Genomic DNA, 121896 nt, shown 5'->3' with positions numbered 1-121896 from the left:
CTTTAAAACCACAAAAAATGATATGTATTAGTATAAGATATGTAAGAAAAATAAAACTATTTTTTCAAATGTCAGAACTTGGCTTGCCCCCCCTTGTTATGATCCTGGGTATGCCCTTGTTTATGAGGAGAAATAGTTATTCAATTTTTCAAGCAGCTAGACATTCAGTGAATAAATTCCAAACATGCAGTCCCAAAACCACCTAAAATATGAACAGATGAGAAATAAAAAAATTTCTCATAGTGTTCTTTATATCTCTAATTTTTACATTGGTCGAAAGAATACATTTCAACTTTTCAAGCACCCAGTGATTGCAGAGTAAATGAAAATTTATCCCAAAACAATCTAAAATAATTGACACGAACAGCAAAATTTTTTCCACTCAATTTTTGTATCTTTGTTTTAAGCAGCATCAGGGGTAGAAATTTCAACAATTAAAGCAGCCAATCAATCAGTGAAAAAAATTCCTAACTCTCCTCAAACAATCTTAAATAGGTACATTAAATACTTGGTAAGGTAAGGACACAGGAGGGAGAGGGCTGAATTATGTACGTAATGTGTAACTTTCACGAAGATTTTCAATGAAACCAAATGGATACTTTTCAGATAAGTTCTATTCATCTCAATAAATACAGGCATAGGCAGAATCATTATGAAGAGTTTGATCCAGCTCAGCATAAACCATAGTGAAAAAATCCTATTTTTCATCTTCTATGGCACTGTGCAGTGAACATTTTTCAAGACTCGTCCAAAGATGATCCCACCCATGAAACATTACCATAAAAAATGTATAGAAATACACATTTTCAGTCTCAATTACGCACATTATCCTTCCTAGAAAAAAGGAATAACAGTATTGAGTGCATTATTTCTCATGAAGTTGTAAGATAATTGGCTACAGCCAAGTTCATAGGCACATCAGAGACAATCTTCTTCAGGATTTCAGCAGATCACGATAACCTTCCACTTCTCTCATCAACAGCTGCCCTTAACATATCATCTTCATCTACAAAATCTTCACCTTTCTTCCCACGACCCTTTCTGGAAAAAAGAAAGTCCCATGGATTGACTTTAATACATGCTCACTTATTTAAAATGAGGCCTTTACTTTTCAATCTGTAGGACAAGGAATAAGGAGATATTAAGCAAAAATACTTTGAATGCATTAAAATTTTGAAACATCCTACTTGCGTTCAAATACATACTGTGCTAAGTAGAAGAATCCGCTACAGTGTTTTTCCCTCTAGACTCCATGATACAAATGGGTATGTTTTACAATCATAAAAAAAAATTTCTGACTCCTACTAATGATCAAAAGCATTTCCAAAGTTGAAGTTCTGGCATACTTCAAAAAGGATGACTTTCACATTAATGATGTGCTAACAAATTAATAAGTCTAGAACCCTACAAAACATGTAACATACACAGCTACTACTAGGCTAGGATGCAATTATGACTTGTTTAACATACTACCATTCCACATTCAAATATGTAAGACCACTTGAATGGTTTGCGGCGTAACTTCGTTTAATTGCCTCATAAGATGTAAGACCACATTTTGGAAATACATGTCAAAAGTCCACATTTTGGAAGAGCAATAAAAATCCAAGTCTGAATAAGGCTATGCTCAGCATATCACCAGGAGCATTAATAATCTACCATGCATAAAATAAATCACACCTCACTTTAACAACTGTGAGGGCAAGAGCCTGATGTGCTTTGAAAATTGTACTCAAAGACATTTCAGAATTGGCAGGCATAAGCATTACAGCACGTTTATAAGATAGCTTTAAATACACTGGAACTTGGTTAGTATGTTCCTCCCCAGAAAAACAATTTCTCTCAGTCCCAGTACCATCAGGGCAAAATACAGGTAAAATTATTTGGTTCACACATATTAACTGGTGATGATTTCCTAGGTATATATTATGTTCAATTACTAGCCATAAAGCTAAATAATAATAGATAATAAATGTCATATTCCCTACTTTCCCTGAAGCATAAAATAGGTACATACGTAAAGTGGAACTTGGTTATAACGTCATCAAAGGGACCAGAAGATTTTTAACGTTATATCCGAGTGACGTTATAAAAAAAGCAGCGTTAAATCGGAGTGAAAGGACAAAGTAAAAACGCAAATGTTCTGCTATACACAACACTGTTTATTGAAATATACTCGTACACTGGAATATGTCCAGACACCAATTAAACAAAAGAGTTGCATCCCGTCACCAGCTCAACTTCCAGCTTGTGACCTGTTTTTGCTTTTGATGTTTCTACACATGGTTTCTATGAACTTTGGGAAATAATACAATCACACTACCACTTTTGCAACCTAAGAATCGCACAATTTTTGACGCTATACCCGAGCGTCGCAATATTTGTTGATGACATAAATGGGTTTTCGTACAACATTAAATGTTCAATTTTGGCTGGTCTGTATAAAATGTGACGTTAGACTCGAGTTGACATTACAGCCGATGCCGTTATAACCAAGTTCCACTGTTTATGATTAATGTTACGGCTATGAAATGGTTGGTCTTTGGGGCGAAAGATGGCGCACAGATGCCTGGAGAGACATGAGTGACTGAGTGGTACCCCAGAAGGGGATGGACCGCATTTAAGGTGCCCGGGCAGGGGGTTGTATTGTTATGGGTGCCTCAGAAGGGGAAGGGAGAAGAGACAATAGTGTGTGAAGGGACTGGAAGGGACGATGGGACAAGCAAACGTCACAACAGGGCGACGGTCGGAGTACGGTGCCTACTCCATGAATGTACGAACGATTCCAAAAGAGCTGTAACAACGATATGAAAAACTAAAATACAATCCATTTTAAATCTACGACGTTTTATTTATGTTGGCAAGCCGAAGGTGCAACAATTAAGCTGATAAACAAGCAACATGATTTTCTGTAACCATTTATTCAGTATCCTTAGAGCTCCCAGAGTTTTTTCATCTTTGAAAAAGTCCATGATAAACTTCCGGGAGGAGGTTCCTGAAATCATTCTTATTTGCCAATCATAAAAACAAATACAAGGCTCCAACTAAATTATGAAATTCATGTTTTTTTCAGGTCTTCATAATCTAAATGTCGCCAAAGTCATGGCCTGTTGATTCGTCATTTTAGGCAAAAATATTGACCATGCCACAATCACCAGCCGCACATTAGCGAAAAATTAACATACGTGAAAGATGTCGTGAATGAAAATGCAGCAATGTAAGTCCTATCTGTTATGACGTCACCTATTGTTAACAAAATTCTGGGCCAGCTAACAGTAGTGAATGGATAAATAGAGGGAGCAAGGTGGCAGGGAAGTGAAGAAGTGTCTGATTTTTTGCCAGGGTACATATTTGAAAACTTCAGTTACCGGTCTTCCATTCACAGCCTTAACCTTTTCCCTACGAAGGCCGTGTTTCCACGGCTTGAATTTTCTGACGCTAAAGGCCGAAAGCCATGTTTTCATGGCTTGAATTTTTCGATGCTAAAGGATGAAGGCTGTGTTTTCACAGCTTTGCGGTCAAGCATGCCAAGTGGGTCCCAAGCACCATTAGGGTCCCTAGGCACGAGAGGTCCGACCCTTTCTTATCGTCCGTGTGGGGATTATCTCGGCCCATTCCGCAACTTGATGTCTCACTCAAGGAAGGTGCTCATGGTCACCTATTTGTTTATTCGTTAGAAGAGCTAAAAACGTACATGTTGCATTTATTGAAAATCAATGCCAAGAATTACATTCTGGATGTTCTGCTGATCGGTTCCAAATTTTAAACGGAACTCTAACGTTCATATTAACGGAGTTCATCATCATCTAGAACAAATTTTGGAGACGCTAAGGTTAGATGTTAGAGGAGCGATATTGTTATGATTTACAGCTAAAGATATACGTTACTCTGTTAGCCACATTCTATGTGTACATTTGCGGTGAAATTTGGTGAAATATCCGATTGAACTCCTATGAATAAAAGCCCTCGTAATGTAATAAAATATGATTCTCTTCTCTTTCTTATTTCGTGCGTAATATGAATTTATATTTATCTAAGTGAAATTGCTTTATAAATATAATTTAGCCGTTTCAAACTACAAATTCGTAAGATTCAAGTAGTTTTATATGAATTTTTCAGGAAAAATTCGAAATGTTTCCTTCTCGTGTTTTCAGAATGCTCGTGGAAAGCAGACGTGAATGAGGAGAGTGTGGATTTGGGCATCATGGATAGAAAATATGCTAATATCATAAATCGTAAATACCTAAAAGTATGCTAGGTACATTTAAAGATTTCATTCCCTTTAAAGTATTTGTTGGTCTATAATATCTACATCTACATAATACCCCGCAAGCCACCTAAAAGGCGTGTGGCAGGGGGTGTTAGGACACCAGCCGTTTACAACTAAAAAGAAAATGAAGTGCTCTAATAAGGTTGGGACTAGCGTTTATTAAAGTCCTTTATGGTTCGGCGGAAAAACGAATTCCCATATCTATCCGTTCGGCAAAACATCTCTCTTAATTTATCGCTTCTATCGGACCTGGAAATATAGTGTGGCTCCAATATTATGTTCACTGTGTCGCTCTTAAAGATATCCATTATCAATTGTTCGGGCAATCTAAGCCTAGCGCGCAGCCTCCGAGTAGCCAACGGCTTCCAGCCTAATTCGCTTAACATCTGGGTAACACTGTCTGTATGCCCGTGGCAGTTTTTGACGAAACGCGCAGCCTTCCTTTGTATTTTATTCAGTTCGCAGATTAAGTCTTTCTGCACCGGATCCCATACGCTCGCTGCATATTCAAGGTACGGTCGGACGAGAGCAAAATAGCACCTTTCTTTAACTTTCTCATCCGAAAATCTTCCCACAATATGCTTAACAAATCCTAATTTCTTCAGGGCTATGCCGCAAATATTCTTTATATGTGTTCCCCACGTGAGATTCGAGGTTATCGTAACTCCCAGGTACTTCACTTCGTCCGTTGCCTTTATGTTAATCCCATCCACTGCATAAACATGGTTAGAGTTGGACAAATTCCGCAAGAAATGTACCGCCATGCATTTGCTCAGATTAAGTTCGAGTCCCCACTCTTGGCTCCACAAATGAACGTTGTTTAAGTCAGATGATAGAATTTCATAGTCAGAGTGATCACTAATTTTGCGATAGATGACAGCATCATCAGCAAATATGTGAATGTATTTTACTACTAATGCGGGAGTAAAGATCATTAATGTATATAATGAACAACAGGGGGCCGATTATGCTTTCTTGTGGAACACCTGATGTAACTGTAACAACATCAGAGATAATTCCGTCAAGAACTACTTTTTGTTTACGATCACTGAGAAAGTCGCGTATCCAGTTTACAACTGTTTCGTTTAATCCACATGACTGTAATTTGTATAAAAGTATGCTGTGAGGTACAGTGTCGAAAGCTTTCTTAAAATCTAGAAATAGTGCGTTAACTTGTCGTTTCGATTCACCAGATTTTATAACGTCGTGAAGAAAGAGCATGAGCTGTGTTTTGCATGATCTACCTTTTAGAAATCCGTGCTGACAGTCATGGAGGAAGTTACGTCTGTCCAAGAAAGTCAAAGTCCTATAAAGATATAATGCCCTTTTGCTGAAAATCATAAAAATAACCGTAGAACTTCGTTTAAAAGTTCTAGAGGCATTGCAAAATGAAAGGTATACATAGATGAACTGACACTTGCTGCAATAGTAACAATAAAAAAAATTAAAATCGCACTAGTAACAATAAGCTGACCACAAAAGTACGCTGTGATGGGCTGCCTTCGGGAAAAGGGTCGAGGATTATATTTGCCCAGTTGCTGAGGAAAGTGTCCGGCACCTCGCTAGGCAAGGTCATTAAGTGGACGAAGCGACTACCTGGACAATTCCTTGCCGAGAAACAACTCCGTACAGGGCGAAAAAGAAATGCTCAAAGCCTTCGTACAGGCAAAACCAACTTTCCGTGAAGGAGCCCGGCGCGAAAGGTCAACGAGTCGTCATGGTGCACCGACCAATTACTGAGCTTCAAATATAAATGTGGAGATAAATATGTAGACTAAGTCTGCGAGGGCCTTACCTTGAAACATAGTCAACATTATGATTTTTTTTTAATCTGTCAATCATAGATTTACAATCAAGTTTGAGAGATTTTTAAGATTTTATGACAAAATTCACTGCTTTTTCATGGTTTTACGGTATTCACAGCTAAGAGGTAACTCTGTAATCCTGAAAAGGGCCGTTTACCTTGCTTCTTCCTCCCTGATTGCAGTACGGCACCTTTCCAACTTCTTTTCCAGGGGTCTGATGCGGTCACGAGGTGGTGGCTCAACTGCCTTGGCCATGGAACGTATCTCTGAAAATACCAATTTTTTGGCTAATTTACTTTCCACAGAAAAATATTATGGCAGGTTGAAAAATTGAGGGAGGTTCAGCATCAACTGGCGTTTAAAGAGGCTGTAGAAAATAAAATAGGGGAGGATCCGACCAACAAACCAATGGAAGAGAGTTGGAAAACCATTAGAAGTGGTCTGCAGGCGGCAGCTGAGGAAGTTCTTGGTAAAAGAAGAGTCGTTATGAAAAAACCATGGATCACGCAGGAAGTATTAGATCTCATTGAAGCAAGAAGAAAATACAAGGCTGCAAAAACAGAGGAAGGACAGAATCGTTACAAGAGGATAAGGAACGAAATATGTCGTAAAGCGCGGAAGGCTAGAGAAACGTGGATGAAAAGCATTTGCGAAGACGTGCAAAACAATCTTAAACATGGAAAAGTAGAGGCCGCTTATAGGATAGTGAGGAACCACTTTAAGGAAAGGGGCGTAAGATGTAATACCCTTAGGGACAAAAACGGAGAACTATTGATTGAAAACGAAGAAAAAGGGAAGAGATGGAAGGAATATCTGGAAGATTTGTACAAAGGAAGTCGCCTCAGAACGAATGCTATCGAAAACGAGAGGGAAGTGGATGCCGATGACATGGGAGCCCCAATTTTAAGATCGGAATTTGATGCGGCTGTAAGAGACCTCAGGATAAATAAAGCGTCTGGCATTGATGACATTCCTGCAGAACTAATCAAAAATTCAGGAGAGAAGACGTTGAACCAGCTATACAAAATCATTAGTGAAATGTATACGACAGGTGAGATACCAAAGGATTTCGAGAGGAACATTATAATCCCTATTCCTAAGAAGAAACGAGCGGAGAAGTGCGAAGATTTTAGGACCATAAGCCTTACTACACATGCATCAAAGATACTGACGAGGATCATCTATAGAAGAATAGAACGAAAAGCAGAAGAGTACTTGGATGAGGACCAATTTGGATTCAGAAAAAACAAAGGCACAAGGGAAGCAATATTGGCCCTAAGACTGCTCATAGAAAAGAGAATGGAAAAGAACAAGCCAACATTCGTTGCGTCTGTGGACTTAGAGAAAGCATTTGATAACGTGGATTGGAGCACAATGCTTGGAATCCTAAAGGAAATTGGGGTTCTTTATAATGACAGAAGAATCATCCACAGTTTATACAAAAACCAAGTAGCCGTGATAAAATCAGGGCCCAGCTGTGAAGAAGCAAGAATTAAGAAAGGAGTGCGACAAGGCTGTACATTGTCACCCGTAATTTTCAACGTTTACATTGAAAAAGCCATTAACCCTAGAACGACGGACTGGGTCCAATGGACCCAGTTGGTAGTTTTGAAAGTTTATAATTATGTCAAAAATGCACGAAACAGATTTTGACGCCGTGAGTTTTCCTAAATGTATGTCCTCTAAAACATAGCAAGAAATAACGAAAATGGGCTCATTACATTTTATAGTATACTACAAAGTTACATAGTGGACGGACTGGGTCCATTGGACCCAGTCGACTATTTTCAATGCTATGGGTAATTCATTTCAACTTGTCAGCAATTTTCTTATTTACTTTGTAGTTTTGGGAGATTCAATGTTTATGTAGTTATAAACAAAGTCGTAGGCGATACTTATAACCAATTAGTGGGCAATTTTTATGGATTTGCTTGAAGCCTTTCATATGCTCTTACAATGTCACATTTAGAGTGATACGGTCACAAACATGTATCCACATCGTTTCGTAATGGGTAGTTTTTGCAACTTACTCTGGTTTGACGCATAGACAGTGTAAATTATCTACATTCAGTCCCATAATCTGTCAGCTTTATATGTGAGACTGCTCTAGCATCTAGCATCTGAGGTGCTTTCATGGTGGTCAGTCAGAAGTTACGCTCGCAAGCTGGAGTGGTCTTGCTGCCTGCCGACATTTGCTTTTATTCCAACTATCTAACTGAAGACATTGAAGAATTTTAACTCCATAATTACATTTTGATACCGTACATGGTAAGTAAAAACCTCTACGGATTATATAAAAGATGATAATCTTTCATTCTAATGTACTATTTCAGTATCTACCACATTTACGAAATCGTTTACTCTTCAGATGGATTAGTTAGATGAAGAATGATTTTCATCTACTATGATATACAGCAATTTCATTATTCCTATCTTTACAGGATGTTTAGTGGTACCAAATTTTGTGTTATGTGGTATTGATGTGACTGAATTCATAGAGTGACAATTGATACACTGTGTAGTTGAGGAACTAAGAAATCGGCATCGCCCTTTGGATATTACAGTCAAAATAACTATCAAGATATTTTTGAGGTAATAATAAAAAGCATTGTTTATAATTATTGTAAAAATTAGCTATTCTAGTAAAATGATTGAGCTCTTAGAATTGCTTGATGATATCAGAAACATAATATGAGACAGTGCTTCGCTAATTTTTTCCTCAATTCACAACAAAGGAGTAGCACAAACAATGTTATATTCCATTCATATCTAAGTAAAGTGTGGAAGAAAAAATTGATAAATTTCATTGTCACTTTATTCACAGGCTTGCTTATAGTGACACACATTTAGATTGCATTCATCTAAAGATTGTAGAAGGACATGTTAGGCATCTAATCATACAGCGCTGACAGGAAGAGGGTAGTGGTGACTCCGGTGGAGGTGAAGCCTAAAATGTTGAAAAAGAATGGAGAGGAACTGAACCTTGGGCGATTTTTTCTTCATCTTGCTGAGAAGATGATAAAAATACGAAAATGGGGAATTCCTATCGGGATAAATTTTTTATTTCATGCAATCTGAAATAGGTGTGATAAACAAAACCTCATTGCACTAAAAAGGGTAGAATGCGAAGGCATAATATTTTGCGTCATATCCTGTGTGCCGTGCGGAATTTTTATTCAGTCTTCTGCTCTTTTGCTAATTTTGCGTCCAAAAATCTTTGATGTTGTTAGAAAATAGACCACCAAAGACGCACAGTTTTTCAAGCTTTGCAGAATGAAGAAAATGACTCTGAAATAAATAAGACTCTGGGACTGCTAGTATTATCATTTTTACAAGTCAAAAATGAAAATGTTTCACAACTTTGGAGTAAACTAAACGGGTGACCAATATTCAACAGTATTATAGAGTCAAAATAATACTGCAGGTTATTCGATTTGATAATGCGACAGGAATGAGGAAAAGCAGAGGCGAAGATAAGTTGCAGACTATTAGAGAGATATTTGATGGGCGAAATGAATATTTGAAATATGCATCCGTGCCAAGGTTCTGCATGACAATTGACGAACAGTTATTGATGTTCCCTGGGCGCTGTACCTTTAGAGAGTTTGTTTCATCAAAACCAGGAAAGTATGGAATTAAAATTTTGAATTAAATTCAAATTTTGGCTGCAAGTGGTAGTAGTGATTCATACAAGTGGAATATCCAAGTATACACAGGCAGAGACTCTAATAAAAGTCAAGAGGTCAATGAAGGGAAAATATTAGTTACAGGCATGGTTGTGGGACTAATCAGCCAGAAACATTATATGTGAAAGTAGACCGCCTACTATTCAAAGGTTTAGCGATTGTAGAGATCATGAGGTAAAATAAACGAGGGATTCCACCCGAGCTCACGTCTGTAAATGCCATACAGCCTACAGGGTTTCCTAACAAAGTAGTATCTCATGAATCTCATGGAATCCAAAATAAAACCAAACATAGGAAGAATTTACATCGTGAAAAAGAAAATGTGACACAGTCCTTGACAACCTTAGCAACCAAGGAAAATAAGTGTCGTAAGTGAAACTACAATAAAGATAGAAATACATGAGCATCCCCATCACGATGTGCACAAAAAATATGCCAAGAGCATTCAGAAATTCTATGCAATCAGTGCTTGTAGTAGCATAACACTTTTTAATAACATTTGTAAATGCATCATACATTTGTTTCATTTAATTTGTTCCATGACTTATTTATCATTGACAAATAATCCATGTTGTAATTTGTGTAAATGTAATTGTGCTAATGAACTTACATGAAAATGGTAAAAGTGGAGTGATATTTCTGGTAGAAGGAATAATATTATGCTTCGCTGCAGTAATGTCTTCCAACAAAATAACTAAATAATAATAAAGAGGTGAAGAAATATGTTGGGGAAGTAAATAAGATGGAAACCATCACCAAACTTAGCCTAAATTCATCATAAACTAGTAATATTGTGGAAAAAATGTTTGAGGGTCCATTGGACCCAGTCAGGCCACTACGCGATAATTTTTTTTCAGTCTTCCTAGGGTTAAGGAAATCAAAGAAAAGGCATTGGGAGTGAATATCCATGGAGAAAAAATAAGCATGCTAAGAATTGCCGATGACATAGCCGTTATAGCAGAAACAGAGAAGGATTTGAAAAATATTCTGGTTAATATGGGTAGGGTAAGGAGTAGGTATCAACTGAAAATAAGCACGAAGAAAACCAAGATCTTAGTATGCAGCAGAAGAGAAGAAGTCAAGACCAACATTAAAATAGGGAGGCAAAAACTGACAGAAGTGGATGAATTCTGTTATTTGGGAAGCAAGATAACTAGTGACGGGAGAAGCAAGAAAGAAATTATCAGCAGAATAGCCCAGGCGAAGAGAGCATTCCACCAAAAGAGAGACCTGCTTACAGCGGGAAACTTAAATATGGATGTAAAGAAACAATTTATAAGAACCTACATCTGGAGTATGCTCCTATACGGAAGTGAGGCATGGACAATGACCACAGCGGAGAAAGCAAGGATAGAGGCCTTTGAAATGTGGTGCTACAGAAGAATGATGAAAATCAAATGGATCGACCGAGTTAGTAACGAGGAAGTCCTAAGAAGGGTAGGAGAGAAGAGAAGCCTCATGAAAACCTTAACAAGAAGACGGAACAACCTTATAGGCCACATCTTGAGACATGATGGCCTGATGAAGACAATCGTCGAAGGACAGGTGGAAGGCAAGAATGGAAAAGGAAGACCTCGAACAAAATATATGGAACAAGTAAAGAGAGATGTGAAAGAGAAGAAATACGTAGGAGTGAAAAGATTAGCTGATAGGAGAACTGAGTGGAGAGCTGCGTCAAACCAATCCTAGGATTGTTGACCAGTGATGATGATGAGAAAAATATAGGGCTTAAGACAACAGCCACAAAAATAAAGCATGATAATGGCATTCAATACCGTATATATGTATCTGATTATAGTCCCCCCCTTTTTTTTTCAAAAATGCCTGTGGTCAAAGTAAAGGGGGGGACTGTATTCCTATGCCTTTTTTCTTATTTTTTCCCAAAACTGAAGCCTCAAAATTCGGGGGGGGACTATATTTGGAAAAATACAGTAATTAAAATTTATGGATAATGATAAGAGGCTGATGGAAAGCTTTATGGGAACTGAATAGGCATTAGACACAGTTGAAAATATTGTGCTGTCAATATTTCTGCTACACATTACATACATATATTACAGCCCACTGGCTGAATACACACATTTTGCAAATTCAACATAAATAAATTCAAAGTTTCAATGTATAAATAACCTCATGAAAAATTGATTTTCTCTCAATCATATAAAAAATGGGTATCATAACATACACTCAACTACAGTTAAACATTTATCGGAGCCGTAAATCATATTTTTTTAAATAATGCATCTATCATTGCTATGTATCTAAGAAGCATGAATTTTCAACTTATACATATACTCTACAACTGATTTTTGAAACAAATTTTAAGCCAAACAATAATTTTCAACCTCTGTAAAATAAAGTTGTGTCCCATTGCCATGTTATGTTCAATGATTGCATTTATAAAATACTTTGCATCAATTTAAGTCTTTTTTGTCAAAGAGCATTTCCCGTATTACATTTAAGAGAGAATCTATGAAGATTTCATATCCTTTAAAAAGTGGCAAAGCCTTGGATTATACATACTTCTAACAGCTTCCACAAGGCCAGGCAGTCGACTAGCTCCTTTGTCACCACCAAACAAAGTGTCAGTCACATACGAATCCAAGTTTTCTTGTACCTACATATAAAACATTAAAACAAAATAATAAAACATTTATGATAAAACCAGAACTTCAAAGCTAAAATTTTTCAAGCCACAAATGTATATCGATGGTTAAGTTTTAACAACACCTATCTCAAATGCGGCCGGTTTGAAACACAGGTATCTTAACCCTTAGGTGCACGCGCCTGCAAGTATAGCGCCAGTGCACGCTAGCGGGGTTTTTGCCGCACTTTTACATTTTTGATTTTCCCAAGTATAAATTCAAATTTGAGGGTATTTTAACGTATTTGGGTAACTTCTAATAAATAAAAGCACTTTTTTAGCAAAAATTTTTCAAAATATTTTTCCCATTCATTTATAAACTAAAATATCACATAATTATATGCAAATTTCTTGAAAAATACTTCGACTAATTTTTCTAAAGGAATTGCAGACGGCAATCTAGACAAAAGGAAATCTGGAATAAAGTCAAAAAAACACACAAAAAAGGAAACGTACTCTCCGCCCGGCGGTGACTTGCCGACTGTCCCATTCGTAATCGCAAGGGATGGTATGATACCGTATACCGAACGAAAACTCCGCCCGGCGGTAGCGTACCGCCCGCTCGTTCGTAATAGGCCCCTAAACCACCTCTTTCATACTAAGTGAATTCATATTTAAATTTTTGGCACCCATTGTATTTAAATGGGTACCACTTGAAGTTTAGTCAGTACACGCGAATGATTAGCCCATGCATAAAAAGAAAATGACTTCATACACCAACAATACAAATAAGTTTGCCCAGAAGAAGACTGGAACCCCTAAAAGCACATGGAAGCGCAGTAATCTATCAAAGATGTCAGTGTAAGAGGAAAATATTTGCCATTAAGGCTGTGGTATTTATCACATTGTTGTATGACTTTCAAAACTGATCTTTTTAGTGGTTTGATTTATTATTTCAGTTATATTAACTGGTATGAGATTTTATGGAACCAAAATCGCTATGATGCTGCAAATAGTTTTTATGCAGTACTTAAGGTGCTGTTTGCATTTTGTCTCCTGTACATTTCTTTAGTAAGATTAATTTTCCTAAATGTTTCTTCCCTGCTCTCAAAATTTGGATCACTCAAAATAAAATTTACCGTTAAACCTTTAATAAATGGTGATCGGACTGAGTACATAAAATTCAATCACCTCCGCAAGAGATACGTGATTATTAGACCGTTTGGTAATTCTTTTGGCCTCATGTTACCAGGGGTGTAACTAGGATTGGTGCAGCGATAACCCCCCCAGATTTTTGGGGATAACCCCCCCAGATTTCAGAGAAATTTTTTAATTTAAACCATTTTACTTAATTGCATTAATATTACTAACAGAAGAGTGTAAGGATTAATAAAATATCCCTCTGAAAGCCAACAAACTCGCCATTTATCTGAAAAACTTTCTCAGGGAGGGCACCCTCACCTGCCACTTACCCTGGCGGGTATGCCATACCCTCAGATCCCCCAGTGTTAGTTGCACCTAAAACCTCCCCTTGCTTAATTCCTAGCTGCACACCTGAGCTAGGATGGTGTTGGGGTTATAGTGGTGGAATCCTCTGGGGAAAATGTGAACATTTTTATCTGTAAAATTGACATTGTATGCTATTTTGCTTCACAAAAATAATAGTCAATATTAGTTTTGCTTCTGGTATTGGTGGAATAGAATAGAATGCATCTGTTTTATAGGTTAATATTTTCTGCTAAAACTAATGCGTTTTGGGGGGGAGCACGAGCCTCTTCCTGGCTATGCCATTGCATTTAACTCATTAGAAAAGTATAATTATTCCTTCAAGAATGCAGTTGAATGGTGTGTCCCTACTTGTTAACAAAAAAATTTAAAATAGCTCTTCATATTATCTTTAACAAGTCTCTAGATACTGGTATAATTCCTATCTCCTCCAAAAAAGCGATTATGATACCTGTGTGTAAAAAGGTTAACACTATTAAAAAAATGAAAAAGGGGCTCGTCACTGCACAATCATGCACAAAGGTACAGTCAAAATTGTGTTTGTAAAGCAGAGAATTGCTAGGACGCAGGATGGCAAAATAGCCCCTGTTCTAATCCCAAGCTTACGTTCTCACAATTTTACGCCATATCTTAAATTAATGCAGTTCTAACCTGAGCAATTATGTGCCCCATGTAAAGCAGACTTTAGTGATTATAGACCACCATCATTCAGTCAGTATTTGAAAACCTAGTTACTGATTTAAAGCAAGGATTTAAGTGTGGTATTTCAATTACTACAAACCTTTTTGCTTTTTCAGCACTTTGTAGCTACAGCTCTGCCTGATCATTTTCAGGTAGATAGAGTGTATTGTGATTTTTCCAAATACATTTAAAAAAGTATATCATTTTCTATCAGCAGCAAAACTGAAAGCCAATGGAATATTCCGTCCCATGCTATACGTCAAAGAGAGAACTATCAAATAAAATCCAGAATGCAGTACTATCACCATCACATGCAATACCAGCTTTTCCACAGGGTTCCCCCCTTGGAACGCTTCCTTCACTACTGTTTGTGAATGATAATTACCATGGATTTTCCATGGAGTCCATTAATGGCGAATGGTCTTTAAATCTGATAAAGCACTCCATCTCAACTGTTGACTTTAAAATTATCCATTCCATTGATTAACATACTGCAGTGTCAGTAGTAGTGCTACATGTCATTGACCTTCAGCAATTTTTGCTTCGTAGTACAGGAATAATTTATTGCAGCAAAACATCATTAAATGTAGGGTACTTGCCCTTTGTAAATGGAAACTCATTTTTTAAAATATGTATACTAATTACCTGAAAACATAACATAAGTTCCACTAAAATAGGGCAGGTGTACTGTTGGACTACAAATTAACATTAGATATGGATATTGATTCAATGGTAAGGAAATAAATATTCGAGCCCCTTTGTTTCATATGAAAGCATTGTGAAGATTACAACAAAATTCACAGTTACCTTTTCCTAAATGTCCCCATAGACAGATATGCAATTGAGTACTTTACATTGGTATGGAGTCCTTGCTATCACAAAAGTTCAGCCAATACTGAAAAGGTAGTGAAAATTAAAAAAAAAAAAACATTTGTATTGACAAAAGTTAGAAAGAATGATTTATTGGTTCAGATATATTATCATAAATATAGTTGTAAACAATTTTCATTCAAGATGTAAAAGTTTATTATTTTACATACACCAGTTTTATCTATGGTTATTTTTTGCCTAAGTTTTGGAGAGCAAGATATTAAAATATTAATTTTGGTTCAAATATGCATTCCACCGATAATATAACAAGAAATGCTACCTATTTTGAGACATATTCTAGTCATTAAATGATGTAAAATACCAAAATATAGCGACATAAAGACGTACACCAAAAATGTTAACCCAAACTTTCTGAAACCAAAATAACTCCCATTCCTTTAATTCACATCAAATCAGCATTGAAATTGTAATATGCAAAGATATTTTCACCTATTTATTATTCACTTTTGAATGTTTACCCCACAATGATGAAAATAGAGATAAATGCCACGTAAGCAAATGATCATCAGAAATGCTACCACAAGTTCACATCAAATATATACATTGATATATTCCTCAAACATGTTTGGCCATAGTTATATGACATCAAAACCAAACCCCTTTAACATTTTTAAACATATTCTAGTCATTAAATGATGTAAAATGCCAATAAATACAGACATAAGGATGTACTACACCGAAAAAGTTAACCCAAACTTTCCGAGACCAAAATAACTCCCATTGCTTTAATTTGCTTCAAATAAGCATCCTAGTTGTATAATAACACGATATTTTAACCTATTTATTATTCACTATTAATTTTTTTACCCCACAATGACGAAAATGAACATAAATGCCTCGTAAGCAAAATGTACATCAGAAATGGTACCCCAAGTTCTCATCAAATATTTACACTGATATATTCCTCAATCATTTTCACATATACTTAGCTAACATCAAAAAACAAACTACTGTATGATTCTGAGAAAGATTCTAGTCACACTTTAATGTAAAAGGCCAATTAATACCAACATGAAGATGTACACCGAAAATGTTAACCCAAACTTTCTGAAACCAAAATAACTCCCATTCCTTTAATTTGCTTCAAATAAGCATCCTAGTTGTATAATAACACGATATGTTAACCCTTTTTATTATTCACTATTAATTTTTTACCCCACAATGATGAAAATACATATAAATGCCTCATAAGCAAAATGTACATCAGAAATGTTACCCCAAGTTCTCATCAAATATTTACACTGATATATTCCTCAATCATGTTTACACATAGTTAGCTAACATAAAAAACAAACCACTGTATGATTCTGAGACAGATTCTAGTCACAATTTAATGCAAAAGGCCAATAAATACCAACATGAAGATGTACACCGAAAATGTTAACCCAAACTTTCTGAAACCAAAATAACTCCCATTGCCTTTATTTGCTTCAAATAAGCATCCTAGTTGTATAATAACACGATATGTTAACCCTTTTTATTATTCACTATTAATTTTTTTACCCCACAATGACGAAAATGAACATAAATGCCTCGTAAGCAAAATGTACATCAGAAATGGTACCCCAAGTTCTCATCAAATATTTACACTGATATATTCCTCAATCATTTTCACACATAGTTAGCTAACATCAAAAAACAAACCACTGCATGATTCAGAGACAGATTCTAGTCACACTTGTAGTAAAATATCAGTTTCAGTAAAAACCTAATCAAGGTTTTATTCAGCAAGAATAACACAGTTTAAGTAAACAACTTAAGTGTTGCCACGACAAATACAATTATTAAAATTAAGATCAACAACATAGTATGTTTATACCACATTCACCCCCACTAAAAATCGATTAGTATCTGATGTAGTCATTTAGATAGGCTGGTAGCCTTCGCTGCCGTCCACGTGGAGAACCTTTCTGTGGAGATGGACTCTTGGGTTGTTCAGAGACACTCTTACTCGAATTAGGTATGCCCTTATCTTGCCCTGTCTCTTCATCGCATGAGGAGTTTTGTGATGTCAGTTCTCCGGAGTCAATAGATGGGCTCAAGGGAGGTCCGTCAAGCTTGACTGGGAAGTCCCCTCTTGGAGCCAAATGTCTAATGGAAACACTTGATTCTTGCCCATTGGGAAGCTTTACATATGCATAGTCTGGATTTGCCTCTATTAATTCGACTTCCTGAACAATCGGGTCATACTTGCTGTGCCGCAAATGGTTTTTCATTAAAACTTGACCTGGTTTAGTTAACCATGTAGGCAAGGAGCGACCATTGAAAGATCTTCTGGGATGAGTGAACATACGTTCATGTGGGGTAGCATTTGTTGAGGTGCACAACAGTGATCTAATAGAGTGAAGTGCTGACTGAAGCACTTCTTCCCATTGTTCTGTCTTTAACCCTTTTGACTTTAAGGTCAAAAGTACAGTCTTCCATATTATTCCATTGTATCTTTCGACCTGACCATTTCCTTGGGGGCTGTAGGCAGTAGTTCTACTTGTAGCAACGCCTAAGGAGGTGAGAAATGATTTCAGTTCATGTGACATGAACGAAGCTCCTCTGTCGGAATGTATATAAGCTGGTGTACCAAAGAGCGAAAACACCATAGTCAATACTCTCACAACAGTAGATGCCGAAATATCTGTACAAGGAAATGCAAAAGGGAACCTTGAATATTCATCAACAATAGTCAGTAGAAAACGGTTCTTGGATGAGCTAGGTAAGGGTCCTTTGAAGTCTAAGCTTAATCTCTCAAATGGAGAAGTTGCCTTTATAAGCTGCCCTTCATTTCTACAGAATCGAGGTTTTAATTCATTGCAGCAGGTGCAAGAATTAATCACTCCTTTAATTTCTTCTAGTGTGTAGGGCAGGTTTTTAGCTCTAACCCAGTGGTGCATTCTTGTTACACCCGGATGACATAAAGCATCATGTAGTTCTTTGAGGTTCATTCTTCCCTCTAAGTAGGTACTTGCTGTAATCCTCGACATTGTGTCTGCAGTTGTGTTTTGGTTGCCTGGTCGGTAAATGATATCGAATTTGTAATTAGCTAATTCAAGTCGCCATCTCATAATTTTCTCATTCTTTATTTTACTTGAGTGATACTGATCAAACATGAAGGCAACAGACCTCTGGTCAGTGATGACCTCAAAATGTCTTCCGATAAGGTAGTGTCTCCAGTTCCTCAGTGATTCCACAATAGCATAAGCTTCCTTCTCAACAGAGGAATGTCTTTGCTCAGCTGCATTAAGTGTCCTAGAGAAAAAGGCAATGGGACGTTCGGCTTGACTCAGGGTGGCCCCAATGGCAAACTCTGAAGCGTCAGTTTCTACTCGAAAAGGTGTATTTTCTTCTATTGCAGAGAGTGATGCCTCTGCTACATCTTTCTTGAGTGAATTGAATGTTGTCACAGCTTCTTCAGACAGCGGGAATGGTCCTTTTACCAGAAAAGGGCGAATCTTCTCTGAAAATTTGGGAATCCATCGGCAATAGTGAGCAAACATACCTAAGGTTCTCTGAAGGGCTGGCATGTCATTTGGGACAGGTAGGTTCATCAAAGGTGCAAGCCTATCCGGATCAGGCTTTATAACTCTATCTTCGATCAGATATCCTAATATTTTCACAGATTTAGTTGAATATTTACATTTATCTTGGTTTAATGTCAGATTATACTTTTCTACTGCACCTAAAAATCTTTCCAAATTTTGGTCATGTTCCTGTTGGTCATGGCCGCAAACTGTTACATCATCTAGATAAGGAAAAGTACCTTTGAGCTTTTCTTCCTTGATAATTCTGTCAATGTTTCTCTGGAAAGCTGGGACACCGTTAGTTACCCCGAAAGGAATTCTGCGGAACTGGTAAAGTTTTCCAGCAGCTTCAAAAGCAGTATATGGCTTATCTGATTCTAGAATAGGTACTTGGTGATAGGCACTCTTGAGGTCAATGGTGCTGAATATCTTGTATTGTGATACATTCCGTACCAACTCCTCTATTCTTGGGAGAGGGTAGGCATCAAGCATTGTAAATTTATTAATAGTTTGTGAGTAGTCAACTACCATCCTAGGTTTATGATTTTCTCCCTTAACTACAAAAACTTGAGCACGCCATGGTGAGTTACTAGGTTCTATTACACCTTCTTTGAGCAATTTTTCCACTTCAGCAGCGATGAATATTTTGTCGGATTCTGTGTGACGTCTTGACTTAGTTATGACGGGTTTGCAGTCTGGTGTGAGATTGGCAAATAGCGATGCTGCTGGAACTCGAGCAGTAGCTAGTGAGCAGATTTTAAGAGGTGTTTGTTCTCCATGGAATTCTATTTCTACAGATGAGTGACTCTTCAGAAGATCGTGCCCAATCAGGAAGTCAGCACACAGATTTTTCATGATTAACACCTTAATATTTGCATATGTATAGGTCTGAATCTTCAAGGTCAGCGTACCACATCCAGTAACATCAGAACTCAAAGAAGAATTAGCCATGGTTATCTTACCGGAGTAAGGCTTAACGACTATTCCGCATCTCTCCACAAAACGTTCATTCAAGAAACTAAGAGAACTTCCAGTATCGATAAGTGCATTTAGTTCCACTCCATTGATCAATACCTTAGTCATGGATTTTTGAAGGCATAGAGGTGCTGTTACTGCAGAAGCCAAAAACGACGTAGAAGCTGTTGAATTTGTAGATGAATGTTTAAATCTTGATTTACATACTTTTTGGTAATGTCCTTTTTTTCCGCAACCTCTACAGATAATATCCTTTGCTGGGCAAGAGTCCCTTGGGTGCCGTTTGTTACCACAAAAGAAACATTTTTCAGATCGTACCAAAGCAGCTGATGTTGTTGTAGTATCTTCAGGGCTATCTTCTCTATGGTCAGCAGCAGCAACAGGAGTTGAATCTGCTGTATTCAGATAAGACGCTGAATGTAGCTCAGCCAGCTCAAGTGACCTAGCCTGGTCATGGGCCTTCTCTAATGTGACGTTGGTGTTTTCCAGTAATCTTTCTCGAATACGAGAGCTCTTGAGGCCTCGTATGAAAGAATCCCTTATGTACTCATCTTTATATTTATCAGCTGTTACTGCTTGAAATTCACAATCTTTGCTCATTTGTTTTAATACCTGGAGATATTCATCGACTGATTCACCCGTCTGCTGAGTTCTAGATGCTAGGCAGTGTCTTGCAAATATTTCATTTCGTTTTGTGATATATAATGAATCTAGTATTTTGATGGCATCTGAGTAGTTTTCTGAGTCACTAATATACCGAAAGACGTTAGCAGATACATAATTGCAGAGTAATTGCAGTTTACCATCTTCTGAAACCTTGTTCACTTGGCCCAGGAAATTAGCAAATGTTCTTTTCCAGTGTTTCCACTTCGATTCAGCACCCACATGTGAAGGGTCAGTATCAAATCTTTCTGGCTTTAAAAGCTGTTCCATCTTACTAAAGAATTCTTGCTGAATAAATTGTAGTAAAATATCAGTTTCAGTAAAAACCTAATCAAGGTTTTATTCAGCAAGAATAACACAGTTTAAGTAAACAACTTAAGTGTTGCCACGACAAATACAATTATTAAAATTAAGATCAACAACATAGTATGTTTATACCACAACACTTTAATGTAAAAGGCCAATAAATACCGACATGAAGATGTACACCGAAAATGTTAACCCAAACTTTCTGAAACCAAAATAAGGTATTTATGCATTTTCCGGGCTCCCGACTTTTTGCAATTTTTTTTCGTCCAATACATTCATAACAGTGTCCTGATTACGAAAATGATAATTTTTTGTGGCGGAAAAGCCGGGAAATTACCTAAAAAGCGAAAAAATCGGAGAGAAAAAATTCCAAATAAAGTGGTCATTTGAGTACTCAAAATGTTTGTAATATTATAGCAAACACATTCGTGCAAATTTTTTTTAAATCGAATGTAAAATAAGCTCATTACCACGTTTTACAAGCCGGAACTATTTTTTGGTAACGTACCGCGCGCAGCGATTCCTCTATTACACCGCGAAATACGATACCCACTTCTACCTCCCACTTCGTTATGTATTGGACCAGCTCGAGGGATATTTTTTTCTAGTTGACCAGCCCGTACATGTGCCCGGAAAGTGATTTACCCACTTCTACCTCCCACTTTGTTATGTATTGGACCAGCTCGAGGGATATTTTTTTCTAGTTGACCAGCCCGTAAATGTGCCCGGAAAGTGATTTACCCACTTCTACCTCCCACTTTGTTATGTATTGGACCAGCTCGAGGGATATTTTTTTCTAGTTGACCAGCCCGTAAATGTGCCCGGAAAGTGATTTACCCACTTCTACCTCCCACTTTGTTATGTATTGGACCAGCTCGAGGGATATTTTTTTCTAGTTGACCAGCCCGTAAATGTGCCCGGAAAGTGATACAAGTCCGAAATACGGTGATTTCTACGTGAAAACCTTGCCCTGATCCAACCCAAACCCACCTCGGCTTATTCGCATTTCGCGGTGTACGCGAGGAATCGCTGCGCGCGGTGCAGTACCAGAAAGTAGTTCCAGCTTGTAAAACGTGGTAATGAGCTTATTTTACATTCGATTTAAAAAATATTTGAACGAATGTGTTTGCTATAATATTACAAACATTTTGAGTACTCAAATGACCACTTTATTTGGAATTTTTTCTCTCCGATTTTTTCGCTTTTTAGGTGATTTCCCGGCTTTTCCGCCACAAAAAATTATCATTTTCGTAATCAGGACACTGTTATGAATGTATTGGACGAAAAAAAATCGCAAAAAGTCGGGAGCCCGGAAAATGCATAATTACCCAAAATAACTCCCATTGCCTTAATTTGCTTCAAATAAGCATCCTAGTTGTATAATAACACGATATGTTAACCCTTTTTATTATTCACTATTAATTTTTTTACCCCACAATGACGAAAATGAACATAAATGCCTCGTAAGCAAAATGTACATCAGAAATGGTACCCCAAGTTCTCATCAAATATTTACACTGATATATTCCTCAATCATTTTCACACATACTTAGCTAACATCAAAAAACAAACTACTGTATGATTCTGAGAAAGATTCTAGTCACAATTTAATGTAAAAGGCCAATAAATACCGACATGAAGATGTACACCGAAAATGTTAACCAAAACTTTCTGAAACCAAAATGACTCCCATTGCCTTAATTTGCTTCAAATAAGCATCCTAGTTGTATAATAACACGATATGTTAACCCTTTTTATTATTCACTATTAATTTTTTACCCCACAATGATGAAAATACATATAAATGCCTCATAAGCAAAATGTACATCAGAAATGTTACCCCAAGTTCTCATCAAATATTTACACTGATATATTCCTCAATCATGTTTACACATAGTTAGCTAACATCAAAAACAAACCACTGTATGAGTCTGAGACAGATTCTAGTCACAATTTAATGTAAAAGGCCAATAAATACCGACATGAAGACGTACACCGAAAATGTTAACCCAAACTTTCTGAAAACCAAAATAACTCCCATTGCCTTTATTTGCTTCAAATAAGCATCCTAGTTGTATAATAACACGATATGTTAACCTATTTATTATTCACAATTAATTTTTTACCCTACAATGATAAAAATACGTAAAAATGCTTCATAAGCAAAATGTACATCAGAAATGTTACCCCAAGTTCTCATCAAATATTTACACTGATATATTCCTCAATCATTTTCACACATACTTAGCTAACATAAAAAACAAACTACTGTATGATTCTGAGAAAGATTCTAGTCACACTTTAATGTAAAAGGCCAATAAATACCGACATGAAGATGTACACCGAAAATGTTAACCCAAACTTTCTGAAACCAAAATAACTCCCATTCCTTTAATTTGCTTCAAATAAGCATCCTAGTTGTATAATAACACGATATGTTAACCTATTTATTAATCAATATTCATTTTTTACCCCACAATGATGAAAATACATATAAATGCCTCATAAGCAAAATGTACATCAGAAATGTTACCCCAAGTTCTCATGAAATATTTATACTGATATATTCCTCAATCATGTTTACACATAGTTAGCTAACATCAAAAACAAACCAATGTATGATTCTGAGACAGATTCTAGTCACATTTTAATGTAAAAGGCCAATAAATACCGACATGAAGATGTACTCCGAAAATGTTAACCCAAACGATCTGAAACCAAAATCACTCCCGGGGCCTAATTGTACATCAAATATTAGTATAATAACGGTTTCCAATTGATTTCTACTTTTCTCTGGGCCTCTAGCCTTAGAACTCGCCTTTGTTTACATTTTTTAATAATATTTCGCTTTCGGCCATCTTGAATTTGGATGTACATCCACATGTATACCATGGAGAATACATTATATGTAATACATTATGTGTAATGTATTAATCATGATGTATACCAAGCCTCCATTCGGAACGATTCCTCTTGCAGCCTCTTGTCTGGATCAGTGTGCACCGGTGTGCACGGAGGTGGCGCGGGTGGCGCTGCCAAGGGGGCGACATACCCATAAGGATAATGCGTATAGGTTTTGATACATCAGTGCCATCTATGCCAGTGGTCCAATGCTGCCGCGAAGTTTGAATGCACATCTCGGCGCGTGTTTCAATTTTTTTTACGCGTCACGATAGAGCGTGCTATTCAGGCCTAATAATGATACTGCAATTGCGAGAAACTTAAAAGCAGTGAATGTAGGAAAATCTTCCTGAAGAACTTCCCCAGGTTACTTAAGCAGTAACCATAATACAAGATTAATGTACAAAGTCAACTGGCGATCTGGTGGTTGGTAAGAATAATGATCTCGGAAACTTACTTCAGTGGACATTAGTATTTATTGATACAATAACTGGCAAAAGAAATACAACAATAACAATTTCAATATGACATACTAGAGATGAAATCTGAGGAAGTTAACCATTCTACAAGCACATGAGATGCACAAGCAACAAATATCAATGACAACATGAGATGAGCAGCCTTTGCGTAATAGGAGAAAGATTCCATTACTTAAGTAAACACTCCACAGACAAAGAGGGTGACCCAATTTTCCTTGAGGTAGATGTATCTTGCAATAGCTCTGGTACAGGGAAAATAATGCTAATCCTGAAACCATAGACCATAACAATACTTCACTAGAAATAAGCATGCAAGTTTGGATATAATTTTATGGAAGATAATTATTTAAATATGAAATGAGGACATTATTTCGTAGGAAGTTGTTCATGATGAGTACCCATTAAGATATACAACATATCTTGGCAGAGGAGTCTTAAAATGAAAGGTTCTTATAAGTTGATATCCATCACTTATACGAAAGAAAGTATTCCAAAAGTAGAAAACGAGAAAAGTGAAGAATATTTTATACCAATGTAGTAGAAATTAAGTTCTTACTTCAAAATGAAAGAGATTAAAGTTTTAAGAAATGTAAACATCGTAGAACACTTAATGAATAATGCTCAATTAATGACAATTAAACAGTTGAAAGGACAGAGTTGAAATAGCAAATTACATACATAACCAACAAAATGATTAGCATTAAACAAACGAAAGCATAGCACTAGCGATAAATGAGTAGTTTGAACACTAGAAAAACTGCAAGTACAATGAAAAACATATTGAAATATAAGGAATACAAGACACCATAAAATTTTGAAAACATGAGAAAAGGTTAGCTAATCACAGGTTGAAATCAAAATGGAATAATGAAGGAAACAGAATTACTCACATTTTCATCACCAAATACATTTCATACCCACGCAATTTAGCAATAACCAAGATCATTGAGACTCGTATCCTTCATCGAGCACATTCCAAAATCGTAAGGGACACTGTAAGCAATAAAATAAAGTCTGCAGTTAACACTAATGACTATCAATAAGCCTCAATATCACGTTTGTTTACATCGAGATTCAATATGGCAGCCCCCAGTTCAATACTGCTCAGAAAAACAGGCTACACCAGCGCCTCTATGTTGGGTAGGCCGTTGGACCACTGGGGCTCCGGAAAAATCGAATCGAAAGAGGTTTTCTATACGATATATCGCAGTTCTGTCGCCCCCTTGGCGCTGCTCTGTGAATTTCTTGCGCTTGCTCCTCTTCGGCTTTTCCGTCTAATAAATAATACTTGAAATAATACTTCCTCCAATACTTTGCAATACTTCCTACCCGTCCCCTGTGGACTAACGCGGGTGTTCCTCTTACTTCTGGTACTGCAATTACGGGTACACATCCACGGTTATTAGAATTATATTAGTACACATATTTGCCTCTTTCCATTCACTTCGTTCGGAACGATTCGTTAAGTCTTTGTTGCTGTAGACTGCTGGATTTTGATCTTTTATCATGAGTGGATTGTTGAACTTTAGCGTCTTTACCAGCTTATCCCGCCCAGCCCTACTCTATGCGAGTAGTTCTATCAGTGAGTGTTAATCAAGTTTTTTTTTCTTTGTCGTAATTCTTGCATATTCTTTAATAATTATTCCTGATATAATTTTATTTTGTTTGTATCTGCACATTTTTATTGCACGCAGTTCAGTTCAATGTTTGTGTTTAAGAATGTGGAGTGTGTCCTTGGTTCATTTTAAAGGTATATTTATTGATATTACACCAAATTACCGTATGCGTTGTTCCTCAATTTGGTCGTAAATTTTCGAAGGACTTCAGTAACATATCCTAGTTGAGAATGTACATTAAGTGCATCTTTATTCGCAGTTGGCGTGAGGTTTGCGTCGAAGAAGACCAGTGGAAGCACTCGTTATCAGAAAACTAAAGGAAAACCAAAGCATCGTGGTTGGAGAGTTCAGGATGGTGCAACTGTGACAGCGGGTACAATTCTGGCTACCCAAAATCGCCTCAGATTCCATCCTGGTTTGAATGTAAGCATGAATTACTTCAATGCTCGTTGATATACATAGTTTGTTTTTCGTCTAAAATCCCTATTGTCTTGCAGGTTGGCTTGGGGAGAAATGGAACCTTGTTTGCAATGGAACCTGGAGAAGTTTTAATTACTTGTGAGAAATTTGATCCTAAATGGGACCATACTTGGGTGCAGAGATTATACGCCGGAAGAGAACATGAAACTATCTATAAGAAGTACTTTAATGTTGTTCCAGAAAAACAACATAATAGGTTCAAATTGGTCGACAGGATATGATAGTTGATGCCTAGTACGACATGAGAGGTACTAAATGGACTTTTGATACCCTTAGCAATGTGATTTGATGGTTGGCGATGATTATTTTTGTGTATGTACATCTGTTGATAGATAAATTATTTTAAGTTCACTTTTGAAGCATTTTATATAGCAGGAAGGCTTTTACAATTAAATACCTGTTTTATCATATTATATCTTTTGATAATTTGATGTGCGTGTGGCGATGTAATGAAGCATTCAAAATTCTAAATGGAAGATTTGGGAGGTTGTGCATCGGATGCATAAAAAGAGTCAGCCTTAATATTTGAAAGATTACATGTTCTTCTTGTGGCTAAGTTTGAAGTCTCCAAGTGCATCCACTGGGTGTTGGATGGTGGGTCGACCTCTGGATATAATGGTAAGCATTATGATATATGAGTTTACTCGTTGAATGAGCTGTTGTGGACAAAAAGTGATAGTATTCCAAGATAGTATAGATCTATCCTAGGTTAAGATAAACAACTAAACGATATTCAAAGCCTGTGAAGATGCCTTGATTTGGTGACAGGGACTACCATAATGCTTCTCATCACCTGATGCATTGGGCAGCAGCTCTTCTTCATATGAGTGAAGGTTGCGACCACAGTGGACAGCACAGCATCTCTCATTTCACTGCAGGCTAGGTGACTTTTACTTAAATGGCTGTTGTTGTATGATTGGGAAGGCAAGGGGAACCACATTATTATCCTTAGGAGTCGCAGCTACTCCACCTTTACATATAGGACATGATGGAATTCTCGGGTGATATGTGTTGCAGTAGCATAGGCCTGGGGGAGATGGCTGTTTCACATTATTGACAAATATGGCCATGCTGCAGCCATAAGTAGCTAAGATGGTACATGGATACATTGTAAGTTAGTGTGACAAGCTTTCATGCATAGAGTCATACTGTTTCTTGGATACAAAAATTCTCTTGGTTATTGAGAAGAAGAGAATAAATTATTGTGTACAACCAAAATTTAGGCATTAATTTCTATCAATTTAAAGGTACAGTAAATTTTACTCACCAAGAGAACCCACACTCATATTACATCCAGTATTTCCTCATAGTGCATCAGCTGGTATACACCCTTATTCAGGGATGCCGATTTACAAAAAATATTGTGGGGGCCCAAACCAGGATCTTGCCCCAGGAAATTTAGAACCCTGATATAGAGTCTCGATATCTGGACATTCCGCAAAAAATTGATCAGCCTTTATTTCCCCACACCCATAAGGAATTTTTGAGGGGGCTCAGGCCCCATGGAGTCAGCGCCACTACCCTTATTGCGAATGAGCTTCTCTTCGGTTTACTAACCTCCCATGCCTTAAAATCAAGTGGATCACTGTCTTGCAGTACATATTTCTCGTCACGTATCGCATATGATTCATTGAACAGGCAATCATTTTTACAAATTAGCAAATCTGATGATGCCTGAGTTTATGGACCTATAAATGAAAGAATGCCACAGGTAGTCACAAACATTCACTTTAATTGATCACGTGCAGCAATAAACAGCTGAAAAACCCCTTCCATGAATGATAGTGACTGACACTGTCACCCTTTGTGGATTATTCTGTAGAATCTTATAGAATCTCTAGGAGAATGTATACCCTGGTCCAGAAGGTCTTTGGCTCTCCTTAATTTCCTGGTTCTCACTTACTGCACTGGCCCCTGCCTATGTAACTCTTCGTTATCATCAATAACGATTAGACCCTTTAAGACAGTCTGATTGTGAATCCATTTTTAATCATGAACAACTGCTGCCAGAACTGTCTTCGTCATGTCCACATCTTCTACCACACGGCCAGTCGACACTGCCCCTGTCCGAGTAGTCATGATATAAGCTAATTCCAAATGACTCTTCTTTTAAGTAATTTACAAATTAAATGAATTCAAGTCTTCCTTCTTGTTTTGGATTGCCCTGAATTTATGGGCAGGGATAGCAATTGAAACTAAATGAAATTCAAAACCAGTAAAATTTCATGAAACTAGTTTAAAGTATACCAGGATACGGTGATAACTTATATGGGAGTTACTCGCAATGCACAATTGTGCAAAAGATCCACAGAGAAATAAATCATCCGCCTTGACCGGGATTTGAACCCAGATCCCCTGATTTCCGGTCGAGTGCTTTAGCCAATTAAGCTACCGAGGCATCATTCTTTCCTGTGGATATTTTTAGACACTTCCGGACAAGGTGTGGTTTTCTCTGTGGATCTTTCGCACGATTGGGCATTGCAGGTGACTCCCGTATAAGTTATACCTAACGTGGCTAGTCCCGGTATACTTTTAAACTAGTCAAGAGCGAACACCTTTATGTGTTCTATGTCCGGGCCTGCTCTCCGGCTGTGGCGCTGTGTGCACGATTTGGACTGCTTGTGGCATCATATGCTCAGCAGTCCAGCATTACCTTGTTTGGTAATGTTCAAAAATATCCTCAGGGAAGAATGATGCCTCGGTAGCTTAACTGGCTAAAGCACTCGACCAGAAATTGGGGGATCTGGGTTCGAATCCCGGTCAAGTGGGATGATTTTTTTCTCTGTGGATCTTTTACACGTTCATTAAACTAAACCTAGGCCTATTATTTTCGTTTCCCGCTAGGTCGGAATGAAACTCTTTCGTTTCATTTCTCTTGCCATCCCTGGTTTTGGGATCACTTGATGAAATATGACCCCCTATGAGCAAAGTAATTTAAACATTGTAATATCGAAATAGCATTCACAAGGAAAAGCAGCACAGCAAAACAGTCTTATAAAAACTGATCATTGCAAAGTCAATTTTCAAAATAAAATTAATATTATTGTTTTAAGAATAAATAAATTGTTATGTAGATGCCTAATCAAATTAGAAATCTTAGTGCCCTATTGATCAAATCAAATACAAAAATTAGAGGATTAAATGGTTTTGTCGAGTTAGTAATGAGGAAGTCCTTATAAAAGTAGGAGAGATGAGAAGCCTCATGAAAACCTTAATAAGAAGACAGAACAATCTTAAAAGCCTCATCTTGAGATATGATGGAAGACAATTGTGGAGGGACAAGAAGATAGTAACAATGGAAAAGGAAAACCTCGAACAAAATATATGGAACAAGTAAAGGAGGATGTGAAAGAAGAAATATTTAGATGTGAAGAGATTAGCTGATTTAGTGGAAATATGCAACAAACCAATCTTAGGAATGTTGACCAGTGGTGGTGATGAATCTTATTGCTGAAAATGAAGAGTTCTTTTTATGTTAATCATGACTTTATGTGTAGAGTAGCCTGACTCAATGATTGGGATGTTAGAACTTGCAGGACAATATTATTTTCCACCGTAGAGTCAATGTTATAGTTTTCCCCCAATACCATCACCACCTCCATAGCCATTACATTATAGAGCCCTGAGTTCTGGCTTTTGAGAGATCTATGAGGAGATTATAGTTATGTTTGGATTGTCAAATAGTCATTGCATAAGATTGCATTCTATGGGAGCTTTATTTCTGAGCCAAGGTAGGTGTACTGATTTTGTTGTGTCATTAAAATCTGATGCTTCTCTCTGTACATTAATCTCATAATTTCTTAAAATGTTACAAATCTGGTGAATTATTGGGAACCTACAAGGAATCAGGATAGTGTGGAGGTCAATGTTTTATCCATCCCTCCTTTTCGCTGGGGTTTTAGTCCTGGTCATGGAAAAGATTATTTTAAGTATGCCCAATTTTGGGTGGTGTGTGAAGGGCAATTCATATTTAACACTCCACTATTGCAAATTAATGTCCTCATCCCTTTTTTGTGGCTTTTATTGATAGAAGGCTAATGACAATTCTACTAGGCTTCCATCTACCTTTCCCTGGGGGAATCTACCCTAGCCATGGAAGGGGGTGGGGGTCAGGTCAGGCACAACCTGACCTGAACATCTCGACCAGCCTGGGAAAATACCCTCCTCCCCAGCAGACATGCAGCTAAAAATTTAGGCTAGGGGGATTTTAGGAGCAACTAATACTGGGGGATATGGAATATGGGAGGTGCAGGTACCCTCCCATAAAACTTGATAGATAAATGGTTCAAAATGGTGAGATTTGCGACTTTCTGAGTGGTATTTTATTAATCCTTACACAATTCTATAAGTAATATTAATACAATTAAGGAAAATGGATTAAATTTTAAAATTTCTCTTGAGTTCTGCTGGGGGGTTTATCCCCCTGGGGGTTGCTGCACCACTGCTCCCCAGTGACATTTACCTGAAAACCTGCCTGACCCCTCTGACCAATAATCCTGGCTATAGTCCATACCCAATAGGTATACTTCACAAAGGGGAGTTCTTCCAATGATATTCTTCTTTATTCATGAAATCTAGCTACTTATATATCTTCATTACACTCTGAATTTAATTTCTTGGAAAATCTGTAATTGTAGCTGGCTAATGGAAGGGGAGATAGTTGTTTAGCCATTGAAGGCTTTCCTATGAAAATCACTTGTCTTTTCTGCATAAATTTACTGAGAAAATTTTTACAAAGGCTATTAACATATTTTACATTAGATCCAGATATTATATATATATATTATATAACATGTAGCCTTGTGAAAAGTTGTAATTTAAATTTTGAAAAAAACGGCCCTGCAAGACACCATGAAACCCCTTTGTACAGGCTGTAAACCCTGACACCAACTTTGGACATACTCGGGTCTTGAGAAGCTCCATGGGAGGTCTTGAGGACTATACATGTGCATTGGTCTGTCAGAAGTTTTTATCTCTGGATATCCTCAAAGTGAAAGTTGGAAGAGATTCAATCTTGTTCAGGCAAAGTATGGTTTTTGATCTATCTGTGCTCATAAGCCATGCGATACTTAGAAGAGTTGCGGTATTTAATATAAATACTTGTATATATATACATACTGTTTAGCTTTTGGGTAGTCATCTTGATAAATGAGGAGTATTAATTAGTTCAAAGTTGCCTATAATTATGGTATTTAACGTTTTATCCATTAAAATTGCATTTAAATCTTGTCGAGATTCATCATACGAGAGACTAATATGCTTTCGTTAGTGTTTTAAGCCGATTACAATGATTTCCACTGAAAAGGTGATAAAAAAATTTCAACTCAAGAAGTTGAAATTTGTGTTTGAAACATTTATCAAAACAAACCACAATTGAACATTATAATTTTGAAAATTTGAATTTCTTATTATAAATTATGCGTTTGTCATTTTTTACGTTTAATGGTGACTGATGAAGGTAATTTTATGACAGTTAGTTGAATACGTTGAATATGAAGCTACTTGAAAGCAGCGGGTTATGATTTCGTTTGTTTCACATTCGTAGCTTCGTAGTTCGAGCAACCCACGCTAGGGAATTCAGCATTGGAATTTGGTCGCGTTTACTTATGTGTGCGTGTTGACTCTGGGGACTCTGGGGCTATCGAAGGAGACGGCATTTTCATCCTAAATAAGTTAGATAGAAAGCCAAAAATCATATTTTATTTTCTATTCATTGATTTTGAATATTATTTTCGAATTTGTCATTATTTTTGATGATAAAAATGTAGAAAAAAATCGGCGATTAGTTTTTGTATCTAACGCTCCTTGAACATCAAGTCGCGGCTGAAATTGTTTTCTTTTTAGTGTCATGAGTAAGTTTTATTTTCAAAGTATTGCTGGTGTGAAAAGAAGGGAAATTACATTATTATGAGTTGACATCAAATTACGATATCTGAAACATAGTTTCAAATTAAATTTCTGTTAGGTGATTATCGAAAGCGTTAGTGGGCAAGATCGTGGAAGTGTGAATGAAATTTTCTTTCTCTACTTCTCCATTATGTTTGTGTAGTGAAACATTTTTCATTAGGTAACTAATTGGATTTAACTCGAATATAACCATGTCTCAGCAAATTAACGGTGTGGTTGGTGGTGATGCCCACACACATATTAAAGGAGAAAATACGTCATTTGAGGTGGATATTAACGAAATTCCTCTTCATGCTACCGTAAGTATTGCTGATACTGTTATAAAATGGTGTAGAATTGTAATCTTTGAGGCGATTGAATCCGCAGCACTATTGTTGACGGCATGTAATTGCCATTTCTTAAGATATCAGTTGTCCTCTAGTTGGTGGCATGAGTTCGTGCCACACATTTTTTCTATTAATTAAGTATTAATTCTATAAATCTCTTTACTGAACGTCTTAGTTATTCGTTATAGCGCTATCATAAATATTTTCGGCCTATTGGATCTTTGGTAAGATTTTGTATTCCTCAGCGGGTTAGCTCTTGAGGTTGAGAAGTAAATTATATTTGTTTTGTGGTTTGGTTTTCTTTTTGGCTGTGGCCTGCCATTTGAAAATACAGTCAAACCTTTAGTAGCTCATGAGTGAGTGCTTATGTTACTAAATTATTTCATTTGTATTTTTATTTTTCTCGAGTATACTTCTGTTAATGGTCCATTTTTTCCAACAGGGTAGCATGCATTCCACACCTGCTATGGAATCTTTTGGGAATCCGGGTTCTCGAAAACAAGACTGCCAGGCGGAAGTTAAAGGAGGGGTGTGTGATTTCGGCAAAAGTGATATCTCTGGAGTTGATAATGAAGTTGGGGCAACTATTAAGAAAGAGAGTGAAACTTCATTAAAAGGTGTGCATGATGTTTACCGTGGACTGGCGGGTGGAGGAGATCCTGGGAACGACGGCTGTGGAAATATTGTGACGAATCAATTCACGGAGGGAAGTTTAGGTCGTGATTGCAGTGGTGATTTGGAGCGTGCCGCTTTATTCGACTCGCCGTTTTCTGGCTCGACTCGAGCTGGACGGAAGAAGCGAGTGGGAAGACCAAGGAGTAAAAGAGGTGCTGGAAGAGGCAACATTTCGTTCGATCATTATCAGAGCGAGGATGCAAATTCTCCGGTCGGGGGCGTTTACCTGTCCACCAGTGTCGGGACACCAACATTTACAGATTCTGGACGAGGTGATAAGAGGAGAAGGGGTCGCCCCAGAGGCAGCAGAGGTAGTGGCCGCGGAGCTATCTCTTTCGAGAGTAAGGCACTGGACGACGTCTACAGTGGTGCCTCCGATTCGGGGGACACAGAAGCTACCGGATCGAACTTTAGTGACTCCGGACTTGGGGGAGGTGTCACCAGTCCCCATACTGTTCCAATTACCAGGGCGGGCCGTGGGGCTTTGCGACCGGGATGCAAAAGCTACCGTGGGCGAGCAGCAGCCATGGGTAGGGGCTTCAGAGTTAACTACGCTGAGGATTCTCCATCCTCATGGAATGTCAGTGCGGATACGATTCCATTAGAATACGAAAGTGCCTTAAGCCCATCTCCAGAGACTGTGAGCTTGGGCAAGAGACGACTAAGCCTTCCTGATCGTTTGCCTCCTTCCATTAGAGCCAAAAGGGGTTCAGGAAGTAGGGGCCGGTCTAGGGGGCGTCCCAGAGGTCGGCGACCCCGGTCTTCATTTGATCATGATTCTGCCATGGATAATGACTCGTCTGACATTGGAACCCCTGGATTTGATACCCCTGTTTTTAATGCCACCGATTTAGATTCCCCAGACCCTAGAGCGAGTACAAGGAGTGATGAGGGGACTCCTGTTGTTACCTCCAAGAGCCGTCGTAGTAGAGGAAGAGGTTCCCGTGGTGGTCGCGGCTCCGAACCGAAGGTTGTGGAGGCAAGTGGCTATAATAGTTTATATATTTTTCTGGCTGTACTACCTTGGGGTTGGCAGATGATTTCGGTTTATTTTATGATAGTCATCATATGGACTGAAGCTTTGATTAAGTACACATTTGTGTACATGTTATGTTGCAGGGTACACAGGCTGTTCAATATTTAATCCACATTTTGAACATTATCTAGCAATCTAATGTAGTACTATTACATTTATTAACATTCTAACCTATATATGAGATTGCAACATTTCTTTGATCCAGTAAATTCTGATTTCTGTTACGTTTTGGTTACTTTCAGTTTTCAAGTTATGTAGCTATAAAACATGAGGGAGAAATGCCCAGGAGAATGTGACTATTTCATTAGAAGGGAAAAAATTATTTCTTCTTGAGTAATTGATTTTTCCATTGTCATGTTAAAAAAAATAATTAGTGGATGAATTTGAATATCTTGAAATGTGGAATGAGTGATAATGGGTCCAAATATTTTCATCTAATGCATTAAGTAATTTTTGCTATTGTTATTACACATTCAAAAATTTAATGATAACTTTTTCATAACATGCCATTTAACTTTGGATTTAACCGACATTTATTTCAATTCTTGACTTTACGGCATTTTTCCACCATGCATATTTCTACTTATGGTGGTATGTTTTTGATATTTTTAAAGTTAGGTATGCTTGGGTTCATAGGTTAATTTAAATGATTATTTTGTATTTTTATTGTCTTCAGGATAAATTAGTCATCTGCTTTGCTTGCAAGGAGTCCATGAACAATAATACATACGTTTATCACAAGCTCAAAGCACACAATGGATTAACTTGGCGAGACGGATTGGATGAACCAATAGTAAGTATCGTGTTCTGTATTCATCCAATTAATTAATATGGAGGTTTTTTTTTAAGATTTCTTGGTGATAATAAAAGAATTCAGGGGTTCTGAGTAAGGCAGTTGGTGGAAGGCTTGCAAGGAAGTGCATGTTTCTGAATTCATGCTATTTTTTAATATTTGTCAGTTAGACCAAAGGTACCTCCAGGTCTAGAAGTATACAGTGGTGTATCTAATGGGGAAAAGGTGATGAGAAATTGATACTTTTTTTTTAAGTCCTACATGGGGCAGGGCAGAGGGTATGTGTGATTTGAAGCTTACTGTTAAGGCCGTTTTACACGGTACACGGAATTGCGCAGTCTGACGTACGTGTGAAGGCGCAATCAAAATTGCGTCGTGTAAAGCGGTGAAATGCTAGAACACATGCGAGAATGCGTGGATGCGAGATGACAAAATAGCCCCTGTTCTAATTTCGTTCATGCATTCGCGCAATTCCACGCCATTTTAGAAATTAATGCAGCTCTAACCTGCGCAATTCCGTGTACCGTGTAAAACGGCCTTTATAATGATTCACGCTTCCTTAGATGCATTTATATGAGTTAATGGTAAATGTGTATTGCCAAAACTGTCACTCATACATGCCCTTCTCACATTAGAGTGGGTGCCAAAATTTCTCTGTTTGATAGCTAAATCTTTCATTGCTGAGATTCTATCCAGTAGAAAAATTTCCCTGGTGAATTTATGTTCTGCGACTCAATTGACTAGAGGCCAGTGCCCTCTGTAAGGATTGGGAGGAAAGGATTGGAATGGAAATAAAAGAATATGCCTTTCTTTGTGGGCAAGAGGAACATGTTCTTTTCTTTAAATTCCTTAAGCAATGCAAGATTTGTTGTTGAGTTTTTTTATTATGGGGTAGTATCCTTTGTCTAAGAAAACGAAAGGCATTGATTGCGATTCGTTACCCAAGATTAGTCTATTCATAATATACAAATTATTTGGTTTTAGAAATCCCAGTTACGACGAATGTTAATGGACAATTTTAACCTCATTTGAAAAAGGCCAGATTGGGACCCATGCGATGCCACTCCACGTGATGTCACAGGGACCTAGATCAGACGAGACGAGTAGTCAGGAGTTTTACTTCGTCTGAGATTTCCAATGTATGCATGTGGCACAGAGCTCAGGGAACCAATTCTTAATAATCAACTATTCAAATTGGCTATGGTAGGAGTTTCCTTCGGAGGATATTAGTAATCCTTTTTTAAGCCAAGCACTATCTGCTAGCAGGGTACTTTGCTACCTGCTAGCTGCTTGCATCGTAGCGGTGGTCATAGGCTCGCCCCAAGGTCACCTGACACGTCAGCAGCTGGAACCAGAATGACGTCACACAGGCTTTTCCCAGCATTCATACTTAGCGGTCGCGTTTCTGCACGCTTGAAAATTTTTACTTTTCATTTAATCGCGAAAAATAGATATGATTTAGCAGCCGGTGGTAAATATCATCATCTGCCAGTGGATCTATAGGGTTCAGATTATAAGTAAATATGTAGCCACCAATACAGTTGCTGTTGATGACTTGAAAACATTGTGAGTGAGTGCAACATGCCATCTATTGATGTGAGTCTTTGCAATAACTCATTATAAGCTGAGCCTTTTCATCTCAAATCATGCAGATAGTGTAAAATCATGTCAGGTGACCATCGCCGATTTGTCTGAAATTTATGTATGTGAAAGCAGTATAAAGTTTTAATCTTTTGAACCAGGGTTGATTGATTTAAATCACTTCGATTTAAATCATGATTTAAATCACGATTTAAATCACTCGATTTTTATTTAAAAAAATCAGGTGATTTAAATCATAATGTGATCTATATGTTTGATTTTTATAGAGTCAAGAAAAGGAAGCTGTAGGTGTATAATTTTGATTTTTATGTCTTAATTCATACAATGATTTGACAATTATCAGCACAATGGTGGCTGTTAAATATAAATGATACTGTAGGAATGCATGTAATATGAAAATTTTTAAAAATCTTACATTTCAGTTTTTTAATAGAAAATACAATTAGCGCAAAGAAAATCATCAGTAAAATTGACAGATAATAAATTGAGCCTCATTTAATTCTTAGAAAAATTCCATGACCTGCGTCAATTTCAAATCCTTTTGGTCGTACGCGAGAGAGCTTCAGGGAAAACATTCAACCGTAGATTCGTTATTTGATAAAGATGGTAAACTTGTCACCGAAAATATTGACAAAGCTAACACTTTAAATTCCCACTTCGAAAGTGTATACACTACTGACGATTCTCAATTCAATTTAGACATCCCATATACTGAGGAATCGATGGAAGAAATATCTGTACAACGTGATGGGATAACTAAACAACTACAATCGATTAAGAATAGTAAATCTCCGGGTCCGGAGGGAATACCTGCGCGTGTCCTCAAGGAGTTAGCTCCACAGATCGCACCTTACTTAGAGATTATATCCAAGAAGTCACTCTCCGAAGGGAAGTTACCGCTAGACTGGAAAACTGCAAGCGTTACACCCATATTCAAAAAGGGAAACAGACATGACCCAGGCAACTACCGTCCGATTTCATTAACATCGATCATAGGCAAGATACTTGAGCATATCATCGTTAGCAATATCATGACTTTCTTGGACAGACGTAACTTCCTCCATGACTGTCAGCACGGATTCCGAAAAGGTAGATCATGCGAAACACAGCTTGCGCTCTTTCTTCACGACGTTATAAAATCTGGTGAATCGAAAAGACAAGTTGACGCACTATTTCTAGATTTTAAGAAAGCTTTCGACACTGTACCTCACAACAAACTTTTATACAAATTACAGTCATGCGGATTAAATGAAACAGTTGTAAACTGGATACGCGACTTTCTCAGAGATCGTAAGCAAAAAGTAGTTCTTGACGGAATTAGCTCTGATGTTGTGAAAGTTACATCAGGTGTTCCACAAGGAAGCGTAATCGGCCCCCTGTTGTTCATTATATACATTAATGATCTCTGCTCCCGCATTAGTAGTAAAATACGTTTATTTGCTGATGACGCTGTCATCTACCGCGAAATTAGTGATCACTCTGACTATGAAATTCTATCATCTGACTTAAACAACGTACATTTGTGGAGCCAAGAGTGGGGACTCGAACTTAATCTAAGCAAATGCATGGCGGTACATTTCTTGCGGAATTTGTCCAACTCTAACCATGTTTATGCAGTGGATGGTATTAACATAAAGGCAACAGACGAAGTGAAGTACCTGTGGGGTGCGATAACCTCGAACCTCACGTGGGGAACACATATAAAAAATATTTGCGGCATAGCCGTGAAGAAATTAGGATTCGTCAAGCGTATTGTGGGAAGATTTTCGGATGAGAAAGTAAAAGAAAGGTGCTATTTCGCTCTCGTCCGATCGCACCTTGAATATGCAGCGAGCGTATGGGATCCAGTGCAGAAAGACTTAATCCGCGAACTGAATAAAATACAAAGGAAGGCTGCGCGTTTCGTCAAAAACTGCTACGGGCGTACAGACAGCGTTACCCAGATGTTAAGCGAATTAGGCTGGGAGCCATTGGAGACTCGGAGGCTGCGCGCTAGGCTTAGATTGCTTGAACAATTGAGAATGGATATCTTTAAGAGCGACACAGAGAACATAATATTAGAGCCACACTATATTTCCAGGTCCGATAGAAGCGATAAATTAAGAGAGATGTTTTGCCGAACGGATAGATATGGGAATTCGTTTTTCCCCCGAACCATAAAGGACTTTAATAAACGCTAGTCCCAACCTTATTAGAGCACTTCATTTTCTTTTTAGTTGTAAACGGCTGGTGTCCTAACACCCCCTGCCACACGCCTTTTAGGCGGCTCGCAGGGTATTATGTAGATGTAGATGTAGAATTTTTAATGAGAGTGAGTGTAAGTGAGTAGTCGGTCTGTCAGCTCAAAGTAAATGTGGGATCAAGGAAAAAATTGTTTTTTCTTCTAATTACAAGGGGAAGGCAGTGCACTATGTCACATAAATGAAGGCATAATAAAGGAAAAAGACAACATTCGACAATTAGATTAAACAAAAATTTTATAACGAAGTTGCATATTTTACAGCATGAAGAGCAAATATAAGTTGTCATGCACTATAATGATTTAGCCAATTACAAACAAAGTGAGTGATATAGGATGTTAATAAATACCACATGTCACTCACTAATCATGGTTAACAAGTGTTTTTATATTGAGAAGTTCGTATATACAAAAAGAAAACCATGTACTTATCATATAGTATTCCTATCAACACTGTGCAATGAGGACACCTACATTGGATGGCTATCATTTAAATGCTTGTATAAGACAACTAACGTTGCAGCTTTATTGTGTCCTAATTTATTCTGCAATTTTGAATGAACTAAGTTAAAAGTGGAAAAGACTTTCCTCCCCAGCTGATGATGCTGGGAAAATGAAAAGCTGTTCAATTATTCTTACGATAGAATTTCCTTGGTGCTCATCTGGTTTAGAGTATGTTGCCTCTTATTGTTTCTGCAAACGATCATTCTCCAATATGCTGCCCAAAAAATTAGTTTTGCAAATAACTGAATTTTTGGTGAATGGAGAATAATAAAGATACTGTTACATTTTGTATTTTTGGGTATTGGAGGGGTGAAGACTTCATATTGCATCACATAGCTAGTTGGGGCCAGAGATCACCTCACTTCGTCTCCATCTTGATTTCTTAACTGCTGAGATCACATTACCTATACATTGTACTGCTTGAGCATTGCCATTTCAACCCATACTACTGGTTCATGGCTCACAGTCGAAGGCTTTGGTTAGAATACTAGTGTATCCATTGGAAAAAATTGTTTTCTGATTTAACTTCTAAGCGTAGGCACCGTACAAAGTTGCAATTACAGAATTTTTCTAAACTTCATATGCTTTAGAACCGCGTAATATGTATATAGTCGAGGAAAGATACGCGAAAAAAGGCTATAATAAAGAAATTTTTGCGTCCTGGATGGATCGGAATGCGGTTTTTTGCATTCGCTTGCAAAAATTATTTGTAAAAAAGTTACCATATTTTCATTTGGGAGAAACCCTTAGTTGCATTGTTGCAGGCCAAAATGCACTCGGAAAATGCAATTTCTGAGACGCCCTTTGGAAAACGTAATAACTTTGTAGAATAGAGTCAGAACTGGCCCGGAACGGGTACACGGGGGTTTTTGAGGTCGCTGATCACGATTATGATGTTCAAATTGACACCCGGACCACCTGGGGCTCAGGAACACCGTCGAACGTCATCTCCGTGGAACTGTCCCAGAGTTCATGCGGGAAAGGAAAAACAAGCGGCATCCGGGGGTTTTTTGGGTCGCTGAATTCAAATATGGCATCGGCGAACCTCCCCCGGACACCTGGTGCACCAGAACCTGGACCTGGACGTCATCCCCAAGAACTTTCTTGACAATATCGACAAAAACAACCCGAAAATTATCGGAGGCGTGTTTTTTTGAGGCGCTAAATCCACCTGGTGCGATGACGGAGTTGATAGCGATGACTGTGGTGTAAGCGATGACGGCAGTGAAAGTGATGACGGTGGTGATGGCAATGACGGCGGTGAAAGCTATGACGAAGGTGATAGCGATAACGTCTGTGATAGATATGACGAATGTGATAGCGATGACGTTGGTGATAGTGATGACGGTGGTGATAGCTATGACGTTGGTGATAGCTATGACGAAGGTGATAGCTATGTCTGTTGAGATAGCGATGGCGGCAGTGATAGTGATGACGGCGGTGATAGTAATGACGTTGGTGATAGTGATGACGAAGGTGATAGCTATGACTAAGGTGATAGCGATGACGTAGGTGATAGAGATGACGTAGGTGATAGCGATGACGAAGGTGATAGCTATGACTAAGGTGATAGCTGTGACTTAGGTGATAGCGATAACGGAGTTGATAGCGATGACTGTGGTGTAAGCGATGACGACGGTGAAAGCTATGACGAAGGTGATAGCGATAACGTCTATGATAGCTATAACGAATGTGATATTGATGACGGTGGTGATAGTGATGACGGTGGCCGATGCCATATTTGAATGCAGCCACCCGAAAAACCCCCGGGCGCCGAGTTTCTTTCCTTGCCCGCTAGAATTTTGGGAGAGCCCCACGGAGAAGACGTTCGAGGCCAGGGTACGGCGCACTAGGTGGATTTAGCGCCTCAAAAAACACGCCTCCGATAATTTTTGGGTTGTTTTTGTCGATATTGTCAAGAAAGTTCTTGGGGATGACGTCCAGGTTCTGGTGCACCAGGTGTCCGGGGGAGGTTCGCCGATGCCATATTTGAATTCAGCGACCCAAAAAAACCCCGGATGCCGCTTGTTTTTCCTTTCCCGCATGAACTCTGGGACAGTTCCACGGAGATGACGTTCGACGGTGTTCCTGAGCCCCAGGTGGTCCGGGTGTCAATTTGAACATCATAATCGTGATCAGCGACCTCAAAAACCCCCGAGTACCCGTTCCGGGCCAGTTCTGACTCTTTTCTACAAAGTTATTACGTTTTCCAAAGGGCGTCTCAGAAATTGCATTTTCCGAGTGCATTTTGGCCTGCAACAATGCAACTAAGGGTTTCTCCCAAATGAAAATATGGTAACTTTTTTACAAATAATTTTTGCAAGCGAATGCAAAAAACCGCATTCCGATCCATCCAGGACGCAAAAATTTCTTTATTTTTGCGTATCTTTCCTCGACTAATAGCACATTTGATACTTCCAATGACAATTTTGTACTATGCTGGCCTAATTTGTAATTTGATACCATTTGCATTCCCATAGTTCTCTCCACTGATTGACTAAATGTTGTATCAAGTTTAGAGTCTGTTGCCTCTTATTGTTTCAGCAAACGATCATTCTCCATTATGCTGCCCAAATAGTTAGTTTTGTAATTAACTGAATCTTTGATGGATGGAGAATCATTAAAATCTCATTTAAATCAAAAAAATCCGATTTAAATCAATAAAATCCGATTTAAATCAAAAAAATCAACAAAAATGATTTTTTTGAAAAAAATCATGATTTTTATCAACCCTGCTTTGAACATTACTGAGTCAGGCCTCCGAGTAAAAAATGAAAAATCACATAAATTCTGATTACTACAGAACCATGACCTGTAAAGCAGTGATTATTGTTTCATTTGGAAGAAAACGCATTTCTGCACATTCTGCCATAACTTTCAAGTAATTTGAAATAATTATAAACAAATAGGACTTGTGTAAACAATAAAAATTAGTAAATACTTAACAATTAATTGCTAAAAAAAGCCACCTTTTATTTTATTTAAAATTTCTCGTTAAGTTTAAATATTTTGCTATAAATTAGAAAAAGGTAGTATTTTTATACTTTTTGTTTTAAGGCATGTCAATGTTGGCATGTTTTCGACCAAATGCACTCCTCTCGTAAACCAAGATTGCATACCTTTGAGGGAAAAAATGAAGATTAATTCCACTTAGCATGCAAAATGGATAAAAAGTTCATATCTGAATGATTGGTAGCATCCATTGACTATATGCAAGTTCAATCTTGTGTACTTCCATGGTGTCGAATGTGTGCAAACGGCCAGTGCTACTAGCTGGAAACGGTGGATGAGTCGCAATTTGCACTGAGTATTTTTCAATGGCACTTCACATAAGTCTTATTTTGATTTGTCAATTTGTTTGAGCCACCTGGAACACCTCGGTGTCTGCCAGTGGAGGGTAGGCAGCATTAAAAAGTAGGGATGTGTGAGTAGCACTTTGTGATCTCGAGTCAAGTTGAATATTACTCGCGAGTATTGAGTCGAGTATGATAATTTCTGAACCAGGCAATACAGCAATACATACTACAATATATTCTACTCCATTTTTCTATGATGAATCTCTAGCCTGATGTAGGAGGGAAAATATTATGAGGATCGTTGATGGTTAATGTCAGATGTATGTAATAGGAGATGAATGAAAATCAATGTGTCTTCAATAGTTCCATAGGCACACTTGAAATTAATTAACCCCAAGTAATATGTCAACCATTTAAGACATATGTATCCAAACTACAAGGGAGAGCCCTGAGTATAGTCATTTTCATTTTTTATAATAAAGATTACATACTACGTATATGAATCATGTTGTATTTGGCCCTTTCAAATTCTCAAGCACAAAAACCAATTATGTATTTTACATGCTCAGCCAGCATGTTTTGACGTCTCCATGTTACAGTATTATTGCCTGCAGAAAATTGCCTTTTGCTACACACTTGTAGGACTGGGCAAGTACTTTTCTACAAAAATTGCAAGATTTCGGAGTCTTTTGAATTTTTATTAAAAATTATATCAACGATTTTTATGGATCCTAAATCTTCATGGAATTGAAGTGGACGAATCAAACAAACTATAAAACTTAGCTTTAGTTTTGTAGAGCCAAAAAAAATTCTATACTTCTCACATTGTTTAATCAAACTTAAAAACTCTTGTTTTTTAAGTTCAAGAAAGAAACTAAACGCTAAAAATGAATATCACATGGAACGGATGCAGTAATGAAAAGGCTAAAAGATGCCCTGTGATGTGAAAACTCCCCTTTCCACGCGACTCACCTCGGCGAAGGTGGTAAGGGAAAAAGGGTATTTGGTTGTTGCCTTTCATGGAAACAGTTCATTTTCCTCGCTCTTAAGCATGCCAACTTAATCTCTTCACTTTACTTCAATACCCGAGCCATATTTCTTGTGCGTGGAATGGTTCCATAAAATATCCAATCCTTAGCATTTTCAGTCGAGTAATGCATTAAATGGTCAAGTCGATCAATGCATAATCCTTTTTAACATCCTCAGTTTAGTGTTTTAGGTCAATGAAGATGATTGTCCGTGCTTTAAATTATGATTTTCAAGAATAAAGTTTTTAAAAACATGAAAAATCGGCCTCAGTTACCACGCCTCAGGGTCCCGCGGCGTGTAGCTCAGCCTTGATGCGCGATTGAAAAATCGCTCTCATTTCCTTCGTCCAAGAATTCTTCTTGGTACTCTTTATAAATCTCTACTTTATATTGTGGTTCAAATTTTCCGAGTTATATTTTTCGTAAATAAAAGATAATGTCTACTTTATGTCAAATTTCACGTGAAAAACGGGTCAGCCATTTTGCGTTGTAAAACCAGACAGATGCAAGTCAAAATCTTCAGAAGTCATTGAAAGTATAGGCGAAGCACCAGGTCAAAGAAATATTGCATTTTTTTATTCCATAAAAATCATTTTTTTATTTCATCAAAAAAGATTTTCAAGGAAAAACGAGATCGCGAGTGGTTTTGAAAAGTTGGTCATGTTTGACCCACTCAAGAGTCGTATTTATGTGAAATGGCATATAAATCTATATCTGGTAATAATTTATGAGTAGTTACGCTAAGTTTCAAGTCTCTATCCCCTTAAAGGCCATTTTGGACTTTATTCCAGCTTTTTCCAATTTCGGACCAGTGTATGCCGGGTCGGAAGACGATCGGCTGACGAAGCTGAAACTACCAGGCCAAGGCATTAGAATGACTTATCGTATTTCAAAACTATTATTACACGAGTTTCACGATAGCGCTTCCTGTTGGCAGATTGCTGGACCTACTAGCCTCGAAAGCTCTGTAACCGTAACTACTCGACTCGACATTTGTAATGCTACTCGAAACGGTCCAGTCGAGTTCCAACTACTCGACTCGACTCGAATTTTCGAGTACTTGCACATCCCTAGTAAAAAGTTAAACTTGTTCAACTTCTGACTGTGGTTAGTAAACACTAGCCCGCTGGCAATCACCAGCCGCTGGTTCTGGATCAGACTAGAGTGCTTGCTGACAATATTACCAGCGGCTTGTTAGAAGCGGCTGCTAAGCAGCCAAGATTGCAGCTATAGAGCCTCCAATCTAGAGGCAAATCTCATAAATTCGGAAAAAAAGAAAAAAACCATCATAGATGAGGGGATTCAAAGTGAAGCTGGGTTGTTTTTTATTAACATTTAGTTGTCAACATTGCCTATAAGAAATGCTGATTGCTGGAAATTTTGTTACTTGCATTGCCTGTTATTACGTTATAAATTGCAGCACCTTGAAACAGTGGGCTTCCCATCAAAATGGGCCCTGGGCCACCCACATTCTAAATCTGGCCCTGTATGAAATGGATGAAATGTTCACTCTGGGTGTTCTATTCCTTGATGGAGTTCACATTTGCAGAAAATGCTGCATAATTGTACATGGTAGGGCAAAGAAATGGGCCATGTGTGTCTACTGAGGTCCCAGTGATAACTCAAATTTCAGCCCCTCTTCTTTACATATGTGCTCCCCCTTCTGAAGTCCGTTCTACACAGGGCACTTCGTTGCACAATGTGACATATATGTAAGAAGGCATAATCAAAATTGCATTGTGTAAAGTGGTGAATTGCTAGAACACATCCAAGAATGCGTGGATACGAGACGCCAAAATAGCTCCTGCTCTGATTCCAAGCTTGGATTCTCGCAATTTCAACATGTTTTTCGTGATAACCCGTGCCATGACTTGCCTTGTGTTAAACAGTCTTAAGGATTTTCCTTGACTTGATTACTTAATTAATATGTATATAGTTTTAATTACTTATAAAATTACAATTATGTATCTATCTTTAACGAGCTTGGTTTTGTTAATGTAAAGCTAAATTATTTTGATTTACAGGATCTCAATGATGAAAAATTGGTCAAGTCAATTTTGAAACAGACTCTCAGCAAGAGGAAGCAGTTGATTTGTGAAAAGTGTGGGGTCAGTAGGTCAAGCATTGTTGGATACGAAAGCCATCTTACATTTTGTGCCAAGTCTGAAGGGGTGAGTAATATCAAATTTATGTCCATGGTTATATATTTCATGAATTTTGGTGATGGAATGAAAATCAGTAATGTTTAAGCCCTGCTTTAATTATTGATATACAACTGGAGTAAGGTTCACTTTAACCGATTCTATGAAGATGACAGCCTGGATTTGAAGCAAAAAATTGCTTCCAGAAAAAAAGGAGGATTGGTTTGATGCTATTTACCTTGGGTGATGATTACAATTTCTGAACAGACAATTTCAATTTGGAAATTATTTTTTTCTGAATACACCCATGCCTCTCTCAGCTATAATTTGTTATTGCACAAATTCATTCTGCGTGGAAACATTCCATCACTTCTTCACCTAATCAAATAACCTTACTGCTCTCTTAATAAAATATGAGCCATTCACTGGCACTCAAGAAATTACTCTAATTTTATGTAGATTAATTGTATTGATTTCCTCAAATCTTCTTCTTAGTTCATATATTTGTTGAATCTATTGGTGTGCATCGACAGAAAACATTATTCCTCATGTAGTCCCATAGCCGACTTACCGAAATAATTTATCTCATCTCCTGAACTGAATGACATTAGTTTATTTAATCATTTATTGATTTTGGAGCTGGTGGAAATGAGCTTTTGGGAAGCAGTACAGATTAAGACGTAAATTTTTGCCGTCATAGGTTATCAGGCCCGTTAACTTCCATGTTTTTGGTCCACCCTACAGCCTTCAAGGTCATCAGTGATCACGGGAGAGAAATGGAGCGGTGGCCAAGTTGTGTACGAATAGCGCTGACACATAAAAGTGTGCGAGAGAGAATCTCCCACCATTAAAGTGTCATAATGTACTAATTATTTGGTTTTAGAAATCCCAGTTTAGACGAATTTTATTAGTCAATTTTAACCTCATTTGAAAAAGGCCAGATTGGCGCCCATGGGATGCCACTCCATGTGACGTCACAGGGACCCATATTCTATACGAGTAGTCAGGAGTTTTACATTGTCTGAATTTACCAATGCATGCATGAGGCACAGAGCTTAGGGAAACATATCTTAATAATCACCTATTAAAATTTCCTATGGTCGGAAAGTTTCCTTTGTTTGATGGGGTATTAATAATCCCTATTCAAGCCAAGCGCTACCTGCTAGCTGGGTACTCTTCAACCTGCTAGCAGCCTGCGATGTATTGGCACTCCTAGGACCTTGCTCATAGCCTCGCAACTAGGTGGCCTCACACGGTGGAAGCTGGAACCAGAATGAAGTCACATGGGGTTTTCCCTGCATTCATACTTAGCCGTCGCATTTTCGGGCGCTTGAAAATTTTCACTTATCATTTAATAGCAAAAAATAGATATCGTCATTTAAAAATCTAAAAGCATGAAATACGTACTCCAGGAGTAATAATCTTTCGATTTAGGCAATTTAAAAAAGCGGGAAATCACCCTATTGGTGATTTGACTGGGTCTTTCATGAATTTGTCAGCCTCAGTGGAGGAGGGATTAAGTCCTCAACTACTACACAGAAGTTGATACATGTGTAGTTCATGCTGATATCATCGTGCTGTTTTTAAGGGTGATTGATGAATAAAAGGAGCAAGAAAAAAATTCCTGAAAATCTCATGGTCTGTGCAGTACTCCTACGTGCATTGAAATCCAGCCTACTTACTTTCTGTGTTAGGTTTAGCGGTTAGTATTCAAGAATAAGTGCTGATTCTAGGTCGATTGCTTATTTTCAGGAAAGAGAAGCATTGATGGAAACTTGCCCTGTTTGCTCACGGCGTATGATGCCCGCCAGCTTGAAAGTTCACATGAGCGTCCATCGTCAAGAGAAGAAGGCAAAGGAGAAGGAAGTGATGTTTGATTCTCCTGTGGACTCTGGCCCGATTGATCCAGGGGAGGGTAGCTCGACAAGCAGTGGGAAATTAAAGAGAGCAGCAGCCAATCGGTACGCTCTACCTTATTATTTTTATGACTCGGATGGATCTGACACACTGTAACCATGATACTATCTATTTTCAATTTTCTGTGTGAGTCACAGATGCAAATAATTTCATGGGACACATTTTCCAAAAGGATTGGGTTTTTTGACCAATTTGTAGTGTTTTTACTGAAGAAACTTTCTTTCAAAGTTGGTATTTGAATAATGATGGAGAAAAGCTGTTTTCATTTACCATTAACAATATAAAATGAGTAATACTATATCTAAAAGGTGTTTTTTTTTAACTTCTCTGCGTTTTGATGTGTTTTTACACACTCAAAGAAATGTATTTTTGTAGTTCCCTGGAAGTTAGCATGAAAATTTACAAATACACTGCATAATTACAAGTCTTCCCCTGTCAAAAAACCATGTTAATTTTTGTACATTTGTAATTATCAAGAGTCATATCAGATTGAACCATATTTTTCAATGGCACTGTTAATCATCCAGAGATGGTATTGTATATTTGGAAAATGCGGGGACTCACCTTATCGCTTTAAATTCAAAGCAATTACAAAACTTCATTTTTCATGGTTTACAGCTCTCAGTAGCTGTTTCATTTGGCAGTAAAGTATGCTGAGGAAAGTGATTTGATATTTCCGTGTTTTGTTTTCATCATGAATTTAAGATGAAAATTTAGATTTGCTATGAATGGAGTGTGAACTGCAGTGGATATTTTTTCTTAAAGATATTTCTAAAATGCATACATTTATCTATTTTGTTTTGCCTCAGTCAGAAGGTAATTGCACAGTTTTCTAATACAAAGTTTTATACTTACTATTCGAAATGTAGTGTTTCAGTTCTCCATCTTTGCTGTCAAACTTGATCGGAATACCATTTAGTTCATTGAGTAAGTCACATTATGCAGAGTTCGTTTGGAAGATAAGCATTCAAAGAAAGATGAAACATTTGCTATCATGAGGAGAGCAATTCATATTGCATTTCACCTCTGCATCTGTGCTGTCTATAAATTATTTCCCTTTTCCAATTTTTCTCCTTTTATTTTTAAAAGAATCTCTTTGCATAGTCTGGATATACTTCTGGAACCTGATCATTTGTGACGTGTATTAGCACTATTGACCAGTTAATCATTCGTGAAATGATGCACAATCAAGGCAGTGTTTACTAAGGGTAGTGCCAATCTAACTAGATGAATAGGTGCTAAGTTGATGTATTTAGCTAAGGGTGGTTTTTTGGCCTTTCAGTTTTAATTGAACTCTTATTTACAGGCATGCATTTATTGTAGTTTCATTAAAATTGACATAGCGTGGCTTTATGAGGTCAATTAATCAGTTTTTTTGGCAGTATTCAATTCATGAGATTGTGTATCAGAACAGACATGCAGTCAATTTTATATTAGTTTGATATTTTTCATTTAGCTTGCTAGTGATTTTAGTTGAATTATCTCTACGTTTTGTGATATAATTATTTTGCTGAAATATTAGCATTGTTGCTTTGATATTGCTCTATGCTAAAAGTTTGCCAAATGCAGAGTCATTAATTTTATTCAGCAATTTAATTTGTGCATCAGTTGGTGCTATTTGTGATTTTTCTTGTTTTCTTTTTCACGATGTAGTAAATTATTTACCATGCAGAAGTGGAAATTTTATTAATTTAATTTGTCATCATTCTCCTTTCTAAAGTCTGTGTTTTAAATGAGTTATTCAGAGATGGTTTTTTTGTTCAGACATTCAGTGAATTATAGAGGCTGAAATTTTCTGTGTTCTTCATGGCATTGTCTACTTTAAAACACTGAATTTCGTCGTATATATGTTTAGATTCATCCAGAGATTATATTTGATGCTGCCTTTCCATTAAAAGTTTGAATTGATGGATGAGTAAATTTTTTATATCTGTTGCCTGCTACCATTTGTGCTTGAGATAGGAGGAAGCAGTTGGATAGTACAAAGTTTTTAACCAGATAAATGTTATATGTTGTATCAAAAGCTCTAGTATCTGACTTATGTTGTCATATTTTTACATATTTTAGCGGTCATGACCTGGAAATGGTGTTTTAGATTCTGTTCTTTCATTTAGAGTTTTACATTTCATGGAAATTGTTAAAAGTTATTTTTATATAAATGCGTCTGTTCAACGTTAATACTAAGTGTGAGAGATTCATCTTCTTATTATTGTAAGTGATGCTGGTAGTAGATGTTGCATCTCATTAATCAAAATTAGTTCTTGTTACATGCTCAGACTGTGTGAGTGTTTGATACCCTTCTTGGACAGTATATTCTATGAAATACAAAAATAAAAGTGCTGTTGCGGGACTTCACTTTTTGTATTTTATTTCTCTAACCTGCTAGCTTTAATCATCACCATTTAAAGTTGAATGCTGCAGAGTGCCTCCCAGGTTGCTTTAGTCAACTCCCTCCGGACTCAGTCTATTTTACCTTCCCATGGCTGTTGAATCTGCTGTTCATACACAGCTATTTATCTAGATTAGGAATTGTTACAAAAAGCATTTCCATGTTCGAATACATTCCTTGAAGGATAGGAGGTGAAACTCCCATGGCATTCCCAGCTGTGATAGATAAATTCAGCTATATTAGTTTAGCGAATGAGAGCCATGAAATGTTTTTGTCCGTTAGTGCTTGAGCTGAAACTGTTATTAGGGTCAACTTGACTCTTAATTCCTGTAGGTTAAGTTGCTAACTTAAAATAATACTTTCATAGCCAAGGAAAAACAGCTCTTAGCAATGGTTACAAACTAAGAACTGGTTGGAATATATAAAGTTAATGGTTTCACTAGCAAAAATGTTCAGTAGTGTAGGCAATAAAAGTATTGCTTATCAAGGGTGTGCTAAGTCAAGGTAGAATATAGGATTCAATATCAGTCTTGTGGACATAATTTTTTTAGTCTGCCTTTTTGAAACTAGATTTATATTCATCATTATCTTTATTTAGACTCATTATTTAGCTTGCTTCAACGTGGAAATTATCCAACAGGGTATCAATAGATGATGACATGGGAAAGGTAAAACAATGTGCATAGTGCCTGACAGAAGATGATGAAATATGTGTGTATTTTTTTCCAACATGAGATGAGATGAATGGAAATTAAATTCCCTAGAGCCAGTTGAGTTTCAGTGGATAATTTTTTGGTGGTCTTAGTTGTCAGTAAAGTTCCAGAAAGTGATAGGTATTGTGATGGATTAGTTACAAGAAAAACTGTGACAGTTGGGACTAAGTGTACCAATGTACAAGCCTGTCTACAGTGTTGGTAGGTAGATTCCAACCATGGGTACTTTTGTGAGAAACATTCCAATCACCACCTCTTACAACTGGAACAAAGTTACTTGAGGAATCATGATTTTGAGGATATTCTTTACATATCCTCATGAGGTGAATACAGCCATCATATGAAATTGCAGAAGCTTCAAACTTAACTGCTGTCAGGAAATCTTGAAACATGTTGGTGCAACATTTGAGGGGAGAAATTTTGTATGTATGAGTAAAATGGCCAAAACTGTTATGTAATCATACTACATTTTCATTAATTAGCTATTCATCTTTCAGTAAATTTTAGTGATCCGGGCATTCATTTTTATAACCTAGGTTTCCATTAGCTTTAATCTTCTTCAGTCGAAAAACATAAATTGTGACAATTTGGACTTATATACGATGTTTTGGAGGGGGACGTCAGAGGTTCAGGGCAACTAAGTGAGGAATGTGTTCTTGGGTGTGTATATAAGAGTTGGAGCAAAAATGAAGAGTCTTCCATGAAGTTAACAGACATATGTCATGTATCTATTGTAGAAAACTTTCACTGCGTCATGCTAAAATGTGCTTTATCTTTTGTTATGGAATCCTTTGGTCCTTGAGAATTCAGAGACAGAGATTTTGAAGTTGTTTGTTTTCTAGCATTTGGGAGCTGGGAAAAGGTTTGTTTTTCTAATATTATTCATTCAATTATTTTTTGGATTTATTACTTGCTTCTAATTTTTAATTCTTCATTCATACTAATTAAAAGGCTGTTGAAGTATGTTTCATTTTTGAGTGAATTACCTGTGATCCATGAGACATTAGTGCCAGACACAACCTTGTTGTATTCCTAGGCCATCTCCCGCTCTGTTCATGTGATAACATTACATATTTCTCTAGCATTGTTTATTAGATGGAATAATGACATTTTGCTATTTGGCTGTCGGAGAAACTTGTGGGTTGTACCCGAACAATGAATTGAGTACACCAAACAATGTGAGGTTTTTGTTTTGATAAACTTTTTCATCTAGATGGTTCAGTCACCAAGTACACTATCATAGTTCATATCATATGGAAAAATCAGTGTCATTGTAGTAAAAATGGAGAACTGTTGGAAACCATAAGATGTTTGAAAAGGTAATACATAGATAGGTAATACATACATAGATAGGTACAATGAATGGAGATGTGGTGGAACATAGAATGTGTTAACTGATGATGAAGGAAAACTTTCATCTCTATATTGCAAATATAGTGTATTTGAAAACATTATTAAGTTGTATATTGGGCACCCTGGAGAAAAATTGGTGCCTTTGCTCATAATCTGAGTTATGAAGAGTGCCACCATCCTCTGCTCAATGCATGGTGGATGGTTAATTCTTCTCTGTCGACCATGATCATTTCCCTCCTGTAAGATCTATTTCAAAATTTTTGTTCTTAGTATCACAGTGATGATGTAATCACAAAACCCAGTGGGTCACTGTGGTACAAATTAATTTTATGGTTCACTCTAGCTTTCAATGAGCTTGGAATGTAATTTTGAAGTATCAATAACCTTTTCATGCTTGGAGGCGTTCCAAATCCTTCTTTTTGTAAGTAAAAGAATTAAGTTTATCAATTTTAAGAGACCAAGATTGTGAGTTTATAAAGCCTATCTGAACATTGATTTCACCATTGGATAGTGGGAATATGTAAATAGGTTTTTCAGTTCTTGAATTCATTTTAAGTTTAAAAATCTAAGATAGCGATAATTTTTCAAAATGAATGTGAGACTTCATGCCAAGCCTTTTTCGAACCCATGCCATTTATTTTTCTGAGTTAGTAATTATTCAAGCATTGTTAATCGGTTCTTGATGAGTGTGAGTGTGGAATGATCCTATCTAATTTATATTAAAATTAGCCAAAGCAAGGACTGAAAACATATTTGTGAAAATTCAATTTGAAAAGTTTTATCACAAAATTTTTCATCAGATGCTGTTCCTGTGTTGTAATTGTTGTTGAGCCAAAGCTTCTTTTACCCGTGGATTTGTATCAGGCAACTCAGTACCTCTCTCTCATATTTGTATTTATGCCATTGATAACTTGGTTGAGAATCTGCTTGTTGTCTTTTTTTCCATAGACCATGCTAATCGTGCAACAGCTTTTTCTTTTTGGATATAGATAAGATGGAAAAGCTTGAATGGCATTAAGAAAAATGGAAGAAGTTACGCTTACTATATGAGATAGCTCTTGATTTATCCAACAGCTTGCTATATCCAGCTGCAAATATAGCACCTCATTCCGAAAGCCATATCATTTCTGCTAGGGAAATGACAATGTGGTAGCTAGGCTGGTGAAAATGGTTCATACGATATTTTTTGGAATCCTTTCTCTATTCTCTGTGAAGAAAATTGATTATTCAGTTTGAATTTATTTTTTTAATTTTGGAACCCTTATAGGAATGATTGAACCTAGTGTGTGTCCAGGTAATGGTAATTGGGATACTCCGTATTAGGACATTGTATTTAACCTGTCTCTAGACTCTCATTTCTAAGAAAATATAATTATATAGAAGAATTAACAAAGTAAGGTGTAATAAAAAGCTCCTGCCTCTTTTTCCTTCTTGCTACTTAATTGTAGAAAATTTTAAATATTGTGGATGTAATTAAATGTCTTTGAACCACTGGTTGTAAAACATCTGCATATTTGTGTTTATTACTGGAGCAATAAAGGATGATAGCATATTCGTCATGATCGGTATTAGGTGAAGAAACTTGACTGGTGTTTTCTTTTGAATTATGTAAAATCTTTGCTTTGTACGTACTCATTTACAGGTTATCTGTGTTATTTTCCTCCGTTGACACTTTGAATATTTCAGTTTTGGGATTTAATAAATCATTCTAAAGTTAAAGGAAGAGTTCTTGGGTTTCCCTGTCATCTTGAAGGTAAAGTTCACCCAGGGAGTGAAGACAGTTGTCTTCATAATGTTAATGCCAATGGAACCCACGGACCTGGTGGAAAACCCAAGAACTCATCTCACTTTCAAATTTCTGGGAACAGCTGAGAACCTTTATTTCAAAGTTAGATGTATCGAAAATAGAGAGTAATCTTGTGTACAGCAAATGCCTCAAATCACCTATTCATCATTGTGGGAAAATGTGAAATATTTTCATACTAAACAGTGAATGTGTATATTACAGCTGCATTTTATTTGCTTCCCAATTATCCATGTTTTTTGTACACCCGTGCTTGATTCTGGAGTCATTTGAAAGAAAAATTGAGGGTTTACTGTGTTTCTAATCTTCGGTGCATTATGTGAGGAAGTCTATACTAATACAACAGAAAATCATGAGTTATCGAAAAAGAGATGGCCCTATTCGAGAAGTTTATTATGTACCGAACAGCTTGGTCAGTTTCCTCAGATAGGTTATTCTCAAGTACTATCGGCAAAATCTGAAAGTTTAATGTATCTAAAAGAGAGTACAAGCTTCTCGTACACCTAAGTGTACTGTAAGAGTGACATCAGTCAAAACGTGTTATATGGTATGCAATAAACTTTTGGAAGAGTGCCTTCCCTCAATGAATTTTTTTAAAAGAGAAAATCGTGTTTTTATTTGCATCAGCAGACTTGTGCTGTTTGATTAGTGGAATAAATTACCTCATGTCATCCTAAGAGATATTCTTTTATGCCAAATGTCTGGCTTGGCTTGACATATGGGCTACTAGAAAACTGTGAATGTTATTAACTATGCAAGATGAAGTCATTACTTGATTGAGTACAAATTGATGTTTCGAAGCACATATTAATATTTACAATCAATTTTAGTATTTAGATTCAATTGTATTAAAAAAAAATCATTATTGAAAGTTTTTCATCATGCTTTATTTTACTTATATCATCAAATCATGAATTGAAATTTTTGAAGATGATAATTGACTCAGTATTATTCGGCCTTCATACATCACTCAAAGTGTCATATTTGAGAGTTTTTAGCCTAAAAGTGGTAATTAAATTTCTTTTGCTGCATGACAATGATTTTTGTCCAGGAAAACTGCAGCTGCAGTTGTACACACGGGAATTTAATTAATTGGTAATTTTGCCTATTTAAACTGTGCATTTCAAATTTCAAGGATTATTCTCAAGGTTACTGGTAACTGAGAATAACTGTGTCGATGAATAGGATTTTTCACGTCTTACTTGTGAGGTTGTCGCTGTCGTGTCCGGCACCTATTAATTTGTTTCTCCATTTTGCAAAATTTTTCATGCACCTAATTTTTTAGTTAATGGGGCCACAAGTGGGAAAAATAATGGAATGATAAAATGAATAAGCAACTAAAATACACAAAAAATATATCTAACAATCTTCAGTTAAAACTAAAATTTCATGCATCCACAAATTGTATTGATTTTCAAATAAAGATTGACTTCATTCAATTTGTGTTCATTTCTAAAGATATAGTAGTCTATGTCAACGATTTCATAGAGGCGATTAACTTAAGACTAACATGATCACTATCAACATGTGTGTGTTGTTCTTGTCCGATATAAAAAAATATTGGTCTAAAACTTTATCCTCAGTTCAATGATAATGGTTTTACTCTGGTAAAATGCAGTTTTCAATATTGTGAAACATTTTCTCTCTTTTTGATGGACTATCATTACACTTTTCACAAGGAAGCAGTGAGATATATAAAATTGAGTAGGCTATGAGTCCTTTGACTAAGGTTGCTACTTACCATAAAACATCTTTATGTTTTGAAAGATAAAATGGTCGACAACTTCATTTTGCACTCTTATGTTGAGAATATCTATATTCTGTAATGCAAGTTTACCTCAATAGTGATTTTTGTAATCATGAATTACCATTGGAAATTCTTTTAGAAATTAGGGTGGATGAATTTCAGATTATTATCTATATTATGGCGACTTAGGATAATTGTCATAGTTTATCTAATAAGGAAGCAAATCCTGACTACAGTGTTTATTGAGATGGTCAACAGAATTTACGTATCAAGTTACCGTTGCAAGATGTGGAGGGGAGGAAAAACAGAATGGGCATATTTTCAAGATCTCCTCTCTTCTACTCCTCCCAGGGCTGTTTCCTTGATGCAGAGCTTCATCAAAGGAGAAGATGTAGGATTGGAGGAAGCCCCTAAACAAAAAATTTCCTCTGATATAGATTTGGTAAGTACTGTCGTCTGTAAATTTTAATGCTGGAGTTGAATTTGTAATATCCAGAACAGAATTTTATGAACTCCTTGGACAATTAGTCGATGTTGGTTTATGTTTTTGCTTTCCTTATTGTGGAATTGTTTAGTTATTAATGTTTCTGCAGCTACAACTCCCACCTAATAATTTCTAATATCCAGAACAGAATTTTATGAACTCCTTCGACAAATAATTGATGTTGGTTCATGTTTTTGCTTTCCTTGTTGTGGAATTGTGTAGTTGTTAATGTTTCTGAAGCTACTACTCCCATCTAAAGCTGTTTCAGACCAGACATTTCGTTACGACTGACAAAAAGCCCCTGCTCATATTGCTTTAAAAACATGGCATTTTGTTACCATTTTTGCAAACACCTCTCTTTTTATAGCTCGTACCTACAATGAATAAGTTTTATCTACATGTAATAGTATGTTCATCTACATTTATTCGTGTAAATCATAAAAAAAATCAGGTTAACACTTATGAGATTTTTCAGTCCTTATTTCTTCAATTCACGTGATAGACGTATTGGTTTTCGAACTGTACACACGGGTCACTGATGCTATTTTTTCAAATATGTGATCCTGGCATGATCCTTTATACTCATGACTGTTAGAACATTTTTGCATGTTTTATTTTTTATTGTGATTTCTGCTCGTTAGAAAGTTTCTTCAAATGGAGGTTGTCCATATTCTTTTTTTTTCATTACTTAACCTCAAGTTATCATTGTTTCAATTTCTCTGTGAAGATTTGACTTGAATCTATTTGCAGTTACCCAATCAAATTATATTAAATTCATCTTTCATAAACTTATTTCATATAGTTTCCAAATTGTTATTTTTCCTTCTAAGTACTTACTATATTTTTTCAGTCATAAATTCTTATTATGAAAATTACCACATTCTATTTAATAAATCATGAAGATAAGTATCCAAGATTGATGCTACCATTACTTAAAGTTAATACGGAGCATTCAACTCAATTTTGTTGATTATGTAAAGAAAGATAAAAAAATTGACCTGATTACAAAAAAAGCTGTTCTTTGACCTCAATTCACTATTTTTATGGTTACATGCAGTCTGTTACTAATATTTCCACTGTAAAAATTATACAAAAATTACTACACTGTGAGAAACAAAGTGGCAATGACAAAAATAACATGGCAAAGCAATCTCATGTTTGCAAGTAATTTTTCTGCTGTTAACCCTTGTCAAATCTATTGCATATGTACTTTGATATCTTTAACATATTTTGGATTCATTTGAGTACAAATGGATATGTGTATTTCAAACTTCGGGGATGTGTTCATTGTAGGATATTAATTTAGGATGGAATCATTCAACAAGACCCAAAATCCCAATTTGTTGCTAGAATTCAGTACATGGAAGGGAAAGATAGTCATGACAGAAAGAAAAATCTTCCCTATTCATCCATTCTAACATGAATATAAAATAAGAGAACTTGAAGGTTTCCATCCATTTTTCAACAGTTGATGACATCATTAGAGTGCTGGTTTATTAACTTGTTCATTGACATCTTCTGAGGGAAAGAATCACTCACAAGGGTGTGAGCAACAAAACACTCAAGAAGCTGATGCAAGTAAGAGAGGATTAGCTACGAAGCAGAGGCATGCTTGGTATGAGTTTGTAAGTCATCAACTTGTGGCAAAATGTTTTCGAAACATAGTTTACTAACATTCGCCCTCTTTCCATCTATCGGTGACACAAATTGAGAGAAAAACTCTGGAAAGAGAAACAAAATCAAAGAATTATAAACTGATTAATATATTTCAAAAAGCATAACGACGAGTATTTCAAAAGCAGTACTCACCAATATCTGAAATTATGTACCTTATGCTTGACCAAAGAAACTTAGCTTGTGTACGGCAATTGTAGATGAGGCCTGAACACCATGTTGGTTGCAAAGCAAGAGAGAGACTGACTAGTGGAGATTATGTTGAGGAGGTGAATTTGGTTCTCCGTGAGTCAGGATGATAGGGGAAATTAGGCGAGGTGCTGTTCCTTGAGGGTTCAAGACTGTGGAATGAGGTTGCTGGCAGCTTTTTACTGGCGATGATTGGTTAACTCCAGTCAGCCATTTTTCTGGTAAATTCTTCTCAGCATTGTCCAGATGGACTTGAAATCCCAAAAAACTGGTATCATGCCAACATGAAGGGGAGGAAATACAACAGGTGGGGAAGCAGCTCCCTCAATTTTCTCCCCTTCATACTCTTGTCCATAATAATAATAATAATATATTTATTGGTACCACGAGATATGTAATACATCTATAGGACCCGTCAAGAATATAAATAAAAGAAAAAACAAATATATACACATTTACAAGAGATTCACAATTTCCAAAAAAAAAGCACGCACAAAAAAGGACACACAAAAAAATGTATGCATTCAGGAATTTAAATATTCATCAACAGAATAGAAAATATTACCTAAAAGGTACTGCTTCAATTTAGTTCTAAACTTGCTTGGTACTCTCTCATCTTTCAGAGCAGTTGGTTGTTTATTGTAAATCCTGCAACTCATAGTGACAGGGCCAGTCTTAAATATTGAGAGATTGTGATGTATCACCGCAAAATTATCTCGGCTTCTCGTACCGTAATCATGAATGTCGAGATTTTTAATAAGTGTCAGCTTGGATTTGTTATCTCTTATTAACATTACGGCATAAAAGATGTATACGCAAGGAAGAGGAAGAATTTGAATGTTTTTAAATAAATTACGACAGCTATCTCTTTTCCCGGCTTTGCAGATAATCCTAACAGCCCATTTTTGTAATTTATAAACACGGGAGGGCTTTAGGGGAGAGACCCCAAGCTAATTACCTCAGAATACTGTAAATATGAGCATAATAAATTGTCATAGCAGTTGGAATATCGGTTAATTGAATCATCCGTTTAATTAGGTAGCATCCAGAGGCAATTCAGGAGGAAATATGTTTTATATGGGAATCCCAGGTGAGGTTTTCATTAATAATGAGCTCCAAAAACTTAGTATCATTGGCTCGTTGAAGACTGCACCATAGGTGGATTTAGGGGGGAGGACGGGGGCACACAGGATTCAAATTTAGACAAGATTTTTTAATATGGTTATCATTACGTCCGTTTTGTTTAGTGTTTTATGGAGCCTCAGTCATTTATTTCATATCAATAACTTTCATATTAAAATAAAAAGAATATTTTGAACAGTAATTGTTATATGTTGTTTTTAAGCTCAAACATGAGATGACTGTTTGCCTGTCAGACCCTTGTCCCCATCCCCCCTGGAAAAAGATCCTGGATCAGCCCTTGCTCTTGTCTGATCACCAGGTCCCAGGTGGAATGAGGTAGTCATTAAGGAAGGCGATTGGTAGCCGTGCAGGGGAAGGAAATGGTAGGATGAGTTGTTGGAGGTAGAGAGAGAGATATAATCGGAGAATTGTGGACTAATTGTCATTGCAAACTGTGGAATATAGGTCTTGACAATGCTCCCCTGATCTCCCAAAATCCATGTATTCATATGAGGGACTGCTAATAACCCTCTGAATGCTATCCTTCTTCCTGGGATACTGTCGAGAAATGCGGAGGGTATTTTAATAAAATGTAGGTACTAGAAAAAAAATAGTATAAAGCTATTTCATCACATAACCATATGAGTTTTTTTTTAAATTGATGAGGTTAAACTGGTTAATATTGACAACATATTTTTACGTTTATTAAAGTAGAAATCTAATTTAATAAGTTATTGCAAATTAAATAATGGACTACGTAAGAGCCGACAAAAAACAATATTCATCAGAATTACGTACGAACAAAAGCAGCCAAAATGGGGCCCAAAGAAATGGGCACTAAACTGTATAATAATTTGCCATTATGTTTAAAAGAAATGAAAAGCATCAATGCTTTTAAATCTGATCTAGAAATTTACTTACAAAAAAAGCTATTCTATTCAATCGATGAATATCTCATTGAATCTTAATGTTAAAATATTCAATTGTATATAATATATGTATATGATGTATTTATGAAGTGCCTTATATCTATGCATGCAGATCAATGTAGATGTATCAGATCTCCGGGCAAATAAAGATTTATTATTATTATTATATCGGCCCGCCGCACTTTTTGCGCGAGCGGCAAAAGCTGATATATCGGCCTGCCGCACTAAAAGTGTTAAGAGTATGCTGGTGGGCCAGGGTTGGGGTCAGGGTTGGAGGCCAGGTTCAGAGGGCTGGTTCTGGCTAGAGTTCTGTTATTAGTCTCTCCAGCTTTTTAAGTTGGAGGTTTTTGAGCCATTCTTTGTACAAATGCCCTTAAGGTGAATGCCCTTTGCATTGAAGTCCTGGAGTTAAGTCCAGAGAATAAGATTTCTGCTCAGGGTAGATTGTCCAAGGAGGTTAGATTTCCGAAGAAAAATTTCTGAGGTGGAGGGGTACTTAAAAAATACCACAAACTCATCTACAAAAGGTTTAAGGCCATCAAGTTTTCATTATAAATAGCTGTAGTAGTAGGTTAAAGATCAAAAATCAGGAAATGATGGACATGTTTGTTTTTAAATCACTATTACAATTCACTTTAAATAAAATTGGTGAGCAAGCCAGTGGGTAGAAAGCAACATAGAGGTCCCCTTCTAGTAATTAGTATACTGGAAATGGATGACTTTAGGGGGACCATGGCATAGCATCCCAAATTCTAGACAAGTAGCTATACATATGTATATGAACACATCATAGGATCAGTATAAGAGTTGTACGAGGGTGGTTTTTTTTTCAATCTACGATCGCTCAGCAAAAACACCATACAAAGGACAGGCAGGTACTGCGTGGATAGGGCAACTGCGCATCCTCCGCACCACATGCTCAAGTAATTTCTGACCATAAGTTGTTTGTTTTAGGTTAGTGGCAATCTCATTACCTACAATGCCTTAATTGATCCTTCTGCCAAGTGTGCACTTCGGAGTGACTGCCAGAGAGCTCTCTGAATGGCTTCAGCATTGACATCTCTTGACCTTTATGCTGATAAAAGAGAATTTTTTTAATGCACTGTGGCTAGAGTGTGAAACACTATGCCCATTCCAATTCAAAACAAAAGAAGAGACATGCTGACTTCTGGAAGTGTTCTGATCCATGACAACGCATGTTATATCCGCACTGATGCAGCCCTTGCTCCTTGCTCCGACTGCTCCTTGAGCAATTTCAATGCGACAAATTAGATCACCAGCCATGCAATGCCGAACTAGGGCCGTGTGGCTTCCATCTTTATTCTGAAATGAAGATGTGGCTCGGAGGGAAGCGTTTTCAAACGGGCAATGAGCTTCAGGACTTCGGCTTCAAAATTCATTGGAAGTCATTGGCGGCAACATCGTATGAAGAAGGTGCAGTAAAGCTTGACCATGGGCACGACCAATTCCTCAATCGCCAAGGCCATTATGTTGTACGTGTTAAAGAGTTCAGTTACTCATTAATCCATCGGCAATATACATCAAATCTTAAAGTAGCTCCTTAATAGCATTCCAAGCACCGGAAGACTTGAAAAAGGAAGAAATAACATTTTCTCGATGAAAATTTACCTAATTCCAATGAAATCTTTATGGAATAAGAATCAAATTTTGAGAATAGATGATTTTCTTATTGACTGAAAGAAGTGGGAAGCAAACTATGCCTCTAGTTCTTAGATGATTTGAGGGACGTTTATTGTAGTGCATGGAAGTGTGATTGATTTCTTAAAATCATTTTTCCAAGTCTTTGAATTATGACAGCGTATAAAAAATTAAAAATTTTTTTGTTGACAATTCAGTCACCAGTGGCGCCGACTCCATGGGGCCTGAGGGGGCCCGAGCCCCCTCAAAAATTCATTATGGGTGTGAGAAAAAAATGTGTCAGGCTTTTCGATTTTCCCCGGAGTGCCCAGATATCGAGATTCGAGTTATCAGGGTTCTAATGTTGATCATATCACTCTTCTAAAATGCTTAAAAAACTTAAAACTCACTACTTATAAAATTTCCCGGAGCAAGATCCCCGGTTTGGGCTCCCCCAATATTTTTTGTTAGTCGGCATCTTTGTCAGTCACCAACCAATGAGTTATCAGTTTTATGCACTTATTGACCCGGTCACTAGATTGACTTCATAGCCATCTCAATTCTTAGTCTTTTGGATAGGGTAGTAAACTTTCAGAAAAATTTTCTACGATTCACACTTCTCTGAACGATATAAATGTTATGTAGAGTTTGGATGCAAGCAATTGGAATGAATACTTATGTTTAGGCATCTGAATTGATATTTGGTTCTATGCATGGTTTGAGAAAAATATATAAGCATTTCTTTGACTACAATTATTATCTGTACTTGATAGTGCCAAGTGGATATTTGCTTGGTACTTTGAGGATAAATAAATTTCATTGACCATCCTCTCAAGTGTCAGCAAACATGTGGAACCCAGTTCCATATTCCATATGGAATCCAGAAACATCTCTTATTTTCTGATGATTTAATCTGACTTGTCTATCAATTGTAAAAAAATGGATGCTCATTTATTTTTCCTGAAGCTATCTGCAGAAAGCAACATATCGAAAGGTATGGGAAATAAAATGCTGGAAACAAAATAAATTGATATTGGATTTATTTTTTCACTACAATTGACATCTTGAAATTTTAATGGTTAATTGAATTTATATCTTCCCTCTTTTCAAAATCTCTCTCACTCAGCATTTCTAGTCAAAGGTTAACTTCACAGTTGAGAGTTAAACTCAATCTGGAATAAGCCATTAGTTCATGAACTGCACGCATTAAGGGCTGGGAGATAATTTTCTTTTCCTAGAACTCTGGTTTGCTATTGAATGCTATTTGAAGTTCTGAAATCCTGGAAATTTCTCCTCATCAATTTCAGTCGGGCCTCAGGCCTTAAAGCTTTAAGTGGAATTGAACCTAAAACCCTCTGGTTCATTCCCCAGGGCTGTCATGGGTCCTGTATACCCCACACTCAGTGCAATCTCAGTGCTTCAACCGGAGTTTGGTTGAATTAGTGTGTGCAAAGATCATGCTAGTTATCGTGCTAGGTAGCTAGGCCATGTGCATGCGAACCCTTATTCAGGGAATGGGGATGAATTCCTTTCCGTGGAAAACTTAGCTCTGTAACGGTCATTTTCTGTTTGGGGTGCCCAAAAGCTATATCCAGCATTTGAATCGAAGACCCTTAGGTCAGCAACCAAGTGCTCTACTCACTAGGTCTCTATTTTACTCTTCCATACCCCTCACCCCTAAATGTGTCAGTGGCATTAACCCTTTCACGCCAGATCCTCGTGGAGGGAAATTCTTACACCTTAGGAGTCCCTTGAAAAATTTTTGCCCTCACCTGTATGAAGCTCTCAAGTGTGGATGGAAGGCAGAGGTTTGCACCCGTCCTAAGGCTGGGACCCAACTCAGCGGGACGCCAATCCCTTCCTTGGCTGCTGTTTGAAACCCTAGAAGGATTTAAAGACTCCTTCACAGCATGAGTCCATGGTCAACTGAGTGAAATAGCTGTATTTTATACAAACAAATTTTTGTTGTTTCCATCAATTTTTGAATGCATAAAATGAATTCCCTGTGTTTTTCTGAGCGTGAAGAAATTTTTAATGAAGCTTTAACGTTCATATTGATGGATGTAGTATATTTCTATTCTATATAGATTGATTTGGAACTGAACAACTCCATTAATGCCAGAACTCCGTTTGAAATTTCCATGTGATGAATGAAAAAATAAGCATTAATTTTGAACTTTGGATTTATAAGATAAGCAACAAATATCTTTTTGGAAAAAACTGCAAATAGCAGTGGTTGACCGCACAGAGGGGACAGGGAAGGGTTGATCTAGGTGGCTGAGGAAGGGCCTGGGCTTGTGCTAAGTTGGGCCTCGAGGGGCGACCACGTAGCTGAATCTATTGTGTCTGCAGCAGTCCCTTTCCTCATCCTTGCACAATGTATATGAGACTTTCATTCGTTTGCTTCAGAAAATTGATGCCATATATGTGTGGCTTTCATCCTTTTGCAAAGAAAATCCTTGCTGCTTACGTGCAGCATTCGGCACGAAAGGATTAAAAAGTGGCAGTGAAAGAGGCTGACCATCTAGTTAGTTTAAGAATCTTTTCTTCACAGACAGTACGGTAACTGACAATAAATTTTTATACAAATTACAGTCATGCGGATTAAATGAAAAAGTGGTAAACTGGAAATTGACTTTCTGTATGATTGTAAACAAAAAGTAGTTCTTGATGGAATTAGCTCTGATGCAGTTAAAGTGACATCAGATGTTCCACAAGGAAGCGTAATTGGCCTACTTTTGTCCATTACATACAAGGCCGTAGCCAGAAAATATGTTCGGGGGGGGTTCATGGAATAGTTGACAAACATAAAATTATTTTATAAGATAAATAAAATACCGAATACGGTTAAATATACATATTTATTAATAACCCTTAAAGGAAAATATGAAAATATTATTATAAAATTGAATTTAGCCTTCTAGCTTTCTTTGCAGCGAGCAAATGAATTAACTCCTCGGTGTCAAAGTCAATTCTGCGGTCCCTCAGGAGGCTCATGAGTCACTCACCTCTCTACTAATTCACAGCACTATTATTTCACACACTGCACTACAACTACACACACTGCACCTACAAATTCGCTTAGATAATTATTGACTTAAGTCGCATTGGACTACTAGATGTCCCTGCGCCGCTATATAATATCGTCATATGAGCACCAAGCGAGCACATAGTGTCTATTTAATTTTTTTCATTTCAGGGGGGGATCAATCCCCCTTGACCCCCACCCTGGCTACGGCCTTGATTACATACATTAATGACCTATGCTCCTAAATTAGCAGTAAAATATGTTTATTTGTTGATGACGCTGTGACGTTGACTGTGAAATTAGTGATCACTCTGACTATGAAATTCTATCATCAGATTTAAACAACGTTTATTTGTGGAGTCAAGAGTGGGGACTCGAACTTAATCTGAGCAAATGCATGTTGGTGCATTTTTTGCAGACTTCATCCAACTACAACCATGTTTATGCTGTGGATGGTATTAACACAAAGGCAACAGATGAAGTGAAGTAGCTAGGAGTTACGAAAACCTTGAACCTCTTGTGGGGAACACATATAAGGAATATTTGTGGCATAGCGGTGAAGAAATTAGGATTCGTGTAGCGTATTGTGGTAAAATTCGCGGATGAGAAAGTAAAAGAAAGGTGCTATTATGCACTAGTCCAACCGCACCTTGAATATGCAGTGAGCATGTGGGATCCAGTGCAGAAAGACTTAATACACTAACTGAATAAAATACAAAGGAATTGGGCTGGGAGCCGCTGGAGACTCGGAGGCTGTGCACTAGGCTTAGATTGTTTGAACAATTGAGAATGGATATCTTCAGGAGCGACATGGAGAACGTAATACAGTAGATTCCGTTTAATGGGTCCACCGGTTACTTGGGGCAGCCGCTTAATTGGGGCAGATCTTGAAGAACAGAACCCAATAGAGGAATATCCCAGAGTATTCTCCGCTTAATTGGGACAGCATGCGGCTTTATTGGGCCATGAGTCGGCGACATAGACTCTATACTCATGACGAAATTAAAATTTTTTGTTTTCAGAATACTATTTTTTTATATTTTCCTCCTTTGATTTACTCTTATTTTTCACAAATGTTCCTATTCTTGCCCTATTTTGAAAGCTCTTGTTGTTATGTTATCCACAATAGGATAGGACTTTTCTTTAATAGGACTTAGTAAAAGACATTCATTCAGCGTCGCCCGTGGCTGTGAAAAATATTTTTAACAAAAATGTTATAATTCTTAAAAATGATAATAAATTATCTAAACTCGCTGATTTATTAAATAAATTAATAGTATAATTAACTTATGTTACATTATAAACATTCTTCGGTCTTCTTTCTACCATTTCAAAGTTTTTTATGCCCATATACAAGAGAGTTCGCCTAATCGGGGCAGACGCTTAATTGGGGCAAAGTGCACATGTCGCGGTGTGTCCCAATTAACCGGAATCTACTGTATTATAGCCCCACTATATTTCCAGGTCCGACAGAAGCGATAAATTAAGAGAGATATTTTGCTGAATGGATAGATACGCGAATTCCTTTTTCCCCTTAACCATAAAGGACTTAAATAAATGCCAGTCATAATTTTGTTGGAGCATTTCCTTTTTATGTGCAAATGGCTGGTGTCCTAACATCCCTTTCCACACGCTTTTAGGTGGCTTGCTGGGTGGTACATATGTAGATGTAGGACTTCAAGGCTTGCTTTCCTAAACAAAATCCACTCACCTGTTCTCTCATCCTCAAGATTTTTTTCCTTATGAACAAACATATTTGAATTTATATGCTTATGACTAGTCTTTCAGCACAGTAGTGCTCATTCCACTAACACTTGAGGTGATTCCAATAATAATAAGTTTTTATTGAGTGGATTTATTGGTGACATTAGTTTGAGGCTAGTTTTAAAAAAAAGCATTGATAAAGAAGAATGACTCATGATCAATCAATGGTGCTCAGATCTGTGTCACAATTATATGTAAAATTATCTCAGGAACTTAAATCATGGGTTTAATTATCTATTGCCTAATCTGCAAAATAATTACTACTTATTTAGAAGTATGGCTAATGTGATGATGGTATCTTCCTATCTCTACCACTAATGTAGTTAAATGATTTCCTGTTTTAATTGCAATTGTTCCTATTTTCCGGTTGTTCAGAAGCACTACATGTGCTCCATCTTCATTTGGGTTATCGTCATGTACTGTATTGAACTTTTTTTCCCCATCTATCCAAAATTTTGTTTTACTTCATATGGGTCCCAAATCCCCTAGACGTGAAGTCTCTCAGAAGCAGGATTTTCCACCAGTGAAGAAGTTATTGCATAGAATTACAATTATTCTGATTTTACCTACAATACCAAAAACATGATGTCATTGTACATATCTCCCTTCTGACCTTATGTCCAAGTAGCAAAATAATTCACAACTCCCATGGGAGTATGTTAAATAATACCTGTCAATTGTGGGCCAGTTATGATTCTTTTTGTGTTTGAGGTATATGCATTGTGGTGGAAATAGTGCTAAGCATGAATGTTGAATTGATTATACAGTAAAACCTCTTTACATCGTAATGGAGGGGACCAAAATTTGGGCAATTTGATGTATGGAGGTTCACTTAAGAGAGTTTTAGTGATATGCACCATTTTTTCATAAACTTTGGAAATGAAAGGTACTAATCTCTTTTAAATCATTATATATGTGTTTAAACAAACATGCATGCATTAGTGAACATATATTTATTGTTTAATAATTACAGAAAGCGAGCGCTATCGTGTGATTTTTACCATGATTCGAGAGAAAACAATTTGACCTCTTTTAAAATTACAGTCACTTAAAATTATTAGGATAGTTGGATACCTTTTTTCTTATTTACTGTTAGGTATGCTCTCATATGGAACAAAATGGCCTTAATTAATGGTTAATGTGAAAATGACAGCATATTAAAGTTGCATAAGAAAAAAAATAAGAGTGAAACATCACCGAAAATGTCATTACATGTACGTAATCGCGACTGCATTAATGATCTCTAGTTGTCTCGGTACCATTTGCGGAGGTAGTTTGGCCATCTCGGGGGTGTCTCCTTGGTATGATAAGTGGAGGTTTTGCAAGATAAAGAGGTTCACTACATAGAGGTTTGCCTATAAATTTACATGTAAATCAGATGGGACCGTAGAGGTGGTATGAAGTATGGAGGTTTACGATGTAAAGAGGTTCACTACATAGAGGTTTTACTGTAATATAACAACATTTGATTTCTTTTTCATAGAAAGAGTTGTATTCTGGAAAGAAGAAAACATCACCTGATGGCACTGAAGGTTCACCAAAGAAGAATGGTGAACCAAATCCATACCAAGTAGCTGCATGGATGAGGATGGTGCAACGTCATGGGAAGGCTAACTGCAGGAATCCTGGGTGCCCTTTCAATTCAACTGTAAAGAAAGAACTTATTGAGCACTATAAGACATGTACCCTCAAACCTAAAATAGTAAGTTTTTTTAGTGGTGTCAAATACTTTGTTGCATAAAAAATATCAGTATTGGTTGAAATTTTAGGGTAGGATCTTTGGATGACTCCCTGTTTTAGAATTTTATTTTGAGCAATAATTAATCATATTACTTGATAAATTATGTTAGAGAATTCAGGTAATTTACATGCTTGCATATGTATTGAAAATCAGCTTTCATCTTTTTCAATACCTGCTTATATAAATCTGCTAAACTGAAGCTTTGTAATGTGGATTACACTAATTGTGCAGTACACCGTCCGTCGGATGGGACGTTAAGCCGTGGTCCCCTTGGCGCCTTTCGTTAAGAGCAGGCTAATGCCGTCGCCGGGTTTCTATCCACCCTTCATCCTCAGTTCCTAATCCCAAGCTGATCCATTCCTGATTTAAATATTTAAAAAAAACTTTTAAAAATATATTACATAGTAGTAACGAAGATAAGAAAACGAACATTAAAAATTTAAACAATAAAATTCTTAAAAATTAACACAAAAGAAGTTCCCTGAGCGAGCATCAATCTCGCTACCTTCACCTCCACAGTCGAACACCGTATCCACTGGGCTGTCGCCCGCTTGTATAACAAAGGCGTTCAAAACAGTTTACATCGCGTACCTTCATTTTTTACGATTTTTAATTGCTTTTTTCTCGTAATTTTACGAGAAGTGCGTCGTCTCGCTTCGGCGTATTACATTTGTACCCATAAACTACCGAATCGCAAAATTTGAGCTCGATCGGCGATGCGAAGGTCGTGTATTCCCCTTGTCAGTCGACGAATTTATGCAGCACACATAACTTGCATTAATTATATCTTGACCTGGTATGTACATATTTGTTTGCAATTACAAAGTACTGAACAGTTTACTAAAGTACTTGTATTAAAATGTGTTTATGTGTATATATTTATTTTTTTGTATTGGATTAATATTTTCTGTATTTGTAAATGACGAATCCTATACCTACACATGTTTGTACGGTCTTTGGAGAATAAATTCTATTCTATTCTATTCTATTCTATACCAGCCATCATGTAGATAATGGATTGTAGTTGGAGTTGGCACCCATAGTACTGGTCACCAAGTTTTTATCTCTTCTTGTTTCTATTTGACAGAATTACACCTGCAAGTTATGCAGCTTTGGCTGTGAGGAAGAGGAGGAGATAGAGAAGCATTTAAAGTCTGCTCACTTGGAAGGGAGTGAGGATGAGGAAGATGCAGCTGAGAACTCGAGTGAAGTCGAGTTGGAAGAGTCTGAGGAGGGGTCTGGGTGGGACACTGATGAACTGGGGGATGGAGCGAAAGAACTAGCGGAGGGAAGTGTGGAGCCCCCTAAGCCACCAAAAAAGAAAAGAAAAGTGGAGAAGAAACCTAAAGTGGAAAAGGAAGAAAAGCCCCCGGTAATCATGGCTAATTTAGATAATAATACATATTTTACTTTATTCTATAAAAAGTAATCGTTACGGCATAACAACTTATATAATCATATCATCAACTTTATATAATCATGTATGTATTATTTCAAAGCCTGCCACGTGAACGGTAATGAAACATACATGAATTACCTTGAGAAAAAATTCCCCTGAACTGGTATTCAAACCATGAACCTTTCCAGGCCACTGCACCAGCCACCACACTATCTAGGTTTCTGAATTCCCATGGAAATTGTACCTAGGCTCATGGTACTAGATGTGAGGCCCTTGCTGTCCATCAAGGATGGCAACGGAATCAAACAATGGACCTTTACAAGGAACTGGGAATCAAATCAGGAACCTATACAAGGTCCATGATTTGATTCCCTGTTCGGGGGAATTTTTTCTCACGGCAATTCATGTATGTTACCGTTCACGTGGCAGGCTTTGAAATAATACGTACATGATTATATAAATTTACATGTTGTTGTGGAATTTAAACACCTCCGAGTAATTTCTCTGTGGGGTTGTTATCTTCAGAATTGGAAATGATCAGACTGAATCACTTCATTTTCAGGGATTTTAAAATTTTCGTTTAATAAATTGTCTCATGTCATTTTCCTTCCATTTGAAGCGGAAGTTGTTTTCTCTTGCTGTAGTTTACAGTTGGTCTTCAACTTAAAATTTCCAAGCGATAAATATTTGTGCAGCTCAGACTTACTGCTTTTATGCATTTGCATCTGTAGTGCTCGGAAATTGTTAAGCATTACACTGGATGAGGAATCAGTTTTGCTTACAACAAAATGCTAATTCAGTGGCATGCAATGGTGTTGTCAAAGTTTAATTTTAAAGTTATCAGAGATAAGAGAAAAACTGCCTTGCACAATATTTGTGCTAAGTGAAATTATGGGGATGCAAGGGGCCTCCTATTTGTAAAGTTATTGAATCAGCACTCTTGTGAATCATTTCTCTTTTATTTCTAGGATGGGACTCAAGGGACACAAGGGACTCCAAAGTCTGCAAAGTACACCAAGAATGTTCACTTCTTAGCAAAGCATGGCTTGTATCGTCGTGGGGGTTTATCTGCTTATATTGCAACACTTAGGTGGACTCTTGAATTGTGAGTTAGTTGATCATAGACTTTTATTTATTTTATTCTGTTAATTTTAAGGTAACATTCAGGTATCTGCTTCTCTCTAACAAAGTTATTTTTGTGGTGACAGTATGAGTTCTATGCCTCCATTTTCTGTTGCTTGAATTGATTATTTTCTCTGTTGAATGATGTAATGTATGAAAAGCTATCAATAATATTAATTTAGAACTTAATTTTTTTCTGGAATGTAATCATTCTTTAAGTTTAATATTGAAGTTGTTACCTAAATCTTGTGGGTTATGATGTCGCTTCTAGTGACAGTGATACTGATGTGAATTAAAATGATGATGTCTACTCAGTAATCTTATTTCATCAATTTTGGATATAAATCACCATTTTATGAAAAAAGAATGCAGAGTTGTTGTATTGTCTGCAGACTATGGAGATAGCCAGGGCTGGCCCTAGCAGGTGCGGAGCTAGGGGCGAACCTTCAGTGCAGGGCCCTTCGCTTAAAATATTAAACTCTCTACCCCATCTACAAACTCAAGAATTTTGAATCCCTACCACTCTCTAGCTAAGTATGTGTTCCCCTCCCAAATTCAGACTTAGTAATTACGCCGTTATGATACCATCACGCAGTTGAGTTCAAAATAGTATAATACAAATAAAATTTATAATTATATTTATTCATAAAATTATAACGTAAAATAAACATAAAAAGCACGCTTTTTCAATAGGTACGTATTTTTATAAGTTAGATTATGAAAGTTAATTAGTTGTAAGCCTAAAGAAATTACTGTAAAATGAAAAAAGTTGTAATAGTTGAAATTGCATTTTCAAAACTATCATATATTTTAATTTTTTTTCACAAACGCCGGGCCCCCCAAAGCGCGGGGCCCGGGGCGATCGCCCCGGTCGCCCCGGGAACCCTCACTTTGAGAACCCTCACTTTGATCTGCTTGCATATGAGTCAGTATATGCAATAAAAACCTCATTTAATGAATCTCTATTTAGCAAAATTTTGTGACAACCCCCATATTATAAAGTCATAGTTCCATGCTATAGTCCCCTCCAATGCACAGCATATGGAGAAAAATCTCCCATAATGACCCTCCATAATTACGAAACCTCCCTGTAACAAAGTCCAAATGTGGGCCTCAGTTAGGAAAATTACCTCTATGGCAAATTTTTCCCTTAGAAATTATTTACCAAGTTTTTATATGCAATTTAACTTGGAAAATTTTCGTTATCTTCAGATAACACCTACCGTATTTCTACGAATATAGTCCCCCTCTGAATATAGTCCCCCCCCCCTTACTTTGAGGCTTCAGTTTCAGGAAAAGTTAAATAAATGCGTTTGAATATATTCCCCCCCCCCCCTTTACTTTTACCACAGGCATTTTTGGAAAAAAAGGGGGGACTATATTCAGACATATACAGTATATGATAGTCTAATTTTTCACTCACCTGATTGGGCATCATCTGCAGCTGTGTAGCTAATAGTTAGCAGGAATGCCAGCATGGCCGTCAATGATTTCTAATTCACCATCTTCTGTTTTTTAATGGATATTAAATCTGGCTGGGAGCTAACACATCCTAATCTTTTTTTTTGCAAATTTCACAATGTTGGGGCTAAGGGTGCATAAAGATGTTAGCATGCAGTGGCGTAGCGAGGGTGAGTTTCTGGGGGGTCCGCACCCCTGATATATAAAAACACAATTACTTTGCTTCATAAAAGAAAACAAAATATTGAAAAATCATGAGTTTACTCAAGAGTCTTTGAAAAATAAAGTTTCTTCAATTATCAAAAGTGTTAAAATTAGTTTAAAATCCTCTACCAAGTACCCTGTTTTTTTTTATTTTTTCCCCTTGTTTTTGATCCGCCACCCCCGAACAAAGTTCTTGGCTACCCCACTGCCAGCATGGTCAGTGAAGAAATGTTTCATCCTTTTTTGTTATTAATTTATTTGTATGTATCCAAATGTAAGTCTACTCGGTTTAAGACTCAACAATAGAGAAATATTTGCTATCATATTTTTTGTATCTCTTTGCAGTCAGCTTTCTAATTTCTCGATGCAACCGTTGTACACCGAGTGGAGGCCATATGCTAAAGATTGGATTCATCTTGATGAGAAGGAATATGAATTGTACTTGCCAACATCTAGAATATCTCCTCGGTTTGCAACCCGGGACATTATAAGTGACCTCTATAAGCCAGGAATTAGTAAGAAGAAAATAGACCCATCCTTCATCCAGTTACCTCTTTTTGGAACTTCCATTAAACCATCTAAAAATTCTACATCCTCCCAGTCTGGTGAGTTAGCTATCGATTGCACTGTAGTGCTCATTATTTGAATCATCTATTTGGTATTTTCTTTTGACATTAAATGTGTCTCTTGAGGGTGGTGTGGTACTTGTTTATGAGTTGTGAACAAGTAGTGACTTTTGGGCACATTTTTGCACCTTCAGTGTCGATTGAAAGGAATTTTAATAATAATGGCTCTCACTATTTACTGTATGCAGCAAAAAAAGTTTTTTCCAAAGATAGGTTATCTTTAATGCTTTGAGGGAGAAAGCCGTAATATTACGTCGACACCCATTTTGGTATACGTGGTGGGAGACGTAATATTACTCCACGCGATATTCAGGCTTCCAATAGGTTCTGGTGTAACCCTACATCTTCGACACTGCGCAGAAGTGATGGTGTACTCACTTAGTTCTCTCTTTGGCTAGTAGATAGCATATGTCTTCAGTTTGAGAGTGAATGAAAACTTTTTTGGCGTTTGTTTTTTTTTCCCTCCAATTTCCACGCTAATTAATGGAAAAATAGCCCACCAAAAGCAATTCCACGTGAAAAACAGAGCCCACCCTCAAAGTTTTAAGGTATAAAGTTTTGATTATAGATTACTCATTAGCCCACTCTTTCAAATACTCCTAAGTGGCTTGGTCTCTTTGCAGGTTGGGAAAGGAGTGGGGAGAGTTGTGGAGACAATTGCTTGTTTTTAAGTGTGAAAAATTCTATTCTTTCTTTCAGGATTCATTACTATGTTTGTTGGTGGGCCTGTGTGGGCTCAGGCTTGGTGTCCCACTCCACTGCACATCAATTGTTACAGGCCTACTGAAGGAAGTGATGGCATTGATAAAGAAGAACCTCCTTCCATATCTCAATTTTTAGCTGTGAGCTGTAACCCTAGTTTTGACAGTTACCATTATTTGTGGAGTCGTATTAGTGGAGAAAAATTCATGATTCAGATATGGGATTGTGGCCCTTTGAGCAATTCTGAAAGGTATGTTACCTGTTAGTATCTTTCTACAGTTGAGTTAAATGTTTCTGGATTGCTTTCTTTTTCTGCCAATTATTTCATGTAATTGTATGAGATTACGTTAATTAATTTCAGAAACAGGTACTCAACAGCATTGATGTATCCAGGATAGGGATAAGCAGATGTTAGGTCTCTGAAGTAACCTCCCTACAGTAGGTAGTGAGGGTCGGGGAGGTTATGAAAATTTTAATAATTTCAAGGCTTGTAACTACACTATGAGATTGTCTCATTACTAATTTTCCAAAGAATTAAGTTTTTGAAGTAAACATTTATGTAAATTTTTAGTAAATTGGGTTTTTGAGGCTCTCCTTTCCTGTATATATTTGACAACCGAACAAGGTTACCATTTTATCGAGTGTAAATTGGATTATGAATGGGGCTATCGTATCCCCCAACCACCCACTGGATCTGCTACTGCTCAACATTGAACTTTTACTCTGTCACCTGCTTATTCACAACATTGCAAATCTTTAGTATTTAGTGCCCTTAACCTGGACTGATACTAGAAACTCCTGAATATTCACAGAGTTCTCTAATCCAAAATTAGGGCTGGTATTTATATGCTATGGACTTGATAGTGACTTAGTTATTGAAAGTAGTTTTGGATGTAATAATTATTTTACTGTGAATAACTGCCATTAAATTTTTATGATTCCTTATCCTATAAAAGTTATGCCATATTGATCTGGAGTAGGGATGCGTGGATCCAGGATTTTTTAAAGATTTTTTTGGTCATATATTACACCCCTTTTTACGTATCACATTTTGAAACTTATTTTAGAAATTAATTTGACCTAATTAAATTTTAAAATCTGAAATAATTATTAATAATATGTACAGTGTTACATTTATTTGGTGGAAATATTTTTCATAACTTTGAAACAAATTGTTGAATGGTTAGGACATGCAGTGTAAGGTGACTTATTGACTTGCGACAAATTGACTTATGTGAAGAAAGAAATAAAATTCAGAAATTTTTATGCCTACTTATTTGGCTCTTCATTCATTACAGTATTTATTTAAAATACCAGATCCAGGTCTGATTTTTATTGATGACTTTGGATCTGATTTCATTATCCTGTATGTTTGGATGTTAGGGTCATAGTATCCGATATGTCTAACCCTAGCCAGGACTTGTTTAACATAAATATCTGTTTTTAAAGGAAAATGTTTAGATGTAGTTAGACTAACAATTAATCTTTTTCATTAATACATTTCAATTTTACAGTGCTCATCTAGTACCTCCAGTGATGGCTTTGGGTATAGCTCATGACTTTGGTCCTGTGTGGGCTTTGGAGTGGTGTCCATCTGGTTGCCATGATGTGGATGAAGAGTTTGAGGAGATGCATGGAAGTGGAACAGTGCCAGCTACATCAAATGAAAGCAAACCCTTAAAACGTCTAGGCCTCTTAGCTGCTGCATGTGGAGATGGAACAATACGGTTGATTCCGGTGCCATTTCCATCAGAGCTCACGAAAGGTAATCCAGTCTTCAAGTCATGCAAGAGAGATTCTCCAGCAAACAGATCTTCAAGTGCCAAAGCAAGTGAAACTCCACCTTCTGAAGCAACTGACAAAAGTGAAGAAATCATTCCAAGGACAGGAGTTGACAGTGAAGGGAATGATGTTAGCAATAAGTGTGTGGAGGTTGAGGAAGTGACTAGTGAAAGTAAGTCTTCCATAAAGTTGGAAGGAATGCGAAGTACTAAAGAATTACCAAGCCCTAGTGCCTTATCTGGATCTGGTGTGTTTTGCTCTGAAAGTGGTGCGGACTTCAGATCAGTAAATGAAGCATCTGAAGTGAACCAGTCCTTACCAATTTTCAAGCCTTCCTCTGTGATTACTTTGGTTGTGAATAGTTGTAGCACCGATGATCCATTGGAGAACTGCCAATGTCTCTGCCTCTCCTGGAGTTTGCTCGGTAAATCACATTCTGTCCTGGCTGCAGGTTTTAGTAATGGCCTTATTGCTCTGTGGGATCTAAAAACTTCATCACCTCTTCTTCGTGTGGATATGTCCAAGGAAGACAATGGTTTTGGTTTGGTTCTACGTCCATACCATATGTTTTTCAGCCACAAAAATGCAGTAACAGGTAAGATTAAAACTTTCATTGAATCCATAGATGTGACATGTGAAAGCAATGAATTGGATCTCAGTTTTATGATTAAGGCAATGTGGTGTGTAGATTCACTAGGTGGCCAGTCAAATTTTATTTTTCATTCCGCCTCTTGATTTTTAATTTCTCTTTCAGCTGTTGCCCTTGCTGTTTGTTCTCCAGAAGAGAGACTCCGAAATGGTGAAAGGCATCCCCGTTATTTAATATCAGGGTCCCGTGATCGATTTGTAAAAGTCTGGGATTTACAAGATACAGCTGCTCCTTTGTCTTCATATCCTCGTGGGTTAGTCACCAGTATAGCATGGTTGACAAATTGGATGTCCTTTGTATGCTCCGTGGATGATAGTTTTGCGTGAGTGCTATATCTTTGACTTTCTTAACATGATCATCAATGTTTATCAGAGAATTTTTTTAAGCAGAATGGAGAGAGACCACCTGGCTGGAAGCCCGAATGGCCTTTTTCGAATGTCTATCACGTTTGCTAGTGTATCAATGCTTAAAAACTGTGGTTTTATTTACTTGTTCCTTTACTTATTTACTGATGCTGTTAGATTTTTCAGTTCTAGTATGAAATTTAGTTCATAGGAGAATTGAGTGGAAAGATGGGTTACACCAGTATTCAAATTATTGACCAATAATAGCAGTGATATATTTATGGATTGTAAAATTTTTATGAAAACACCGTGTGGAGAATACGGCTTATTATTTTCTGGAAGTATCAAAAGTCTCTAAGCGAAAAATTGTCTGTGGTGTCTAATCAATACATTCAGTATGGTGTGTAAGTTTTACATACGAATGAAATTGCAAGGTTACCACTGTTATGATTATAGTCAATGATTTGATTGCAGGATCTCTTGAGCTTAACTTTGAAAATCAATATTTTACCAGTTAATGTGTATGATTACTATCTAGCCTGTTTTTTATTGTTGAAAATTATAATGTCCCATGGATTTTTTGTTACAGCTGCGGGCGGGCCAATTCGAAAGCACAAGCTCTTCGTTCATACGGGTACAAACCTACTCCCATGTTAAATCAGAATTCTCCTGTTATGGTGAGTTCCTCATGGTTAATCATTCATTAAACGCATTCTTATGCTCATTGTTGTATTAGACCATTTTGGGTAGAATGTGATTTTGGTCACTTTAACCTCAATCTTGTTATGTTTCTGACCACGAAGATTAGTGGAAGTTCAACAGAAATTAAGGTATAGTTAAATATAGATGTACAGTGGCTGAAAATTTAATGCAAAGCTCATTGGCATCTGAAAGTGGCCAGTTCACGAACTACTTGATGACTACTTGAAGAGCCTTCCTAAATTCTGTCCTCATAATGCTCTCATAAAACCAGGAATTTTTGAAAACTATATGCCCCATATACCGGGAATTAATCATCCGTCATCATATCTGTCGCCTATTGACAATGTACAAAAGATCCAACTACGAATTTTCCCCATATTCTCCAAAGTATGTTTCACACATGTCTCACCTAGAATGGAGTTCACACTAGTCAGGAAATCTGTGAATATGGCCAACATATTGGGAATTGAAACTGCCTCAATTGTTCTGGTAGTTTAGTGGCTCAAGTATTATGTTATAATCAGAGATTCCACGAATCCACTCTCAGTGAACGGAATAGGAATAAGCTGGAAGAGTGTTATTTATGTTGGAAATAAGCCTAGCTGTGTATCCTGGTAGAATGCATTCCGCAAAACAGTAGTGAATTGACACATTGCCTATGTGTCGAGGGGCGTGGACTCGCAAGCAAGTAAGTTTGGTGGGAATGTAATCTCATGGTTGAGTTGGTTGAGAAAGCGAGGAAGAAAATAATGTGGGTATTAATATCATTGTGCAATCGACGCCGTAAAATGTAATGGAGATAGAGCGATTGCACGACACATTTTGCAGTGCAGTGATTCTATAGAAAAATAGGGCCCACCCAGGTATTGAAAAACATAGCTTATGTTTAAGGTTTTAATATAAAAATCGGACGTTGAATGGTTTTTGGTGATACAGCCCTCTTTTTGTAATGTGATTTAATATTTAATTCATGAATATTTATTCTCTTTCTAATTACTTTGCCTGAAATGAAGATAACGACAATATGCATGTGCGTTTGAAAACTTTATATGGTGTTTTTTTCAGTCAAATACTTCATTCAATCGATTTTTTTGTGCGTTTCAAAATGAAAATTATTTTAACTGAATATGCAATCAAGAAAGAATTTTTCCAAATGTTACTAATGTGCAGTCATAATAGTTTGGCAAATGAGTTTTGTATTTGTTAAAATTATCCCTAAAAGGTAAAGAATAAGCCAAATTTTTGCTTTGATTTCGGTGTTTATCTTTCATTTGTAACCAATAATCATTATTGTAAATGTTAATGGAGTGTATATGATTGAATATTTCTTTTGCAGTCTGTTGTTTGTAGTGACTGGTTGAATACTTTTGCTCATGGAACAAATGCTGGAGAAGCTTGTATTTTAGCTGCAAATCAGGTGCTGTTGGCTGTTGAATCATCTAAAGTCATCAAAGATAGAAGGATGGTAAGTTTTATTTTATACTTACCTGCAGTAAAAGGGAATAACTTAGTAAAAGTAACTGTATGACCTGTACTGTGTTACTCAGTGGCTAAGATTAAGAAATCCAATCGTATTCTAGTCCATTGGCTCCTTAAAATACAACTTGTATTCTAGATGAGTTGGCATATAAGGTAATGACTATAAAATTACAATGATTTTTTTATTACTCTTTATTTAGTTTAGCATGTGTGATGCTATACTGTAAGCCTTGAATCAGCCTCTATTATATGTAATAAAAAATAGTAAATGTATCTAATTACAAATATTGAAGAGTGACTCCATTTACATGATATAGTTACTCTTACCATCTGTTCTTAAAAATAGTTGTGATGAGAAATGGATATACCTATTTGTGGAGCTACAGAGCCCATTTGGGCTTAATTCACCACCCATGTAGGTGTGTATCTACAAGAATAGGAATTAACATATGGGCCTACTTTATATCATGGGCCATGTACTTCATAACCATTTGTAAAGGCACTTAATTTTGGGCTATATCTTCCCTTATGCTGATAATATATTGTTTTGCAGTTCGTGTTTTACACGGAGCTGATAGATCTCAAAGGAGATGAGGAAAGAAAAGAGGAAACGGTGAACAAGAAGACTGATGTTGATGCTTCTGCTAGTAAGACAAAGGAAAACTCTGCTGTGGAAGTTTCTACTGATTCAAAGGATGATAGTCCTCATAAAGAATGTGGGGAGAATGATGCAAAAGGGAGTGAAGACGACAGTCAAAAAGACAAAAAGAAGAAGGCAAAGGCAGTTAAGGAAAAGAAGAAACCTGCAAAGAAGGAAAGGAAAAAGGGTGGAGGGGACTCAGGAAGCGATGACGAGGTTTCCGTGGATACTGATTCAGATTTTAAGGAGAGCCCTCGCACGTACATTGAAGCTAAAGATAAATATGGAATTCTCTTCTGTGACTGCAATATGGTGAGTAAGATTTACCTTTATGAAGGAAGAATGTAGTTCTAGTGGCTTAGCTAATTTGTCATCTCAGCTCTCCTTTTCTTTCTTTTTGTGTAAATGTAATGAGAAACCAGGTTTAATGATTATGAAAAAGTGTCTCATAAAATGGTACTTTCGATTTATTTAATTGTGCATGATATATATATCCTACCTAACTCTGAGGAAGGTGGATTTATACCACCGAAAATTTAGTTCTGTGAGTGTTTTTAAAAATCTTTTTGTGTCCTGTGCTTAGAGCCGGATCTTTTGGATCGGATATTTTTGGATCCAAATGCATTTTAAAATTCCGGCTATTAAACAAAGTAATTATTGAAGTTTATTCTGGGCACATACTATCAAAGGAATGATTTTTAGATTTTCATACACATTTTAATATTTTTATAAATTAAAAATCATTTTTATAGGCTTTCAAGTTGTTTTTCTTTTCTTTTCTTCCTTTCCTTCATAAAAGGAAAAAAAATATTTAAAAATCATGAATTTACAGTAGATTTCTTTGAAAAATTAAGTTTTGAAGTTTGTGAAGGGTGTTAAAATTAGTTTGAAACTCTCAACTTTGTACCCTGTTGTTTAAAAATTTTCCCCCCTGGTTTTGGAGCCCCCATAATGAAATTCCTGGCTACCCCACTGCCATTGACTGGATTAAAATTTTCCTCACGCACGTTTCCCCCGAATTTTGTCACTTTCTCATCACATACCGACTTGTGTTTCACCCGCATGCTTCAGTATGGTGAGGTGGATTTAGCACTTCCTCGCGATAATTTCACGCCACAGTGCACGCACATGGCATACATTGGTTCTACTTATCTCAATAGAAATTTTTCTACACAATGAAAGAAATTTTTATCAATATATCATTAAATTAAATTGCAACTGAGCAATGAGTCACACAATTAACAGTATTTAAAACAGCATTAACGCCAAATACGAAGAGGTACTAGACCGCTCAGCATGAGGAAGGGTTGGGCAGCAGAAGCACTTAAAGGAGAGGTGGAGGGGAAGGAGCGCACTCCCTCAGTATTTCAAGCAATGAGGCTACAAATGAGGGAGTCACGGACGAACAAGTCAGATCTTGCATCAGTGTCATCGTTGCCTTCAAAGCGAAGCCAGACGCGCTACGTGATACATATATGCAGTTGGCGTTTCCAATCCGCCTCTACTTGTTTGAGGGGTTAATCTGCGCTTGTTTCTTAGAAAATTGTGTTGTTTGGACATGTTGAATATTAGTATAGTCTAATTGTAAATATAAAACTTAATGGGGATCAATTAGAGCTGAAAAATAAACTGAAGTATCGTGAGGAATGCATCGCATTTGGTCTAATTCTTTTTTAAATCACGTGCATGTCATCTAATTGTCGAAGCTTAATTTGAAGTAATATTATTAGAAAGAATTTTGATTTCATCATAATATTTATATTTGATAACAAATTCTAGACTATTAGTTTAAAAATATTGTACTGGAATATATGTACAATTTTTTCCCTATAAGTATACATTTTGAACAAATTTGATGCACACATGCAAAATACATAAGTGGTCACAGATTTTAAGAATTGAAAACTAAGTGCAATTTTGAACTCTTCAACCTGTGAAGTTCAAACAATGACATTTTTTTTGCATATTCACCTTCCTTTTCAATGTCCTTTGGGAGCTGAAGGATTAGCCCTCTATTTACTGCATTTAAATGTTTCCTGCAATCCTTTTTGGGCTCACTCATTGGCTTACTTACTCATTGTACACATTGGCTTACTTAAAACAGGAGGAAAGCTCTAACTCTGTAGCAAAGAGTGAGGGAGTGATCAAGTTGAGCATATTATACAACACTATACAGACCACCCAAATAATATGTTGTGTTTTGGATACCCATAATTATTTGTAAACAAATAGTAGTTGAACACTTCAATGCTACTTTTCTATAATACTTATATGATATTGCTAAAGATATTGCAGCAATCATTAAATTGTGAATTGTTCTCAAGTTTATATATTAATTTATTTTTGACGTAAAGAAAAGGGTAGGGAGTAATGAGGGAGTTTTATGCTGTGGAGATTAATTTATTTGATTGTCTATTTTTCTATTGATTTTCTCTAGTACTTATTGAATATTTTATGTTTGTGGAGGATTTTTGTAAAAGAGATATAAAGACAAATTTTGGGGAATAATGGCTTCAATTTTAATTATTTCCGGTAACCAGGAAGTCTGTTCATCAGTTGGACCTATTTTAAAGAGATGTACATATTTATCCTTTTCACCTGTATTGTGGACAAATTGGGATTGTAATAATTATTTTAAAATTTAAATGGATTTTTACTATGCATTATGATTTCTTCTATGAAATTTCTTCCTTCCTATGTATTTTAGGATCAAGATACAGGTCGGTTACCCCAAGAGGCAATGTTTATTCTGCAGCAGAGTGAGCGAATGAAAACCATTCCCATCGACCGGTATCCTATCACAGCAATCAATAAGGTGGGTCAAAGTTGATGAAAATTTCTATTATAAGATGTGATGATGAATGAGGGAAGTATGATAATGGTCAGATTTTTGACCTAGTGGTAAAAAATTTGTGGCTGTGAGCCTTTTTATATGTCTTGGGTTTGGGAGGCTATTGCATATGTAACAGAAAAACTACTCTATGATGTCCAGCTTGAGTGAATAAGATAGTTTGGAAAATGCACAAAAAGTTATTGATCAGGTAATTTAAAATTTGTTGCACTTGTGGACAATAGTCCACATATTGCTTCTGGCTCCAGTATTGGCGGAAATGTTTAAGGAAAATAATTTTTAACTGAAATACGTACTGAAATGCACTCAAAAATGGGCACTTTTTAATTTTTTTTTGTATGAAAAATATCACATCAAAATGAAAATTATATTACTACTGCTTAATAAGATTAAATTAAAGAAATTAACGATGAAAATAAATGAAATTGTTTTCTATGCAGAGCAGTTAGATATTTTTTTCCCAAACTCAAGTGTGCTTAGATTTGTGTCAAATTGTGGCATTTATTTTGCTCTGAGGTACTCTTGAATCTAGTCACAGCAAAAGGTATTTTTTTACAATAACAATTGATTAGTGATAAAAAGTTTTAGTAATTTTGTGTGAATTAAAAAAAAATTCTGTCCACTCATTAATGTGTAAAAATGATCTTTTCAGATGTGCTGGAATCCCAACTTACAGAGCTACATTTGGCTGGCCAGTGGCCATCAGGCAGGGCTAGTGCGAATATGTAGGATGCAAAAACTTCGTGGCAAAGTTATTGAAGTGTTCGAGGGAAATGCTCAGAAAAAGATTCGGCAATTATTTAAGCAAAGAGAAGGTAGTGGTAGATGACGTTGACCTTTAGGGAATCTACCTCATGGAATCATTGTCAAAAGTCAAGAATTTCATCTAGAACTGCAAATTGTTCATTTTGCACATTTGGGCCAACTACAGGGGTATTTTCTTTTTCTTGCTGCAATGGTTATTTTGTAATCCATATTCTTCCAGTACGTACGAGAGGGCTTATCTTCTACTGATGGAGTATGGCTCGGGAAAGAATATTGGTTGCTATGGTATGTTGTATGTAATATGCTGAGTATTTTTGTGAAATTCATAGTGGCTGATAATGCAAGGCTTGTGAAATGTTTCTGCCCTGGATTGAGAGTTGTTATTTGTACAGATTTTTGAATGAAGTTACTCAGGGCTTCATCTCATCTCAGGTTTCTATGGGAGTGTGCATTGTATGATTTGTACTGGAGATACGTTTAAGATCCAATTTACTTTAAAAACTCTTTTAACTCTGGACAGCACTCATTATCTTTGAGCTAAATTGATTACCCCTCTCAAGTCAATATTTTTCAACGACTGCCATCTGCAAATTTCTGTGATGAGTCTGATAGTTCTTGTTTTGGATGTTCTTGTTACCAAAGAAATTGTAATGATATAGTCACTTACTTTATTACATGTTAAAATTACATGAGCAAGCTTGTAAATCAGATGCATTCTAGTCATCACTGCCTCTAATATTTAGGGTCAGGTTGACTGGTACCAAGACTTGTATCATTCATGGAATCCCCAACTGTCATTTGCATTGTAAATTGTGCTCAAGATTTCCTTTTAATTTTTTTGAGAGATTAGGCATAGGGTAGGGAGTATTGAGTGAGTTTTCTGCAGTGGAGATTAATTTATTTGATTGTGTATTTTTCTATCAATTTTCTATTATGTGTGTTAGATATTTTTACGTAAGTGGAGGATTTTTGTAAAAACTAGTGATGAGGCTGTACATTTCATTTCACTTATAAATGTAAAGTCTCTTTATTGTCTTTTTATGATAAAAGGTTAAAGTCTGTCAAGATTAGGAAAGCAAGGCATTTATTTCAATTGTGTGATATTGACTGGTACCAGGTTATGTTATCAGTTATTAGTTTTAGAATTATTTTTGCATAACGGAATTAGTTTTGAAATAATTGTTTCTTTTTCTTTCAATTTTGGCCTCTTTTACTTACCAGTTGGCTTTACTCAGGTACTATTATTTTGAATAAACCAAATTATGTGGAAGTAATGTTTTAGACTTAAAGCAAATGTTGTTTTTCATTGCTTCAACTTCAATAGCTTGAGCAAAGGAAGTGTTTTCAGGTGTAATAAATATTTTACTTGCCTTAATTTTATTGGGAGATTAGAGTGAATGCTCCCTAGAAATCTATTGCTTGGAAATAATAAGATCATTGTTTTTTTGCACTATTAATTGGTTCAAATTTGATTTGCATGTTTCTTGATTAAATCTTTCGTGGCTCATGATGATTGAAAAGTGACGAAGAGGAGTATGCCATGTGGTGTATCAGATTTTGTCTCGACATTTTTTTTCCTACTGCTGATCACTTCTTCAAGAAAAATGTGAACCACTACCATTCCCTTGAAGTAGTGACCGGCAGTGGGTCACAAAACACATGCACTCATATGTCACTTTTTGATTTGCATCTTGCTCCAATGTGGTTTATAGTGCTCTCAAGTCTTAAATTGTTTTTTCTTCACCTCCCTAATTAATTCCCATTCCAATTTGGGCTTGACGTGCTAATTTTGGTCTTTGATTTTTTGTCATAGACTTTGATTTGCCTTCCATTCATCGTGATTCTCATGAGTATTTGGTGAGAAATCAATTCGCTAGAGCAATGATGATCATTTTGTTACTTGCAAGGTTTTATGTACGTATTTCATCTCTGATGAAGATTTATAAGTGTTAGTCAAGGCAGAAAAAGATTTGCATGTTTTTATGGACAAATATTCATTTACTTTTATCATAGCCAAAGCATGAAGTGAAATTAATAATTATAGAAATCAAATTTGAACCTTTTAGTGTTTCAGATAAATTTTTCATTAAATTTTAAAGAACATTTTGGGTACTCACTCTTCACATGATCGTGACACCATCTACTGATTTACTAAATTTACATTTTCTGAAAAAGAATAGTTTATTTGGGAATTAATGGTTGGATAATCATAATTGCCAACAATGAAACCATGTTTATTTACCACTTTGAAATACTTTAATGTGAAGCAAATTTTGATCATGAATTTAATTTTTTGTTGGACCAGTGACATTTTATATATAATTGGAATGATATGACACATTTTCCTCCTTAAAAGTGTTCCTAGTATTGGGTGTTGAATTAAAATTGATGGTGTGCATAGGATTCCTATGTGTATTGGTTTGTTATCCATGTGCCTTATGTCTCCTCTGTATTACATGATAGTTGATTCTACCATTTCTGTGGGCTAAAAGTTGATTTTTGTGTCTTAAAGGAAAGCTGAAATAAAATTAACGGTTAAATATGCAAAGTATATTACATAATTTTATTGTTTACAGTGCCTTAAATATACCTTTTTTCCTCTCTTGATGGTTTATGTGATGGTATCTTTAGGAATTTATAGGGAAATGTTTTGGGTATTAAGAAATATTTATGCACGTAGTTAATTGCTGTAATGAGAAGTAAACATGGTGAAGCATCAATTATAACTGATTCTAATGGAGGGAAACCCAAATTGGTAATTGAGTAAATAAGATAATGCGCTCACGATAATTTTCTTAGTAATATTTACTATTCTGTTTCTTATTTTCTCAGCATCTTTTGCACCTAATCTGTTGAAAAAATTGCTTTTTTGAGGTAAGGAATGAAATTTTGGAGGTAATAGTTGAATAAACCAAGGAATAATTAATTGATAATTATTGAGGATCCACCATAAGTAGTTATGTGTCAATACTTTCCTAACCCATTCGATTCTTTTTTCATAGAATATCTGGAACTGCACTATAAATTTTCTTAAAATTTTTAATGTATGTATTATTTTTTATGACTGTATTGCAATGACGGAATGAAATTTCCTCATAAAATTCATATCTTCATTTCAATGATAGAGTAAATGTAGTTTTTTAATTGGTAAAATATAATAGTTATTATTTCATTAGTTATAAACAATTTAAACGAGAATAATGTCTTTCATGCTATTGGCCGTGATTATTGTGGGCTCTTTACCAAATGGGTTTATAAAATGATCATGTTGAATGCTAGGGCTCATGCATATAGGGCCTTCTTACAGGCCTTCCTAGGTGCTTCTGAGATTCCCCTTTTATAACGTAGCATTCCTCGATAATATGCTGTGCTAGAGGTATGTCTCTAGATGCATAGTTGCCTCCATGAAGTGGCACTGCAGATATGCCTCTCAGACGTACCACTGAGTGTCCTTGTTGGAAGGGATCCAACATTGCAGTATGTATTTTCACTTTGATACCATTGCCCCCACTTTGTAGTCAGCCATGATATTTTACCTGAGCCCTGCCCTCACTGGTAATTCAAGTTTTCTTAACAAAATTAAAGTTCAAATCAAATATATTTCCGAATTATTGAGCGATTTAATCAGCAAGTATAGTTTGAAGTAATTGAAATAAACTTTAGGAATATAAGAAACAACCCAAATATCTCTCCTCATGTTAAACCCCATATTATTGTCCACTTTGTGTTGAAGAATAGAAAATGTAAACAAGTAAATGGAAGCAGTGATGCTGCATAGAGGGAATGATACACGCTGAGGAAAAAATTATGCTTTTGGTGGAGAGATATTGGATAAACACTAATTTATGATCAAATGAAATGTAATGGTTAAATTTTAAAATCAAGACATTCAGGATATTTTCACAAGTTTATCTCCATTTCAAGTCTCAGTAATAAGGCAAATAGAGTAGAATTTTCTACTCGTCTTTGATATCAAAGATTTCTTAATGCATGCTTCTGTAATCCGAGACATTTATTACAACAAAGAGAAACCAAATCACGAAACTTTGGTGAGTTTCATGAAGTAAGATGGAATATTTCGCCAAAAGAGAGAAGTATGAACATTGCACTGTGTGACAGGATTGGGGTTAGGGAATTAAAAATAGCATTGGGGATACAAAAACTCGGTATTGTTCGGCAAATGAAAATATTGAAAAGAAAAACACTCAAAATCGACTACAACACTGTCACATCTCAAAATGAAGACCTGATGCAGTCTCTGTAGCATTTGAAACGGAAACTACACCATGGATGCGCTTACTTGTCCTTATGTCATCACGCACACAATGTTAAATCTGCATCGACAAACTAATCACCGTGAACAAACCCAACGCGAAAAGGAAAGAAAGTCGCGATAGGAATATTTCGCCGCGGCATGACGAGTCTCGATGACCTATGGGAAAGAGAACAATGCGCGAAGTCCTTTTTGAAAAATAGTTGAAACTCACGGTGCCCCTTGCGGATGATCACCATTTACGTTTCTGGAGAGGAGATTTTTTGTTCTTAATCCTCACTTATTGTTTCATCGGGTCTTCATTGGGTATTATTAGGTCTTAATTATTATCACGCGAGCCATCGTCCACTATTATCTAGCTGCGTTGAGACGTATACAAGCCTATGGGGCTATTGATTCCGCTCCTTGGCAACCCCCACCCTCCCCTGCCCAATCTCGCTCTGTACGTAATCAATTTTTAGGTAGACAGGCTGCACGCCGCTCTGGTCGGAGGGGTGGGAACGGTACATGAGGGGTGAAGGGAGGGTAGATATCCCCTCCCTTCCCCCCCTTAGAGCAGGAGGGGATGATTCAACGGCTGGCCTACGAGAGGTGGTTGGGCTTTGGAGGGAGGGAAGATGTTCTCCCTCCCTCCCGCATTAGAGACTCGCCTCGCGTCTCTCCGCGTGGCCCTGTTCGTACACATCCCTGCTGGCCGAAGAGCCTACCCCGGTCCGCTCTGACCTGGGGGACTCACACTGCAGCAGTCTCCAGGTTTTCGGGAAGAGAGGCGGAGGAGATGGACGTTGGCGCCAAGGCCTTTTGTGCCAGACTTTTTTAGCAGCCGAAGAGACCGTCAAAATCGAGAAGTGTCGAGTGGAAGGAGGACCCCTTTTTTCCAGGCCCCGCGGGGCCCATTTGACCGCCCCTGGATTATCCGTACTCGTTCTGTTGTGCAGCGCGAATCGCACCCGAACGATTTCGTTATCACGTGGTGACTTGTGCTATCCGTGAAAGAAGCCCATCCCCTACCTTTTATTCTGTATCCATCTCTCTCTTTCTCGCCGAGCACGTTCGATATCGCGTGTTTATGATTTCTGGGGCCACAGCTGGTGAAGGACCTGAGGCCTTGCAACCAACCCTTCACCCCTCCCGTGGAGAAGGCAGGACTGCTGGGTCGAAATATTTGAGCGGAGGGGTGAGTACTTTTGACTGTGAGCCACTTCTGTTGTTTCTTTTCGGGCATACTGTTAGCACTTGATCTGTGTGTATACAACCGATGGGTTTCTTGTGCTACGTGTTGCTCATCATCGCGAGGGTTTGGATGTGGAATTTTCCTGAGCCTTAAAATTATAAGCGAGGCTCGTTGAAATCCTCTGAATTACACCGTAATACCATCTGTTGACCAGCCTAATTTGGTGTGCATTTAAGGGGTGGTATATTAAGAATTTGTGTAGTCCAATATCTTAAATGTACCACAGAGTAAAGTTATGTTTTAACAAATGCGTTTGTTCTTCTATTGAAGTAGGAATATATATATAGTTGTACAAGTTTTGGGTTCACAATCTTGCATGGGCAATGCTTATACCAAACTGAACTGAACTTCTCTTGTGGCTTTCAAACCATGTTGATACAATGTAGTTAAGTGGTCCTTGAGTATATCTCCAATGGGTTTTACACTTTGCCTAGTTATCGGGCATCAGTAATATTAATTTTAGTATAAATAGTGAGTATGAGATAGTGAAGGTAAAAACTGGTTACTAGTATTATTTTTCTACACCATCGCCCTGTTGGATTTTATTGTTTCTATGCCATGAGATGGTTTGTAATGTATTTTACGTGAATTTCAACGTTTTCCCTATTTTTAGATGGTCTAAAAACAAATGTATGCAAGCGAAGCAATTAATATGGTTGACAGAACTGGTTTTTATCAGGTGTTGACCTAAATGAATGCTCCATGATCAGCTTTAGCCGCAGAAGTTAACTGGTCCTACACCTATTGAACTGAATTTCCATCCAAGAATACACTGCAGGCTTGTTGATAAAGAATTTTTTCTAACGTTTTAAAGGCCTATTTAGATGCCAAAAACGTATTATTTGAAACTACTCTGAGAAATAAAAATTGTTAAAGTTAAGAAAGGGAGACATTTATCACGAGAGCGGAAATCCTGCGAATTATGCATCGCTCGTCCGGCGAGCACGACACCCCCTGCCAGACTCCCGAGACGAGACTGTCTGGGTGGATTGCCGTTGATGAGTGAGGGGTTGTTGAGGGGAAAGCAGGGCTGTTTCAAGTCTTAGGACAATCGATTGAAGTACCCCTCGGATGGCAGTGCACCGTGATCTCGCTGCAGTTGAGTTCAAGTGCAGTGAAATCACCCAGTACGCGCATTGTGTACCTAATCAGGCATCGCTGTGACTGGCGGCCTTATACTGAAGCCAGTGGAGAGGTCAGTAAGCCAAGTGAATCCGGGCCTAGACCGTAGGGGGTTGGGGAACCTCTATACATACCTGTTCTATTCAGTTTAAAATGTGACCTTTGTGAAAGAACTTTTTACTCGTTAAGACAATCCTTGTGCTTAAGCGGAGAGTATTTGCGAAAATTAGAACGAGAAGAGTGTGCAGACAATGCCATATTTAGAAGTTGTTAATATATTTTATGGATAAGGAATTGTCTGCTTAAAAAGTTGGAATCATGTGCCTTACTTCTCTGTACTACTTTACCCTTTTCATTATTTCCCATTTGCGTGATAAGGCAACCTTTCACATCGAAACAACGCACTGTATGAGGCAAATGGTTATTCATTTGTTTTTGAAGTTTCCAACCATTACCTGGAATACTCCGACATGAATTTATTTCATGTCACCTGTTAGAGAATCCATGCATACAATATTTTTATTGATACAGAGCGCGAGGGATATTATAGAGGAGGTGACTCTATGATTATAGAATAATGCCATACTTTGCCGGCTATTAATCTATTACTTGGGTGTATTTTGTTTATTTATTGTAGCCTTATTCCGTGTGTGAGACTCGGCGTATTTGAAGAATGCTATTAATAGGGGGGAACTGGGATGCAAAGACAGTTACAGCCGCAGCGAACGGTAAAGGTTTGAATAGGGTCACATTTAAACGTAACGTTATTGTCTGTTCCCTGGCCAAACTATTTAGCAATTTAAAGTATCATAGGTGCTGCTTTTGAACTGCATCAGATGTTGCGGTTACTGATTCAAGAGGACTATTTTTAATTCGATCCTTAGGAGCTGACTCCATCAATTAAATTGAAAATTGGATTCGCGTGGTAAGTTGAAGTCTGCTTCCTCCGCTATTGCAGGATTTGTAACCTTAGCTTACCTTGATGATTTATGTGCTTTGGAGTAGAATGAGCCAAGGGTTCATTGTTGAGCCCTTTTTAACGAAAACGTTTGGGAATACTGGGGTTACCTACTGCCAGATATCTGTGTGGCAACAATGTTATCTTAGGAAGTCGCTGGGTCATAATTAAGGTCACGACCCAATAACATCCATTTCGAGCGACTCCTCAGTTATCGGCTGTTTTTAATTTATTTTGAGGGGTATCGGGTTGCTATGGCGGCTAGTGTGTTGCACTCCCACCCCGTGTATCCCGGTTCGAATTCAGGCGGTGGGTGAGATTTTTTAAAGGTTGCCCGCTAACATAACTTCTTGAGTATACCTTGGAGGGTACTTCCGGTACAGCGTTCTATCCATCACATGGGATTTTATGCAGTGGTCGCCTTACTCAAAGAACATCCGTCCCTCTTATTCCTTCGCCGAATTCTCTCCACCTTCCCTCGATGGTGCAAAGGACCTGATTTTCCGATCGCTTTCCCCTTATACCAATGCCCTGATTTTTAAAATTTAAATAATTAACTGAAGCCGGGAAGGAGAAAAAAATATTTGTTGTATTTTTTTTGGTGGAGAAGGAATTCTCGGATTAAGATATGGATTTTTAAGTAAACTTGCCTTATCTGAGCGATTTTATGAGCGATTGGTGATATTGTAAGTGGCAGTGGGTTAAAGCTAATAATGAAATGTGGATACATTCGAAAAATTAGTCGATTAAATCGTGATTTTGTAAAATGTAGACCGGCTAATTTCTTGTTCAAAATATATGTTATTGACCTAATTATGATCATGGATATGATTCTCGGTGATTTTCTTTTCTAAATTATTCATGATTATTAACGTATGTAGCTGGATGCACAGAATGTAATATTATCTACAGCATGCAAGGGAGTCCCGCTATAATAACCGCGGGGGATATAGCAAGTCTGATAGATACACAATACGTTGCAAAATAGCTGCAGGAATATTAAGGACTTAACGGGCAAGAGGCGAATAGTATCTTGCAGTCAATCGAAAGTGGGATTATGCGACTGGCTTAGATAAATGCTCATAGTACTTTCAACCATTCTCTTTCTGATTGTAGTTTCGAAAATAATAGTCCTTATCCAGCCAATCCTTACATGGATCATGTTTGAGTCATATCAAATACACAATCTGCACGTTTGACCAATATCGTAGCCCGAGTTCCTCTTCCGGTGAGCGGGTGAGTGGGTTGTTTTTGAGGGGATTCCTCAAGTCTGAACCACAAAAAATTCTGAGGAAGTTGATACGGCTTGGCCCAATGCATTTGACTCGACCCGGATTGAAACTGCGAATTTTTGTGTCAGTGGGAAAATTGGGACATTAGCAATTACTGCCGAAATCATTGTCCGGAAGAAGCTTGGATATGGACGGTACATAAAATACTTTGCTGAAGCAAGTCTGTTTATTTAAACTGCAAACCATCACTTTTGCCTAAGAATTCCTACCTTAATAGTTTTATAGTAAAGGTAACAGCTATTCCAAAACTGTGGTCAGAGACTTCATGCACCGCGGCTATAATCCTGCGAATCGTATTGGTTGGACATTTTTAACAAATTAGTTTCTGTGAAGAACATGGCCCACATACCTAGGTGGAACCCCCTGTTAAGTTAATTATTTCGAGAAAGCTGAAGACTATTCGCCCTTGGGTTTTCCTCTACGGGTTCACTCTGTCAACGGGTTGTAGTCCACTCTTCTACTAAAAATACTGTAGTGAGTCATAGTGGCTGTGGGGATGAATGGATATAGGAAGAGTGTCAGGAATATGTTATGATAAGGCATTGGTAGTTTGTATTCCGCATTCAAATAAAAATTTTTCTCCATTCTGCAAACTGACTCCCTGGTCTCCTGCAGCTTTCTGCGTGCCGTGCAGTCTACCGCAATCTGGCTGCTGTTGTGCATCGCCCATGCTACCTGGCGTATAATCCTAATGTTTTAACGGAAGCAGTAAATAGATTATTCCAGTCAAATTAAAAATTAATTGTTTTCCCATGAGAAAATTTTTCAGGTAGCCATAGGCCATGCGGACATCCAAAAATGTCAATCTTTTCGAAATGTAATGGTGGCCTAAGTACATGACATAAAATCATTTTTTGAGTACGGGATGAGATCGGCTAGCTACGTCTATAATGCCGACTTCGCTGTCGAAAAACTAAAACTAAAACCTCGACTTATGTCAACTGGCTGTGGTGAATATTTTCTGCACGGTTTTCCTGTGGTTGGGCAATTATGTCACCAAGCTAGCAATATTTTTGAAGATCAGGCGGTCTCTGAGCGTACTTGAATGCGAATCGAGAATGATGAAGGAGTCGCGAACGCGTTTGGGAAACACTGAATGGAACAAGTGACTTTGTACACTGTCACGCGCAAGGGTGCAAAGTTAACAAAATGGAGGAATTTCACCATAAAAGAATATTTGACTTACTAGGATAGTCCCTTAAGTGTTACCTTACGGTCTCGTTGAAATTTTGCCAGGTGATGGGGAGTGGATACTTAAGAAGTACAGTTTTTGTTTCAGTTGCAACGCTCAATACTTTTCGAGATATTAGCAATGGAAAGTAACAGGAAGCGCCCACATGTATGCTACACGCAGCACAACAATAAACCCTTATATACCGTTGTTAAGGTGAAGAGCACTGTGTGTTGTTCTTCTCCGGGTTGCATACATCTAGGCGTTTTCTGGTACTTTCCGTCGGTAATATCTCGAAAAATATTGAGCGTTGGCGGCTGAAACCAAAACATCTCATTGGTATCCATTTCCCTTCACCTAGCTAAATTTGAACGAAATCTAGTGGTGACACTAGTGGGACATTCCTTGTTAGCCGAGATCCCTTCTTCGAACTTCATTCATGGTGTATTTTGGTATAAAGAATACACTAGTTTATGTGTTGACTCCGTTATAACATGGTTTTCCTTTTGTTCCTTGCAGTAGCGTAAACTGCATCACCCATATCACCTAAGTTATATTTTAAACTTAACATTTTTTGGCTCTTTATAGCTTTTACGGTCTTAACATCCTAGTGCGTAATCATAATGGGTCGGTGTGAGCTCTTTCAAGGATGGCAGTGGCTCATGCTAACGGGTCGAATGTAATGGGTGGAGTAAAATGGGTTAAATAGGGCAGTGGAAGCAGTGTGTTTAAGTTGAATCCGAAGTAAGAGAACGATCATCTGAGAGACTTCAGACGTCCAGTGATGATTTTCGCCTTCGTCGACACGTGTGGATCACACGAGTACATAAGAATGGGTGAGAAGCTAAGGGGTACAAGTGATTTCTTTTTTCTATACAGAGTTAGGTACAGAAATTAGGTATAGAAAACAAACGAGATCAATTACATATTTAGTAGTGCATTTGATTTTCCACTCGATGTGAGCACAGTACTGCGACTCGTATCCCCTGGTAACCAATTTTTTGTGTATTTCTTCTAACAATTAACTTTACCGAACTCTGTTGAAAAAAATCACTTGTGCCCCTGTTTGTTGTACCCATGTTTCCTCATATGTTTCGGAGAGCCCAAGGTGGCTGCGCAGTTTTCAAAAGCCGTGGCCATTGTTGAAACCCCCTACTTCAGTATGGAAATGGTTCCTTGTTTTTGAAAAAGTAAGCAAGCGAATTAATTTTGATGAGAATTGATTTAAATCCTGTTTCGTCTCCTTCGTTCGCATTTATTAATCGAAATAAAGCATTCAATCAAAATTGACACCATGAAAACAAACACTATCGTTGCCAAAGATCGTAGAATTTCCGGCGAATAATATTTTATAAAATATTCTCGATTTTGGCACTGGGTAAGGTTGTTTAAGACCAACGTTTCGATGACTCACTCATCTAAAGGTTGGCCTTAAACAGCCTTACCCGGTGCCAAACCCGATATTATTTTGCCCTATCGTTGTAGTCAGCCAATCAAACCCATTCCCTCCAGTGTTGCCATTTCGGACATGTTTATGATTTTACTTTTTCCCGGCGAATAATCAGCCTGAATTATTCTCGGGTTGGTGAAATATTTTAAGTATCCTGAGAACAGGCGACGACTCGGAACCCTTTGGCGTCGGCTGACCTTAAATTTCTCACCCGGTGGCGAGCCCGGTAACATTTCACTCTCATCCAAGTCTTCGTAGCGTGCACGGAGGTCGAAAATCTCTTGTTTGTATTCATTCCGAGGTGTGAGCCGTCACTTTTTTAAAGGCCGTTGCGATTGCGAAGGCGAGATAAGCTCTGACCCGGTGCGGACGACAGACAGGACGAGAAGCGCCGGCAGAGGTGTGCGGTCAAGGGTGCAGAGGCGTGGGCGACCATTCGGAACGGACCTGCACTGACTCGGTCGCCTCGAATCCGCGGAAGCAGGCCCACAATGCTTCCTCATCCCTCGCGCCTCCAGCGATGTTTTTTTTCCTTCAAATATTTCACCGTTGACGAGATCGAGGTGGATTTTTCACGGTGTCGCGAGCAACGATTCCATTTGACGGTACCTCTATCTGTGCAGCCCAGCGCGGAGCGTGTGAAACTTCTTCTTCCATTAGACGTAGCTCATGTTAGTCCGGTCGGAATGTTTTCCGCGATTCACCCCCGGACGTCGGGAGGAAAAAAAATATAGCTTTGAATGCTGGGAGAGTGTATTTTCCATCGCGCGAGGTGGATTCTTTGCACGGCGGAAGGTGTGAATGCCGAAAACGCAAATAAAAGCGAATCGCGAGGCGAATACGAGTGTCCCATCATCTCTCTCAAAATGAATGCAGAGCTTCAGACTAACTCTCGAACGGGCAGGTGCGATTTTTTTTCGCGACCTTCCTTTTCGCAGTAGGTTGTTTTGTGTGGATTTCTCTCCGAATTGGGGTGATTTGACGGCAAAAATTAGATCAGGGTCCGGGAATGTATGCCGGTGTTTTTGTGTGTCACGTTTTAGTTTTACGCTCGAAATCTCAGCAGCGGATTTACGCTCCCCTGTCGGCAGGTGTTATATGTCGTCACCTTTCGTTGCACTGCATGTTGTCTGGTTGGGTGATTTGCTCTTCAGTTAAAATTCGCGTCATTTTTGGCAACAGTGGCAACACGATCTGCATGTGCATGTTGTATATCGTTGGCTAAATTCTAACATGACGTTTCTCAAAAATAGAGACTTTTCAGGAGAGCAAAAAAGATTAATTTCTTTTACTTGCACACTGAAATTAAAAACCAGAAGGTCATAAAACTGAAAAAGAATCATTAATTTGCAAAAAAAGAGTTGTTCTTTGTTTCTATTTTATTTTTTAATATGTTATTACACTTGATTTAAGATACCCGTCTCAAACCGGCCGAATTTCAGATACGTGTTGTTAGAACTTAGCCATCGATATCTTTTATATTTTGGTTTTACGTTTGGGAGATTGTCGCTAGAGCTAAAGTATTATGAACTATGAACATCCGTATGTTAATTCATTACAATGACAAATATAATGACTGATAATGTCTCTTAGGAGCGAGGAAGGGCATTTCTCTTATTTAAATGTTTTTCGCTATTTAAACTTATTGTTAATCATAATAAGTATCGGCAAATTTGGCCAATTTTCTGAACCAGGCAATCTTATAGTTAGCAGTCTTTGAAATTGCGTATGCATTGCTATAAGAGCGAACCAGTTTTCGTTATTGACTATCTTGAAACCTACTTAGGTCCGTGTATCTGACTACTGTTTGTGCCAACGTTCTTCATTCAACGAAGATTAAGTCGTGTGACTATTAACCTTATCTTTTTGGAAAATATGGGAAACTAAAAAACTTCATTAATTGACGAAATTATGAAAAAGTAGCATATTCAGCTTCATCCATTTTTAACATGAAACTACCCTCGTTGTGATAAAAATTAGCCGTTGCAATGGAAATCAAGAATTAAGTTGCATGTATGTTGCTTATTTTATCCGCATTTTGCCTTTGAGGTAAAATGAAAAGGCTGTTCAAGCAGACAAAATCGCCTACCACAGGGTTCCCTGACTTCCTGACTTCAGTCTCTCAAGCCAATTTTGGCGACAAATACATTCCAGTAAAGCCATGGTGAAATGGAGGTCGTAAAGTTTTAGAATACGGTGATGCACCTTCGTCATTCCAGAATAGTGCCATTCCGACGAATTGGATGTTTAAAAATCTATGAGTCATGCATATCACTTGGTAGAGTAGTCTCTTCACATCGCTGACCTTCGAGTTGGGGAACTCTATTGAGACAGCTTTGAATCCGTATTTTCGATCATACGATTCTCGCAAAAAATGGTGGCAGGTGGGCGAAATAGATTTCCTCTTTTTGTAGCTCTTGACTAAATTCAGTTGAAGCGGATGGTAGTTGGATGTCTATGTACGGATTTTCCTGCGTTGTAAGCAGTGCAAATTTAATTCGCTTCATGAAAAGTTTTTATATTGCTTCTGGTACTAGGCTCTTATACTTATTAGCGCAAATTTTTGCCTAACTGTGTGGCACTTTTCATCCAGAGATGTAGGGATACGTCGATGTTTTTTGCGATAGCGGTTTGAATTTACTTCTTCTTAGGCCATGTGCATTGCATTAGTGTTGCTGGTGATGTTAGGATGAGGGGCGAATAGGATGGTTTCCTATTAATTTTTTTATTGCCTAAATCGAAAGATTATTACTCCTGGAGTGCGTATTTCACGCTTTCAGATTTTTATATGACGATATCTACTTTTCGTGATTGAATGAAAAGTGAAAAATTTCAAGCGCGCGAAAACGCGACGGCTAAGTATGAATGCTGGGAAAACTCCATGTGACGTCGTTCTGGTTCCCGCTGCCGCAAGTGAGGTGACCTTGGGGCGAGGCTTTGAGCGTTGATACGACGCAGGATGCTAGCAGGTAGCAGAGTACCCTGCTAGCTGGTAGCGCTTGGCTTAAATAAGGATTATTAATACCTTATCAAACGAAGAAAATTTTCCGACCTTAGCCAGTTTTAATAGATTATTATTAAGGCATGTTTTCCTGAGCTCTGTGCCTCATTGGTAATCTCAGACGATGTAAAACTCCTATCTACTCGTATAGAAACTAGGTCCCTGTGACGTCACGTGGAGTGGAATCGCATGGGCGCCAACCTGGCCTTTGGGCGAGAATGAGGATAAAATTTACCATTGCCATTCGTCTAAACCGGTATTTCTAAAACCAAATAATTAGTATATTATGAATACGCTAATGGTGGGTAACGAATCGCAATCAATGCCTTTTGTTTTCGTTGATGAATGAAGCTACCCCATTGTGGAATAAAACATTAGTTGCTAGTTTAAAGATTAAAATCTACAACGGAAGTTGTGTGATAAGGTATTGACCCTTGTTTACAATAGGGGGAGATTTTTCTGCATTGAGATTGCAAGTTAATCAATCTGTATCCAACCCTACCGAAAGTCTTATCTGAGTGATATTACCTCATTGAATATTTTTACATTTCTACCAATTTTTCTGTTATAAATATTATGAAAATTAGGAAAAATTTTACGCTTAAATTTATTTATTTGATTTATTTATTTTATTGTGCCACTGAGCAATTTCATCTTCTGTGCTGCTTAGCTGCGGTTTCCGTTCGAATTATATACCTGTTGAAATCAATATTTAACTTGTAAATAGGAAAGGTATCAAAGACGCCTTGAACGTAAGAACTACTTTTATGTGGGAAATTAATTTATTTTGGACCCATTATTCAAGTTTTTGTTCCTCCATTCCGATTGTTTGCGATCGTTGATGGCTTATATTGAAGGCTTTGTTTGTTAAATGTCAATTTAAAAAATCATTGAATGAAATATATTACTTAGTCAAAACTCACGCGTGACTTATTTTACTATGAAGAAAAATGTTTTTGCACATATCATTTAGCATTTGTTTTTTACTCAAATTAGCATTCACTCGTGGATAGAAGCGATCCCTTTGGTGTATTTTTGTACTCATTATCTTTCTCTAAACTTATTGCTGAGGAACTAAAGTTTAGAGTAGTATTATCCAGTAGTATCATATCACCTCGCTATAAATTACTTTTTACGTACGCGCTTGGATTGCGTGACGATGTATCATGATTAAATTGCGGAACTGTGTCCTTGGCCGTCAATAATAGTCAATTATAGGCTGTGGCCATGTCCTGAGTGCATTGCGGAATAAGGTGAAATTTTTATGAACCATTTGTACTCCGTTAGATTGAATGAGAAACCTTGAAACTTCATGGGATAGCGTGAGTTCTTTCAAGACAAGGCCGTAACTCTTGATAATGGATCAAATGTGTTATGACGAGTACAAATGGATTGAATTGTAAATTGGGGATTGTCTCGAGTTGAATACGAAGTGAACAGCGCTGGTTGGTTACGGTACAAACTTGAAATTCATCTTTAAATCTCAAAGCAAAATAATGTTTATTATTCCGTAAGGCTAAAAACCGATTTATTATTTTATTGTGATAAATATGTACTGCCAGCTTCTTATGACATAAAATTAATCTTCTATTAGCTCATTTTCTGGAATTTTTTCTTTTTTTAAAGTAATATTGGGGCTTTTTAAATCAATATTCACAAGAGGAAATATCTCAACAAAGTAAGCAAATAAATTCTCCCGAAACGTAAGACATGTTGACATCATTCTAAATTCCTTCTGTGGCGATGGAAAAGGCAATTTTCCTCTTTGCACAAAGTTTATTTAGAGTTGTGTTGGTCTACAAGAAGTTCGTGTTCTTAATGCGGCTCGCAAGATCTGTTAACGTTTCATAAGAGACGAGTTATTTTTTTCAAAATTTTATATTTGTATTTTTGTTGAAAATTTAGTGAGATCCAGGTCTCATACTTGATAAGGCTGGGCTGTAATTCAACGTCAAAATTTTTATCAGGTCCATACCATTTTCTGGTGAATTATCTACCTAGTTTTTCCTTTTATATTTATATGCATTTATATATAATGAATTATGCACAGGCATACTTTAAAGGTTATCAGTTATTGTATGTTAGTGTAGTTTATATTTACAGTCTCACAGTTTTAAGTTTTTAAAGGCCTGGTTACACGGTACATTGACACGTACAAGTTGATGTCTGTTTTCGTGAATGACTTTTGTGGACTAGAACGGAACATGTACGAATGCATGAACCAAATTAGAACAGGTTCTATTTTCTGTTCAAGGATTTGCACAAGTTGTGTGGTTACACTGTGCATTTTCGTGTCCATTCACGCGTTCATGTATTTAGACATTAACTTGCACATGTAACCAGGCCTTTAAGTCGTTGTATGATTTTTCAATGTAATTTATATATTTCCAAGTTAATTTTGTCACCTCACAATTTCAGTAGAATAGGAAGCCTTTATCGATTTTTTTTCTTTTCCCAAAAGCAAGAAGGTTTTCATATCAAGAGTAGGTAGAGACGCCGATGTTTGGAGCCCAATGTATAGAAACGCCTTATTTGACCTGTAAATTCTCCGCGGGGGATATTATGTGGTACATATGAAATAGGAACTCCGACTCATGTTCTAGTATGGCTTGCTTGTGCAACACATTTCCTCGTTTATCATCTCCGACCCATGCATGCGGGAGCGGCTGTGGCTCAGAGGAAAAAAGATCGCCTCCAGGTTTTTTATTTTTCGATGCAGAGTCGTCCTCAAGAAGCGCTTGACAACAGTTGTTCCACGCCGGCACATGAAGATAAAAAATGAGGTCGAAATGCCCGTGGAATTTTCAGAAGTCTGCGTGAGATTTGGATATTTTCCTTGGGAAAATAAAAACAAAAAATACTAGACCCTGAATGTGCTAGGAGGGCACAGGTGCTCGAGGCGATGGTAAAGGAACACAAGAACGTGAGAACCAAAGCGAGAATTTGATACTGTTGTACTGAAATTCGGCCAACTTCGAAATTCGGAAATTTGATATTACGTCGTTCGTGCCTAGCTATTCAAACGAGTGTGTCCTCCTGATCTGCCCTCTAGACTGAGTACCGATGATTTCTCATGTGCACTGTTATAATCTCTGTGCACATAGTTCAATACAATCAATATTCAATCCAACAATTTTATGTATTTATGTACGTAGAACCATTGCTAATTTTCCTATAGTATTACCTGTTATCAATATTTTAAGGGAAAGTTCTCCAAAAGAAGAAAGTTCTAAAATGCAATGAACTTGAAACAACTGATTCTCGTGTTCTTTTTATTGTTTACCACTGAGCATGGCACCGTGTACCATGACAACTGTGGAGTCATAGGAACCGTTAAGTGGTACCATGAAATCTGTGTGGAAACAGTCTTTCAATAAAAGTCTTGAAAAATTATGTTTATTGAGGTGGAACATACTATCTTGGGTGAAACTTTTGGATATCCTAGAAAATAAATCCTTGCTGTACCCCTGGGAAAGTTGATGGCTCCTATTTGGCCTTAATGTGTGCTGTTTTTACTCACTGGTGGCTTTGACTGGGGTGAGATTTGCCCTCACCTATCCAAGCCAGTCTTTGGGTTGAAACGCTGAGTGAGTGATTCAGCCACGGAAAAAATGCCTATCTTAAATGAAATTCCATCGCAATGGGAAATAAGCAGTCTATTCATTGGTTCGGGAAGTCAATGTCCGTAGTTATACATCTCCCAGGCGAGTTTTTCGTATGGATTTATGTGGACGTCGTATTTGAAAATGTATTTTGTGTCGCCCTATGTCCTTCAGAGAAAAAGTGCAGAGAAAACGGTGATGAGACATCCATGGTAGCAAAACACCTGTTAAGTTCGGGCCATGATTGTGAATTTGATCCTGTGATTCTCCACGTAGCCGACAAAGGAAGGAAACTTGATGCCCTGGAACAAATAGAAATTAACATAAGGAAAAAGAGTAATAAGCCCCTCCTCAACGAACTTCTGTATTACACCAGCTCACCCCTCCTATCCATTGTCTTCCATTAGCCATTCCCCCTCCCCCCTTCCCCCAGGACGCGGTTGCCCCCCCCCTCATCCTCCTCGACGGCCGACACCATGAGGCATCCAGGGGTAGCTGACCGGACCGAGCGACTGGAGCGTTGGAACCCAGCGGAGAGGGTACCAGGGGCCTTCCCACCTTCCCCTTGGAGGAAGACATTAAGGACAATTAGTGTATTTGTCATACTCCTCTCTAACCCCATCCTCAGTTTTCCCAAGCCCCGTGACTGTACACCCTCCCTCCATCCCCTTCCCCCGCCTTACCGCCTACCACCCCCCCCCCTCCTACCTTCCTATTTAAGCACAGCGCACTTGATATTTTTGTACCTGATGATGCTGAAAAGCGAAACCGGTCGTATTAATAAATGTAAAATTGTGGAAATTGCTCCTGCTTTTTCATTTTCACTATGTCCTTCCTTTATGTTATTATTCATTGGTAGAGGGCTCGCGAGGAGTCTGGTTGATTTATTCAAGCACAGCCGGCGAGGGCGGCGTTTGCTGCTTTTTCTAGCTTTGTCATCTTCATTTAGGTGTACTTCTGCAACGAAGTTACCTTCACAGTCCCAAAGAATGAGCACTTGGGTACGTTTCATTTTGGATTAGACTCATTTTGTTGTTAGAGGGATTTTGGGGCGATGAAAGACCACGGAATGTCGTACCAGAGTTTTCGGTGGCAAGGACGTACCAATTTGCGCCGGAAGCGATGTGTGACGTGGAGTATTTCCGCTAGCCATAGGTTCATCAAAAATGAAGTATGCCCTCTGAGTAAATATTTTAAGAGCTACTTTATGGTAGATAGGTCCAGCAGCCATAGCCGAAACTGAATTAGTTGCATACAGAAAAATAGGTTTCAATACCACAAATTTTCCTTATTCCGCTATATCGATGGCGAAGTTCTAACAACACGTATCTCAAAATTTGGCCGGCTTGACACAGATATCTTAAACTTAGTGTAATAACATTAAAAAATACAATTCAAGCAAAAAACAACTCTTTGTTGGCAAGTGTACGCTTCTTTTTCAGTTTTATGAATTTTTGGTTTTTAATTTTAGCGTGCAATTAGAAAAAAATCGTTTTTTTTTTGCTTTCCTGAAAAGTTGTTATTTTTAAGATGATACGTGTTGTTAGAACTTAGCCACCGATATATTTTTCTGTGGATGATGTTTTTTCGATTTCGACTAATTTTTTTCTCCTGATTGACCAATTATTTGGAATAAGTGACTGAAACAAGGAGTCCTATCCGAAGTTTCGGATAACCGCGTTGGACACTGGTTTAAATTATTGGGAAGTGTAGAAGTGATATCTATGACGTAGTTAGCCTCTTCTGGTGGCACCCATGGTAGAACCATAGCTCGTATTTATTTGTCGCATTAGAAGGTACTGAGTAATCCTTATTCGACAACAGCGGGGAAATACATGACACTTATCACATTATGAAGTGAGTTATTTCTAATTTAAGTATACCGGGACTAGCCACGGTGATAACTTTTTACGGAGTCACCCGCAATGCACAAATAGTGCGAAAAATCCACAGAGGAAAAATCATTCGCCTTGACCGGGAGTCGAACCCTGATCCCTCGATTTGTATCCCTCTGATAAGTTATTTCTACTATATCTGCATATCAGGAGGAGACATGTGTTTGAAAGCAGTGTCGTAAAGGATATCCTATTTAATTTACAATTGAGTTACATCATTGGCCCATTAAAATTTTGAGCTCTAACGGATATCGATATACATGAAAGTATTTAGGTCAAATTTTTTGTCTTTCAAAATATGATTTTATGTAGATGAAGGTTTTAAATATGTACTGAAGTGGTGTAAAACTTGCATTTTAGGAAGCTCTTGGGTCAGAAGTGGTAACCTTAGCATTTTATTATTTTCTTACTTCTAAGATAGCTGTTTTTACATGTCCCCCGAATTTCAATTCAAGTAACTTTACCAACTAATTAGTTGTGTAGAGGAATGAGATACAAACGAGATGCCTAAGTTCAGCACAAAATGTTTAAACGTTGAATCCGCGGTGTAATAAGTGTTAGGAATATTCATGAATTGCCACGAGAAAAATTCTTCTGGACCGGGAATCGAACCACGGACCTTTGACTTTCCGGGCCACTGCGCAAAACATTATGCTATCCAAGTTCCTGACTTCCCATAGCAATTGTACCGAGGCTCGGGGTTTTAGGCCATGACTGGGCCATGTTAGGCCCTGACTAGCAAAATAGTCCAAAAATCCAACCATAATTTTACTTGCGGAAAAATACGCTGAGTGTTGACAATAAAATCACATTTTTTGAGAAGCTAATTGAGGCTGGATGACCATACAATTGTACTGAGGCTCATGGTACTAGATTTGAGGCCCTCGCTAATAATATTATCTCTAGCTCTTGTTTTCTTGTATTTGGAATTATCTCTCGTCACTTTATGTTGACACTACCTTCGTTAGCTTAAATCTAGGCTGAAATCTGAAGACTAAGAACTTGGAACACATTAAAAGGGGATTTTCGCCAGATTTAGCGAAGCCTTGTCGGGTGCGTTTATTGGCAATTCGGACCTGTCGCCCGAGGAACTACGGAGGCGATTGGGAGACCACTCAACATCATTTAGGGATTATCTGTATTGCGGCTCGTTCGCTCCCTTTTCGTCGATTGTACGAATGGAAGCAATCGAAGCCGTATAAATGAGGGCGGTCGGTTCTGTGCACACTGGGCTGAACGTAATGCGTGTCGATATCCCTCAAATCGACACTTCAAAGACGAGAGTAAACGCTGGGATTGAATGGAGGCGAAATGCTTCCCGTAGCTGGATTAGCTATAGTTTTTGACGATAGGTCCGACTCACTGTCCCATTCAACTGATAGAGACCATACTCGGGTAATATCTCGTCAGGCAGTAGGAAAATTCCATCTAAGTCTCGATGTTCGTCAATGCATGCCTCCTAAGTCGTTGATTATATAACCTCATATTGGTGATCCGATTATTTCATGAGTGACATGGAACTGACGAAATTTCCTTTACATCCAGAGAAGAGAGTTGCATGAATGCTGCTGAATCTTCTTTACAAAAAGAAGAACGTTGTCCGCTGTGTCAGCCACAGGGAAATGTAATTTACCCACAATCAGTTGGTTTTCAATCCTAGACATGCCCGGTCATTCTTTGATGTGAATGATTAAGATAAGTCACAGGTTAATCTATTTCATTCTTACCTAGCATTAGCCACTCTCAGGCCTGAAATAATTGGTGTGAGTAAAAAGTTTCTAGGATTTTATAAAATCTTGATGCATCTATCGTCGGTTTCCTTTCACGGTACTTTGCTTTCATTTATCGGGAATAACAATGGCAACTATTGAAATATCTTTGGAGTAAAATAAGCTATCTGCATCATACTTGTGTTATGCGGTGGTAAGTTTTTAGGGAATTAATTGCGCAAGAAGGAAATGAATATTAACTGGAAATGTTTTGGTAAATCAGCCGAATCGGAAGCATTGCTTTTGCTGGAAATCAATTTCATACAGTTTGACTCTTTCTGCAGTGGTTAAAACTTTATCAGTCGCTTTTACGTCATCACGGTCTATTTATTTTCCCCTAGCTGCGATCAATTTAAACAGGATATGTAGCATTTTAATCTCTTAGTTTCTGTTTTGTCTCCCCTAGGCCTTCTTCATATTCTCGGCTTAAAATATCCTCACTGTAGACAGCTCGCACTACCTTTGTGTTACAGAGGCTGCGTGTGCGTTAGGATAGTTGGAGAGAAGAATCTCAACGCTGGACTTCCTTATTTTACCCGACGAAGGTTGGAAACCTTGGTTTTATATCTGAATGACTGAATGACTTATGACAGTTATCCTAATTTGGGGCCGACTTAATTAGTGAAAGTTCTTCATTCTCGGGTATTTAAATCCTGGCTCTTGTCCGCTTGCATAAAATACCCATTATTTCTTCGGTACAAAAAGAAAACTCAGTCATAATTGACCACTCTTCGCGAATTGATAAATCATGCACATCTTAATTTTGTAATTTATTATGTTCATTATTTACATCAGCGAAGGAGGAAAGCTGTAATATTTTCAATTTGAAGGGAAAAGGGTTATTTTAAAATACTTATCGGCTAGATACGAATGTTCAGGCGTTGTTTTGGAGGCAAGATAGTATTATTTCATTAAAAGAGAATGAAATACTTACCCTTCCATGATATATAATTTTAGCCTAAGTTTTTCCTGATACTGCAAACTATATTCCGTATAAATTAAAGTATCGGTCGGTGATAAATCATATTAATTTTGGATTTTTTTATTCGCTGCATGGGTAAACGTTGGTGATGTACTTTATGTCCTAATTATGCTTCTTTTGTTTTTATTAGTACTACTACGATTAAGCTCAGACCCAGCGTTTCGATATTCAATTATACATTACCCCTTCTTCTCTAGGTTTGGGTAATTTCTTTATAATTGCAATCCCAACCTGGGATTCACAATAGGCTTGGGAAAAGGCCCTCGTTTCACAGTGGGCATGGGAAAATTTTTGCTAGTTGTACCCAAAAAAACGACATTATATCAATAGGTAAAAAAGAGGCTTATCTATGTTGTTTTTACGAGCAGCAGCGAGTGATGGAAGCGAAGTTACAGCCTCCCGTGACGATTCATTTCGTGAGCCATTTATATTTATTTTTATTCCTTCTCCTCTCGCGGAAAACGTCATCGTGAGGAATGTCGGAGACATTCTATTTTACGGCGCGCTTTATGACGCTGCTCTCTGAATCGAGATGCAGATTGGGCACGGGGATTATGTGCGTGACCCGATTACATCAAGAGCCATGAGATGGCTCGCGACTGTGTTCGGCCGCGCTAGCCGGTAGGGTTTAATTCCGCTAACTCTTTGTCTGAAGCGTAAAGGATGCAAAAATGGAGGGAAATGGTCTCTTCCCCGTGGAAAACTTGGAATCTCTCCGCGTTATCTCTTTAATGCCTCGAAAGTAAGGGGTCGTTATGTGAATTATGAATTTTTTATTTCTTTCGCAAATGTAGCATGTGTGCCGGGTCTAGCTCTGTTTCATTATCACCTGAACGTCCAGCAGTCGGAATTACTTTATATCATTCTCTGTGAAATGCTTAGCACATTTTATGAAGTTTTATGGAGAGATATATCGTTTTCGCGCAGGCTTATATAATGCGAATTTATGCACTAAAATTGCACTGAATGAAGTGGCACTCGGATCGTACAAGTTGAAATTGGCCTTCGCCGTCCGCACTTAACCTACGTTGTTTCACCGGAGATGGAATTCCAAGCGAATAGGTCTGTTACCCACTGACAGCATTTTTGTGGGTAGCAGATGAGTTATACTACTAACCATTCGGGTCTTTTTATTTTTAGATAAACAATTGTTTCAGTCGAAATGAAGATACATATTTTTAGTGGTAGAAATAGAAAGTTCTGCGTAATGAACACCAACCATGTTTGAAACTCTGGCCTATTGATAGATAATAATTTCCCATTTTGTGACGTTGGTGTTCATTTTTGGTCAAAATCATGTTTATCGTTAGGAGAATCACCAATCTATGTTGGTTTTGATTTCGATGTTTCTCCATTCTATTAAATCATCTCGAGTGGCACTTTGCCTGTTCCTTTCTCTAACTAGGCTCTACAAAGCAACCCTCAGAATGTATATAATATCTTTGCTCATCTTTCACGAACGTGGGTTATAACTGTAGTTGTAGTAGTCAACCATAGTTTAAATTGTCTTTAATGAAGTGTTTGAGGTCATAACGGACATTTTCCTCTTTTTTTAACTGTTTATATGGATTTTGTTTTCTCCTTGGATCTTTTTCCTTTAAATAGACGCCTTTGCTTGAGTACTGTGTATTTACTGTAGCAGAGCTGGAAAAGGGATCATCGTTTCATTTTATTAGCTCTTTGCTGGTGTCCCTTTTAGTTATATTTGTTAAAGGGATGGCATTGTCTAATATATTTTAATTTAACAAGGGCGGCACTTCGTAAACCTGATATCAGAATAATAGTTTGTTCTGGTTGAGTGTCACGCAAGTATCATGAGAGTGGGATGGAACTTTTTCAAGGTTTAATGAATGACCGTGCGCGTGGACAAATTCTGAAATTTCAGCTTTCCGTTCCTCGCTCGAATAATTCCCATTGACTTGAACGACTGAAAAAAGTTCTGGAACAAGTTCAATATATTATCTTCTTTGGTCAAAACTAATTTCGTGGTGAACGTAAACGTGGCACGCAATCAAGTTTCGCGAATGGATCGTATTTTGATTATTTGGCACATATATTTTAAATCGTTCTTTCGAGCAATTAACTTGTCGCTGCGAGGAATATTGAGCGTGAATTTTATTCGGAAGTAATGGTAGTTCGAGTAACCGAATTGTGTGCGTTTGGAAGCTTTCGGACGTTAGAGAATGGCCGTAAAACGTTTATCGATTCGAATTCGTCGTGAACCTAAACATTATATTCGGTAGCGAGGAAAATGGTGGGTGCTCTTCCGTTTGAAGGGTGTAAACCCCGTCTGTGTCCATAGCAACGGCGACCTTGGACGTCCAACCGCCCACCCATGCGCTCTCAAAGCGACCTCTTTTTCCTGGGTCTAAGTCACAGCAATCAAAGCCCCGTGGAAAGGAAATGGTGTCGGCCATTTCACTCAAGTCAGCTTTAAAGTTAATTCACCTTTTGGGCCTACACTTTAACTAACTTTCTGTGGAAAGCGGTTACATTTTTTAAGGACCTTTGATTGCGACTTTGTTTATGTATTCAAATATTTTCCGTTTTTCCATTAAATACGCATGAACTTAGGATTTTCTTCCAATTAAATCCATTGATTCAAAATTAGCACACTACAGAAATTGTATTTTTCGTGACGTAATTTTTTTGTAAGTCCGCTGATACGAGAAAAATCTCTTAAAGATGACTGCATTTTTTGTGGGCAATAATAGAAAATGGTCTAATAACGTAATGCGCATGGTAATGTAGTTTCAGTATTTTAGAATAGCTGTTTCTAATGTGGCAACAAGGTATTTTAATTTAAAGGTAATAACTGCGGTGTAGTCAACTGTATACTTTGCATGTAACGGATTTCCCCGAAAGTGATAATTAAATTCTTTTTGACTAGTTTAGTAAATTATTTGTATGTCTTCCACTGCTAAGGTAACGTATTTTCACTGAGTCACACCCGCTACTATAACTTATATTTGTATTTAGATAAGTTTTTCTCGAATTAATGAAATTTATGTTTTGAAGATTTTTAACATTTATAACCATTCATTTCCAAGTCAAATAAAAATATATATTGAATACTGATAGGTAAGTATCTGTCAGGTAAGTATCTGTCAGAAAAGTCGGTAGCGACGACGCATACCGTAACTTCTCCAATCAAATAAACACAAATTATAGATACAATTGAAGCGCTGTCATGGTAAAGGTAGTAAGACACTAAATGTAAATTTTACAGGAGACGAAAGAAAGAGGTTTGCCAACAGTATGAAGCTTGTATTAGTTTACACAATTCGTGAATCGTAGCAACTGATGTATTTTACCACTTGAATTTCTACCTTGTCCATGTCATTGGCATGTGCATTTACTACCTTCTCCATGAAAAACGAAATTTCGATTTTTTCTGACCCTCGAAGAAGCTTTTGAAGCGACGACACGTCCCGTTACTTCTCAAATAAAATACTCACAATTTGGAAACACAATTTATAAGTATTCAGGGTGAAAAATCGGGAGCAACGTTGCGTACAACCTAACGCCACTATTTCCATTACATGACTTCATTTTTGTTTATTTTACGTCGTCAACAAGAATCGTTCTCCACTTTAACTCCCATTGTTTTCCCGTCGTCAAGGAGAATTGTTACGTGTTTATTTATTTGTCGCGAGCGTTTGGATAATAGAACCTTTGCTACGTCTTGCTTTTGGGGCCTAAGTGAATAAGTCAATGTTAAATAAGGACCAGCTTCACCTTCTTGAGGAAACGCATCAGTGCTATTTTGTAATAACTCGGGTGCGCTGTATATTTGACCTCTGCTATCCTCATTGCAGTGTAGACTGATTTGTGCCCTTTCCTGGGTCTAATAAATGAATATTTATATTCTCATCCAAGTTTCTTGATCTGACCCCCGACGTCTCCCCAAGTCATTACCATACTTACAATGGACTCTATCGCGGGGGGGAAGCTTATCTCAACCTTCAGTCTTTTCCTTAGGGATCAGTTCTACCAAAAGTTTTTTTTATCCAGCCAGACAGGAGGAAAGAATATGTTCGGCTTTGGATGTCGAGATAACGTTAATATAATTCTACTGGGAAATGAAACGACCGTCCATCAAAAGCTGCTGAAGCAGAAAGACAAGATAGATAATGAATGAATTCGTAGCGAATATCTCCTTGAGGTCTGTTAGTGTCGTGAGGGTCCTACCACTATGTCGAATGAGTTTTTATCACTATAATTTTATAAATCCGGAATAATTAATATCGTAGGGCGATTCACAATTTTTAGACCCATGTTCTTGGTGCATTCTTTTGTTCCAACTCTTTGGCGAACAAAAAAAATGAATAAACATTGCGGAAGATAGAGGATGAAGGTTATAAGAATTCCTGATAACTGGAATTTAGGAATGTCAAATAATACTACCTTCATGTCATTCATAAGGTTTTACAATATTGCATAGTTTTGCGCCACAGGTGATGTAAGGTTGATGATACCTTCAACTTCAATGGCAGTATCATGCTTTCATATTTAGGTTAATTAATATTACAATTCCGGACTCCCGCTCACCTTACTTGCTGCCATTGCTTCCATTACCGTCAATAAGGGTTTTGCGGATAGATTGAGGCCGCTGGGGCGAAGACAGGATTTTTTGTGAGGGGAGGGAAGGGCTGAAAGGTAAACGGTCTTCTTATGTTTGAGATTAAAAACGGCATGCAACGATTGCTACGCGAAATATTCTCTTTACCAGGCTCCGTAATACACAAAACAAAATGTATGTAATCGTAACTGTATTAAAAACCTTGTCTATTTATTTCAAGTGTTTGGGGGGGGGGGGGGGGAGGGCGTGCCCGCCTAAATCCGCCTATGGCTGAGGCCCAACCCAAGGTTTTTTTGTCGATTCTTGAGTTAAAAATAGCTACGTGTATATCTAAAGTAACAAAAATGCTCTCATTTGTTTGTTTACAACAAAGTGTCTGATGCATTATAAATGGCCTTCACATAAGACATAGTTGGAGGAGGGAAAATTTCTAAAAAAATGCTCCTTGATCATTGAGCTCCAAATGAAGGTAATGTACGAAGTAAGGCGAAGCACACACTAAAAAGTCCATAATAAAATTTTTGCTATGAATTTTAAATTCTTCGACGCTATTACCTCTGCGGGTCGTGGTACGCGTTTTTATTATGAATGTAATTCGTGATTGAATTGTGATACCTCGCTTAGAATTTTCACAGCATTCCATAGCTGTCGAAAAAATTCATGGGAAGAATATAAATTCTAACGAGAAAGATTATTTTCCCTTGTATCAACAATTTCTGCTTCTGGGTGGATTTTTCCTCTTTCCTCAGTTTTCAACACCATTTTATTTTATGCTAGCCTCGTTTTTAGTATGAAAAAAGAAGCATCTTAATCTCCTTCAAAGTTTGTCGGTTTACGCACGAATATGAGTTATTTATCTGATTAGTTTCCCAATTTCAACCACAGAGTTAGTTCTGTGATTATTTAACGGTGAAATTCATTACAGGGTGGTCAATCCGTGAGCGAATGTCATGTAAAGCTTGTGAGGGAATTTTATTGTTTCAATTTGATTTTAAATGGCTTCAACAAAAAAGACTACTTTTTTGCTAAGCGCACCCCGACATTATGATCTACCGGCACATTATAATTTTTATCGTACTTATTGAAGCTAGTATATCTTATTGCCCCTGATTTATCCGTTTTGGCAATGGTACCTAAGAATCTTGATTTCGTCGCTTCTATTGCTTCAACTCGAAAATATTTTTGGTTTGTAAATGTCGTCTACCTCGTACTTTGCCATTAGCAACACTTTCGTTGGAGTAGAACCAGCTCTTTCCCCTGAGTCACCTGAGGTTTATCTCAAGTGTTATCAGAGGTATGTTGTTATAAGTTTTCATATCGACGGTGTCCGAAGGCTTAATCGAGGATTTGATTCTCAATCTCTTGCCCAACTTTCCACCCAAGAGGCGGTGATGAATATTTTAGAGGGAGGCGCTTCTCTGAAATATAGCAACATTGCTGCGTATGAATGCGCTTTGATAATGGAAGCATATTTAAACCGCATAGTTGTTTATGTTTACATTGAGTTGGCCTCCCTTAATGTGGTAACCAAGTTTTCCTCTGTCCCATAAGTTATTATGTTCCCCTTAAAAGTTTTGTAGTCTTTATTATTCCAGGTTCTTTATTGTATAAAACGATTTTACTTATTACCAGAAGTTATCAATCGTATGATTGGTTTGACGCATTTCTCAAGTCTCCAATCGGCTATTATTTTAACGCCTACAAAATTTTTTTGCTTTACATTTTTCATCACATGCTTTATTTATCTTCTGCCATTATACTTTTCGACCTTCAACAATAAGTTTTATTAGAGCCTCATGTCATATGACTATTATCGTTTAAATTGTCTCGTCTTCTGCTCATTGTTTCCAAAAGACTTCTATCCCTCTCTTCTTTCAACATCCACATTACTAATAGGTTTTATTAGTGTGATCTTCATCATCGAATGAGAGATACTGGCATGTGGGCGTTTAAGTAGTGTTGGCGTTGTTCTGAAGTGGCTCTCTAAAAATCTTGAAATTGTCAGATATTTGGAGTGTTCTCTGTTATAGTAAGTGCAATATCAGATAAAACTGTGAACGGGTATTCGCTGAGATTGTGGGTGAAAGTGATATATCATTCCCTACAAAGATATTGTGCAGAGTATGCCGTTGTGATAAGTTTGTTTACATTATTGAGGAAACAAAATAGCATCGATTTTCGTAAAAAACATTTCCAAAGTGCCTTTCTCTGAAAGATTAGTGTTCTGTGAATAATATGAACTGCTCGCGATGTAAGGATCTCCTTCCCGAGGATGGCGATTTTGTAATCTGCCGATTCTGTTCCGGCAGCATACATTTTGAGTGTGCTGGATTGAAGGAATCTTCATATCGATGCATGTCTCGTAAGAATAAAGATTCCTGGAAGTGCATCTCTTGCCGGCAGAAAAGGACGCCTGAAGTGGGAGAGGAAAAGGGAGCGGTTTCTTCCCATGGAGCATTTACTAACGATACAAGGTTAGTGTCCACAATTCCAGAAGGAGACATCAAGACAATACTTACAACTATTGTCAAGGACTTAAAGGACCTTAAGGACTCAATTGGTTATATTACAGTGTCCAATGAAGAACTTAAGTCAACAGTAAATAGTAATAACGAAACTATACAAGAATTAAAAGGTGTTATTGTAGAATTAAGAAGGGAAATTACAGATAAAAACCAGATAATTGAAGTTCTCTCGCAAAAGGTAAATGCGCTAGAGCAGAAACAGTATGACTGTGATGTGGAAATAGTAGGTTTATGTTCTAATGAGAATACAAACAATGAAGTCCGGGACAAAGTGATTGAATTATGCAGAGACTTACAGGTAGATAATATTAATGAAAGTGACTTAGAGGAAGTATTCATTATCAGAAAGAAAGCACTAAAGCCTAACAAAGTCATAGTGAAATTTAATTCTAGAAAATGTAAACAGAATGTAATTGGCAAAAGAAAATTAACAAGAGAAAACACTATAAAAGAAAAATATGGTCATCAGTTATACATAAATGATAGACTTACATGGTACTATAAAAATTTGTTATGGAATGTTAAAGTTAAGGCAAGAGAACATGAATATAAATATGCTTGGTATAAAGATGGGAGAGTACTGCTTAAAAAAGATGAAAATTCAACAATTATTAAAATCTCAAAAATAGAGGAAATTGAACAATATTTCTAATATAAATACCTAGATTACAAATAATACTGATTTATCCTCCTCAGAGGTTGTCAGAATATTATTTTATTTGAGATATAATCATGGATATTCTAAAGATTATTAAAAGTGTTAAACCTCTGGTAAAAATTTATGAACAGTTAGATGATATTGATAGAAAAAGCTCTTCTGGCACAATTATTTTTATTAACATAAGATCATTAAAAGCTCATTGGGAAGAAATAGAGTATTTATTCATAGCTATGTCTAAGAATTTAAATGTGAATGTTTTCATTCTGGCTGAAATCAATATAAATTCAAATGATACAACATTATATAACTTAGAAGGTTTTTCAACATACTGTAAACCACGAAGTAACAGGAGAGGAGGAGGATTAATGTTCTTCGTTAAGTGTGGTCTTGCATTCACTATAGAAGATATCAAAACTGACAGTTTTGAATGTATTAGTGGAAATGTTTCAATTGGTAAAACTAATCTTAATATCATTGGTGTATATAGGCCCCCAAACAATTCTATAACTGCATTTCTAGATGAACTAGAATACAAATTCTTAGTAAATGGTAGATCCCATAACATTATCATAGGGGACATCAATATTGATATAAGAAATAAAAGAAATATCAGCTGTACAAAATATAGGAATCTCCTAGCTGCATATGGCTATGAAGAAATTATTTCAGAGTATACTAGAGAAGAGATTAAAGGTAATAAATTGGTTACTTCTTGTCTTGACCATATTTATTATAATGGTAATTCAAAGTTTGTGGAAGGACTCCTATACAAAACAAAAATTAGTGATCACTATATGGTTGGACTGTCTTTCCTGGATGAACAACATAAAATTCAATCTAATGATTTCATCTCTGACATTAATCATGACTGTTTCTTGGTTGAACATAAAGTTAAAAGTAACATAAAAAAATGTCAGTGGGGGAATATAAATTGTATCGATGATCTTGAGGTAATGTACCAGGTGTTGGTCAAAACTCTACAAGAAATATATAGTGTATCAAGTGAAAAACGAACAGTTAATAGACATAAATCTCCAGTAAAACCATGGATGAATATTTCAACTATAAAGCTAATAAGGGATAGAGATCTTGCGTTTAAAAAATGGAAAAGTAACATTTCCAACAAAAAGTATAAGGAGGATTATAAGAGTTTAAGAAACAGAGTATTGATTGAAATCAGGAAAAATAAAAAGATTTATTATCATAAAAAAATAGCCAATATCAAAGATACAAAAGAAATGTGGAATATCATAAATGAATTGCTAGATAGAAAAGCAAGTGGGAGAGGAGATGATATCATATTGACACATTTAACTGGACGACTAGGAAGTGACATAAAAGTAATATGTAATTTATTTGTTGACCACTTTACAGACGGCATAGATAATTTAAAAATAATATGCAATAAAAAATTCAATACCAATTACAGTGATACAAACATGAACTCTATTGTAATACCAGAATGGTCTTATGACTCTGTAGAAAAGATTATGTCAAAAATGAAAGTGAAAGCCCCTGGCTTAGATAATATCAGAATGTTTGACCTAAAAAATAATGATTTGTTGTTTCCATTAATTGCTAAATTTATAAATCTAAGTATTAAAGAAGGATTTTTACCCGAGGCTTTAAAAACAGCTATAGTAAGACCAATTCATAAAGAGGGTTCATTTATTGACTTGAACAACTATAGACCAATCTCTATTCTTCCCTCTTTGAGTAAAATTGTTGAACAGTATGTTGCTAACTACCTGATTTCATTTTTAAATAAAAATGAAATAATTAACAAGCTACAATTTGGTTTTCAAGAGGGAAAAGGGACCAAGGAAGCATTAGAACTTTTTTCAGAAATTGTAAATTTCAACCTGGATAGGAAAAATGAAATACTATTAACTTTTATTGACTACAGCAAGGCCTTTGATACTGTTAATATAAAAATTTTACTTAACATTCTTTATAATATTGGTATCAGAGGAAATATCCACGAATGGTTCAAAAGTTATCTCACGGGGAGACAGATCATTGTTAAGTTGGGTGATATTACAAGTTATAAGAAAAATCTGAATCATGGTGTCCCCCAAGGCTCTATATTAGGCCCTATTCTCTTTACAATTTACATAAATGGTATTTTCTCACGCATTAAGCATAGCAGGGTAATTTTATATGCTGATGATGTAGCATTAATCTGTACACACAAAGTTTTTGACATAGCTCAACAAAAAATGCAAAACGATTTAAACTCAATCTCTCAATGGTCTCATGACCACGATTTATTAATTAATAATAAAAAATCAAAAGTTATGCATATAGTAAGCAAAATGGGTAGATATAAATCCATCAATTTAAAAATACATGATCATGATTGCATGCATAACAATTACTTAGTGACAATGTGTAGATGTTGCAAAATGACCCAGGTTGATAAATACAAGTACTTAGGATTAATTATTGATTGCAATTTTAAATTTGGTGAACATATATATAAAGTAAATAATAAGTTAAAAAAAATATCTTACCAAATGTACCATATCAAACCATATGTTAATTCTAATATTCTATTAAATATTTATTATGCTCTGGTAGAATCACTAATAAGATATGGTCTGACAGTCTGGGGTAATACTGCAAATGTTCATAAAATCCCTCTTATTAATTCCCAAAATAGAATAGTCAAAGCAATCTACAGATGTAAACATAATTTAGAAAACTATACAGAGGTACCTGATATTAAACTGGTGTATAAGGACATAGGTGTTCTACCCTTAAATCAACTTTATGAGTACATACTAATTACAGCAAATTACTTTAGTAATAAATATAAAATTAAGAAAGTAAAAAAATTTGAAATGATTCTGAGAGGTAAAGAGCTGTATGAAATTCCTAAATCCTACACCAACTATGGAATGAGAATGTTAAAAGTAAAAGTACCAACACTGATCAATTATGTAAACCACAAAATACAAAATATAACAACCTATTCCCAATTAAAACGAAATTGTAAGAAAATGTTACTTGAAAAATAATACAAAAAACTAATGTAAAATCATTATTTTCTACTTACAAATTTTGTAAATATGTATAATTAGTGTAAAATAATGTCTTAGTTATTTTTCTAGTTATAAGTTTAATGATCAATTGTCATGATGAGTTTAATTTGCCCTCTATATGTTTGTTTACATAAGCACCTCCTGACGAGCCAGTGGCTCAGGAGGACTTAAAATGTAATTATTCACTTGCTATATGAATATGTATACAAGATTGTATTATTGTTCGGATTATTTTTCCACTTATGTATTAATGATTTAATTGTAAAAAACAAAAGTTAGGATCATGTAATGATTTTCATGCAAGACATTGTATCATATTTTCCTTTTGCTGTATATTGCAGATAAAAGTTGTTATCATGTATTCTTCTATAACACCAGATTTCGAAAGCTTCCAACCTTCCAACCTTGATTTTTCTGCTGTAGTCTTCTTTCATGTCTCTCTACCATAATGAAGCATCCTCCGAATGTAAATCGTAACGAATGGCTTCTTGACTTCAGCGCTTATATTTTATATGTAAGAAGACTCCTATTTTTGAGGAATGCCCTCTTCACTTGGGCTATTCCGCTGACTATTTCCTTCTTGCTTCGTTCATCATTGGCCACTTGGCCTCCCAAGTAGCACTACTTCTTCACCTCCTCGAGTTTATTGCTTCTTAGTTTCAATTTGGTCTTCGCCTCTCTTCTTCTATTGCACACCAATAATACCTTTGTTTTATTTTCATCGATTTTCAGCTTATAACTTTTCGTTATATTTTCCATGGTTAAAAGAATTTTATTCAGATCTATCCTTGTCTCTGGCATGACAACTATATCATAGCCAAATCGCAGCGTGTTAATTTTTTAAATTGAGGACCTGGAACTTTCGTCTTCATTTCGTTGACAGCTTTTTCAATGAATAGTTGGATTACAGAGGGCAGTGTACACTATTGTCTTACTCTCTTCCTTATTATAGCCTCCTTATAAATTTCTGCCTGCCATACGTTCTTTGCTGTTCTATTCAGTTTCTTGAGTTTTGGGCGGCATTTCATCATCTTTAAATAATGGACAGTCAAATATTTGCCCCGTGGTAGCTATCGCAGTCTTTCGTCTGGTTCTGAAATGTCTTCATCACCAAGTTGGAGTCTATTTGATATCTTTAATGGTTTATTGGCATTATACAAGTATATCTTCCTCGGTTATGATTTTTAAACTGTCAGTGTCAAACTGTAGTAATATTTCTCCTCCTTCATTTCGTTCACCTAATCCATGTTCTTCAGTTAATCTGCAATGACAACGGTCTAATGGCTGATGAATACGGGGGTCGTCGGGGTTGTCTGCTACCAATGAGAAGTCAATGTAGTAGTTTGGGACGATGTTTATTGATCCGTTCCGAATACAAGACTGACTTGCCGGCCGAAAGGCCGCAGTATTTATTCTGTTGGATCACTTCCAGAATATTCCACGTTACCGTTCTCGAACATGAAAGAAAATTCTAGGAAAGAAATCTAGAAGGCAAGAAAAATCAATAAATAATTTCCCTCTCCGGCACGGGGAATCGAATCCGGGCCGCCCGTTAGGGAGGCGACCGCGCTACCGCAGGGCTAGCCGGCCTGTTGAGGGGAAGCAATGAGAGAGCGCGGTTTATGTTACCTCCGGGCAAGCGGTGTGGCGGCGAGGCAGGAGGTGCGGTCGCCATAAGATCATCTTCCCCTCTTACCTGTTTGATTACTTCCACGAAATCCTGGTATCCATCCTCCACATCTTAATTTTCATATAGTCCATCGTTGGCCGGTGAAATAGCTCGATTTGGCCTGAATGAAAACTGTTCCAGTCGGTCTGAAAATTGGTTTCTCCACGAATCGCATGGTCTATACTCCGAAAATTAAATTTTGAAAAATATATTTTTGACCCCCAAATCTCCCAAAAACTTTGAGCCATAGACGTAGTTGAAATAGATAAAAAAATTTAGCGTTTCGACAATTTCTTCTTGAATTTAAGATAATTTTAGAGGGGGTCGATTCTATGGCTTTTTGTCGTATCTCGTCTCGTTTAACCCAAACATTTGCGTGGATCAGTCAATCAGTGTGTGGTCGTAAGTGCGTGTTATAGTATGGTGATACTTAAAAAAATTCAGTAAGTTTTATTTATTAATCATACGCTACAAAAAAATCAGAATACGCCTGTTCCTCTTAAGCCGCGATTTGGAAATTTTGCGAAGTCATGTATACTAGCTGATGATAATGTTGTAAGATTATTTTGATGTTATCAGGTTTTGTTTTTACTTATTAAAAAATTACTCCTTGTTTTGTAGTAATATTAATATCGGTAATGATTAAGATGAAAATGGTATTTATTGTTTATTGTTACTCTTTTATGAAACTTTCACTGTCTGCTATCACTTTTTTGCATGAAAAAAAATAGGAACGTCATCGATGGATATACAATTATGAAGGTTGTTTCAGATCATGTTCTCCATTGAGGCAACCTGGATTTCTTTCATGGAAATAAATTCAGTAATTTGTGTTGTTTCGTAGCAATAAAATTTGCTTTCTTACTATTTCAATTTCGTATGAAAATTTCGTGTTAAAATCCTCGTGGCATGCGATAGTGGACATTACTGTTTTCAGTTTTCGCCTAAATTTTCCGCTCTTAAGTAAGTAACAGACACGAAAAAGGCTCAACTGAGCGCTTGCAAAATGGACACGTTGCTACCTGCGACCCTTTTAGCGCGCACGAGGGGACTTCCTACCCTTTTTCAACGGACATGCATGGGATACGTGGACTCATCCCCGGTGTAATTTGTCTGAGCTGCGGTGAGAGTTTTGTTTTATGGCCAGCGTAGACGTAAAAACAAGGTTGTGGGACCAGGGTTATCCTGCCGGTAGACGGGAATAATTTCGTCGGGAACGGTCCTCGCCCCCTCGTGTCACGGAAGGAGGTGGCCCACCTGGTAGTCGAGGAATTGGGACAGTGAGAATTTTTTCCACTCTGGAGGTATTTAATTTTGTGATGTGTGAGTTATGGCATGCTTTCCTGTCTCTCTTGAGGAATGGAAACATATGATAAGTAAGGTGTTAACTAAGACTTAATTAATTAATTAATTTCCATCCTGTGTTCGCTCTGATTCCGTGAAGCTATTATTAGACAGCTTAGAAACCTTTTCGCACTTCGGAGGCACATTGTAGCATTCATTCAGCATTTAAGCGATTCCAAGTTCTGTTATAATGTTATGATATATATGTCACTAAAACCATACATATGCGGCTTCTGGAAATTATTTCATTATAACAGCATTTAGATAATTCGTCTAAATACTGTTATAATGAAATAATATCCACGCGTATTAACGTATCACAGCGATTAAATTCAATGTAAATATCACTTGAAACAGTTTTATTCTCAATCCTATTTTACACCCACTTCAAGATGGCTCTCTCCTCAACAATTCATTATTTATCTTTTATCACCATAGCATCGTCTCAAACAAAGAAATAAAATAAACAAAAATAAAAATAAGAATGCTCACAAATAAACAAAACAAACAACAAATGAACTTAGAAACAGAAAATAAACTAAACATATACAAAAGTGATATTGGTCATAAAGACACATGCATCAGTATCCGGGACATGAGGGATTGTCCGAGGAATGCTTTTCGTGTTATTTTCCAAGGGCAGTTACGTCGTGACCCGAACATATATTTCAAATCGTATCGGAAAATTCATCTCAATAATGTATCATTCGCGTGGGGGATGAGGTGAACGTTACGGGTGATGACCGCTGAATACTGCAGGAACTTTCAATTCCGACGCATGTTTTCTCCCTGTCTCTCTCGTTTCCGTTGCGAAGGTCAGAGGAGATAAAAAAAAGACGAGAGCGAAGAAATGAAAGTAGCGTGGTAAAGAGCAAGCAAGGAGGCTATTCATCTTCTCAACCCCCTCACCATCCAAAACTCTCCTGGATGGAGCACACTCTCGGGTCTTTTCATCAGCGCGCAATACAATTGGCATAAGCAGTGATTTCGGAGGGTTTTTTTTCCTGAGGACCGGGTGGTGTTTTTTCTTTGTTTTTATTTCCTCCTCCCACTCCTTTCTCTCTCTCTCTCTGAATGACGCGAGGGTTCCTTTTGATTTGGAGGAGGTGGCTCATTCGGATCGAAAATTCGTCTCCTCTCATTTTCGCCTCCATTATCATCATTTCCCATCCTCCGCCCTTATCCCGTCATTTTTCCATTTCCTCTCCCTCCCACTCCCTCATTTCACTTTTTTAATTCGCCCTTATTCCCCGCCTCTTATCTCTCTCCTTTCTCGTCGTCTTCCTCTTTCCGTCTCCTTCTTTCCTCCCCCATTCATCACACCTCTCCATTCTCCCTTTATCTCTCTTTCTATCTGCGCCATTTCATCCTCTCCTTTTGTACACCGTGCTTTGCGCCACAGTCCTCATTTTTTTTCCGATTCCCCTCTTTTTTTTTGTGTTTTTCGTCGTATTGGTTTGGCTATTTGGTAGAGGAGACCAAGGGGAGGCGGCCCATTTCCATCCCATAAAAGGCTTATTTCTGTTTCCACTTCGGTTGCATTTTAATCGGTCTTCAAAAATATCCGCGGCGCGGTGATGAGTGCAATGCGTTCCACTCTATTCCAAATACTATGCAGTATCTTTGTCATTGCGAGGAATAGCATTGAAAAGTAATGAATTTGGTGGATCACATCATCGTGTGTATGAATTTCAGTTAATAGCCCTAATGGGGTAGTTTCCCTCATCAAAGAAAACGCAAGGAAAGGCATTGCATTGCGATTCGTTACCCATCATTAGTGTATTCATAATATACAAATTATTTGGTTTTAGAAATAGCGGTTTAGACGAATGGCAAGGGTCAATTTTATCCTCATTTGAAAAAGGCCAGATTGGCGCCCATGCGATGCCACTCCACGTGACGTCACAGGGACCTAGTTTCTACACGAGAGGATAGGAGTTTTACATCATCTGAGGTTACCAATGCATGCATGAGGCACAGAGCTCAGGGAAACATGTCTTAATAATCACCTATTAAAACTGGCTAAGGTCGGAAAGTTTTCTTCGTTTGATAAGGCATTAATAATCCTTATTTAAGCCATGCGCTACCAGCTAGCATGGTACTCAGCTACCTGCTAACATCCTGCGTCGTATCAGCGCTCAGAGCCTCTCTCCAAGGTCACCTCACTTGCGGCAGCGGGAAGCAGAACGACGTCACGCG

At 37.2% G+C, this 121896-nt stretch overlaps 2 protein-coding genes and 1 long non-coding RNA gene across 3 annotated transcripts; 2 read left to right on the top strand and 1 right to left on the bottom strand.

Annotated features, from left to right (window-relative positions):
- Positions 1-15079: 15079 nt before the first annotated feature.
- Positions 15080-23912, bottom strand: LOC124163582. Its single transcript, XR_006865809.1, has 3 exons — positions 23830-23912; positions 15340-15427; positions 15080-15177 (listed from the first exon to the last, which is right to left on the bottom strand). It is a non-coding gene; the product is annotated as an uncharacterized LOC124163582 (long non-coding RNA).
- Positions 23913-25492: 1580 nt separating this feature from the next.
- LOC124164031 (50S ribosomal protein L27) lies at positions 25493-26709 on the top strand. The gene is made up of 3 exons (XM_046541194.1): positions 25493-25844; positions 26138-26301; positions 26376-26709. The coding sequence occupies exons 1-3, from the start codon at positions 25769-25771 to the stop codon at positions 26577-26579; spliced, it is 444 nt and encodes a 147-aa protein (XP_046397150.1). The 5' UTR covers positions 25493-25768; the 3' UTR covers positions 26580-26709.
- A 5255-nt stretch (positions 26710-31964) lies between these two features.
- Positions 31965-85674, top strand: LOC124163292. The gene is made up of 18 exons (XM_046540092.1): positions 31965-32564; positions 33034-34245; positions 34979-35095; positions 45789-45935; positions 47658-47866; positions 56180-56270; positions 68140-68358; positions 69485-69769; positions 70765-70901; positions 72929-73188; positions 73909-74161; positions 75426-76288; positions 76448-76664; positions 77276-77363; positions 78725-78853; positions 79421-79819; positions 82215-82322; positions 83011-85674. The coding sequence occupies exons 1-18, from the start codon at positions 32457-32459 to the stop codon at positions 83185-83187; spliced, it is 5019 nt and encodes a 1672-aa protein (XP_046396048.1). The 5' UTR covers positions 31965-32456; the 3' UTR covers positions 83188-85674.
- Positions 85675-121896: the final 36222 nt, after the last annotated feature.

Source organism: Ischnura elegans, chromosome 8 (assembly GCF_921293095.1).
Source record: "Ischnura elegans chromosome 8, ioIscEleg1.1, whole genome shotgun sequence".
Lineage (NCBI taxonomy): Eukaryota > Metazoa > Arthropoda > Insecta > Odonata > Coenagrionidae > Ischnura > Ischnura elegans.
Note: the sequence above shows the minus strand (reverse complement) of the source record. Positions and strands in the feature narration are given on the sequence as shown.

Coding starts and splice junctions, on each gene's coding strand:
- LOC124163292 (XM_046540092.1), top strand. CDS start 32,457: ATGTCTCAGCAAATTAACGGTGTGGTTGGTGGTGATGCCCACACACAT. Junction 32,565..33,033: donor AAATTCCTCTTCATGCTACC/GTAAGTATTGCT, acceptor TTTTTCCAACAG/GGTAGCATGCATTCCACACC. Junction 82,323..83,010: donor CTATCACAGCAATCAATAAG/GTGGGTCAAAGT, acceptor TGATCTTTTCAG/ATGTGCTGGAATCCCAACTT.
- LOC124164031 (XM_046541194.1), top strand. CDS start 25,769: ATGAGTGGATTGTTGAACTTTAGCGTCTTTACCAGCTTATCCCGCCCA. Junction 25,845..26,137: donor CTATGCGAGTAGTTCTATCA/GTGAGTGTTAAT, acceptor CTTTATTCGCAG/TTGGCGTGAGGTTTGCGTCG. Junction 26,302..26,375: donor GATTCCATCCTGGTTTGAAT/GTAAGCATGAAT, acceptor ATTGTCTTGCAG/GTTGGCTTGGGGAGAAATGG.